This window comes from Anser anser (assembly GCF_964211835.1).
Source record: "Anser anser genome assembly, chromosome: 4".
Taxonomy (NCBI): domain Eukaryota; kingdom Metazoa; phylum Chordata; class Aves; order Anseriformes; family Anatidae; genus Anser; species Anser anser.
This window is the reverse complement of record NC_139724.1, coordinates 31,033,161-31,177,339: the sequence shown is the minus strand read 5'-3', so window position 1 is coordinate 31,177,339 and position 144,179 is coordinate 31,033,161. Positions and strand designations below refer to the sequence as shown.

Below are 144,179 nucleotides of genomic sequence, written 5' to 3'. Positions count from 1 at the left end.
CTGCTCCACCGTGGTACTCCACGGGCTGCAGGGGGACAGCCTGCTTCACCATGGTCCTCACCACAGGCCGCAGGGGACTTCTGCTCCGGTGCCTGGAGCACCTCTCCCCATCCTTCCTCACTGACCTTGGCGCCTGCAAGGCTGTTCCTCACTCCTCTCACTCTCCCAGCTGCTGTGTGGTGCAGCGTTTTTTTTTTCCCCTGTCTTAAATATGCTCTCACAGAGGCACAAAACAACATCGCTTCTTGGCTCGGCTCTGGTCACCAGTGGGGCCCTTACCAAACATGGGGCAGCTTCTAGATCCTTCTCATAGAAGCCATCCCTATGGCCCCCTGCTACCAAAACCTGGCCATGTAAACCCACTACATTAGCTTATTAATGGAGGGCATAAAAGCACTAGCTGAAACTAGCAAAGAGAAAATTCAGGATAAATAGCTGTAAAAGCAGTGACTTCAGTCCTTTCCTGTAAATTATTTCAATTAAGTTGAGAAACCACTAGTAAAGGTAAAGTAGCAAAATATTCAGCACTGACAGATGGAGACATGAAAGTATTCATCAGAATTTTCTGAGAAATCACTTAGCTTCTTTAATACTTGAAACAGAAAAATCTTGCTTTCTGGAAACTTTGATTTTACTCTTTTTTTTTTTTTTTAATGATGATTTTTCACTTCTAAATGAATCCCTGAATTATTTGGTAAGTTGATGTCTGGTTTACATATAGTATATATGTAATGATAGTTATTGGCTGTGTAAATGCACCACAGTTAACTCCAGTTTGTATTATTATTTCTGAGGCTCCGAGCTGTCAGGAAAAAAATGATGAACTCTGGATACATGATAAATTGGGTGAGTTAGAAAAGAATCTGTTGATGCCAGTGCTCTATTAACAAGGGAAGCAATGAAATGTGTTTAATAAACCCCAGCCCTTTCTTGGGCTTAAGCACTTTGCTGAGTGTAACCCCCAGTGTTATTCCCAAGACATGAAGTTATGACTCAAAATTCTGAATAAAGAACACCTTTTATTAAAAAATAAAATAAAAAAGCTGGAGCAAGAGATAGTTCTGTTCTTCTAATGCACAATGGAGAAGCAAACAACTGTTTTATAAAATAGAGCTCAGTAGCCAGAGCACAGCTGCAAATGCAGAATGAGGACATCCAGGTTCAGCTGCCCTAAGAGGGTCTAAATCCACACCTGTGCTCTTGGAAAGTGCTATTACCTCTTGACCAAAAGCTGCTTGAGGGGCGTTGTTTTCCTCACCCATTGAAACTCTACACTCCAAAAACCTCAGGTTGCTTTGGGCAGGAAAAGTGTGTCATGCTGCTGGAAGGGTATTCATTTGAGAGGAGAAATGGGCTCCAGTAACCATGCTTGATCATTCATTTTACACAGTCACTGTTAATTCTTATATACTAAAATAGCTTTACAGAGTGAAGTCTGTATGCGAGAACCAGAAGAAACCTGCAGCCTGCCAGGCTGCTGACTGCTGGGTCTCTCTCAGCCCATGAATCCTGTCTCCTTTCCTGCACTGTGGGGAAGACAAGGGGAAGGTTCAAAACCACATCAAAACTGAGATGCTTTGGATGTCCAGGGAAGCAGACTTTAAGAACACATCATAAATGGAGGTATCTATGGAGCACGTGTGCTTCAGGGGTAATTGATAGTTGACTGGAAGGATTTTGAGACCAAAATCAATATAAGGCTTCTGTTTTGTATCTGTAAGACTTTCCTATGGCTTAATTGTACTCTAGAGAAACTAGACTTTTTAGAGAAGCTAAGAGAAAATGCAAATAGACTTGACATAATTTAGAAGGCATTGTTAATCAAATCAAATTATTAAAAAAAATCTGTAATGTCTAATATTGGGCTCACTACAGCAGTATCCATCCAATTACTCAACCAAACTATCAGCATTCATTTACCTTTAAATATCCTTTTTCCAAGATCAACTAGATCCCAAGCTAGAAATGACCACACTTCACCAAAACATTTTATGTTCTCCCACACAACTCCTACACACACTTTCCCAAAATTGGTTTGAATTACTCTTGGGCTATCTTCAAGGAGCAAATCTTGTCACTCTTGCTGAGATTTGTGACACCTCACTGCAACCAGCTGCATTAATTTCTGAGCGTTTCCTCTTCTTGGGCCTCTCCTGAGTTGCAAAATCACACAGTCTTTCGGCAACATGCTTGACACTGACAGCAATTAAATGTGAGAAGTTCTGCCAGTAATCTTTCACTCTGGAAAGGGTAATGACCTTGCTGAAAGGCGGGAGGTACTGTCAAGCTGTGCACAGCCCAGAGTAGGAAACATCCCTTCTGGTCGCTCCTCTGCCATGGTCCTTCTGGCAGTCCTTCAGTGGCTCCGTTCCCTAGTTTGAGTTATTCTTTTCTTGCCTTGCATATGAAAGCTAATTTCTCCATGTGTACTATGTTCAGCTACTGCAGTGATGAACACCGAGAGACACAGGATGGGGAAAAAAAAAAAAAAGTGACTACGTAATTGCCTGGTATAGCAACTATTGCCAGGCCTTGTATCTATGTCCAGTTTTTGCAACTACTTCAGGGAAGCATTGCAGAAGGTCCCATTACGCAATCCAGAGCCTTAGGATATGCAAAGCAGATGCAGTAAAACCTGGCACCAAGCAATGCATAAATTTGATCCTGTCCCAAATTGATTATTAAACACAACAGTAATTTTCCCTATAGTTCTGAAGTCTGAATCAATCCTAACCCTGACCTTACTTACCCTAGTGTGACTCTATTGATTTAGCACAATTTTACATCAGTGAGGGCAGAAAAGGGTCATAAAATTTAGCCCTAAGTGACTTGGTACAGTATAATCCATGATTAAACACCAAATATAAATGACTAATTTCATATTTGTTAAGCGATCTTCACTCCTTTTTAAATGGAAAGGAATTGGTGGTATATAGTATGTCTCAAAAGTAGGCTATTCTTTACTCTGATGCCCAGCTATGGCTTTAGTTTGCAGTGATTATGACTAATACGTCTAAATACTGTTAGTGAAAGAGGGGGTTCTTTGGATTTCATGAGCGTGAGGAACTAAATGATATCTAATACTACAATATAAATACACTGTATTAGGGACAACCCCTAAAATCGTTTCATTTTATTGTGCAATCTTCTGCTTCATACCTAATCTGAAGCAATAAAAATATAAGGATGAGCTCTGACATCTTTCTACTTCTTTATAATTATCCTCTGTCAAATTCCTTGTGATTATATTGATTAAAGTTTTCTTTCAGTTTTGCCTGTAGCTGAAACACATTTCTCACTTATAGAGTTTGATTTTATTCTGTCATTTCATTGTGTCATAAGCACAAATTTAATGTTTGTTTATAGGGATGAAAGTGAATTGTATTACAATGCAGTCATCCACAGAGCTATTAAAAACTGTATTTTCTCAGCATGCTCCTGACACTGCTGAATTCTGTTTTTCTGAACACAAGAGATAGAGCTTATATTTGTGAATGATTTTTTTCACATTTTTTCCATGAACATATATATACAATGGCAATGATTTTAAAAGGTCACAATCAAAACCTGAAAATATTTTTGGATGGATAACAGACACAGAAGCTGTAAGCAGTCATAAGCTACCTTCTGATAAGAATTATGTTAAAAATCATGTTAAATTGAAGTAGAGATAGAGACTGCAAGAGGAAAAACAGAAACGTCTTTCCCCAGGTGAAAAGCAGCAATACTTTGGCAGCCGTCACTATGGAAGCACACCATGCTGCCAGCAGTATGGCTCTCAGCCCTTCTTCTCCAGAGATCCCAGGAGTGTGCATCCCCCTCTGGCTGTAACTTCACCAGATCTGTGGTAAGTATGGGCTGAGGGGGAGAACAGCAAACCAAGGGTGCAAACCAGGAAGAAAACACTCATTTCCCACCGTCCAAATAGTCCATCCTATACCTTCACTAAACACTCGAGCATGCTTTTTCTGTTTCAGACTGACAGACTCCTGCACCCCCCATATATGAAGCCCAAATGTGCTGCAGACAGCGCATGTTACTTAGCAGTGGCACAGTTTTCTACTGCTGTTACCCCTGGCAGAATTTCTGCAAGCCCCGTGCCCACTCCTGGCATTGGGAGAAGCTGTCTTTCCAGAGAACAGCAAAGCCTGATGGCCAACCCTCTGTTTTGCTGAGTTGTATTGAGTCTCAGTATTACCTTTCATAATTTTTGGCTTAAAATATTAAAGAAGAATTGTGTTAATAAACATCAGCCAAATAGGCAATTCCATGAAACTGAAGGGTTGTTACTTCCATCTGACCAAGAAACATGCTGCTCTCTGTTCCTTCTGGCTATGGACCAAGATACTGTGGTTCACAGTCTGTCCTCTCCAAGATGTATTGCTGCAGACTCCCCCTTTCCACCAGCAAGGGAAACAGACTGTGTCGCACCAATTCTGCATGCACACCCTGATGACCCATCAATTGCCAAATCCCTTTTAAGGGCTCCTTGCTCAGTCCATCGGTTCTTTAAAAGGCTATGCCGAAAAAACCTCCACCTGCTTCTCCAGCAGTTTTCTGCTATCAGCCAATATGGAAAGCCATTAGGAAATGTGAAAATTTATCCTTTTTTAAAGATTTTTTGCTTTAATTCATATGTATGCTTCAAAAAGAAAAATTAAAAAATCTTAGAACATGTTAATAATAGAATTATATGTGCTGCTGTTTAGTCCTTTAACACTTTTTCTGTAAGTAATGAGGACAGAAAATAAAATTGTTTTATTTCATAAACTTACACTTTTAGCAAGTTACAGTCCCTTTATTCATTTCACCAAATTACAGTTCAGTTCTCTAATTCACTATGCCAATACATATCTTGTTCATTTTCCAGTTTACTAACATCTTAAATTCTGAACTTGAATTGTTGGGTGCCTATTTACATTTTAATTCTGAGACTACAAAAAAAAAATCCTTTTATTAATAAATCAACAATTCAGGCATTACATTTCCAGCTATCTCATTTTCTCTTTACGTTAAGAAATGCCATTGGTTAATACATATTCATATGCATATGAATATGAATTCATATTTCATATGCAGAATATCTCCATTGCTAATAGCAACTATTTTTTTCATTACTGAAAAGAAAAGGATCTGTACTTATTTCATAAATATAAGTAAGCCTTTCTATGTTATACCTAATACTAATAATATATAATGCAGAACTGCATATGCCTTACATATTTTTCTAACTCATGATGTAATTACATTTACTTTTAATAAATAAATCCATTCCCACAGTTATTTTACTTTCACAATTTATGTTTTTCCTGGGAAAGAAAGAGGGGGGAGTACTTTTGCTTTGCTTCAAAATTTACAGATATTTTATCTCTGAAAGAAGTTTTGACGAAGCAGTTATGAAGAAAGGAAAACCTTTTGAATCTCTGAGGCATGAGGCAAAGGGAAGAAAGGTCTTGGGCCTTTCTGCAAATAGCTGAGCTTTCCTCCTGATAAATCAGGGCTTCTAGAAGAATGGCAGTGTCCCCACCCTAAGGATGTCACTGTTGTGGTGAGATAAGTGATCAGGAAACTATCTAGTATATGCATGCACCTTTATGGGTACTTCCTCCTGTGGTCCCTTCACATCAGCTTCCTCAGAAAAGACCAAATAATTCCCTGAATACTGAATTCAGAGTTGAAGTCCTCTATTATTCAGCACCACGCATCCTTCCTCATTCTCTGTGGCAAAAAAAAAAAAAAAGAAAGGAAGAAAGGGACTGTGCTGAAATAATCGTGGAAAGGCCACAGGTAGGTCTCAGACTGAAAAAAATAACACAAAATACTGACAACTGAGAATCCTTAACAATGTGTCAAGCAATTTAATCATGAACTTAGCTGCCAAAATGTCATCATCACTTACTGCCTTAGCTGTTTCAGCATAATTTGCCATTTAAATTGCTATTCTTGCTTCTCCAATCCTTCATGTACCCAGGCCATTGCTGCATATTGCACTACATATTTTAAGTCTCCTCATCAAAATAATTTCACAACTCTCCGTATCCTCCTACACTACTGAGCCCATTTCCATCCCCTGTTTTTTTTTTTTGTTTTTTTTTTTTTCTTCTGTCACTTTCCTGATACAAATCACATAAATTAGTTGTTAAGCTTTAAAGATAGACACATTTCTGATGGGTGGATTTTTAGAGGGTCATTTTCCAAGACTGCCTTCTCTGGTGTTCTTACAAGGTACTAACTTACCAGCAGGAATGCTGTACACAATTGTACTTTTTGTGCATTTCTCAACATACTTAGTGCTTAATGAATGGTTATAATGAACAAGCCAACTCAAGTAGTCACAAACTCTAGTGCCTCCAGTCAAAGAAAGGAAGAGCCTTCATATTCAAAGGGAAAATGATGAAGATTACCAATCTTACGAAGAAGATTGTTGTCTTAAATGTGGTTTGGTAAGGAAAGAAAGAAGATTCAGGTGTGCTGCTACACTTCAATTGAACTTATACACTTATTGAGCTTATATACACTTCTATTTAATTGAATGTATACCGACATGCATATTCCAACAGTTCCCTTAATACTTACACAGTTTTACCAGTACTTATACCTATAGCTAATGCCATATAACAAGGGAAATAAGCCACATTAGCATCTAATTCTGTTTGTAGTAGGAATTAGTAGCTGTTCATAATTATTTTTAAATAATATCACTGAAAATCATACAATCACAATAATTATATTGATATTTAAATTACACTGTAAGAATTGTACAGACAAGCACTAATATCAATTAGAAAAGGTAAAAATATATTTAATTCTTCAGAATGTTATCTTTTTAAGTCAACCAGTCATGCTCTATGACAAGCAATACTGTTTCTATGCAGTCTGAATATTGATTTGGCTTCAATAACCAGCTTGAACTATTTAAGAGATGAAAGGTAACCCCTCACCACCTTCACTGTAGAGACTTTGTTAATTGTACCACTGCAGAGGGCAAAAGAAAAAGTTCTTTCATTGTATCAGATCTCTCATCTTTGTTTACATGGGGCATATTTGTTAAAAAACAGATTAAACTTTGAAATCATAGCTCTTGTTATAAAGAACTACAATAACATTTAGAAATGTAACCTCTGTGTTTTCTCCAGTTAGGGTGGTTTTAGTTTTGGTTTTGTGGTGTTTTTGTTGTTGTTGTTGTTTCTTGTTTGTTTGTTCGTTTTTGTTTTAGTGTTAAGTATGCCTGAACTTCACTGGTGCTCAGTGTGAGAAGATGTAAGACATGGGATTCAGTTCTGAGTTAATGTATTATCTTGCCTTTACGAGAGCCACTAAGACTTTGTTCCTCAGCTATTATTTTAGGCAGATATTATACAGACTTTTTTTCTAAGCTATTAGTGCTCTGCAGAAGTTCATGCCCAAAGGGTGTTCTCTGTTTTAATAATGTTAAATTACATTTAGAAGATAACAGGAGTATTGATCTTAAAAAGAAGGCAGCATTCTGCATTGGTCAGGTCAGCTGTGATAGATATTACATTTTTGGCAAGACTTGGTGATTTTTATGTTTTTTTGTTGTTTTTTTTTTAATTGATCTTCCTTCTGGTCTATGTTGCTGTCTAATAGCTGAATTACCAACCTAGTTATTTCATTAGAAACAGTGACAAATAATACTGCTTCTAGATCTCCAGTGCCCTATTTCAGATTCTGGGATCCTAACACAGATTCTGCCAATATTGGTTCAAGCTAAAGGCTATTCCTTCATCATGAAGAACATATCAGTTTTTTCAGATAAGAGTCACAGGATGGACAGATCTACAGCTTGTGTTTGCCCACAAAGGTCAAAATGCAAGTATTAACATTCAAGAACATTACAATAGTTTGGGTGTTATCTGGGGTATATGTCTAGCAACTTGAGACTGAAAATCTTGCCTCCATCTGTCTCCTGCCAAAGAAAAGTAAAATATGTATATATTCCTTACAGTATAACTCATGAATGTCAAGAGAGTCACCTTTCAGCATGAATCAGCAAGAATCACTACTGAAAATAAGCAGAGTGACATTCTGGTGTTCTTCTGGGTCTTTGCCATAAGAATAATGTGCAAATTTCATAAATTTAGTCACCTAATAATGAGAATAACTAGAAACTGGTTAGGTGTCAGGAGGAGATGGCCTACTAACTATGTCCATCTCACTCAAGACCCAGCTTGTTTGTACACAGAACCTAGTACTAATTTCATCTTAGAGATGAAAACATTCTGAATGTACTTAATTCTTCTGAAACAGTTCTGTTTTCCCAGCAAACATATATAGAACTAGGTAGGATTTTGTGCACTGACAAGGGCTAGATTCTTGTAAGTGTTGCAACAATTTATGTTGTTTCCTTTGTCCCTTCCTGACTAAGAAACACCAGGTGAGGAAAGAAAGGATCAGAGTGATAAAGGCACTTCTGAAGAAATAAAGTTAATGAAATAAATTAATGAATTTCAAAACTGATGAAAGGACTCTTGGGCACATCCACTCATTTTTAGTGTAAGGCAGTGAAACTGCATTGAATAGCGATGCCTTCTCTGCTGCCTTTGCTGATGTTCTAATTTCACCAGCTGGGAATTATATGCACTGAAGATGACAACTGCCATCCAAAGTCTTTCAGCTTGATAAGATTAGCAAGAACCAACAGTAAAGACCAGTCCTTTGCCAGAATTTTAGGCAGTAATGAAAACCTCTGTAGCTACTGGGACACAGATACTTACAGACAGAGCTACTTATTTTTGCCTTCTAAGTGCTGAATAATTTAGCTGAACTGGTGAGCTCTTCTGTAATTTCTGTGTTCTGCATTTTTTTTTTCTTAAGCTGTTAAGTAGACCTACAGCTGAAAGGTATCCTGTTTTTCTGACCAAGCCAACAAATAGGCAGAAGTCTACTTTTTGTTGTTTTCTCCAGCTTTTATCTTTCTGCCACCTCTAGTGCCGTAAACCATGCACTGTTTTATTTATTTTTATCAGTTACATGCAGTATATCTATTTTTCAAACACTGACAGGAACAGAACATTTTTTTCTGACCTACCGAGATCACAGGAGACAATAAACATTCTGTCCATGGATGCAATCTTTTCAACAGCAAAATTTACCACTTGCATCACTCAAAAAGTAAATATAGTTGCCACATACCCACATATAAAAATCTGAGTGAAAATACCCAGATGGAACCACATATGCTGGCATTTTCCTGCGTCATTATCAAATCAATCTTAGTTAAGTACGCAAAATGAAGAATCTCATTCTTAACAAGGATTATGTTGTACTAATTAGCTATAAACATGAAACAAATGATTGATTACCTGTCAAGAACTTGAGCTCCTGTGATCCTCTTTTTTTTTTTTTTTAAAGTAAAATCACTGCAAACAACACTGAATATCTCAGAATATGTAGCTATTATTTTTCACCGTTTTGTTTGACTGCCTATGCTTTCATGAGAACTTCAACTAACCTTCTGTAGGTCCCATTTCTTCAATATGCATCCAACAGAATTATTTAATGCTTTTGACATCCTAATGGTCTGAAGCTGTTAATCTGGAACAGAATTTTTCTCTCCATTGCAGACCATATGCAAACAATGCATTTTCTTAGACTTCCTTTAGGGTAGGTTCACAGCATAGCTTCCAATATAGTGTTAAGTTATCCAAGTAAATGTTAAACTTCCAAGAAACAGATGAAGTGATCTTGAGCTGCATTTGTTCGTCTGTGTTTTGTCTGCTGCTTTGTCTGGACCAAAGCTAGCAAGATTCTATCAACTCCACACAGCAGTCTGCTTTATGGAGATGCTGCAAGAAAGGGAGACCCAATACAACAAGCAAAATCAATTACTTCAGGATACAACAAAGTGGTTAGACTACAGCTGCCATTATTACTATACATACTGTATTGGAACAGCAGTTCTATAATTGACAATCCTGTAAGCAACTATCTTTTCTGCAGCCACCAAAATCTGCATATGGCTAAGAGTCTCAACACTTCCCATGTGTCAGACAGCTGAGGAAAGAGAAGAGTCCTGATGGGCTTTAACTGGAAGGACCTGCTTATTTGAGTAGAGTCATAACTCTCCTCCCCCTGGCCGTTCAAAGGCAGCCCTTAGGGAGCGCGAGTGACCAGGAGCGCGGCGAACAGGGCCGGCAAACAGGGAGTGACACGGGGGGAGTGACGCGGCAGTTAGCGAGGCAGTGAGCGCGGGCAGGAAGGGCAGGAAGGGCAGGAAGGGCGGAGCGCTCACACCCGCCCATAGGGACAACTCCTCTAACGGCACTCTCCCGTCAGCTGGGCTGCAATGGTCTCCACCAGGCACGGTGCTTTCTCTAGGAAGTCAGTGCACACCCAGACCGACTGCCCGTCCAAACATGCGGCAGTTCAGGTCTCCGGATGCGGGGAGTGTCTGAGCCTCTTGCTGCCATCGGCGGGAGGCAGAGAGACTGCCTGCGTGAGGTGCGAGCAGGTGGACGACCTGGTCCGCATGGTGGCGGAGCTCAAGGAGGAGGTGCAGAGGTTGAGGGATATCAGGGAGTGCGAGCGGGAGATAGACTGGTGGAGCAACTCCCTGCAGGACTGGAGGGAGAGGGACCAGGGTGAGACGCTCCAAAGGGGGTGGACCCCCTGCCCTGTCGCCATCGGGCAGAGGGAGGGGACCTGCGAGTTGAGGAGGAATGGAGACAGGTCCCTGCTCGACCTCGCAGGAGATGCCCTCCCCTTCCGGTGCCGCCTTCCCAGATGCCCTTGAACAATAGGTTTGAGGCCCTGGAGCTGGAGAGACCGGTGGGTGAGGATGAGGTAGGAAGCCTACCCAGGAGGATGCCTGAGGTGAGGAAGTTGACTCCACGTCTCAGGACTGCCTCCACCAAGAAAGAAAGAAGGGTGATTGTTGTGGGCGACTCCCTCCTCAGGGGAACAGAGGGCCCTATTTGTCGGCCTGACCCCACACATAGGGAAGTCTGCTGCCTCCCTGGGGCCAGGGTCAGAGACATTACCAGGAAGCTTCCAAACCTGGTTCGCCCCTCTGACTATTACCCGCTTTTGATAGTCCAGGCTGGCAGTGACGATGTTGAAAAGAGAAGCCTCAAGGCTATCAAACAGGACTTTAGGGGGCTGGGACGATTGGTGGAGGGAGCGGGAGTGCAGGTGGTGTTTTCGTCCATCCCTACGGGGGAAGGGAGAGGCACGGAGAGGACATGGAAAGCTCGCGTGGTTAATAGGTGGCTCAGAGGCTGGTGCCAGCACAGAAATTTTGGGTTTTTTCACCATGGGGAGCTTTACTCGGCACCCGGCCTGATGGCCCCAGACGGGTCCCTATCTCCAAGGGGAAAACAGATCCTAGGCCAGGAGCTGGCAGGACTCATAGAGAGCGCTTTAAACTAGGTAAGAAGGGGGACGGGGCTCAAACAAGGCTTGTTGGAGCTGTGCCGGGGGAAACAATGGCTAGGCCGGGGAAGAAGGCGATGGCCCAGCTGAAGTGCATCTACACTAATGCACGCAGCATGGGTAACAAACAGGAGGAGCTGGAAGCCATCGTGCAGCAGGCAGGCTACGACTTGGTTGCCATCACGGAGACGTGGTGGGACCGCTCCCACGACTGGAGTGCTGCAATGCCTGGCTGTCGGCTCTTCAGGAGGGACAGGCAGCACAGAGGGGGTGGTGGCGTGGCTCTCTACATTAGAGAATCTTTTGATGTTGATGTTGTGGAACTTCAGGCTGGGAATGATAAGGTTGAATCCCTGTGGGTTAGGATCCGCGGGAAGGCCGGCAAGGCTAGCATCCTGGTCGGGGTCTGTTATAGACCGCCGAACCAGGATGAGGAGACGGATGAGGAGTTTTATAGGCAACTGACAGAAGTTGCAAAATCGTCGGCGCTTGTCCTCGTGGGGGACTTCAACTTCCCGGACATATCCTGGAAACACAACACGGCACAGAGAAAGCAGTCTAGGAGGTTTCTGGAGAGCGTGGGAGATAGCTTCCTGACGCAGCTGGTCAGTGAACCTACCAGGGGTGGTGCCCCGCTAGACCTTCTCTTCACAAACAGAGAAGGACTGGTGGGAGATGTGGTGGTCGGAAACTGTCTTGGGCAGAGTGACCACGAAATGGTAGAGTTCTCTATTCTTGGCGAGGCCAGGAAGGGGACCAGTAAAACTGCTGTATTGGACTTCCGGAGGGCTGACTTTGAGCTGCTCAGGACGCTGGTTGGCCGAGTCCCTTGGGAGGTGGTTCTGAAGGGCAGAGGAGTCCAGGAAGGCTGGGCGCTCCTCAAGAAGGAAATCGTGATGGCACAGGAGCGGTCCGTCCCCACGTGTCCAAAGACGAGCCGGTGTGGAAGAAGACCGGCCTGGCTCAACAGAGAGTTGCGGCTTGTGCTTAGCAGAAAAAAGAGGGTTTATAATCTTTGGAAAAAAGGGCGGGCCACTGAGGAGGACTACAAGGATGTAGCGAGGCTGTGCAGGGAGAAAATTAGAAAGGCCAAAGCTCATCTGGAGCTCAACCTGGCTACTGCCGTTAAAGACAACAAAAAATCCTTTTACAAATATATCAACGCGAAACGGAGGACTAAGGAGAATCTCCATCCTTTACTGGATGCGAGGGGAAACCTAGTTACTAAGGATGAGGAAAAGGCTGAGGTGCTTAATGCCGCCTTTGCCTCAGTCTTTAGCGGCAATACCGGTTGTTCTCTGGATACCCAGTGCCTTGAGCTGGTGGAAGGGGATGGGGAGCAGGATGTGGCCTTCGCTATCCATGAGGAAATGGTTGGCGACCTGCTACGGAGCTTGGATGTGCGCAAGTCGATGGGGCCGGATGGGATGCACCCGAGGGTACTGAGAGAACTGGCGGAGGAGCTGGCCGAGCCGCTTTCCATCATTTATCGGCAGTCCTGGCTATCGGGGGAGGTCCCAGTTGACTGGCGGCTAGCAAATGTGACGCCCATCTATAAGAAGGGCCGCAGGGCAGACCCGGGGAACTATAGGCCTGTCAGTTTGACCTCAGTGCCAGGAAAGCTCATGGAGCAGATTATCTTGAGGGTCATCATGCGGCACTTGCAGGGCAAGCAGGCGATCAGGCCCAGTCAGCATGGGTTTATGAAAGGCAGGTCCTGCTTGACGAACCTGATCTCCTTCTATGACCAAGTGACGCGCTTGGTGGATGAGGGAAAGGCTGTGGATGTGGTTTACCTTGACCTCAGTAAGGCTTTTGACACCGTTCCCCACAACATTCTCCTCAAGAAACTGGCTGCTCGGGGCTTGGACTGGCGTACGCTTCGCTGGGTTAGAAACTGGCTGGATAGCTGGGCCCAGAGAGTTGTGGTGAATGGAGTCAAATCTGGTTGGAGGCTGGTCACTAGTGGTGTCCCCCAGGGCTCGGTACTGGGGCCGGTCCTCTTTAATATCTTTATCGATGATCTGGATGAGGGCGTCCAGTGCACCCTCAGTAAGTTTGCAGATGACACCAAGCTAAGTGCGTGTGTTGATCTGCTCGAGGGCAGGAAGGCTCTGCAGGAGGACCTGGATAGGCTGGAGCGATGGGCTGAGGTCAACTGTATGAAGTTCAACAAGGCCAAGTGCCGGGTCCTGCACCTGGGGCGCAACAACCCCAAGCAGAGCTACAGGCTGGGAGATGAGTGGCTGGAAAGCTGCCTGGCCGAGAGGGACCTGGGAGTATTGGTTGATAGTCGGCTGAATATGAGCCAGCAGTGTGCCCAGGTGGCCAAGAAGGCCAACAGCATCCTGGCTTGCATAAGAAGCAGTGTGGCCAGCAGGTCTAGGGAAGTGATTGTGCCCCTGTACTCGGCTCTGGTGAGGCCGCACCTCGAGTACTGTGTTCAGTTTTGGGCCCCTCGCTACAGGAAGGACATGGACGTGCTCGAGCGAGTCCAGAGAAGGGCGACCAAGCTGGTGAGGGGTCTGGAGAACAAGTCTTACGAGGAGCGGCTGAGGGAGCTGGGCTTGTTCAGCCTGGAGAAGAGGAGGCTCAGGGGCGACCTTATCGCTCTCTACAGTTACCTTAAAGGAGGCTGTAAAGAGGTGGGGGTTGGTCTGTTCTCCTACGTGCCTGGTGACAGGACGAGGGGGAATGGGCGAAAGTTGCGACAGGGGAGTTTTAGGTTGGATGTTAGGAAGTACTTCTTTACCGAAAGGGTTATTAAGCATTGGAACAGGCTGCCCAGGGAGGTGGTTGAGTCACCATCCCTGGAGGTCTTTAAAAGACGTTTAGATGTAGAGCTTAGCGATATGGTTTAGTGGAGTACTTAGTGTTAGGTCGGAGGTTGGACTCGATGATCTTGAGGTCTCTTCCAACCTAGAAATCTGTGATACTGTGATACTGTGATACTGTGATAACGCTTGTCTCAGCAGCCCCTGCTACTCTATCTCTGTCCACAGCTGTAGGTGTGTGCAGTCCTTTAGGTATCCATGCATGGATCTTTTGGCAACACAATGCTGTGTAATACTGTCTTGTCAGAACTGGAGCTATTTAAAGTACCATAAGGTTGGGTTGCCTTCTAGTACAGCTGTTCTGGCCCCACACATGGCCTGAGGTGATATTTACCTAGATTAAATGTCTACTTTAAAAAGAAAATTGGTCAACACCAAAGGAGTTTACAGAAAGTGCAGATCATCAGATCATCTGTTTTGCCACAGGGATGATCAGATTTTCTTTGCAATACCTGTAACGTCTGCATGACAGTGAAGAACACTCAAGAAGTAGAAAGCATCTCAATGACATGTCTCTGTGGGCAAATTACACACCCCTAAAGCTATCGTATATTGTTATAGATATATCATATTCAACATATAAAGTAAAACACTTTGGGCTGAAATACTGTTTGTTTGGTTTTTTTCATATTGCCACATAAGTATTTTACCTGGATGTTACCAGGTAACCAGATTGAAAGTGGGTACAGCTGCAGCTTGATGAATAGAGGGGCATGGATTTTGTTGTTGTTGTTGTTGTTACTATTTTTTCTTGAACAAATGCATTCTTCAGATTTTTTTCTAAACTGATGAAGTTTTGGTTGAAATAAAACATATGTGCATTAAAGTATGTCCTTCACTAACACAGTAATCTTTGCACTTTTAAGCCTTGATCAGCATAGGAAATTGTGCAAGTAGCAGATGATTTAGCTGGAATTTAAGAAGAAAAGCTGTATTTTCATCACACAGGTTTCCCTGATGACATTTGCTTTTGTGCATTCCTCCAGCTGACTCTTTTCAGAAAGGAATAGTTCAATGTGTAATTAACATCTAATATTTAGGATTAATATTAAGGACTACAACAGAGTACTGTATTGCCTAAGTCTTTGTAGGAGGTCCATCAGTTCACTTTTAATAAATACCACCAAGAAACATGGCAATATAAAGTTACTTTCATTTTATACCCTAAGGAAACAGCACCCCCCTGGCTTGTAGGAGCTCCTGTTTAGAGAACTGTTCTCAGAATATGGTTGAGTCAGGTTCTTTGGGTACAAATCCATGTTGTCTGTGAACTGTGAGAAGGTCCTAAGCCCCTAGCTAGATACAAATAATGACTTTTTTACCTCTTCTTTGTAGATAGACATGGCACCACCTAAATAAAATAAAATCCGTCATCATCTTCTTTCTCTGGACCAAAAGGGGAAGAAAGAAGAATTATGATTATTCAGTTCAACAGTGACAGCACAAACCTGACATGGGAAGATCTAACTTCATTCCCTGCTCTGAGAACCACTTATAGGCCTTTTTTCCACGTGTTGTATAAAGGAAGTAGAATTGCATTTGTGCATCAGCACTGCCTTGAAAAGAAAGTTACATATCTGTGAAGAAATGCTGTCATTTCATATCACTTCCAGTATGATCATTCATCATTGTTATATCTGCAGTTGACAGTCATCATTTTCTTCTTCCTTGTTTTGTGTGTAATACCTGTTGAGACCCTTGATTGAGAAAACTGTTTACAAAGAGCATTCTACCCTGTGCCTACAAGTTGTCTCGACATTTCAACATGTTCTTTTCCATCCAGGCTCTACAGAGACTTGTATCATTGTTACCACAAACTGCAAAGAGAGCTTTCCAGAAGTTAATGCTGTTTTTTTAACAAGAAAATCATACCATATTGAAAAATATGCAGAGTTTCTTGTGAAATTCAAATTACCTCATTCCTTTTTTCTTTTCTTTTTTAAACTTTCATGAGATTTCATAAAGATTTTAATGACAATATTGTCAAACCAATTTAAATTCATAATATTTTTCTTTTCTGAGAACATGTGATAATGAATATCGTGAAACCCAAGTAAACCAAAACAACCATTTGTGGTTGCAATAAGACATAAAAAGGATTCAATTTTTAACAGGAAGAAAAAATGTCTTTGGAAGTTATCAACACAATTTGTTTTGATACTCTATTGAGGTAATCTGATGAGACCAAGTAGTACAAGAGGCAATGGACACAAACTTGAACATGAGAAATTCTTGCTATATATTCAGAAAAAAAAAAATTCTCCTTGAGGATGGTCAGCACTGGAACAGGTTACCAAGAGAGGCTGTGGAGTCTCCACCCTTTGGAGGTATTCAGGACTTGACTGGCAAAGCAACATGGATCTGATTAGATTTTAAGGAGGGGGTTAAACTAGGTATCCTCTGGATGGTCCTCACAATCCAAGTTTTCTTATGATTTTAAGAGTCCAAACATGGAATTACGTTTTACAATATTAAAATTACTTTTCTTAACCATCCATATGAAATTTTGCAAAGCTAAAGTTAACTATGTACCTAGTCCAAAAGATGGCCATATAAGACACTTCCATCTCCCTTTTAGTTCATACGTAAGGTATTTAAAATCTATGGATACAAGCCCAAGATGAGTACCTTAGATCGCCTGAAGAAAATAAGTTTCTTAAAATTACAGAAGAAAACAACAAATTCATTAAGAAATAATAAATACCATGACAAAATTGAAGTCTGAAAAGAAAAACTAAGCAGCCAGCTGATTGGTATCAACACATAGATAAACTAGCCACTCAAAAATACATCCAAAATAATATAAATTAGATAATCTTATGGCCAATACATTTGTTTTTTTCTAATAAATAAATAAATATGAATAAAAGTTGATTATAAAGCTGTAAACAGATCTTTAGCAAACTTGCCTTGCAATCTATTTGCAAAGTTCAATTACAGTAAGAGAATGGAAAGTCAATGTGTTGATAATATTGAATTAAATTAATTTAAGGTATAGCTACTTGAACCTACTATATATAACAAAAATAAGGTTAAGACTTAGTAGTAGAAATATACCATCTTAGTATGGATTGTGGGGAAAAAAATTGGCTCCAGAGAGCTTTTATCTTCTTTCTGTGACAAAATTTATGTGCACTTGTGCAATTCCACAGAAAGAAAATTATCTTTGAAGAATTTCAAGACAAGGAAATGAATTATTCTTTCAGCTCTAATACATATGGAATTGAAGATTGATTTAAGGTATTGATCAAATCTGAATGTCCAGGAAATTCAAATATGAGGTCCTCCTATATATGTTGCCTTTTAAATGCATCAAGAAGCAGAAACCATCAATAGGGACCATCATAGCCTCACTATATATATATATATAGAGAGAGAGTCATATTTTTCAGTGGTAGCAGGATAAGGCTGATGGTAAATAGATGTGTGGTACAGGAGATTGCTTGTTAGCTTTCTACCACCAAAATGATTCCCCTTGCATTAATCCACCTTTAGCTGATGTTTAGAGATCAATGTTTAATTTAGGTTAAGATGGTTCACAGCATAATAATTCCTCTCCATTTGCATTTTGTCTTTCACTGTTACACTAAAATAAAAATTACAGTGCTCCAGAGATTCTTTTATTTACCATATAACCAGGACAACACTATTACCCAACTGATTGGGTTATCCAATGATCTCTGAGCATATTGCTACCACTGGTAGCTGTTCATGATGACAAAATATTTCATCTCCTTACCCATCACCAATTATTATTTAATGGTAAATAGATATCAACAGAAACTGTACCTGTGCTCTTTTGAAATGTATGATTACAGCCTAATTATTGCTTAGTGAAGTTGGTATTTTATTCCCTGAAATCTATTTACCATTCTATTTCCCTGTAACTTTAAAATTCTTTATTTAAAGACATCAAGTGGAGAAAATCACCCATTTAATTCCATGACCAAAAAAAAAAATAAAAGAGAGTTATATATTGTTGTTTCAAATGTGCATTATTTTTGGCTAAAACTAGAACACTAAAATTGAATTCGGAAATACCTCTATTTGACAGGGAGTTCAATATACCTAAAATTGTTCAGGAGTTGTGGATCTATGAAAGGGCTACCAGGCTGATACACTGATTGTGAATTGTTACTTTCCTTACACTAGTACTCTACTTAGTGCACTGAGAGGTCAGAATACTTTAATAAGATGTGACAATCAAAATTAATTGTGTTTTATGAGCTGCTTGTCAATATAATGGGATGTGATGGCAGGGATTTTAAGTGAATAAATATAGCTCTACTTTCATGGTGTGTTTGTATTCTCTCACTAATTGGCCTGTTCAGTATGTAGTTTTGGTGATTTGTAATATAGTATATTTTAAATATTATGGCAACATCTTAATTTTAATTGCTTGTTAGTTTTATTACTAAGGAGTTAATAAAATCTAAGAAGCAGGTACTTGTTGAAATTAAAAGTGTTTGAGGAGATGTGACTATGAGACCAAGAGAACACAGAATTGGATGTTTTGCTGACTGAAGTAATTTTGGGAAGCTGCCCAAATCAGTATGAGTTTAAACATGTTTCTACTACTCTTCCTATATGGTAATGTGGCTGCAATATGATCGTAAACATCCTAATCTTTCAAAACAGTAACCAGTTCTTTGAAGTTTATCAAATCTTGCTTATTTATTCTAATGTTCAAATGTTACATTTGCAATCATGCACTGGCTGAGTGCAAAATAAGCATGACATTGCAGTTAAGAATTTAGACACCTAATTCACACGCATGCTGAAAGTTAGCCATCTTACTCTCTAAGTGCATCTCACTTAAAAAGAAAGGATAGTAGATCATCTATGGCCAGTGATTAATGTCAGGTGCATAGTTTGGGAGTAAAAGGTTGTTAGGGAAAACGAACTAAAAGGAAGAAAAAGAAGAAAGTGGAATAAAGGAATAGAGCAGGAGCAGATGTTAAAAGTACAAAAGTGGAATGAAGTTGAAGTTGACAGAAATTTCAGTGGAGAATTAAGTTAGTCCAAAAAGCACATCACCACAGGGCAAGAGCAATACATTCAAAAGTGAATTTCCCATGTGAAAATCTAGATGAATAGTTTACCTCCTTTTTGACTGGCTCCACAGTGCAGTCTTCCAGTGCAGGAGAGATGGATGGATATACTAACTGGATCCTATTGTCCTCCTACTACAAGGTCTCATTCTGTGTTTTAAATTTACACACCAAATTGCCACTTTATAAGGAAATGAAATTCCTACTCTCAGATGTTTGTCCATTCAGTCAGTGGAGTAGCACAAATACCTGATTGAGGGTGCACCATTAAGCATTAATGTGCTTTGTGTGTGTTTTTATTTCCATATTTGAGTGTTTGTTTTTACCTCACTTGACAAGAAAATATTGTATTAAAGGGAAACAAATAACTCCTCACTGTATAGAATGTGAGGAAAGAGTAGAAAGGATTAAAGAAAACAAAATACCATATGATAACACAACAACCTACCTGAAGAACAATTTGAGAATGGAGAAAGAGAGACTGAAAGCTGTACGGTCAGCATTCTTTATAATGCAAATATTACCATAGTGCGTTCTGGACATCTTGCTGAAAAGTGGCTACCAAGGCATAATGAAAACAAAGTTGCACAGCAAGCAAGCATCAACAAGATGAAAATCCAGTTATCTAGAAGTCTGAATTTCTGGGGCATCCATCAGACTGCAGAGCTTCCCAGAATGAGTTATACTGTGCTACTTCTTCCCTCAAAAACTGTTGCTTGGCACGTAAATTCATATAAGGAAGAATACATTATGGGGAAGTTGCCTGGGATTCATAAGTGTTGGTGGATTTTGTTTCCTTGACCTTTGACTATAAACTTCTGGTATAAACATATCGCCTTTCTATGTATTTGATACCTTAATTGATAAGATTATTTATCCTATTTCCCTGTGAGCCTTCCTAAGTGGTCTGACAGTGCTATAGTCACCACCCAAAGTAAGTAATAATTATTACTGCCAGTCAGAGAAGATTTCAGGATCTCTTATTTCTCAGACTTGGGCACATTCCCGAGCCAAAAAGCTTTGGTAGACACCCAGAAGAGCTGGATGATCTTTTTATAGCTCTCTTTTAATGATGTCCTTTTAAACAAGACTGCTTTCCTAAATCAACCATAAAGTCATTGTGACTGACTGGAAGACATTCGGGGTGCTTAACAATTCTACATTAAGTTCAGTACACAGCCAGCACATGAATAGAGTGCACAGTTCATAACCAAAACACTTAATAAGATCATGAGAAATTTGCTGTGCATGCAGGTACTCTAAGGCCCATTGACAGCAAAATAAATTCAAGCTCTTAGTCAAATCAGAAGTCATTTGTATCCGAATATGTTTTGCATTATTTCTCACCAACGATTTTCCTCATGCAAAGAAAAAAAATGGGCATTCCTAAACCACCTTGAACCTAAAAGTTAATTTCCTTTTTCAGTGCAAAAGGCTGTTTCCCTTTCCACTTACGTTACACTGCCATGGGCAGGACTTATTGTATCATGTGCCAGACAGTACATGGGGTCTAACATACACAACTGAAAAGAACGCCAAAATGTAATTAAATTTATGTTTTGAAAGGTAACATTTTTTATTTTATAATTTATTTCTCTGCAAAGAAATAGAACACTGTGAATGTTACAAAACAGCTATAAGACAGCCAGACAAACTGAAAATGTTCAACCTATAAAAATGACTACAGGCAACAGAACTGCTTAGCAGTCTTCTCCAATGATCCAAATAACAAACAGGGACAGTGAGCGCATCTGCTACTGCCTCTTTGAAAACATGCCATTTTATGTCAATATTGTCATTAACCTTCATGAATTCCCCTGGCGCTACATCTGAAAATTAATCTCAAAGAATCCCAAAGTTATGAATGCTTGAAAACGTGGAAAGCTTGAAAACGTGGAAATCCCTCTTCAGTCTCATGAAATTTCATGTTAGAGGCTTACCATTCCAAATGGACAGAAATTAAAGATGAACACAACCAGCAACATATGCTATTGCAAACAAAATATGGCACAAGGCATACTTCTGTTCTTAAAAGTATTTACCACAAAAAGAACCCAAACCTCTTCATTTTCTCAGCTTTTCAATAAGAAGACTCTTTTATGATACAACTTAGAAAAAAAACCAGTAATGGCCTGATCCTGTTCACATAATTGTTGAGAGCATATATTCTATTCTTGATTATAAAATTACCAACTATAGAGAATGTGCATCAATGCTTAGCAGGAGTTAATCAAGCTCACTGATAAAATCAATTAGCAAACAATCTCAAAACACATTAGTCATATGTTCTTAATTTCAAGGCAGAAACCACCATGTTTCAGTATTTACATCAGCCTCTTTCCCCGTTCTGTTGGGGAGCTCTGATTACTTGCTTTACTGGATACCTTGCTTTCATTCCTCAGGAAAGTCTCTAGGGAAGTTATGCCACAGCTGCAGGAATAACATCAAATTGTCAGGTACCAGTAATAAAATACCCTTCATCTCTAATTTATTTTCTCTTTTTTTTTCCCAGCATAAAAGTGATAATCTAGGGCAGATGTGCTGCAACATGGATCTGCAAAAAGCGGCCTGCCAGTGGAGTTGGGAAAAAACATTTTTTTTTCAGAAGCTGGTAATGTAGGTCAGGGAAAATAACTACTTAGCAATTATGCATCAAAAGTGTCTGTCATATATCCTTCATCTTGCTATCTCTCACCCACTTATTTCATCCTCTATCCAATTCACTGGTGTATAGAGTCCTGTAAAGCACATTTTTCATCTAGACCACTATTAAAAGATTTATTTCTGTCACCTGTGCAAAAAAGAGTGACATCTATCATAGTGACAGCAGCATATATATTAACTCCTTAAAAAATGTAAAACTTTAATTTTGTTGAAGTATTAGTCATTCTAATTATTGCTTTCAAGGTTTAGTTTGTGCTTTTAAGACTCATCCAAAGAACCCTTCCATTTTCCAATTCTAAACGTGAAAATGGCATCACACAAAAACTTTGACCCAACAGCTTTTTCAATACAACTTAAGAAGCATAACTACTTCTGACTCTTTGAATGTAGGAATAGCTAAATAAGAACATTGCAGAGACTGCACAAAATGCTGAAGGGCTGATCACATTCTATCCAATGTTCTCTACAGAGTGCCTCTGCTCCTTGTTGTGGAGCAAGTTGTCACCTGTTTTTAGTTCACCCTTCTTCCCCACAGGTTAAGTTGTATGCACGGCAGAGGTTTGCCTTCACCCAATATATTAAAATAGATGTTTCAAAATATGGGCAAACATTCTTAACAGAAATACAGATTAAAAAAAAAAAGGGGGGGGGGATAAATAAATCGAAACACAAAGTTTTCAGTGCCATCATATCTATGTGACTATGTATTAATTTGATGAAAAAAAATGCAAATTCTGAAAAAAAAATGGGCAAAAATGAAACTAGTGACATCTTGAAATGTATTTACAGCTCAAAAAAAATATTGGATTTCAGAAACTGCAATGCTAAATATACAGGTCACATAAACATAATTTGAAATGAGTGTAGGCATTACATTCTCTTTAGAAAAAAAAAAAAAAAGTCCACATGGCTCCACTACAATTTGTGTTTGATCTCCATCTGCTGAGACTAAGGATGGGCAAAATACACAGAGATAAAACAGTGTATGATTCTATCTCCATTAAGATGCATTCATGTACATGGTATTCATCAGGTGTATGGATATGAACAGTACTTCAGAAGTAAACGGGACCACAAAAGCAAACAAATGGAAAAGAATAAGAATAAGAATAATTGATTACATGAAAAAGTCTAGCTAGATGTAAGTTTTTTCACTCAAAGTCTTCATTTTATGTCTGTATTTCTGAAACAATTTTTAGATTGTTCTTTGTTGCTTTCCCTATACATGTGGTATAATCATTGCATCAACTGAATACATGAAACTACTATTACTACTGAGTTCTAAATAATTTTTATTTAACAGATATAACCTAAGAGAAATTGATTAGTCTTTGTGTATCATGTGATTGCTATTAATAGGCAGAAAAGTAAATAAATAAATAAATCAGCTATAATTTTCAGCCAGTATCCAAATATATTGCTCCTCGTCAATGTTGAATACCGACTACATTGCAGTCACTAACAGCTTCTCTTCAGGAATCATTTCAGCAACATAAATGATACCCATTTATACATGCCCAAAGTCCACAGAATATAGTTATCCTCAATGACACTGTAGGATGTTGATCTCCAGCTCTGCCAACTGGTGTCCTAGCTTGATATTTGCCCCTATGAACCTGTCTGTTGATGAGCAGGCTGTGTTTGACTCTGACCAGTGGACTGACTTCCCAGCTTGACCTCGGACCTACCTCTCCACTACCACCATGCCTAATGCCCTTGGCTGGGGCTGCCCCCAGCTTCTCCATGTCCCCTCTGCTCCTACGGGGAGCCCCCACTGCACCCTGCCCCTCAGGCAGCAGCTGGCCCTCGCTATGCCAAGACACCCCCATGGCCTTCAGACACCTCCTCCTCATCAGATGAAGAGACTCGGACAGCCCAGCTTGACTGACATCTATGAGAATTGTGCATTGGCCTTGTAGTCACTGTAATGCACATCTTCCCCGTCTCCAACCCAGTAGGGTTGGTTTCTTTCCAACGTGATTGACAGCCAGGGAGATCGGATGGGCCATTTAGCCAAAGACAGAGTCTAGGGCTGACAGCTCTGAAATGGCTACATGTGATGATGCAGCAACTCGGACATGTTTATCAGTAACTCTGAATGCAAGCAGAAAGGGCAGAAATTTCTTAAAGTGATCTAAGAGGAAATTTTAAAGAAATGTTCTATTCTGAAATGATACTTCAGTAAAATATATATATAAAGAAAAATCCTGTCTCTATGCATATTTTGAAAATGCTGAGTCTGGAAATAAAAATAGCTGTTTGATGCTTTGTGTTCCCATTTGTCCTGCAACAGCATCACAGCTACAAGACTGGACTAGATTTCATTCCTTCTGTGCATCTTCAAGTGTCTTTTTTCTGCACCTAATCACTTACATCTGCTGTCAGGGCATTGCTGGATAACAAAGGGTTTGTTGCACAGCTGTCAATGATGCTCTAATTTGGCTTCTAGTAACAGTGAGGATGAACAAGATGGAAAGGAGTCAGCTTGATTCCTAGAGTTCCTGCTGGGTCACTAAGGCTAAATGTTGTAGGAGGAAAATTATGTATAGCAGCTTTGATCCAATTAAAAGTTTATTCTCATAGTTAACAATAAACATATGCAGAATTTCACTGCCTTGTAACTTTGTACATTTGACTTATCAAAGGGGATATTTTCCTGAGAGGGAAAAAGCACACACAGGTTATACATTTTCTTATAATAGGATCTCAAAAGCACTCCTAGAAAACACAAAGCTAAACTGCTGATGAATCTAGAAAACACAAAGTTAAATTGCTGATGAATCTAGTTGCCTTTCTGTTTGAAATTATCTTATATATACCAGCTTTACCTTATATATAGAGATACCAGCTTTAAAAATTTGGCTGCAGTTCCATTTCTTCTATTTAAACAGGACATCAAAGAAGTTCAGCCCTCCAGATAGGTGTACTTTGTGTTGTTTTTCTGAATTCAGCACAGAAACTAGTACATGGTTTCACAATAGCTACCATAACCCTCATCTGTGTTTTAGGTTTTCAATTTATCTTATTTTAGGAGTCTAAAAATAATAAGGTTGGGGAAAAAGTGGCTATTAAAAACATTTTCCAAATTTTTTATAAACTTTTACTTGCAAGTGATACCTATTTACCATCAGTCAAATTCCTGCTTGCCTACTGAGCGCTTAAAACATCTTTTTTTTCCCTCCACTTGAGTTTTTTCCTCAGCAATTATATAAGAAATACAAATATTCCTCAGAATCAACCAGGAGGAAAAGGTGAACACTGCCAAGATGCTGACTATGGTTATACCACCTTGCTGACAACTGTTTTCCCTATGCATTTAGCAGGATATACCAACAGGCCAGGCGACATCAGCAAGAATATTTTAGATTTAATGAAGTAATTGAGACATATCCCAGACTTTATGAGACAATGCTGAAACTGATATACCACAATATAAATAAATCAGTGTCAAAATCTACAAACAAAACTCCTCTCTGTAGGTGCCATATTCTAGCTAGATATTTTTCCTGTTTTTTTTCTGTAATTAGCTAAGAAGACTGTAGAACAACCACCTAGCTGAACGTTTATTTCCCTTCTATATATAACTGGCATAGAATGGGAGTGATGAATGGGACGGAGTAAGATGTAGGAAGATGGCCCAGCATCACCTTATCTGATATTTACTTTGCTAATAGTCCATGTGATGAAATATTTGTTGTAAGTCACAGAAACCTACTCCCTGTACTATGCCTAGAGAACTCCACTGACTGGGTCTGGAGCTCCACAGTATTGCAGAAATACGGAAAGCTTTGTGCTAGAAGTGAAGGTTAGTCAGCTCTCTTAAATTTGGCTGCCCTGGTTTCAAAGACACCCTGTAGTAGCTGGGACAAAACTGCAGTAATTTAGAGCATCCCCTTCAGTAGCCTGAAATCTGGGAGGTCAGTTTTTGCACCCTTTAGACAATTTAGAAGTTTTCAGAAATATATCAAAAGTCTTATTTGCTCAGTGAGAATCACTTTCAGAAAAAAATAAAAATAAAAATTAGTGACTAAGAAGCCACTTCAAGGAAATCTATGTGATTCAACAAATATTTAAAATGGTCAGATTAAACCTAGAGAAAAAAAATCTGTTGGGACGCATACTTATATTTTTGTTCTACAAATTATAGTGGGCTACTACTATTAATTTTGAAAAACGTTAATCATGAAGAAATATAATCATTAGCAGAACTTGTAAATACTGCATTTTTAGTTATTCAGATCAGAAGCTGACTACTCTTGAAGTTTCTGAGCAATTTACTCAAGTAAAAAGGACATTTGTATAATTTCCAAACAGAAAAGAAAACAAACAAAATAAAACCCACTGTTTTGCAAGATGGAATCTCCACTCTGGTCTCAGTGTTGGAACATTGGTTCAACTCAGCAGCAATGCCAGGATAAATGATATATGTTCTGAAATACAACATTTCTGCCAGAGAGAGAGAAAAAAAAATAGTTTGACATAATGTATTTTTTTGTCAAATAAAAGTGTCAAGAGAGAAACTCTATAAGAAACACTGATCAACTCTTTATAACTCACCTGAAATGACAGCTTAAATCATTATATTTTTTAAGCTATCCAAACAATGAAGAACTTAATCCTACTTCTTAATTTGTTCTAGGGGCTAACATATGTAAGAGATGTTGAATAAGTTGATTTCACTGGGGCCTTCTATTTGAAAGCAATCATATGGTTACGACCTATAATTTCCTAACAACAGAGGTTGGAAAACAATTATCTTACCTCGCAATCAGGAAGACCAGTGTATTTAAGTAAAATTGCTACTAGCTTATTCTGACAAAGTCCTTTGTAGTTTCTCACATGTCCAGGTGACAATATAAGTTTTAGGAAATGTTTTCCCAACGCAGAGAAGGTTACTGTACCTGTTCCAAGAATCAATATCATTGGTAGGAATAAAAAGCTGCATAATAAGTCTAGAGTTTTATCAGCTCTGTTGACTCTCTTGCCTTTACTTCTGTCTTCTCCTGCCTACATCCAGACCCAAAATAACTGACCGTTCATAGTAGTTGGTTGGAAGTCATTTATGAGAATGGAAGAGGAAAATAGCTGTGAATGAAACACTTCAAATATTTATGTTTCTACTTCAAGCAAATTCAAGAGTATGTTTCAACTTTATTCTTAATTCCGTTCACAACCAATTTAGTACTAAGGTTATTATTAGAATGAATAAATAATTACCAGTACTAGAACTTTACCAGTACTCGCCTTACTTTAAGAAAACTCCTAGGCGTCTTTCCCTAAAAGATATTTTTCTCAATCAGGGAGATTTAGGAGTATACAGAGCCAGTTTCTTCACTTCTTTAAGTTTTTCCCTCACTGTCTACTTTCTTTTCAGTTCCATCTGTGGTTCTACAGCAGCATATGCCAGAAAGATAAACCTTTAATGGATCCACTGGTTTTAACAGGATCTTTTGCTATAGTTCAGTTCATGATTCTTCATACTTAATATTTTGCTGGGCACACTGAGCAAAATTCTTTATGCATAAATGACATCACAAAAAATGAGTATATTTTAATGCAAATTATCGTGTGTATTTAAGGAAATGCACATCTATAGGCATAGCTTGTTTCAACATTTCTCTGATTTCTGCTAATTTTTATTATAGTAACCTTTAAAATTACAGGCAAATAATATTTTTTACAGCTTAATTAAATGTAGTTCAGTAACTTTAGTGTATGCTCTCAATAAATGATATCTCAAGTTCACATCCTAAGCTTTGATTTGACCTTTGATGTAAGTGGAGGATTACTAATATTGGAAAATTTTGCTGTGTTCCCACAGAAGCAGGAACTGGCAATCTGTGAAAAGAGCCTTCCTCTGGATTAACTACATGAATCTGCCATTAGGATGAAGAATCCTATGTAGCAACTTATTTGTAGAGCCATTTGGCATACCACCACTGACAAAGGGAGATGCATTTTTGATAGGCATGAGTAAAATTTTTAATTCAATGAAAAGATAACTTTTATATATATCAATGGTTTGGGCTGCTATCGTGTTTTAAAAAAAACACTCCATCTACTCCATTTTACCAATAAAATGGATAGATTAACGTCTTTTGCAGCACAAGGCTGTATAAACCCATACCCTTTTTAATGCTTTGTTTTTAATGTTTATCTCTTCTTCTTTTTCTAGTTACAGTATAATAGTAATGAGACACTGCTGCATATATTAGAATGGCAAATGGCTTTAGTATGTTCTTTTAAGTGCCCTGTTTCTTAAGTCTGTTACATAAAGCCTTTTTTCCCCCTTTTCTGAAGATCAAAAAGAAATTCATGTTATACCACATCAAAGGAGACTGGTGAAGGAATGAAGTGAACTTGGATTTCTTCCCCCTAATTGCAAAGTATACAAGCTGCGATCTTATTAAATAATTCATGTCCAAGACAGTCATAATCACAATGTGAAATGACCTGATACCTATTATTCATAGTCCTGATTACATCTTGGTGAGCATTGTTTGCTTATTGAATTATTTATTTATTTATTGAGGGAAATCTTTAATGTAATCTGTGTTTGTTTTTCTGTGACAACATTTCCCCCGTTTCAGCTGTCAGAGACTTTTGAGGTCTCAGTCCATGTACTTATGAATCCTATGCAAGTTCGTTATTCACATTAGAAAACAATACTGAAGTGCTCTGGACCATTTTGGAACACTTCAACACCAGAGCAGAAAGTAAAGACTAAATTTAATCAAAAAATACAAACAGTAGAAATGACAGTAGAGATTGTCTTCTTAGACAGACTGGACTGGATGGCTTCCATTCTTCCATCTGTATCCCTTCATTGTAGCACCTGGACAGAAGAGTTGTAGACCAGATCCTTTTAGTGTGGTCTTGAAGACAGAATGACCACTATCCTTAATAAGGATAAAAAAATCTATGCATCTCTGCTCTTGAGAGAATTATCTGATGAAAATGATCCTTCTTCGCATGCAGGTATTTGCTCTTCCTTACAAATGTTAGCTGAAGTGTGAAAAAAATAATCAGAAAGCTGCCCACATGATGCATTTGTGTGCTACTAAAATGCAGCTACTGGAGACTGCTTTTACTATTGCAAATATTGGAAATCATACATATACACATAGCTTTTAATCCAATATTTGTTTGTAACTGTAAAACATCCCCAAACTCTTAGAGTAAGTCATAGTTTGTAAAGCATGATTCCAAAGTAATAAAAGAAAAGAAATATATAAATGTAAATTTAATTAAAATAAGCTCTCCTATCCTCAGATTTATGGGGATGGAGGGAGAAGGTGTTTTTGCACTGCTACATAAATTTGAAAAGATGACTGTCATAGATATGTTCACCTGACAATAAAATATAGAGGTAAAACTTTCACAGTGTGCTTGTATACATATGTATTAAATGTAAAGCAAAATCTGGAAAGAATAATCACCCATGGTCTCTTCATTGTGGTGTTAACAGAAGCAGAACAAGTTGGCAACCAAACCTTTCCCACCCCTTGTATAAGCACATTTTTAGACTGACTGCAGTGACAGGAGGTGCTCTGCAGCCTCTCCTTCCTTACTGCATTCACGCTAAGCTCCCACCAACGCCCTGTGCATCTAAATGACACAACTGCAGGTCTTGCTCACTCCTGACTGAACACACAACATAATTTCCTTTGCCTTTTCAGCAGTCACTGCACTGGCAGCATAAAAGAAAATCAGGAATTTGAAAGACCGTTTTGTTTTTTCATCCAGATCATTGCTGTTTATTCAGCATGGTCAATGTTCTGTAGTTCATGTGGATGGATAAACAGGAATGGCCCACAGCAACACATAAGAGCTACAAACAGGATCAAGATATATTTTTATGATTTCTGGGCTCATATCATTGTCACAGTACAGATTTGAGAGGTTGTTTTATCTGCTCAACACTCTGTGTTTTGGACATTGATTTTTACATTGAAGCATTTAGAAATGCAATTTAACCAACCTTTGGGCATTTATCATTGACAATCATTTGTGCAAGAGGTGACATTGATCTGTTAATTGAACAATCATTTCCCCATCTTTATCATTTGTGTCCTGCTATTATTGCTTTACTCTGTAACCTGAAATCCTGTTCTGGAGATCTCACAATCTTAAAAGATCATTAAAGAACAAAACAAACAAACAAACAAAAACAACAACACAAACACCACAAACAAAACAGCATTAAAAACTAAAAGCTGCAGAAACACACGAATACTGTTCAACAGAAGCTTTATATATTATATAAACTGACCTAGAAACACAGCAAAACCCATTTCTTTAATTATGAAATCCCTGCTGTACAAAGGGTCAGCAAAAGGACAGTAATGATGATGAGACCTGCCTTCCTGACCTTCTCTATGCGGGTGAGTTTCACTTCAGGGCCATTGCAATAATGTTCTGTACACCTGCACTGCACCTTTCAATCTTAGAGACTCTTGGTTTTTCCTGCAGAAGAGTATGCTGACACCAAGACTTAAAAATGACAACCAGGTCTAGCTTTACACTGATAATACCAACCTATATGTTTTGTTATTTTCCTTATAGTTCTGAAAGGTTTTTATCTCCACACTCTTGTCTGGATTGTGGACAAGGGATTATTTGACCTTTTAATTTCACTCCTTTCCTCTTGCTCTTCCTGCCTCTCCAATGAACATTTTCATATAATTTCTCCCTTGAAAGGAGAGGGAAAGGTTATGTCTGTTTGTGATCATTTACTTCCAAACTGGAAGAATGCTATCAACCTCTGACACATCACTTCATCCCTATCCAAGTAATCAGCAACTGGTTTTGACTGTTACCTGAAGCTGATGGAAAGCTTTCTCATTCCTGAGGCACTCTCAAAATCTTCTGAACTGAGAAGGGCAATCTAATCCATAATTCATGTCAGTGAACTCTCCTGTAAACTTCGAGATTCCCTGATTTCTAAACTGCAATCCAGTACAGGTAGAACTAGAGGACTGAAATACTCTCATGCTGTTCCCTTCCCCTCCCTCCTGCTGCCATTTTCTTCAGCTGCTTAAAATATTCAAATGTGAAGAGAGAGTTGGTACTAGAAGGTAGAGTCATATTGAATTCAATTCAGACAAATCAAAAAGAAATATCTGCATATATGCACACTTTGAACCAGGTTCTTAGGTGCGATGAAAATTAACTTAGTTCCATAAAAATATACTGGTATATACAGGATAGCTTATACATGATGACAACGTGTCTCCCGATCTTTATTCTCTATCTATACAGGTACATCAATCTTTTTCAGTAGGTGAAGAATGTCAAAACTGACATGATCATCAACAGGGTCCATTCATGTTTTTTAATCAAATATTGCAAGAGTCATCAGATAGTATCAGAAAGTAGAATCTTGCAAAAATCTTACTGATTGTATGACATTTTGTATAACAAAATGCAGATGCGGCCTGCTATTTTTTGGAGCAGAGAGGATTATTAAAGAAGTAGCTAGTAAAGGTGAGGCAGTATGAACAACAGGACTTTCCCTCTGTACTTGATCTTCACCAGGAGCTAATGCAAGGAAAGCGGTAGATGTGTTCATTGATCATTGATAGATGTGTTCATGTGATCATTGCCACTACAGTGAAAATCCAGAGGCTTATAACTGCTTGTGTGCCATACAGCGTATGTGTTCTAGAATAGGGAGATATTTCACCTGTTTGTCTTCTCTTGAGGTGTTTCTAAGGCCTCAAATACCTGTTCCAGCTTGTATCAGAACAGATTTGAGGTATCAGTAAAAGGAATTATTAAAAATCAGTAGGAAAGCCCCTTTTGGACTTAGCCAAACAAAGTTTTGTCAGTGAACAAAATTTACTACTTTTTTTCAAAGATAGTATGAAATATCTTTCTTTGCAGTCATCCAGCTTGCAGTGTTGTAACTGGGAAATTGTCCCCTGGCATCAGTACTGATAATGGGAAATACACACTCCTCTCTGAGCCTGTCTTTGTAGAGCCATCTCTTTTTCATTAGTGTTACAGCTGAAGGCTGAGCTCCCTCAGTGAAGTGCTTCAAGTTAGGCAATGTAAATATACATTTCTTTACATGCTACCAAGATAACTCAGATTTTAAAGAAACTGTACATTAACCAATCTAAGAGTCAAATTGATTTTAATGAGACTGGATTAGGCCCAAGATGCAATCATTTTGGAAAAAAAGAAGTTTACAAAGTAATTTATATTTTTCGAAAAACAATATAAAAACCAACAGGAAAAAAAAAAAAAAAGATTATCAAATTCAGAAAACCTCTTTATTAAAACTGAGCAAATGGAGCTCATGAAAAGAGGAAAAGCCTGAATTTGTCAAATACACTGATAAAAGAAAATGGCCACTAATCTTATATAGTATATATATTTACTTATATTGTTTGTATATATATATATTACATTACTTATATATGCATATGTACTACTTCTATATGTATACAGTTAGACTGCTGGCCAGGTTCCAAATATGCTTTGCTCTGCACAGCCATCCAGGAGCAGTAAGACCACCAATTTATTTCATGCTAACTGTTAAAGGCAATCAGAAATGCTGGTAATTTTTAAGAAGGCTTCACTACTTATGAGTCATCTTGTGACTCCCTCTTTCAATAAAAATCTATCCCTTCCACAAAATCAACCAGACATTTTTCTGATATATTCTGCTCTTTGGCATGTACTGTTGAACCGCATATCAAATAGGCATTTCATTACATGCAGAGATAGGGATTTTGATGGTGATTTAGAATAAGGCAGTAAATTCATTCACTCTTCATCCCTTGTAAAACCCAGAAGCAAAGATAGGTTATTCCTTTGATAAATACAGTTCATTTCAGTTACTTACACACAGCTCCTCTGAAAGAAAATTGTAGATTTATTTGTTTTCCGAAACTTAAATAAAGACATCTTATATTCAGAACTAAAGTCTCAGACATCCCTGTTTACCTTCTAAAATACAAATGAATTGAATGCATATACTGCCACATGTACTGATTTACACTGTACATGTCAAAATGCCCCCATGTCAACACAGAGAAAATTAAACCCACAGATTCCTACTAGTGCTAGTAATCTTTCCATTATGACTTTGGAAATGAAAACCTTGAGTTTTTCCTTCAGGAAACTCAGCTTAGGATCTGTGAACAAACTCTACAAACTACTCAGCTAACTGGTATCTAACTAAGAGAGAAGTTACTACAAAAGCTTCAGTTCTCTTTATTGCAGGGGAAAGTGGGAAATCCAGTCTTCCCCAGAAGACTGCAAAAATGAGTCACTCCAGATGGAGGATATTACATTCCTAATTAAAGAGCACATACAGTACTTCATGTTTTTAGTGCTCTTAAACAATCTCACTGGCCATAAACATTATGCTAATGTGCCTGTTGCGGGGAGAACCACTTCTGACAGAGACAGTATGTGTTTGGGTGAATAGCAACAGCACCACTCTATGAAGTTTTCTTTTTCAGAGATAGCTCTCCTTATTTCCAGAGAAATCCAAAGCATCTGCCAAGAGGCTGCAAGACATGAATTATGATGCAAAGCAATAACATACACATTAAGATCATTCACCTATTTTAAAGTGAACTTAAAAGTAACTAGGTCTGTGAAGTATGCACTTCATTTTACTTCATTGCTTAAAAGCAGAACTGGGTAATGTTTAGAAAATTCCAAGAAGAATGGCATATCTTTTATTAGAATTGATATTATGTATGCATACAAATAAAAGAGCACCATGAAGCATGTGTAGAAGTTGCTGGTTCAAACAAATCAAGAACAGGTTCAAACAGGACCCATAGGTAAAGATACTGTGGTAAATTCTTTGTTAGGCTATGTGGGTATTGTATCAGTGAAATAAATGGATTTATTTCAGTGCAGTCAGGTGGAAAATTTTGCCAGACACCTATGTTATCAAGGAGAGGATACTATATTGCTTATTATGTTCCATAATCCTGGGATAATCCAGGACTGTAATTTGCTGGCTGTTTGATACACAATTTGGGGAAAAAAAAAAAAAAAAAAAGCCATTTAAGCAGAAAGTAGGACATTCTCAAACAAGAACCAATTGTTAAATGAAGACCTGAGATCTGTCTTGGAACATGAACGACTGTTCATTTTCATTTTCGTAATTTCCTGTATGTTCTCTCAAGGCATTTTCTTAATATGTGGGGTATAGATTTGAGACTTATCACAAAGGAGCTAATCAAAACCTAGTTCTACAGCTTCTGGGCAAGGATCTTACACCTTATGTTGTAAGACAAGAGCCATCACCACCACCATCAGTGATTAAGCCAAATACACTTCCTCTAGATATGTGACCAAGGAGTCAAATAATTTTCCTGTGTTATTTGGAAAAAGAACGTTAAAATTTGGGGCACAGGTAATCTAAGTTCGATTTTGCTCCATCCTTCCTATTGAGAATGTTCCAACATAATTAAATACATCTGAATTATAGCAGGCACTTGCATGACATTCACCCAAGAGTATCCTGATAACTAAGTTGAGTTATAAAGTCAATCCCCCTTTCTCCTCTCATACCCAATTGTTATTTAATACATGAAAACTGGAATAATTGCAAAAAGTTAAAACAAGAAACATCTGGCTTTCTATAGCCAACTGATGCTAGGAGGCCATGACAAACTTTAGGACCAGAAAATTCTCTCTTTAAAATGGATTTTCACTGAATTATGTACTACTGTGAATTTTATTTTGTTATTAGACACCACATCTCAGCTGAAATTAGGCATTCATGTAATTTCTTTTATATGCACAATGATATGCATCATCGGTAACAATAAGCTTGATTGGTTTGTTCAACCAAATTTATTACCCTGCATGATGACTGTCCTTTCTCGCCTAATTTCAGTCATAGTCTTCAGCTTTTGTGAAACAGTAACACATATCTGATTTAAAGCCAAATTTTGTGAGCAACTCATATTTAGCCTCACCTATCATACTGATGAATTCTGCAGCAGAAAATTCTTGCATATCTTGATTTGTAGGTAGAATTGGTTCTTTGTGTTCTATTGTAATCAAGTGTTCTGCCGTAATCAAGGACTTTAAGTCACTATTTAACCTGAAGAATTGCTACCAATGGAAACAGAATCTATGTGACTCAGAATTTAAGCATGCTACCAATCATTACATTGTTTTAATTATGGTTAAATAGATTTTTCATGAAAAAAATGAATTCATTGCCTTAAATGGACAAAATGGAGGAAGTATGCACTGCTGTTGGAAATATTATAGTTTAAGGATGGTAAAATATTATGGGATAAGTGCTAAGGTAGTGTTTTCATCTTTCAATCATTTTGAACAGCTTATTTAGGAAAATATCTCTGTTTTCAATGCCAGAAGTGGCAGCATTGCTTGTATGCTGCAGCACCTTGCAAAGGCCCAGGCCTACCCCAGTCTCCCTGTGCCACTATGGCACTGGGCCAGGCCTGGGTGCAGGGGCCTCTTGATGCTGCTTGTGGGATCAGTGTCTTCCTTGCATGGGACAGATTTTGTACCAGGCACCCCTTGGTGGCCTCCTCAGAGGGGTCTGTAGCCCTCAGGCATGTCCCAGTTTGTCACCCTTTTGGGGCCTCTTTGACCTTTTGAAGCTCTCCCACCCGGGTGTGTCAGGGCTTCTGGGCCTGGTAAATTTGCAGGCCCCACACTGACCCTTGACTTCTGTTTCATTATCTTATATTCATGTTTAAGCTTTAACTATTCATTCCATTGGCTCTTATTAAAGAATGCTTTATCTATTTTATACCAATGCTTTTATGGATAAGTATATTTACTTCATAACTGTATTTATATGTATAAATATAAAACACTGTATCAATGTCTAAATTATATATTTACAAATATTCATATGCATAATTTATATATATATATATGTAGTGTGTACAAATTAAATGTACATATAAGTATTTTTGTATCTGAGCACATGCTGGGCCAAAGGCAGCAGGCATTCAGGCACGGGGTGCCTGAGAACACCTGGCTATGGTGGCATCAAAAAACAGCCATTGGCCAATTGCAGACCAGTACGAAAACACAGGGGCTGACATATAACAAAATGTCATTCCTTGCCATAAACAGTGGCACCTTGCACCCTATCACTTACTATCTTGTGTATCAATTGTCTCTATCCTACTGTGGTGCTGTGAGCATATGGAAATGTCTAGCAGGTGAGAAAAAAAAAAAAGAAAGGAGTGAAAGGCGGCTGTCTTAAAAGTATAGAAAGGTAATAAACCACGTATCATTTGAATAAATGACAGGTGGTAATCCTGTTTATTTAGAGCAGCTATTTCTGTATAATTACTGCTATATAAAGCAGGTTAATTGCTGTCATAACTTCAGAAGTCATTGGAAAACTGTTGTCAGAATCTTTCAAAAAAGAATGAATTAAAAAGTAATTATCTATGCATTGAGTAATTTCCAAGGTATTTCTATCACTGCCATTTACTGCAATAATTACACAACACTTCTTCTAATGTATAGATATTTGAAAGTTTGGTCTCCTGTAATAAACTCAGACAATTTTTAACTCATCTTTGACTGCTGTGTGTCTTAAACATGTGCTTTCTGAGTCTTGCAGCAAAAACAGTACAGCTATTCATGTGAAGGGAACCAGGGATAAAACTTAAGGAAACATGATTTTGTTCATTACCAAAACTTCAGTCGGTCTTCTTTTTGACATGATTTTGATGGAAGGAAATTTTCCATTTTGGTGAAAGAAAGAAAGAGAGAAGAAAAGAAAGAAAGAAAAATTAGAAAGCAGCAATTCAAAAGATGGGTTCATGCAAACTTCGTCTGGGGAGCTGAATCCTACCTTTGCTTCTGTCACAAGATTTCTGCATAACATCAGTTTGGCAAATTATTTTTGGAAAAGTAAGACATACAAGGTAGTTGTTGTGGTTTAACCCAGACAACCCCTGGTACAAAAAAGACAGGGAACTCCTGGAAAGAGTCCAGCAGGGCCACAAAGATGATACGGGGCCTGGAGCATCCTCCCTATGAGAAAAGGCTGCGAGACCTGGGTCTGTTCAGCCTGGAGAAGAGAAGACTGAGAGGGGATCTTATCAATGTGTATAAATACCTGAGGTGTGGGAGACAGAGGGATTTGGCCAACCTCTTCTCAGTGGTTTGTGGGGATAGGACAAGGGGCAATGTCCACAAGACAGAGCACAGGAAGTTCCGCACCAGCATGCGAAAGAACTTCTTCACAGTGAGGGTGACAGAGCACTGGAACAGGCTGCCCAGGGAGGTTGTGGAGTCTTCCTCTCTGGAGATATTCAAGGCACGTCTGGACGCCTACCTGGGCAGCCTGCTCTAAGGAACCTGCTTTGGCAGGGGTTTGGACCCGATGATCTTTCGAGATCCCTTCCAACCCCTTCGATTCTGTGATTCTGTGACTACTAGGAGGAAAATTATCCTAGCTGAAACCAGGAACGCAGTGCTGTAAGGCTCAACAAGATTGAAACATGTATGTTTTCAAGAATTGTTTTTACATATGTTCATAAGCCTCACTGTGACCCAATTCCATGCAGCCACCTTTTGCTTATATGTCCCCCCTGCAAAACCTCCTTTTACCACTGCAGCAAGCAACGCTGGGATCCTTTGAAAAATTTACACGACATCACATATGGTGGGAAAGAAAGACATCTAAGTAATCAGACCAGGCATAAAGTATCATTGTTAGTCCTATCTTCTAGTCTTCAAACTTTTAAAGCACGAGCTGCATCTGAAACTTTTTCTCTGAGAATTCATAGTTGCCTATACAGGTCAGCCCCTAGGATTCTCCAGCAGGTTAGCAGATAGTTAGATCTGGCTTTGAGACAAACTTCTGACAGCTTCTGCTGTACACATACAGATGCAGTTTCTATGCCTTAGTACCTGCATCTGTTTAATGGAATTAATAGAATCCCTGTCCTCGTTCAAAAGGTGCCATGGTGAATTAACTGCTTTCTTGTGTGAAGCACTCCAGTACTGTGGTAATAAAGAAGAACACCTGAATAAACTTCAGTTCTCCCTTCAGAGAGTATTTGAACAATGTGCAGTCAACAAGACATGGCACTGAACACTGTACAACATGAACAAAATATCAAATTAAGGTTGTAAGGGCAACATTTAAGCTGACATTGTCTGCATTGTGAATTCCTGTCTGTGCAACCTTAATGTTGTTTTAATATAGTTTGTCAAGATAATGCTTTTATTAAAAAATACTAAGTACCCAACCATATAAAAACATTTCATTATTTTGTTAATGTCAAAGTCAAAAGAAATATTGAGATTTCTGATGCAGATAGCTATTTTTTATTATTTTTTTTAAGTGGACTATACACAGCTCTCTTGAGTATCTTAAACGATAGAAGAAACTCCACCCTCCTACAAAAGTCTTTGTGGAATCATCTGTGAATGTATTTTGGAAGGAAAAAGAATTACTAATATCACCTTCAGATTTTAGGAATATGCTCTTGTCTTCTATTTTACAGAGGAATTAGAATTTATTAATTTACATTACCCTTAAGATGTTTTCTTTATGGATGTTTATTTGTGAGAAGGTTCTCAAATGGTTTATACTGGTGTTATATTCACTAATAATAAAATGAAATATGACTTGAAACATTCTATAAAATTTATTTTTAGGGTGCTTTTGACATACTGCCTTCTTTTAGAAAGAAAATGTGATCTGTATGTATACAAGCTTTTGCATTAGGCAAACAAATATGGAATCTAGAATCCAATTTGTGAATCTAGTACTGTGTGATTGATTTCAATGAGAACAAGATTTAGAATATTTACATATAGCTGTAACATAAAATTTTACTTGTAGTCCTGTCTCTGTAACTACTAATGCAAAGATCACACATGATAAAAAAGAAGGGATGAAACAGCTTTTGCATTTCTTGCAGTAGCATTAAGATATAGCAAAAGTAATAACTTCCAAGAATCCTGGCTGGTTCATCAACAGCTGCACTTAATTTACCCTTCTTCTAATTAGCAGTGCTTAAAAACCTATCAACTGACATTTCTAATCGACAGTGTACTCTGTGATTATAAACTGATTAAACTCCATGATCTCTTAATCCCTTATAAATACTTCTGTCACCTTTTCAACAGAAATTAGTCAGAATTATTTCCTATGCATGTATGTTGTGCTGTTTTATTCAGCTAAATGTCAATTCCTAAACTGAACTGCAATAGCCCATTTATTATTATTATCTAGTCACTATGGCAGATATTTCTGTTTATGTTTCTATATTTAATAAAGCAGTAAGTCTGACTGAAGATGGATTAAAAAGAGCAAATAGCAATGTCTTTCTGTAAGAAAACACTTCCTGAAGTACTGTCCCACAGAAATAGTACTACTAGGATTACAGTTGCATATTCACTCAAGCTCAGATACCCTAATACAAGTGAAAGCAGCTGTAAACATCTCTCTTAAAACAGCCAAGATGGAGCCTTTTTCAGACAGCTCTTTGAATACCAGACTCTTTTGGTTAGTTTTTCTGTTACTCAGAGAGTATTACATCTAATCCCTTTAACCACCTTTTACAGCAAGTATCATAGAACCACAGAACCTCAACCACAGGTTGAGGTTGGAAAAGACCTCTGAATATTGTCCAGTTCAACAGGGTCAGCTAAAGCAGGCTGTATATATATAAACAAAACAAAACAAAACAAAAAAGGGAAAAAAAGTGTCTGCCTTTATATGGTACAATGCAACTTTTATACTCTTGTGGTAATTTGATGCAAACTGATTTAGTGCATAGCTAGTATGTAGCTTATATTAATAAGTATGAATCTCCCGTATCCTCAATTCATGGTATTCTAGCATTTAAGTCAAGGAGACACATTCAAAAAGAAATGCTCTTTTCTGAATCCAGTTTTTGGAATTTCATTTTCATAATGCAAATCTGAGAATAATCAGACTGAAGGTCATGTTCTGAATATAATTATGGTCACTATAAATAAGTTATGAAAAACACTGATTTGAAGCAAAAGATGCTCAATTCTGATTTAATTTTAAAATTCCCTTTAGGCCATATTCTATAAAATTAATCTTTCATCTCTCCGATATAATCCACAAAAATTACTTTGTAAAAATAATAATTTTAAAAACATTTTTTTCTTTCTCTTCCCTCTCTGCTGCCATTTTTTTTCTTTATACATGTGTGCTTTCCCATGATAAGTAAAGGGTTCTGATTAAAGAAATATAATGGAGATATTCAAGGCACGTCTGGACGCCTACTTGGGCAGCCTGCTCTAAGGAGCCTGCTTTGGCAGGGGGGTTGGACCCGATGATCTTTCAAGATCCCTTCCAACCCCTTTGATTCTGTGATTCTGTGATTCTGTGATAATCCAATCAGGAAACATAAACAGTACTTGTTTACTCAAGACCAAATACAACTTGCAAAACACTTCAAATAACAAATGATTATAGTGAACTTTCAGACAGTACATAGGTAAAGTTATTTATAACTATGGTAAAATCTTAAGAAATTGCAATCTATATGGCAAATGCTATTGCAGAAGGGAAGACAGAATACACAGAAAATTCACAATATCTTTTACTAAATTTTGAATTTGCCTGCACTGCATCAACTTTCCTTTGTACAAAACTGCTATCAAATAGAGGTAACAGATATTACATTGTAAAGGGGTGCTCTTTGCCAAGACAAGTTGTGGATGCCCCATCCCTGGAGCTGTTCAAGGTCAGGTTGGATGGGACGCTGGCCAACCTGATCTAGTGGCAACCTGATCTATGGCAGGGGGTTTGGAACTCAGGTGATCTTTAGGTCTCTTCCAACACAAGCAATTCTGTGATTCTGTGATTGAAATATTTCTAGAGTGGAAAAATACAGAATAACTGGAACAAGGATTTTCAAATTCTACCACCCTCTATTTTCTTCTACCTACCCACCGAAGAGTCCATCCAGACTGAGGTGAAAGAATACTGTATGCTACTTGTTTGGTTGTTGGTTTGGTATAAAAAAACACCTTCCCTCTACCCCCACCCAAGTCAGTTCTGCAATCATAAAGTAAAATATTTTACTTTATGTACTAAATATTGGGTTTGTTTCTTTGTTTTCTTTTTAATTAGGGCTGTCTTTTGCAATAACTCAGTCAACAATATCACAGTAGGAATATACAAGATATCACGGTTCTTGTGGGAAAACTGGTTTTCTTACTTGAAACATATCAGCGGAAATGCTTCATAACTTTATCAAGACTGTACTCTTACAGTATAGTTTTAAAAAGGCTACACACACTACAAATACAGTTTAGTTTATAATATACAAAAGTCACAAATTTGGTATCATTATAACTTCAGTGCACATATGATGACCCCCAGCCCTATAGTATCTAATAAACACCAGAGTTAGGTTCATGTAGAAGGAGTATGGATGGAGAATGAAGAGTTGTAAGTAGAGTCCATGAAGACTAGTCTTAGTGAAACCAGAAGCAGAAGCTGATGCATCAGACTGCTCGTAGACTGGAACATATATATCCTGGGCAGAGTCTGACTTTATATTGTGCATAAAATACAAATATCACCATTTTTTGCCCATAGTTTTCATGAAAACAGAGATTGAGTGCAAAGTATAGACAAAAATTGAGGTCCATAGCCTTGGATGCAGTAAGTGCACTGGAGTTCCCAGGTTCTGTCCATATTTCCTCCTGCATAGATCTGAGGGGCAATGGCTATGTCCTGGTCTATTTTTCTTTGATTACTCGGTGAGCCAATCAATATTGGACATTGTTTCCCATTTTCAAAGTCATCTACAGTCATCTGAATTACTCCTGTTTCTTGACTGAGTACACTAGGACAAGAGATTGTCCTAGTGAAGAGGTGTCTGGTGTCCTAGTCTCTTGTCCTTAGACAAGAGATCACTTGGACAATAGCAGAATTTGATCCAGGCAACTTCAATTTACACACTGAGTATACTTCAGTTTGCAAGCAAAGAGCAATTCTGTGGTCCCTGAGTCATGAGAAAATGAAGAAAGTTAGGTAATAAGCAGCAGATCTGGGAAGCAAAATTTTGTTTCTGTGGAAAGAAATGGTGAACATAAATTGGAAAAAAATGTGGAATGAGTTGACTGAATAGATTGGTACAAATCTTGAGTTTCCCTATTTAGTATCATTCCACTGTGGAAAGCTTTGTATTATATGCTTTGCTGAATGTAGCAAAAAGCCTAGCCTTTAAAAGGTGAACTGGAATTGTAAAGGAACATTGATTTCAAAATCATAATGCTGAACCAAATGTGGTGATCTAGGGACAGCATGAAAGGAGGGCTCTACCTTAGCAAGGCTTTACTTTTTCAGGATTCTCTGAAGAAGTATTAAAAAAAAAAAAAGCATAAAATAAATAAATAAAATAAAATAAAATAAAATAAAATAAAATAAAATAAAATAAAATAAAATAAAATAAGTAAATAAAAAAAAAATCTGTTCTTGTATTTCAATTCCTTTCGGAATCCCAGAACAGATCACAGGGGACATCTTATGCCAGCTTTCTGACAGTCACTTGTCACAGCAGTAAACTCTCATTGGTTTCTGAATAAAACATATGCCCATTCTGGAGTTCTCAAACTCTCCACATTATGTCAAGCGCTTGAAATTTAATAGAGAATGTTAACTACATTCTGCTTGCTTGCCAGAGCTTAAGCTAGTTACGTTTTTTTAATCCATTTTTGATGAAATAATTATTTATTTGTTTTTATATTTCTATTACAGCTAAAGGCACCCTTTAGAAATTCCCATCTCTGAAAGACAGCATTGTTGAAAGCCTATATGTGGTCAAGGAAAATAGGGTTGTGCCATAGCCTTGTGCCGTAACAGAGGATAAACGAGACCCAAGCCTGGATGGAAACAAGAATCAGACAGATGGGGAAGGGAGAAATGGAGACGGCAACAAAAAAAAATCTCATTTTTTTTGTGTCCATAGAGACTAGGTGCAGCAGCCAAATATTTTACAGTTACTATAATTTTACGTTATTTTGCAATAAGTTTTATAGTTCCTAGCTCAACTATAAAACAAGAGAAAGATTTGTTTATTGGGAGTAATTCTAACTGCAAAGCAGAATGTCTGTCATGATCTCTTGACATTCAGCAGGACCTCATAAATTCTATTCTAACAGAGCTGAATAATAGGCCAATTAAGGTCATTACCCTTTAAATGCAGAAAAAGTTTAGCAGACTTTAAAACCCCTATGATCACTCTCTCTACTTCACTCTTCATGTCTGACTCCTGATGCACAGGACAGAACCTGGATTTGTTAAGCATCTTTAAGTGTCCTATTGCTACAACCTCAAGAGTGAGATCCCAAAACTTCAAGCCCTGCTAGTACCCTATTACATTTTTTTCTGGTGGGTTTTCAGCCCAGATTACTCCTCTGATTACAATTGCATAAATGTCTCACAAATAGAGGTTCAATATCTACAGATGTACAGATGTCTCAACAGCTTGTTCTAGGTGACACTCAAAAAATTCTGATGGCCAAAAGTTAATTCCAGAATTCCCAGCACCTGCACCTGCAACTTCATTCCCACCCTACATTGAAATTGGTACTGTCATCTTGGCTTATTAGTATTTATTTTGATTTTCACTACATCTTCTAGGAGTCAGAAGTGCATTCTTAAGTCTAGAAATTCACATCTTAAGTTCATGCATTCCACATGAATACTCTCAATCAAAGTGAAAATATTCCTAGAAATGATCAGTACTACACATCACTAACTTCCATTTAAAACTCCTTTGTCTATTTTTGAAATACAGGCAAATTTACAAGAGGAAAAAAAAAATAATAATTAAAAAAAAGCCCTTTTCAACAGGAGCTCCAAGTTACTGGACATTACTAATGGAATTGTGGAAGCAATGGAGTCATCTGACATGCATCCCACTGAGTCAAAGCAAAGGACAAACTAGATTTACAGTGTATGATTTATTCTTATAGACTTCTGAGGTTTTTAAAGTCTTGGGACAGCAAACACCTTATAAGGTTTTATGAAACTGGGTGCGGTTTGGGTTGGTTTATTTGGATTTATTTGAAGGAGGGAATGCAGGTAGAATGGGACAGAGTGAAGGGGTACTTGATTCAACGGTGTCAGTGGTAGAATACAGGGGACAGAAACTGAGAAGGTCTCTTGGAGGAAAGTCAGTGAAAGTGGAGCTCATACACGCTGACAGCATTGTTCTTCATGCCAGCAAGCTGGTACCTTGGGTAGAGGAAAAATCTAACCATCAGACTTTCTCACTGTCTCAGAGCAACACAATACAACCTTATTAAAAAATCAAGCAGTAAAGAGGATGAAATGTTAATTAAGGACATGAAATTCAAAAGTTGGATTTGAATTAAGTTTAGTTTGTATGTTTTTCCCTGAAAAGATAAACAAATATATACAGTCAAGTAAACAGAGAAGAATGGTTAGGGAATTAACTTTAAAGATGAATTAATGTTTTCTTCCTGCAAGATGGAATGCCATTGTCTACATTGCTGTCATTCTTTAAAGTTTCTTTTGTCCCAAGACTGGCACAAGCATACTTAGAATTCTCCAGGCTGTCCTCAAATCCTCATTCATGTTAATCTATTTGGTTGCACTTCTGAGGAATCAGTTTCTTCTCCAGTTCTGTGTTTATGTTGAGCAACATTGCTATGATCTGAGAGGATCAGAACCCTGGACAGGGTCCCTCATTTCCCACATCGCTTAATCTACATTTAAGTTATAAAAACCTTCTTAGATATATAGAAGCTTTAGCTAAAGACAATGGAAAAGAGTTAATGCAAGGAAATAAGTGTTCCAGTGTTCGGTAAATCATCAAATTAGTCAGTTATATTGGACAGAGTGAATTAGATTCCCTACACTTCTATATATTAAGAGTAATCTCAGGAAGAGTAAAGCCTATTTTAATAGTGTTCTTAAATACAGTATAAAAACACATTGCTTCAGCTTATATTGCCACTAGAACCTGTCAAAACATTAAATGTTCTTGTTAGAGATGATATGAATATTGAATATGTTGTCTCCATTTAAACAATAAGTAAAAGAAGGCTTATATTTGCATGTGACCTTTCATGTGCCATTTCAAAAAAAAAAAAAAAAAGAAAACGTCAAAACAGAACACAATGTACAAAATATCCATGTAGACCAAAGTTATGAGGCTGTTCAGAATAAGACACAACCTGGATGTTTAAGCAGTAGCCTAAGAGGAAAAGTATTACTTAGTATTTAGCTCTGAATGAAGAAGAGCTCCAGACAATCCTCAGTATCCTGCAAACTGTTAGGAGTTATTTACTGTTTAGTCTTCCCTCCAGTCCATTCTCCCCTTACTTTACAAAAGTGCCATGCTTTATTTCAGAAATATTCCTTAGGGGAAGATTTTCAGTTAAACTTCTTATCACTGATTTAGGCTTAGGTTAAATTGAAGCAAAAACTAAACTCAGGCAAAGCCCCCATTTTGTTCCTGGTCATTTTCAGTTAGTACTAGTATTTGAAAAGAAGCTGCACAATCAAGTCCCCATAGAGATAAAGATATTCTTCCAGATACAAATCAAAACAGACTGCTTCCTGCTTTGAGAAAGTGGAAAAACAACTGTAACTCAGTCATAATTCCCTTCTTGACCTACTCCCTGGGCATTGCGGCAGTGCATAGCCCACATTCAGGACATAAAAATTCACCACATCACCCTTAATAATTGCTATGGGCCTTTGTGATTTGTTCTGTCATTTTATAAATAAGAACAAACCTATGGTGCCCTGATAACTGAATCAGCATTTACAGCTTTGATCCTGTTTTCAGTGTAGTATGTATGATAACCTCTTGGTACTGCTCCAGTCCCATACGGTGCTGCAGTATTTCTTTTTCCTTGCTGTGCATTTATAGAATACTAGAGAAGGTACAGACTTCCAGCAATAATAAAGGTCATTTAAACCCTGAAAGGCACTTTCTCAAAGAAGCATACTTGAAACACGACTTAATGTGAAGAAAGTTACCAGTAAAACAAGGATTTTTAGTAAATGTCAAGAGATATAAAATTAAAGCTATCTCCTTGGATATTACTGTTTCACAAAAGTCTTCTCTGGAAGATACTGAAAATGAAAACTACTCTAAATTTTGTGGCTTTCATAAGTAACTATTTGGATTAAAACTTCTACAAATAAATATTTTCCAACAGGGAGGTGAAAACAAATTACTTGAGTCCATTGTCTACTGGTTCTTCTCTCAGTGGTATTCATTATTTCTTTAACAGTGATTTGAAAAAATGATATTAGTACTTTGCTGGTACACTTCATAGGTAACTGCTGAAAGAAAAGGAAAAAGATGAGAAGGAGCCGGTGCTGTTTGAATGTTATGGTACCATCGAACATATTCCTATAGAATTAAATAATACTGCCTAAAAAATATTAATAATTCAACTATTTTTATAGAATAAATGTCTAAAAAAACAGATCCTCAGAAATGGCTTGCAGGCCTTTGCACACTCAGCTGCAGTAATAACTCTTACTACAATGTCCTCCAAATTCGCAAGTAAATTCTTTACAGTGTGATGAAAAGGAGTAGTGTCAAATTAAGGTAGAAAAACATTTATGTCCCTGTGGACAGCACTGGTGAAATCAGGACTAGAATGTATTTCTGAAATGGGCCCAGGAAAACAAGTAGACAGTGAGAGAACACCCTGTAATTATTATGTGATTATAAAATAAATCTATCATGTCAGGTTTATCAGACAAATATTCTTTTTATTTAAGAGGCTGAAAAGTGACTTAATCACAGAACATATGAACATGAAAAAGGCATTGCAGAAAAGGAAAGGCTGAATGGCTGCAAAAAGAATTTGGAGAAAGCCAACCTTGAAATAATCCTGAAGTACATATAAATATTGGAACAGCCTAGTGCAGAAGTTGGTAAACTCATTTGTATTGGCATCTTCAAGACGAGACTGCGTATCTTTCTAAAAGACATGTCTTCAACAAGCTTTACAAATCCCCCTACCTTTCCTCCCCAAGTCTCTGTGTGCTAGACACAGTTTTCACATTTGGTCTTACCTCTAATAGTGCATGGGTATATATACCTATAATCTTACTATTTAAGGGATATTTATATTTAATAGACTGTTTCAGCTTGTCAGTTCCTTGTCAGTAGGAAGGAACTATGAAAGCATAAATAACATCTGCCTAGAATTATTTCACAGAAGAGTGATCATTTTCCCCATTTTGAGATTCCTTGTGAAAATTTCTGAAGAATGAGAACCCTAATGAGTAGAATCACAAAATCATAGAATCACAGAGCATCCCAAGTTGGAAGGGAGCCACAAGGATCATGGAGTCCAACACCTGGCTCCACACAGGACCACCCAAAAATCAGACCGTGTATCTGAGAGCATTGTCCAAACACTTGAACTCTGGCAGGCTTGGTGCCATGGCCACTGCCCTGGGGAGCCGATTCCTGTGTACGACCACCAGTGGAGAACTTTTTCCTCACACCCAGCCTGACCCTCCCCTGTCCCAGCTCCATGCCGTTCCCTCGGGTCCTGTCGCTGTCCCCAGAGAGCAGAGCTCAGTGCCTGCCCCTCCGCTCCCCTCATGAGGGAGCTGCAGGCCGCCATGAGGCCTCCCCTCAGTCTCTTCTTCAGTGTACTTAAAGTGTACTTAGACTACCTGGGCAGACAGAACAAATAAGCTATATGAAACGATATCAATTATATTGCATAAAATTAAGAATTAATAAAAAAAAAAAAAAGAAAGGTTGCCTAGTGGGACAGTTAGTATTCATCTTCTCTTCAGTGTGCTGTCTGCTTTGATTCCCAGAAGCAGCATTTTTAGAAGTTGTTCCTCAGTTAATGAGCCAAACTTTCTACTGTTTAATCTCTAGCCATGGATCATTTCAGATCCCTCAGATTGTTCTCTATAGGAAGTTTTTATGTGGATTGTGCAACCTAAAAATCCACTCCCCCATTGCCTCTTCTTTCTCCCTGCAGCTTGTTGGCTGATTTTCCCAGCCCTGAGATTCAACCAGCTGCAGGAGTTTTGCCAGCTCTGGACCTGGCAACTGCCATCACCTGTCATAATTAAGCCTTGCTGCAATCAATAAGCAAGACTGTTTTTTTTAGCTTACCTTTTAAAAAGGGATTCCTCAGAGCACAGCTAGCAGATAGAAAAACAATCTGTTACTGAAGGCAGGTAGATAGAATTCAGTGAGGATGCTTTCCCAGGCAGTGGGAGATGCGGGCTTGGGATCTGTCTATGGAAAGAAGGACCTGGTTGCCAAGAGCAGGTGCGGTAAGAGGAACCTCTTCTGTTATTGAAGCTGCTCCAAAACAGGGTTGAGTGTTTTAGCCACAGAGTTACTTTAGTTAAGGCATATAATCAGGGAAATATCTATTTCCACCACAGTATTTTTGTCAGACTAGCTTATTACTTGCAGTCTGATACCAACATTTAGGCAGCTTTATATGCACCCATTTGCTCTAGGGCAAATACAGAGACAGGTGTCAGAGAAACAACTGTTTCAAAACTATCAGAGGTACATAAATTATGGAGTGAGATATCACTGAGGACCTGAATAGTAATCCCTTCCCTAAGTTGGCAAAAAGAACTAGAACAAATAGCAGCCACCATGGCTAGTTTTGTCTGCAGGCAGTTTCACTTGCTAAGGTCCAGGTGGTGTCTAAAGACAAGTATTCCCTCACCAATTACTCTGTTCATCTTATTTTTATTATGACTAAAACATCCCTAATTGTCTTGAGATATCTAGCTGTATAGTTATTGACCCTCCCTATTGATTCTAAGATGGATCGATAAGGTAAATCTACAAATGTAATACTGTAGGATTAAGTGGGGGGGAAGCCCTAAATGAATGCAGATTATCTCTAGTGATATTGAAGTATTTCTGCTTGCAAGAACATAAAATCCTCTTGAATTCAGATTTGGCAATATTCATGACATACTACACAAATAACATCAAACCTATTTCCATCAACTGAAGAAGACTTACCTTGGAACTTTTTATGCTGTGCTTCCTACTGACAAAAAGCCCATACAATACTAACATGCAGTAAATAAATGTTGTTTGTGAGAGGTCAACAATTGACAGAAAAAAAAGAAGTTTTAAGTAACATCTTGTCAATAGCAGAAGGACACCTGGAAAGAAACAGACAAAGCTCTTGTTATAAACAAGGTTTAAAAAAAAAAATTCCATAAGGTAACAAAACAGACCTATGCTGATGAAATGGATAATTACTGACAATGACTCAGATGATAATGATAGAGACTGTGTCTCTAAGGCATAGGCACACATCTAGGCCAAGATAACTTTCAGCTTGCTCTTATCACATAAAATTAGCAGTAAAAGAGGTTCCCTAGTGACACTCTTGCAGAAAGTAAAAAATAAGAATCTGAGGGAGGTGAGCAATTTTGGATTTAAAAAACTCTTGCAAGGCAGTTGTTGGGAAGAATACTTGGATTGGATAAGACTCCAAAATTTTCTTATCTTATTTGTTGTTTTTACTTAACATCTTAAACGGAGAGCATTCTGAAGAGTACACGAGGGAAGAAAAGTCAACTCCTGTTACCTTGGCCAGGAGAATTTTATGTTTTATACATCAGTAGGGAAGAAATCCCACAACTTGAAATCTTTTTGCATATGCCAATGTCTCAAAGCCTGATTGAGTAGTAAAGAACAGCAAAAGTGGAACAGAATAAATTATACAAGCAGCAATACTCATGATTATACACAGAAATAGTTTTGTTTGTACTTATTTATTCATACTGAAATCAAGGCTATCACTCCATCAAAAATAACCTTAAGAGTTCTGCATGATAGAAGCTGAAGAGCTTCTGTGCTCATGAGTCACAGCAAAAATCCTCAAGCTGATTATGTTTGGGAACAATGTCTAGTGGAAAACACTGCAAGTGTGTGCAGGTAGCCCATGGTAAACAACTGATTCACTGCAAAGTATTGCAGGTCATCTGAGTCAAACATTTTACTTGGCCTTTTTTCAAGTGCTGTCGATTTTCCCTCATCTTTGTTTGCCAGCAGGAAAGAATAGAAACTTAATAGAATGTTGGTTTGTTGCTGGGATTTTGTGTGTGTGTGTGATTTTAAAGAAAACTGTACCCCAAAGTAGTGAGTCACAATAGTTAATATGTTAATGCACAAGCTGCTGCTTATTCATGCACCATGTCATAATGCAATGATATTTTTCACACCTTATGAAAGGAAGGAGCAATTCCATTATGATTACAGAATCCCTCATCAAAATCAATGATCCCAGAATCTGGAGAACAAATTGACATCGTCCTCATCAATAAGCTGTCATTTGTTATTTTTCTCTATATCATTAAGATGAGAACAAAAACTGCTAAGTCAGTGCAATCAACTGGTTGTCCTACCCAAGTAATTACATCACTGAAAAACTGTTGAGAATAGAAGATTTGATGAAGATGGAAGAAAGTAATGAATGATTTCAATGTCACCCACCCTTTACTATCATACACACTGACACAGGAAAGTATTCAAAAGGCAGATTTTGAAACTCAGAAAATAGGAATTATAGCTTTAGCACAATCTTATATATAGATCTTGAAATATACTTGGCCAATGTATTCTAAAATGCTGGCAGAGTTTTGAAGCTGGAAGGCTTGACTGGTTTTCCTAGACTGCAGCCACCCATGCTTTTCTTTGAATATATCTGTGTGCAAGGCACCTCAATTTTAGAGATCCCCAAACTACCTTCAGAAGGTACAGCACAGCTTGGTGCTGAGATGAAATACTGCCTTGGGCCCTAAAAAGAAAAGCTACACTAGTACAGTTGTGCATAAGTAGTGCACTCCACTGGTGTAACTGAACAATCTTTGGTCCCAGGGTGGCATTGCTTTTCATCTCTGTGACTGTGGGTGCTCTCTAGTGGGTTGTCCACCTTGGGCAAGGTTGTCAGAACGTTTTCATGTTGTAGTACTAGATCAATGTAAGGAATAAATTGATAACCACTGAACTGCTAGCTTATCTATCTTCCTCCTGTACATTTAGTAGATAGCATCACAATAACATTCCTCACTTTCTATGGCATCCTAAATACAGTTGTATTACTTTCTAGATAATATAGATGTAGATAAAACTCTTGCTGAAAACACAGTCAAGGTAACCAATAGGAAAGCATGTAGAAAATTGCTGATCAAAAGTCCTTCACAAAATATGAAAGCTTTGAATGTCTTCTTAGGTAGCTGAGTATACATAAACTATGGAAAAAAAAAATCATGAGTTTCAGTTTTTGAATGTAATGAGGTCTATTTCTATATTTTATTACAGTTACTGTTGCTAGGACATATTTATGGCACAACCTTCTTTCAGGAATAATTAGAGCTTAATCAGTCACATTTCAGAAGGTGGATATTTTATGGAATATCTTCTTTAGCAAACTTTTAATTATTTTTAATGATGCTAGTAACATTTAGAGCTGATTTTTTTTTTCCTTAAAAATTGTAGACTCCTCTTCCACTGCTAATATCCAAATGCAGCAGGTAGAACCAAGATGAAAGAAAAAAAATACTGCAGCAAATTTAAATGAAATCACACTAACTTTGAAGGCTGGTTAATTGAATTATAAGGAAAAAAAGAAAAAGCAACAGAAAAAGAAAACACCTCCATTTCACCTCCATTTATATGACTTGATATGAAAACAGAATGTATGAAACAGCTATTATCTGATAATCAGGACTAAGTATAACATAATCTTAATTTTTATAGGGACTCTTCAGGCAATGTTGCCACAAATAATAAATGTGAAGACTAAATATTATGTCTGATTTCATGTTTATGTACATAAACTAAGGTCCTGACCCACTAATACTGGTAGTAATAGGGACAGTAGTTTAAGGTCAAAAGTTTCTGTTCAAAAGTGCATGGCAATCTGCTGAGACTTTCTGAAATGCATAGGAAAACTCCCAGTTCATTTTTAAACTTTGTCATTAAACTATTCTCAAAATGAAGTTTGAACTGTGCCAGCTATAGTTTATGACAAGCTAAATTAGGATTATATTATCTAAATATGAAAATAATTTAACAAGCTATTTGTTTTTCACTTGCTAAGTGGGGTTTTGTGAGATATCACCTGGTAAAGAGCGCACTGGGAATTGTTACAGTAGAGACAGAGGCTCTGCTTTGTTTGTGTGCTTTGCACTGTTGCAAAATCCAGAAGAAAAAAAAATGAAACCATTAAAATGGTAGGAACAAGAATGTGAAATGCATCTGAACTCCCACACTTGTATGCTTGTGTTGCCCTGCCTACTCTTCTTCCCTTTTACTATTTCCATATTGGGTTTCTAATAGCCTGGGAGCCAGATTGTTCATGAGAGAAGTATTGAAAGCTTTTAATCTCAACAAGGTCACAGTTCAGATTCAGCCCACGTTATCCTGAATGGTTCCTTGGTGACTGAGAGCAGTGCAGAATGCAGTTTGGCAGTACCAGTCTCCTGTGCTGGCTGACATGGATGCCTTTAATTGGTCCCTTAACATACTACCAAAATTATCATAAAATGACTCTCTTGCTAACAGTCTTAAAGCAGAGATCACTGCAGACTTTTACCATACCTCAGTTCCTAGGGCAGTAAATGTAGCATTTACACAAGCACTAAATTCATTCTTGAAATGATTGCAGAATGAGGTTTTCTTTTTTCTTTTTCTTTTTTTTTTTTTTTTGGGGGGGTGGGGGGAGAAGGAGTTCAAAAGGAAGTTGGTACTGGCCTGAAACCTTAAAAGCCAAGGTTCAGCTCAAAACATATTTTATGGTTGAGTTATTTGAGTTATTGCAGACCATTTAAATTAAGGATTTAGAATGGAATTGCTGACACAACCTTAACTCTAGCTGTTTGAATGACACCACTATAATTATATGAGAATTTAATGATTTCAGCTGCAGCTGAACTGTCAAGCAGCATATGCAAACAAACACCAGCATTTATACAGGCTATGAGTGAGAAAAAAGTAGTAGCAGACCTGGATAAATACACTGATGGAATCTGGTGGAAATTTTGATAGGAAAAAAAATCAAGAATATTTCAGGCTATAAATAAATACCACCTTAATTTCCTTTTAGAGTGAAACAGAATAAAGAGTCACGATGCAATTACACAGTCCTCCTCTCCCTTTATATAAAAAGCATGTGAGACCATCCAGAGAAATACAGGATGTGTTAAACTACAGACTGACGAGTGACTCATCAATAAGATAAAAATAGGTTTAAACTGAGAAACAGGAGCTGAGAGAAATGGGCTTGGCAGTGATCAGCAGACAGGGAAAAATTGAGAGATGAAAAAAGAAGTAGGAAGTACTGTTACAGAACATGTATTTCTTTTCTATAATTCTTTCCTACACCAAATATTAGCTAGAATGTTGCTAAATACTGTTAAGTGTCAATATAAAGTTTATCCTGTCATGTTTTGAGTCTTCTTTTTTAATTAAGTTAATCAGTGGAAATTTTGAATGTAATTTAATTGCACAGTAGGGTTCCTAATGTCTTCTACCTCACACTGCAGTATAGAATTGATTCAGATAGTTGTAGGTCAGCATCTTTCAGGCTAGCTGCATAATTTGAACAAGTGGCCTTCTACAACTTTGGGATTAAAATGAAAAAAATTCTTTGCTGAAACTACTGTCACAGTGAGTATGTGGGAGCTGGAGGGTGTCCAGTGATGCCGTAAGACATTCTCTCTCCATTGTGTCTTATATCACATCCTGTCTGAGGCATGGGTTATTTTTTTAGTTCTATGTTTCACAGCACATAGTTGAAAAGACCAGAACCATGACTGGAGTTTACAGTAGAGTCTTACAAGAGTTACACTAGCACTGTGCACTTGTCCTTAGTTTAACAGGTAGGTCAGTGTGAGGTCTACAAATTCCTTCAGTCATAGTGTGAGTGAACAGCATTCCACAAAGCTGAAGCTACGCTGAAGAGCTGTATTAGCAGATGATGAGATTTCCTAACTTGAGCTGAAGCCCTTCCTCTTTTACAAATTCAAAAATCAGCACTGCTTGAATTTCAGCAAAGCTGAAATCAGAAATGCCTAGCTCATGACAATATTTCAGTGGTAGCTTTGGGAATCAGCAAGAGCTTTGTTGGTACATAACTTGACTTTCTTATCAGCTGAGGGAAGTGAATGAAATTCATAATGTTTATGGTGTAATAGAAGAGAAAATGGTGTCTGCATTTAAGCAGTCATTATATGGGTACTGATATAGACACAATATGCAAGGATCGGGTTTTTGCACATTTGGTTTTTTACTACTGCTCAATCATCTCCTTGTAAGTGAAGGCGCTTTCAGGTACTACCTGAAATTCAATAGATATATATTCCTAAACAAAAATACAACAAGAATCTTCTAATGCCAATCTATTGTTGTGTATCAAGCAAATCTGCCATGAATGACCTCTGGGTGACATACTTTTGAATGACAACTTTGACATACCTTTGGGTTACTTAGAAACACTGTAGATAATTATGAAATTTGTTCTCATATGTAAGACATACTTAGACTAGGAAAATAAACTCATGGTTATGATCAATTTTGCAGTTTTAGTTTTTTACTCCATGAAAATTTTTAGAAGTAGTAGTTTACTGTATCTTGTACATAGTTATTATTCTGATTGAATACAGCTAAGGAATCTGCTTAGTGAATGTTGTGCACTCATATTCCAAAAGCAAAGTTCATACACAGACTTTTTTCAAAATAAATATAAAAATCCCACTACTCTCAGAATTTTGTTTCCAATTAAAGTTTCTGATGTATAATTACACTTCAGTTATATAGTTTTCCATTGTAATTGTTCAGGTACACCTTCTGTGACTTATTTGTCTGCAAATTCACAATCCCACTTCACACTTTCAGGGGTGCGTTTAGTATGTGTAACACTTTCTAAAGCAAATTTTCAAGAATTCTTCTCAAATAAGACTACTTTCTTGGAGAATACAGTATATCTATTCATAGTTTGTAGTGCTAGTTCCCTTCCCCTCCCCTCTCCCCCTTTGATTTTTTTTTTCAATTTTTAATTCTCTCCATGAGGCTTTACCTAAGCCTGGCAAAAATTCCTGTGCTATATAACTTTTTTTTCATCAGATATTCTGATCCTCTTACATCAGTGGGTAATTGCACCCTTACTGATGATTCCCAGAGGCTTTTTGCATTTGATTTTGAACCCTTCAGATCAGAGACTGTATCATTGACTATATTTTCTGATTTCCTTATTTCCTCTTCAACACGGAGAGAAACCCACAAAGGCATAAAGAATTCATAGACAACAAACAGGAAACACTTCTCTTATTTCTACTCTCATTAAAAATAATATAATTCTCTCCCATTTAAAAAGAAAATACAAGTTTAATGGCCTTGTCAAGAAGGTTTTAAGAGGATAAAGTTGAAATGTAAGCAAAGCATAGGTACTTGGGCAGAACAGGCTGGACCCTAAACATATCTACGCAACCTGTTTCCTAATTATGGAGTTCTCTAAATTCTACAGTTCTTCATTAAAACTCCTCATATCTACAGTTTTGCTTTTTAGTATTGTCCTGGTTCCAGTTAGGACAGAGTTAATTTTTCCTCACAGTAGCTGGTAGGGTGCTATGTTTTGGATTAGGATGAGAAGAGCGCTGATAACATGCTGATGTTTTAATTGTTGCAGAGCAGTGTTTACACCAGGCCAAGGACTTTTCGGCTTCTCGCTCTGTCCTGCCAGCGAGCAGGCTAGGGGTACAGGAGGAGCTGGGAGGGGACAGACCCAGGACAGCTGACCCAAACTGGCCAAAGGGGTATTCCATACCATCTGACGTCATGCTAAACAATATATAGGGGTGGCTGGCCGGGGTGGGGGGGCCGGCTGCTCGGGGATAGGCTGGGCATCGGTCAGCGGGTGGTGAGCAATTGCATTGTGCATCACTTGTTTCTTACACATTATTATTATTAATACTATTATCATTATCACTATTATTATTATTATTATTGTTATTATTATATTCCTGTCTTAATAAACTGTCTTTATCTCAACTCACAGGCTTCACTTTCCCGTTTCTCTCCCCCATCCCAGAGAGGGAGGGGGGAGGGTGAGCGAACGGCTGTGTGGTGTTTAGCTGCCGGCTGGGTTAAACCACAACAGTCCTTTTGGCGCCCAACGTGGGGCTTGAAGGGTTGAGATATCGACAAATTTGACCAGAGTGTGTTAAACTAAAATTGGTATAAGTATTGGACCTGCTTAATAGTTGCTAGTCACGATGTTGATTGCCTTAATCTCCAGTCTGCTGTGCCTGTTTTCCAAATTGAGTTTTATAGCGCGTTACTTTCTGTATGTGCTCCCTGTTGCACTGTTTATCCTTTCCGGGCCCTGGTTTAAGATTGTTATGGTACTGTGCGGTGTAACAATGGCTTATGAAATGATGAAATATCTGGTCACGTCTCTAACCTGGTATTTGTACTCAGCACTGACGTTGACTCTATACTTTGGAAACCATATCTTGGAAACTATTAGCAATTACACCTATTGCCTGTTTTCGTTAGGGAGCCAATCTGTGAAGGGGACAGGGGAAGACATGTTTCCCTACCTGTTCACTCTCCCTTTCTCCTTCACCACCCTCTTATCCCCCGAGCTAGTTACGGTGGTTCTCCGAGATGCTGAATATCCTTGGGATACTCAGACCAGCCTGCTCTTGTTGTTATGTCTCCTGAATGCGCTTCAGGTTTTGTTGAGGGTTAAACAACTACTTAGGAATCTCATCCGGAGATCTGTCTTGAGGCGGGATAGTTGCGAGTGGCAGGGAGTGTGGGAGGATATGGGCAGGTTTCTAGAGCAGTGGTCACCTCCAGTGTTTTGGACATTCACCCCTGAACAACTGCAAAATCCTAAAAAGCTGGCAGAATGCTTGACAAAAAGGTGTCATGACTCTGGCAGTTCCAAAGTGACACAAATCACTGTAGCGTGCTGGGGTCTGGCTTGTGCCTATCGAGCTGCAATTGATGCTACTATCAACCTAGCTCCAGCCCCTGCAGCCGCTCCGGCTCCAGCCCCTGCAGCCGCTCCGGCTCCTGCAGCTGCTCCCACTCCTGTGTCTGGGTCAGAGAAACGAGCTGTAGCAGTGCAAGTTGACCCCGCAGAGGGTATTCCAACCCCTGTGGCAGACCCTGTGGCTGGGTCAGAGAAACGAGCTGTAGCAGTGCAAGTTGCCCCTGTAGACAAGGTGAAAAAATAGTATAGAGACTCAGGTCGTTTAGAACGCAGACAGTCTTCTGCGAAGTCTGGGCATAGTGAAGACGAGGCTGGGCCATCAAAGGTGCAGGAGACTGAAGATGAGGATGGGGATGTCGAAAAAGCAACAGTAACTACCCACACTCTATACCAGCGTGAGCTACGAAATGTGCGAAAAGATTTTGGTCGCTGTATAGGTGAGCAGCTTGTCACCTGGCTGCTCCGGTGCTGGGACACCGGAGCCAATTATGTGGAATTAGAGGGCAAGGAAGCCAGGCGGCTGGGATCCCTTGCTAGGGACGCATGTATTGACAAAGCAATTGGAGATGGAGCACGATCTGGCAGCCTCTGGAGGCATCTCCTGTCAGCTGTGCAGGAAAGGTATCCCTTCAAGGAAGAACTTGTATGTCTACCAGGCAAATGGACCACCATGGAGAAGGGAATTCAGTACCTGAGGGAATTGGCCGTACGGGAAGTAATTTATAAGGACCTAGACGACGCACAAACATCCACAGATCCAGATGCAGTCCGGTGTACACTACCCATGTGGCGGAAGTTTGTACAGAGTGCACCATCATCATATGCCAGCTCATTGGCAATATTAACCTGGAAAGAGGAGGAGAATCCCACAGTGAATGAAGTGACTAAAATACTCTGGCAGTACGAAGGAAATCTCTCCTCTTCCCTACAGGCCTGTGTCTCGGCTGTGGAGAAACTCTCTGAAGAGGTCCACCAACTTAAAGAGAATTTATCTTCCCCTCCACCTGAACGAACCAGTGTCCACCAGCTAAAAGAGAATGCTTTGGAGAAACTTTCTGAAAAGATCCACCAACTTGAAGAGAGATTATTTTCCTCCCCACCTGTACAAACCAGTGTCTCAGCTATTAGGGGTAAACGTTCATCTATGCAAGGAAGACAATATGGTGGGCACACACACCGCGCCACCCTGTGGTTTTACCTACGTGACCATGGAGAGGACATGAGAAAATGGGATGGAAAATCTACTGCGACCCTAGAGGCACGGGTACGTGAATTGCAAAAGAAAACAATTGGGAAAAAGGGGTTCTCTGAAAAGTTTGCTGCTCCAAATTCCAGCAGGCAGTCCTTTAAACACAGAAACGAAGATTCTGAACAGGACTAGAGGGGCCCTGCCTCCAGCCAGGGGTGGGAAAGGGACAATCGAGTTTATTGGACTGTGTGGATTCGATGGCCTGGCACGTCAGACGCACAGAAGTATAAGGCTTTAGTAGACACCGGTGCACAATGTACTCTAATGCCATCAAGCTATAAAGGGCCAGAGCCCATCTGTATTTATGGTGTGACGGGGGGATCCCAGCAGTTAACTGTATTGGAGGCTGAAGTGAGTCTAACCGGTAATGAGTGGCAAAAGCACCGTATTGTGACTGGCCCAGATGCTCCGTGCATCCTTGGCATAGACTATCTTAGAAGAGGATATTTCAAGGACCCAAAAGGGTTCCGCTGGGCTTTTGGCATAGCTGCCTTGGAGACAGAGGACATTAAACAGTTGTCTACCTTGCCTGGTCTCTCAGAGGACCCTTCTGTTGTGGGGTTGCTGAGGGTTGAAGAACAGCAAGTGCCGATCGCTACCACAACTGTGCACCGGCGGCAATATCGCACCAACCGAGACTCCCTGAGTCCCATCCATAAGCTAATTCGTCAACTGGAGAGCCAAGGAGTGATCAGCAAGACTCATTCACCTTTTAATAGTCCCATATGGCCAGTGCGAAAGTCTAATGGTGAGTGGAGACTAACAGTGGACTATCGTGGCCTGAACGAAGTCACGCCACCACTGAGTGCTGCAGTGCCGGACATGCTAGAACTCCAGTATGAACTGGAATCAAAGGCAGCCAAGTGGTATGCCACAATTGATATCGCTAATGCATTTTTCTCCATCCCTCTAGCAGCACAGTGCAGGCCACAGTTTGCTTTCACTTGGAGGGGAGTCCAATATACTTGGAATCGGCTGCCCCAGGGGTGGAAACACAGCCCTACCATTTGCCATGGACTGATCCAGTCTGCGCTGGAGCAGGGGGAAGCTCCTGAACACCTGCAGTACATCGATGACATCATTGTGTGGGGTGACACTGCAGAAGAAGTTTTCGAGAAAGGGAAGAAAATAGTCCAAATCCTTCTGAAGGCCGGTTTTGCCATAAAACAGAATAAAGTAAAAGGACCTGCACGAGAGATCCAGTTTTTAGGAATAAAATGGCAAGATGGACGTCATCAAATCCCAATGGATGTGATCAACAAAATAACAGCTATGTCTCCACCAACTAGCAAAAAAGAAACACAAACTTTCCTAGGTGTCGTGGGGTTTTGGAGAATGCATATTCCAAATTACAGTCTGATTGTAAACCCGCTCTACCAAGTAACCCGTAAGAAGAATGATTTCGAATGGGGCCCTGAGCAACGACAAGCCTTTGAACAAATTAAGCAGGAAATAGTTCATGCAGTAGCCCTCGGGCCAGTCCGAACAGGACCAGATGTAAAGAATGTGCTCTACACCGCAGCCGGGGAGAATGGTCCCACCTGGAGCCTCTGGCAGAAAGAACCTGGGGAAACTCGAGGTCAACCCCTGGGGTTTTGGAGTCGGGGATACAGAGGATCTGAGGCCCGCTATACTCCAACTGAAAAGGAGATATTGGCAGCATATGAAGGAGTTCGATCTGCTTCGGAAGTGGTTGGTACTGAAGCGCAGCTCCTCCTGGCACCCTGACTGCCGGTACTAGGCTGGATGTTCAAAGGAAGGGTCCCCTCTACACATCATGCAACTGATGCCACATGGAGCAAGTGGGTTGCACTGATTACTCAGCGGGCTCGAATAGGAAACCCCAGTCACCCAGGAATCTTGGAGGTGATTATGGACTGGCCAGAAGGCAAATACTTTGGGATATCATCAGAGGAGGAGGTGGTTCATGCTGAAAAAGCCCCACTGTACAACAAGCTACCGGAAAATGAGAAGAAATATGCCTTGTTCACTGATGGGTCCTGTCATATTGTGGGAAAGCATCGGAGATGGAAAGCTGCTGTATGGAGTCCTACACGACAAGTTGCAGAAGCTGCTGAGGGAGAAGGTGAATCGAGTCAGTTTGCAGAAGTGAAAGCCATTCAGCTGGCTTTAGATATTGCTGAACAAGAAAAGTGGCCAGTTCTCTATCTCTATACTGATTCATGGATGGTAGCAAATGACAGCAATGGAAGCAGAACAACTGGCAGCGCAGGGGCAAGCCCATCTGGGCTGCGGCATTGTGGCAAGATATTGCTGCCCGGGTAGAGAACCTGGTTGTAAAGGTACGCCATGTAGATGCTCATGTGCCCAAGAATCGGGCTACTGAAGAACATCAAAACAACCAGCAGGTGGATCAGGCTGCTAAGATTGAAGTGGCTCAGGTGGACCTGGACTGGCAACATAAAGGTGAATTATTTATAGCCCGATGGGCCCATGACACCTCAGGCCATCAAGGTAGAGATGCAACCTACAGATGGGCTCGTGATCGAGGGGTGGACCTGACCATGGACACTATAGCACAGGTTATTCATGATTGTGAAACATGTGCTGCAATCAAGCAAGCCAAACGGTCAAAACCTCTTTGGTATGGAGGACGATGGCTGAAATATAAATATGGAGAGGCCTGGCAGATCGATTACATCACACTCCCTCAAACCCGCAACGGCAAGCGCCACGTACTTACAATGGTGGAAGCAACCACCGGATGGCTGGAAACATATCCTGTGCCCCATGCCACCGCCCGGAACACTATCCTGGGCCTTGAAAAGCAAGTCCTATGGTGACATGGCACCCCAGAGAGAATTGGGTCAGACAACGGGACTCATTTCCGAAACAACCTTATAGACACTTGGGCCAAAGAACATGGGTGGGTGTATCACATCGCCTATCATGCACCAGCCTCTGGAAAAGTTGAACGATACAATGGACTGTTGAAGACTACACTGAAAGCAATGGGTGCTGGGACATTCAAAAATTGGGATACACATTTGGCAAAGGCCACCTGGTTAGTCAATACTAGGGGATCTGCCAACCGAGCTGGACCTGCCCAATCAAACCTGTTACGCACTGTAGAAGGGGATGAAGTTCCTGTAGTGCACGTAAGAAACATGCTGGGTAAAACAGTCTGGGCTACTCCTGCCTCAGGAAAAGGCAAAACCATTCGTGGAATTGCTTTTGCTCAGGGACCTGGATGCACTTGGTGGGTAATGCAAAAGAATGGGGAGGTCCGGTGTGTACCTCAAGGGGATTTGATACTGGGTGAGAATAGGTCATGAGTTGAATTGTAGTATGTTAATTATTATATAATACTGTATGTCATCACTACCATGATTGCTATATATCATAGATGAAAATGGTGATTAATTACAAGGTATTGAAAAGAGTGTAACCTGAGCATGACATAAATGGTATGGAATAAGGGGTGGATATCTGTCCTGGTTCCAGTTAGGACAGAGTTAATTTTTCCTCATAGTAGCTGGTAGGGTGCTATGTTTTGGATTAGGATGAGAAGAGCGCTGATAACATGCTGATGTTTTAATTGTTGCAGAGCAGTGTTTACACCAGGCCAAGGACTTTTCGGCTTCTCGCTCTGTCCTGCCAGCGAGCAGGCTGGGGGTGCAGCAGGAGCTGGGAGGGGACAGACCCAGGACAGCTGACCCAAACTGGCCAAAGGGGTATTCCATACCATCTGACGTCATGCTAAACAATATATAGGGGTGGCTGGCCGGGGTGGGGGGCCGGCTGCTCGGGGATAGGCTGGGCATCGGTCAGCGGGTGGTGAGCAATTGCATTGTGCATCACTTGTTTCTTACACATTATTATTATTAATACTATTATCATTATCACTATTATTATTATTATTATTGTTATTATTATATTCCTGTCTTAATAAACTGTCTTTATCTCAACTCACCGGCTTCACTTTCCCGTTTCTCTCCCCCATCCCAGAGAGGGAGGGAGTAGGGTGAGCGAACGGCTGTGTGGTGTTTAGCTGCCAGCCGGGTTAAACCACAACAAGTATACACTATAGCATCTTAATATTGACCAGGCTGACTAGTTTAGAATCTGTCTCATAACTAAGTTTAATCAGAATTTAAAAATTACATTTTTCTGATGCTTTCATCAGTTCTAGCTTTTATTGCAAGGACAATCAATATATTTTTTCTGTGAGATATACAGGATAATACATAGGAACAGTTCTCAGAACAAGCCTGGAATATAGGACTTCTCTGTCAGGATGATTGCTTTAAACTATTAGGCCATCGAGTCTCCTCTTCTCCACCTCGCTGGTTCATTGTATCTTGAATCCTACCTTCCTCAGTGAACCAGGCTCAACAAAAGTCACTGACATGACAGTAGAAATTCACTCATCCTTTGTCTCCTGCTTTTTTGGACTAATTTAAACCTGCATATCTGAGTCAAAACTGGATCTAGCTTCTGTGATGAGGTGAAGCTAGATCTACTTTTTAACTATGAAGAGTGTTCAATACTAAATTGCTAGCTTCACAAACACCACTCAGGAATTGTACTGGGGAGTACATAATTTGAAAGGGTAAAAGGGTAAGCATTGTTGTTTGGGTAGCCAAACATGCAGATAATTAATGTATTAGTATCATCACTTCAAAATTAAAAAATGGCATTTGCAAGAGGAGTTCAGTTGTGGAAACCCAACAGTAGGATAAATAGCAAATAGCAGGAGAAAATATCCATGTATTTTTGAAAATGATGAAAAAGTGCAATATGGTATACAATTTCTCCTCCTCCTTTTGTTTCATTTTTATTTCAACCTTAAACAGAGAGGAGGCCCCAAAGAAATAAGGACACATTAACCCTTATATGCTGTTTTGAGTACACCATTCATTTCTTATCCCATGTTTTTATTTGAACACTTCTGACATAGTGGTAAGCTAGTTTAATGAAGTATGAAATTAAATCCACCAAACTATTTTAGTAAGTCAAATTATGACTAACATTGTTATCTGATTTTAGTCAGTTTTCTTTCTATTGTTGTACATTTAGAATGCATAGCAGCCCTAAGGGGAATTTTAGCTATGCAAGGAGAGTCAACATGATAATTATATGAGTAATTATCTAGGCAGGACCTTGTGTCAAAATCTGCCTAGGATACTACTCCTAATACAGTTTCCCATATTTCCTGTAACATCATTTGCTCATTGTCATTAGCATTTTTTCTAGGTATAAAAATGCATATACACAGAGACATGGGAAGGAAAATTGAAGACATTAGAACTTCAAATTATGCTTCTATTTAAATTGAATATAAATATGCAAATAAAACACCTCTGAGTGCATTTCCCATTTCTTGTCATAGATATGGCTATGTAACCCTTTCTTTTTAAAATATTTTCTATATCTAGTTCCACAATAATTGTCTACTGAAATAAATCCCTAAGTACCAATACTAGTTGATACATATTTATTGTTATAATGAAAATGAATGAAATCTCATCTCATTTGACAAAAAGTAAATGAGATTACATGTGTTGCAATAATTTGATGGCATACTGCAGACTTGTTTTCCTTGATATCTTAATTACCCTTTCTGGATATAAAGGAAGATGAATTTTACTGTTTTTATCCTGTTTCTTAATGAAACTACAGATTCTTCATTTCTGTAAGATTGCTATGTACATATCTTAATGTGATATGCAGATTACGTATATGTAATTTTAATATGAATTTTATATGTATAGAATTATTTATGCATTATATATACAGAGAAATTATATATTAAATATATTCTTTGTCAAATTTGTCATTCTAAGACTAAAAAGAAAATTTTACCTATATTAATGCTATGAAAATATTGTGCTAACCTACTGTAGGAAAAATTTATAGTGGCAGGAATTCAAATTGCTCAAAAACATTTTGACCAAGAAACATAATACAATTATTGTTTCTCAAATTATGGAAGATATTTAAAATGTTTTTATTAAGCTGATCATATTTACAATACACTATATTAAATATTTATGAGTTTAATATTTAATAGTTTCTTAATATATTTAATATTTCATTAGACTATTTTTTGATCAGCTTTGCTGAGTGTGCAGAAATCTATCTCATGTTTTCTCGGGGTAAATATTTAATTTGGTTTCTTTTTTTACTTTCTTAGATTCTAAGGCTTTAAATGGAAAGCAAGCATCCCAAGTGAAATTGCAAAACCAGAAATTTACTCACCTCTTTTTCTTTATAGGTTTTAGGACTAAGCAGCAAGTGCCAGTTATCTGCATTTTCACCAGACATGCCCAGTTTTGTCCCTTTTTTTGGCCTTGAAGGCCTGATTCACTTTCTATATCCAGATCGCACCTATTTGATCTAGTGTTTTAACAAACTCTGAAGAGGAGTCTCCCTTTATGAGTAGCACAATCATTTGGGATGCTTGCCAAAAGGGGGTCCAGGCTCTGGCTGGCACCAGCCAATTCGACAGGGTGATAGTGTCTCTTGGTTAGCAAGCTCATTGTGGGGGGAAGCCTCCTCCCAGCTCCTGCCACAAGGAATAAGTAACATAAATTGCTCCAGTATTGCCTGGAGCAAAGACTGGAAATGTGGTCTGATATCTCAGATGAGTGCCCTAACCACTGCACTATAGATTCTCTCTAGTCCAGTGAATTTAATTATTCTGCTGAAAACTGAGCAGGAGGTAGAGAGAGTGCCCTGTGCCAAACTTGGCATGAACGTGCTGTTTGCTGTGCTCTGTGATCTGCCTGCTCACACCCCCTCAAGCACACTTTTTTATTCTCAAATCTCTAAATTTCTCCTTACAGAGAAACTGTGGGTGGATAATTCTGATTTTCAGATGCAGAAGGGATGTACTTGCTGAGTTTTGTGACTTTCTGTTTAGGTTTAGCTCCAATATTTAAAACGCCTTTGCTCTTTACATGCTTGAGGTTCCTTTCTTTTCCATGGCCTGTGGGGAAGGGTAATGTAATATACCAATTCCATAGCAAATGTGACTTTAAAGAGAAGAGGCAAAAGACGACAGAATATGAAAGTAATAGTAATAAGGTCACAAAACTGTATAAACTAGCTATATACACTGCTAATATATTTTGTCATATTTTTTTTTTTAGCACTCCAGACTCCCGTGATGCCCATCTGCTTCTGTTGACTAGTTTCTGTTGCATTTCCTGAAAGCTGTTTGTTCTGAGAAATCTGAGTGTGAATGACAGTCTTACATATTACTTCGAGGAAATCAGTAGTAGTGAGTACAATACAAGATCTCAAACGTGTTGGTTAAGTGATGCCAAAGAGCAGACTTAAAATGTAGGGTGGTTTACAGTTCTCATGACACACAGTACCAAAGCATTGATTAGAATTCTTGCAATGTTTCTGCTTATTTTCAAAAAGTATGTAAGCTGTAAAAATGGATGACAGACAGACAAGCTTTATGTCTTGGGCAATGTGTGATTAAATTATAGCAATTTAAGCTAAAATATATGAAGAATTATCATTTTGGAATGCTGTTTGCTAAAAATGTCTTCTTTACTTAGAGTGCTATAAGGGTTTAGTCTGAAATTTTTAATATCTGTGTCCTTTATCAAAAAAAAAAAAATCTGTTGGAGAACACAGTATCCAGCACTGCCTAGTTCACTTGTTCTTCAATATCTCTGAAAAACTATTAATTGCCATTTACATTGCCACGTAAGATGTAATCAGAGGGGCTGTTTTTCAAAAGGATATAGCTTAAAAAGTGCTAGTACAAAAACATAGTACAAACATTATAAAGGTGGTTCCATGAGCAGTGTGGGTCTTCCCAGTGAGAAATCTCTACTGTCTGATACCACAGCTGACCTCAGCCACTCCCTCTGATACAGACTGACTGCAATGCAGAACTTCTTCCAAGGCTTTGTTGCTTACTTTCTCAACATTTGTAGGAAGTTAATTTCTTCAAAACCTCTACTGTACCTTATAACTTTTAATAAATTTATTAAATGGAAGATGACAGAGCAATTGCTGAAGACTTAAGGCTTTATACAAACCCCACACAATGAAAATGATAGCCATATCAGTCAACATCAATTTTATAGATTAAAGCTTGTTTGTCTGGTTGTTCTATAGTATTCATTAATAGACAACTGACCCAATATTTATTTATTTATTGTCTTGTGTGTTCTTTCCTCTTAATTTTTATTTCACAATTCTTTTCCAAATGTAAACTCTGGAAGCTACTCCTGCAGTTATTTCAGAAAGATCTGACATTCGGCTATTGGCTCTTTTATGTCTGGTGTCTCCTTCCTGTCTGCACACAAGAATATGAAAAAGTGATGGACAGATAACATCGGACTAATTTTTCATTTATGCTGCAAATAAGCCCATAATGGTCAAGAGGAGAATGACTGTCTAGTGCATTAAGGCCTAAGAGAATGACAGGAAAGTATAAAAAGCCACATTGTTCAGAAAATCCCCAAATCCAAATGCAATTGAAGCTGAGTAAAGCACATTAAACAGATGACACATGACAATCTTCTGCTTTTGGACAAAAGACAAACTTCCACTACAGCACAGAGTTTGACACAGTATCCCTCTGATATGATCAGAATAGCTTCTGTGAACTTTCGTATATTTCCATTTAGCAATTTCTTGCGATGTCTATATTTACTGTATCCATACTTCTGGTATTTCTCTATCCTCAAGCCTCATTTTAATTTCCTCTCAGTGAGAACTATCAATATTAGCACGTAAATATTCCATACCTGTGCTTGTTTTACTTGGAAAGAATTTAGAAGGCCCAGTTTAACTTTTATTCACCAGCTGTATCAGAAACCAAACTATCACGTGCCACCTTCCAAGCCCACTGCTCTGCATAAGGCACTATAGATCAGGCTTTGGCTTATAGGAATGTTTTTTTCCAGGGAGACACCCCAATTCAGACCTCTCTGCCTGAAGGAGATTATACTGGAGATGGCATAAGTTAAAATATCAAACATGTCTCTTCCCCAAGAACCAGGATTATCAATAAAAAATGAAATGTGTTTACTTATTCCCCTGGAGGACCTGGCAAACAAGAAAAGAAAACTGCAGGACCTTTAAAGCTCCTGTTGTAACAGCCATTCAATGTAGATGTTAGAGCTTTGTTTTGACACCTTATTTTTTTTTTTCCCACTGAATAACCAGATGAAGAAAGTGCTGTGTCAGAATCCAATCCTAAAGTGAGAAATACTTTAGAGGAGATTATCCTTCCAGTTTGTTTTAAATCTGTTAGTGACATAAAAGTAGAATGTTTTAGTTCAGAGGTTTACCTTATCAGTGCTATTAACAAATGCCTCATAAAGCATCGATGGAAAATCAATTTAGAGCTACTGCACTATCATAATTACAAATTTTCAAAAGCCCCTCAATGCTTGTTTACATAATATACCATAATGGCTCTCAAGTGATCATTTATATCTGCCACATAAATAACACAGTTTTAGAAGCTCTTCATAGCATGCATTTACCTAGTTGTCCCAATATGCCTGTGAAAACTTGGCCTGACCATTTATGTATTAATAGATAACTTGGTTGTTTATTTGGTGTTTTCTTACTTTTCTAATTTCTCAACACACAAGATAGCAGTTACTTACTTTCTGCGTATAATCCTTGCACAGCAACTCTAACAATTTGTTAGCACACGTAAAACTTGGAAAGAGGCATAGAAGAGAATACAAGGACATAAAGTTCAGAAAATCATATGTGAAACCACAAATAAATTATACACAACTTACATCTTGACCTGGTGGGGTATGCCAAGACTAGCTTCTTCTTTTTGTGAGGCAATTATTCACAATACTAAATTAGAAATTGATAAAGCATTTCTGAGTATATTAAAAGATGCAAACCAGAAAGAACATAAAGGACTTTTTAAACAAGTCTTACTTGGCAAAGTATAGTTTTAAGGAGCTTTTTTGGAGATACCAATATATTGCTGAGCATTTTTGTGCAGATTTCCTTCTTAAATAAGATGGCAATAACACACACATTTGTTTGGAAATCTAACAAATGGTTGAAAAAGACTGTCATTATGAACTAGCTGAAGATGTACTGAGTAACAGGAAATATATAGGAGAAGACAGAACATAGACTCCACATGTACAACTTATGCTCAATATTTTTTTATATTAAACAGAAAAAAGATCCAACTTCTCCCCAGAAACTTGGCAGTACTGAAGATTAGTCTTCATATTACTAGTCTGTAATCAGGATAAATCTGTGTAGAAGATAGTATTAGATTTAGATCAATGACTAATTTTTAACGTGATTATAAGCCATATATATAACTGCATCATCATTATGTATCTCCAAATGAGATTTTTGTTGTTAGATCCTTTGGTTTCAATATATTGATTATAAAATTGTTTAGTTGTCTAATCACACAGGACCATGATGATTTACTAAAATATAGCTAGAGAATGTAGCCACAAGGTGAAAGTAATCACAAAAGTTTAAGTCTCTGGTACCATACTGAAAAGCATCGCTGTGCTTACCCAGAACAGTGCTTCAGAACACATCATTATTCAACAGATGACCTGTATTCCTTGGACTAGTAAATGGTTAAACAGTTGCCATTAGGTGCCATACAAAGACCTTAAGTCCTCACCCTCGATTAAGAATTTGTGAAGTACAGCCATGGATCTGGATATTAAAAAAGCTTTTTAATCTTTCTGTCATATGTGGCATTCTAAGGAACCCTGAAGAGACAGCTAGAAAATTAGGAGCAAAACACTGAATCCTTGTGCATGGAAATCATGCTCAGGATGTCAGATGAATACTTAAAAACACAGTATCCACTTAACAAAATATAAATGTGGGTTAATTTTCTTTTTCCATCTATATTCTTATTCTATGACAAATGAAAGGAACCTCGTTACAATGATTTATTGTCAGCTTCTGACTTCAGAACTCAATTCATTCAATTGTGTTTTAAAGAGTTATCTACAGGTATATACACTGGACAAAGTAATATACTAGTTACTTTGAAAGACTGAATAACAATACAAAGATTAATTACACTGTAAGGGACTAATAATTAGTAAGCTCATCTGGCCCTTTCAGAAGCAATTGCAATAAGCTTGTTTTTTGCATTCCAAATCTGCTATTTATCCCTTTTAAAGCAATGCAATTATTATCTATATGCAGATGTGCTGCATATGAATGTGTAACAGAGAGGTCTAGTTACACACAAAATAATACTTTCTGAGCATCAAAGGAGAACAGATGTGATCAAGTCCAGCTCAACCAGAACTGCTATACCACTATACAGAATTATTTACTATATCCTGACTGAGAGTACTGGGAAGTTAGTCTCACTAAGCCATGGATAAGAATTCTTCTGTACTTTAACTCAACTGACTTCGTTAAAGTTACATCAGAAATGAAGTTTTCTAACAGGTTTTCTTTCTCCGCATCAATAAAATATTAACAGCCAGTTGAAATGGACTGAGATTAAATGCACTATAAAAAAAAAAAAAGTACTAGTAGAAAATATGTGATGCTTTTCAAAATTTCATATAAAGTCATTAGCATGTTTAAGAAAAGAAGTTTAGACATAGATGAATAAGTAATAGTGAAAGGTAAATCGTGTTGGCACAGTTCAAATAACCTGAAATAGGCTGAACTTTCCACTGAACTGCACTGAAGATTAAGAACTTCCTAATGTATCTTTTAGAACAAAAAAAAAAAAAATAGAGAAACGTTATCAAATACATGTTTAACTACTGCTAAAGTACTTACATTTTCAAATTTAATCAGTTGTGTAAGTAACAAAGTGCATATACATTAGAAAAAAATTCCTACCATCACTCTATCAGGCGTACAATAATTTCCACAACACTAACAAATGCTTATCCTATGCTAGAAGTCTAGTCTGTGCACAAATAATCAAATAATTACTGAAAAACTCAAAGGAGTAACAGAAAAAAATTTCAAGCTGCTAATCTTTATCTATGTGTTTTCAGGTCAAGTTGCTTCGATTTTTAATTCCCTTCCTAACTACTGCAACAAGCATCTCTCTATGCCATGGCCTAACTTTTCTGGGTTAAGTACATCTACCCTGACAGCAAAATTATACTGTTCATATCACAGCAGCAGAGGTCTTGTTTGCTTTTTCTTATTGGCAGAGCTAAGCTCTAAGTGGTTGTAAGCTAAATGCTATTAATATATTGCCGGATAAAATAAAACAGTTGATAGCTATTGTGCCAATAAACGATCACAGATTTTGAAATAATTAATAAATAATCAGCTATAGTTGATATAGATTATTTAGTGTAAGCTTTTAATTGCCATGTGTTTCCAGCACTGGAGGGCCAAGTGCCAGGTCCTGCACTTGGGGCACAACAAGCCCATGCAGTACTACAGGCTGGGGGAAGAGTGGCTGGAAAGCTGCCCGGCAGAAAGTGACCTGTGAGTATTGGTCAATAGCTGTCTGGATATGAGCCAGCAGTGTGCACAGGTGGTCAAGAAGGCCAACACCATTCTGGCTTATATCAGGAATTGTGTGGCCAGCCGGACTAGGGAAGTGATTGTCCCCCTGTACTCGGATCTGGTGAGGCCGCACCTCAAATACCGTGTTCAGTTTTGGGCCCCTCACTACAAGGACATCAAGGTGCTGGAGTGTGTCCAGAGAAAAGCAACGAAGCTGGTGAGGGGTCTGGAGAACAAGTCTTATAAGGAGCAGCTGAAGGAGCTGGGATTGTTCTGCTTGGAGAAAAGAAGGCTCAGGGGGGACATTGTTGTACTTTACTTAAATTAGTTTAAAGCAGGTTGTAGTGAGGTGGGGATCAAGCACTTCTGCCAAGCATCAAGTGATAAGGGGAAACAGCCTCAAGTTGCACCAGTAGAGGTTTAGGTTGGATATTAGGAGAAATTTCTTTATTGAAAGGGTTGTGCAGCATTGGAATAGGCTGCCCAGGGAAGTGGTTGAGTACCGTTCCTGAAGGTCTTCAAGAAACATGTAGATGTAGAACTTAGTAGCATGGTTTAGTGGTGGTCCTTAGTACTGGGTTAAAGGTTGGACTAGATGATCCTAGAGGTCTTTTCCAACCTGAATGATTCTATGGCTTTGAAACCATTCCTGTCCATCACACTGTGTCTTCACAATGACTTCACAATGACTTCACAAGGAATAAAATTCGTGTTCACTTTCCTTTTCCAGTTCATGAATTGATTCTGATTTCATTCTGTATTTCCTTAGAAGTTATACATGTAATTTGACCCTAAATATGATAATTCTTTTATACTACTTCATAGCAATCTGTTCCTTTTACCCTCCACAGAAAGCTGAATAAACCAGCTATTTAGATTATACTTAATACTAAAGGTCTGTGGAAGATAAGTCTTCAGTTCCTTGGCAAGTTTTGAGCTTTTACATTTTGATCTGTATTAAAATGAAAATGAATAATTTTTAATACAGTATCAATGGTGTGCTGAAATATGAAAATCAATGTCATCAAATTTGCCCATCTTTTTCCTTTTCTCTTTGCTCTCATACTCTTTTTCTGTTTTCTCTAATATTAACAGCAACCAGAAGAATCAGGATTAGAAAATCCTTCCTAGTGAAAATTTTGCTGAAGCCAATATATGTCTGCGAAATATCATATTCAGTAAATCCACATGATTACAAGAAATTTTATTTTTAGAAAAGGGTGCCAGTTATCCTTTTTTTTTTACTAAGCATGTCACCTCACAGAAGAGCATTAGGACTTATTCCAGTGGCAAAATGGGATGAGCCAGACAAGAAGGGGGTTAAATTCCAGGGTAAAGAATTCTTCATTGAAAACATCATATTCTGTGTTTTTTCTAATGCCTTCCTTAGCACTTGAGAGAGGATCCTGTGCTGCTTTTAAGTGAAAAGATAATGTCTAACTAAAGATCCAGCAGCTAAGTAGAAAATTCTACAAGCTAACGTGTTAACACATTTCCAACAAATTTGTAGATGTTGCACATGGTAGTAAATTCTCTGCAGTTTGATCCTCCTGTATGTGAGCACTGCATCTTTCACACCAAATGCAAATAAAAGTTATATTTAACTACAAATACTTTCAGAACTGGCAAAACACTACTAGCAATCTAATGTTCTGGATGGCAAATTTCACAAATACTGTTCTCAGCTAAGAACTCCCAACAATACCACAACCAAGAATTTCAATATCATTTACCCTTAACCAATACAGCTTCTTAAGTCTTATTTGCAAAAAAAAAAGAAGCCTATGTGTACAAACTTTTACATTACCTAAAAATGTGACCAAATTTCTGTGTCCTTGAATTATCACCACAGATACATATAGTGCTTTACAATTTTGCTCGCTTGTATTAGGTACGATGCTGAAAAATGAATGGACATGTGTAGACTAAAATAATCAATTCATATCAGCCTCTCAACAACACTTTGAGAACCAGAGTTCTGCTTTCCTTTTTTACCTTTCTGTCAATCCACGGTTTGTCTTCTGGCATTTCCGTATCAAACGGTTCCTGATTTGCAGATGTGAATTCATTCTCTTCTCCAGATACTCTTTTCCCCAGTCATTTCTAATCTTTCTTCCTTTGGCACGAAATCTTACCTATGGACATGGTAGTTACAGATACACTGAAATTATGTTTGATCAATTTTTGACTACAATCTGTCCTTCTTTTGGACTGTCATGTTTACAGTGCTTCCTAGTCTTTGACCTTAGTTTATTTAGAACACAAAAACAGCTTTTGTCTTGACCTGGAACTTCACAAACACCTTTGAGACTGATTGTGCACCTTACTCACTCCTAATTTGGTCATAACACTGAAAAAAAGAACTGAAATTTTTACCTTGCACTAGAATTTTATTTTAAATATTTTTTGCCTCTGTATATTGAGATTGGATGTTGGTAGACAATGCTCTTATTTTCCTCTTCTCTTTAAATAATCACATGCGTTCTTTTTCTGAAGATCTCAGAAAGAACCCCTCCTACTAGTTAGCACTGAGATTTCACTTCCAGATTCTGAGTTCTTCTTAATACTCCAACTGCATTATGTTATTTGCATGCTTATAATAAGGGATGTATACTTCATTGAGCTCTCTATTACTGCACAAAAACTCATGGTATGTCTGTCTCACATCTCTGAAAATCAGATTGCAGTAATGCATTTTATTTTCTAGCTAAACATGTATTTAAATATTGCATGAGCCTGGCTCCTTTCCAACACCCGTTTTATTAAAGCCAGCTGTGAAGCAATTATTTAACATGCTAAAAATGGCTTTTGAGAGTAGAACAATATGAGTTTTGTCCAATTTTGATTCACACACTGAGCTTTGACTAAATACCACATTCCAAGAACTCAATCTCTTATGAAATGGAGTCTTTGAACAACTTCAGGAACATAATTTCTGAGAACTGCGGGAATCTAGGTCAAGGACTGATTGCAGTAGAAATTACTAACATAAAGGCGTATGCTTTTTCCTAAATAAATAATGTTCTTTCAAACGCCAATGAAGGCAAAAGAACGAAGAAAGCACAAACAAGTCAATTCAGTTTGAGAATAAAAATATACAATAGAAAATACAATCTACAATCACATATATATATATACAATATATACAATACAATACAAAAATCTTTGAAAGTCTCATTTTATGGAAGTAGAATGGTTTCTTTCTCTGGGATTTGTAATCTAGTCATATTCTGACAGAGATGTTATATATTTCTGATGGATTTCCCATCTTTTATATGCTTTTCAGGCACATTTGGATAGATTTTTTTACACCATATGAACTTCTCACATGCATTTGCATGAACATCTGAGGCATTCAGATGACATATAAATGACAAATGATTGTCTTTAGGAGGAGTATGATCTAATTTTGACTTCTTTATGGTTACTCATATATTTTCAAAAAACTAAAATTCACTATTCTAGCAATAAGACTCTATTTGGTTCTGCATTTGCATACTAATGGGCAAAAGTATTTAAATTCCTACAGATATCTATTGCTGGCTAGATGCAGCCCAGCTGCTCCCTGTTAAAAATGGTGATTAGAAATTAATATAACTATCCCATGCATTCACAGCTTGAGATTTGTAATATATAAAGAACAATCATTCCTAAAGGGGCTATGCTTGTGAATGCTGTATTTAATTAATGCCCAAGGGAAAGAGCAGAAGAGGAGGAGGAAAAATACTGCAGCTGAATTTATTCTGCAATTGTAGTGATGTTAAACACTGCATGCCAGATTTAATGGCATGTATTCATCTAGCTAGCAGAGTGTCTTACTCAGAACAAATGGTGCTGTCTGCCTTTGGGAGACCACGAATTTGAAGTGAATTTGGGAGTGCAGAATAGATTTCTATTTTATTTTCTTTATTGACTTAGCTAGGCCTGCCATTACACACCCAAGCTCCTCCTTATATGCAGATCAACTTTGTGCCTGGGAGATACAAAATCCTTCTTCACCTGTAGCAATGTCTTCAGCTTTGTGAAGAGAAGGGTGCCAAGCAGCAGCAATATGTACAAGACATAACAGTCATTTAAGCTGAGACTGACACTTGCTTTTTGTGCCTGGCTGCTACTAGTAATTGTGAGAAGATGAAAGTATGCCTCGTGTGAGAGGGTGCCTGCAATACCTACAGAAAGAGCAAGTAAGGCAGCAGATTAAAGTGAAAGATTGGAATCTCATGCTCATCCCAAACAAATGGCTTTGCATTAAAGGCAGAGATTTGAACACTGCTGCAGAGGTTTAAAGAAAAAAAAAAAAAAAGCCAACAAAATGCTATTGTACCATACAGTGGTGTATTAGTAGAGTAGAAAGCACTTTCATACGCATATCAATATTAGCCACTCTAGGTAACACTAGAACAGGCCCTGTTTGGACTGGAATTTGCAACGGGAGGAACACAAGTAGACCCCAACAAGGACGGGTCACATCCCACCTGCTCAGCTGTGGCTACTGTTTGGTAAAATGGCAAAGAAGCCCCAGCTAAAACTAGCAGGCATAGCTGGAAGCCAGCCCTCAGACAGCGGGCACCTTAAGAGAAGCAGACAAGACTGGTGTTAGTAAAATTGGTCCAAGAGATTGGGAAACACAACATCTCTTGCAGGTGTTTCTGCCCTTAGCACAAGGGAATCTGCTATGAAGGCTGGACTTCACAGAATGGTTGAGGCTGGAAGGGACCTCTGGGTCCATCTGGTCCAACCCCTGCTCAAGCAGGGCCCCATAAAGCAGGGTGCTCTGGACCATGTCCAGGCGGCTTTTGAGGATCTCCAAGGAGGAGACTCCACCACCTCTCTGGGCAGCCTGTGCCAGTGCTCCATCACCTGCACAGTACAGACGTGCTGCATGGTGTTCAGAGGGAACCTCTTCCATTCCAGTTTGTGCCCAGTGCCTCTTGTTCTGGGCTTGTTTCAGCGCTGGGCACCACTGAAAAGGGCCTGGCTCTGTCCTCTTTACAACCCACCCTTCACATATTTATAGACATTAATGGGATCCTCCCTTTTATTATTTTTTCATTATTATTTTTTCAAAGCTCAGCTGCTAATTGAGATTTGAACAGAACACTAACCACAAAGGCCCTTTCATCTCAGCATGAATGTATTTTACTGAAATATAAATATTAACATTCAGGCCAAATATGTATTTCTGATCACATCAGAAAAAAATGCCCTCTGTTAAGACGATGAGATTATGTTCATACTGTTATTACAACAATACTAGTTCAATATACAGATATGGAAAGAATAGCATACACTTCATGTCAGACTAAAGTGTTACACTATTTAATCTTTGTCATTTAAACTATGAATAGTGTAAACACATAAATAACAGGCAAGTGCCAGGAACAAAATAATGTGGGCAACGATCAAGACAGGAGGGCATGTCCCCTGGCTTGGCCTAGCGCCCTTGCTGCCGAGGTGCCTGGGTTTCCAGCTCTGCTCTCCACTTCCTCTCTGCTAGGCCTACTGCAGGCACTGAGGCTCCCTTAGGGGGCAGGGCAGCTGCCCTGGAGGACTGTGCCCACAAAGGCTCCTCCCAGCCTAAATTTTAACTATGAGATTCGTTTTCCCATCTGTAAAGCTGAACAGCAGGTCTCCCCTCTCAGAGAGGGGCACCTCACACTGCACGGGTGCAAGGCCTGGGAGTTGGCCCTGTCTGCGGCCTCCTGCCATGCTGTGGGGCAGCCTCTCCATGGCCACCAGCCTGAGCAGGCTCTGGGCCTGCCCTGGTTACCAGCCCATGGGGGTTCAAGGCTGGTCCTGGACCCTGGTGCCTGCAACCCTGGAGGGGACAGACTCTCTCACAACATGATATAATTAACATCACTCCACAGTGCCCATCTAGGTGTGAGATGCCTTCCCTTGACTGGCACCATCCACGTTAGATGTCCCGACTAAATGAACCATTTAGGCACTCAGTTTGGCAGTAGGCAGTTCTGGAGGACACACTTCCTGAGAACACGTCTTCCTGTGAGTCTTTGAAAACGTGTCTTGCTGCTCAGCATGGGGCAGCCTTTCTGCCTGGCTTCTTGCAGGCCACAGAGGCTGAATCTTATTTTTAGGTTGCCTTCCACATACATGTTTATAGGTGGCATGCCAAAGAGTTTTGTCCATTACTCGTAGTTTAAAAATAGGTGCACCTGAGAAGCATTTAGTCTGAAAAAAAGGTCTGTGGTGTGGTCCTTCCCTCTGTTTGGAAATGCTATGCCAAGTTTGTTTTTCATCTCAGGACGTATTTACACTGCAGCTAAAGCATGCCTCTACTTGTTTCAATGCTTCCAAACTTGTTTCAAATTTCTGCTTCAGGATTATTACAAGGATAGCATGGGGTAACATTCAGCTTCATTCAGGCAAATTATATGTGGCATAGAGGTCAAGATAAAATACCTGTGTGCATCCTTACCAAGGCTCCCTCCCACAGTCTGGAGCCTGCACTGAGCTCTGCATTACCGCAGATTCCCTTGTTGTCTTCGTGAGCTGTACTTGTATCTTGGCTGCAGTATAAAAATATCCTCAGTGTAGGCTTTCAGAAGCCATCTGCTTCCTGCAGTGGAGAACGAATGTTTGGGATTGGGATTCTTAAGAGCAGCTATTTTCACACCGTGGTGACTACTTCAGTTCAATACTTCAGTTTGCAGGCTGCTGTAGATATCTTGCCCTTCCAAAAAAAAAGTTTGACTTTTTGTCCAGTTTCTCCTTCAACACAATGGCTAAACCGCAGGCCCTGACATCTGCTATGGTGTGGCAGATAATGCTGTGATTCTTTCATACACTAAAGCTCATGGTCACTCAAGAAAACAAATAGAATACTTTTTGTGGTTGGGGGAAAAAGATTCCAGACTATGTATCTCAAACACCTTTAAAGCTTGAGGTCTAGTTATAGCGCAAAGTTACTTATATTTTAGAACTATTCACGTGAGGTGACTCTTAAAAATATAAAAGTTTCAGTGGCTTTAGAGTTGATCATAAACTGATGATTAACTCTGATATTTTGAATTTGTCTTTGTCCAGCTAGCATAACCAATTTCCATAATATATCAATAATAAAACAATGTCTCAGTAGCGCTATATAAGTGGCAGAAAGGGAGGCTTATCAGCATGAGCAGGAAAAAAATGTTCTGACAGCCACTTAGAAAATAGAGCAGATAGCTATATTTAATTTCTGAAAATCTCAGTTGTGATGTCAGCCTCAAATAACCATAACACAGTAGCAATGAGATATGCAAGTGTGAAGTACAACCAAACATTTTCTGGACTCATATTTGTTGTGTTTTGCATTTGTTCTGTGTTAGAAATTAATGACTTTTTGGCAGCTTTTCAAGGAAGATTTCAGTGTTTTCCTCCAGGATATATACCACCTTACATAGAGATACTGCATCAGGAAGAGGCAAAGCCTCCCTGAAAACCTGTTTTTTCTCTTTCAATAAGGCATAATAGAGCTGGTAGAACAGTAGCACAACAGAAACAGTATGTATTTTCTCTGTGGGGAATACAAAACAGAATTTAATGCTTTAAATTTCTTTTTTTTTTTTAATCTTTTCCTCAAAAAACAATAAGACATCTGTGATATTCTGCTTGTCTATTAAAATTATGAATTTTGGTCTTAAAATCCATTTGCATTCCAAGAATTCTGTTGCAGTTCCTATTCCAGCACTGACTGTCTGACTGTCACTTCATGAGGAGAAGGAAGCCATTCCAAATCTGCAGAACCTGTCTTATTCTGTATGCAACACTTCTTTCTCTAGGCTTCAAAAGAAATAGGACGGGCAACTACACCTCTGAGGGTGAGAGCTGGACTCCCTCAATCAAAATCCCTATTAGGAAGGGTAAACTAATGGCACTTCTCAGACACATCAGGAGGTAATATTTGTACAATAGCAGTGTACAGGTAATGCACCCTATTCACCTACTTTCATATCAAGTAATATCTCAGAAGAACTGCATAGTGATTGTATAGCCTTTGAAATGCTATGGCTTTTGCTATGTTTTTTAGCATTCTTCTGAGGCTTAAATGTCACTTTCTTTATGGTTCATTGACTTTCATGGCCAAAAGTACAGGAATCTGACATGACACAATGCAGCTAAGCATGGTACAACAGACACCTATGCATCATAACTGTTCTCTTCCAGAGAGAAACAATCTATTTTTCAGTACATAAACATTTTCTTTAAATAAATAAAAAAAAAAGACAAAAGGATGAAACAGCTCATTTAGCTTTGACCATCTAATCATGAGGTTCATAGAAATGGCAGATATTGATTTAAGGGATTGATTTAAGTTCAGCTGCCATTTTTTGAGTCTTCCCAAACACAGAGGTTATAAATATGTATAATTGTCACTAGGTGATTTTATGAACTCACAACTACATGCTTAGATGCTAATATCTTATTAACCTGTTCAGGGGAAGCCTACCATGAATAGCTGAGAGGAATTTCTGAGAATCCTCAGATAAAATACTGCATCCACTATTTGCACGCTTGCAAGAAAGAAACAGAGCAAGTGACCTTTCTGAGTCAAAAGGTATCACTTGAGAAAGAAATTAAAGGGGTGATTCTATTTCTTTATTTTCTCTACATATCCCTCTCTTTTTCTATTTCTATTTCTGGTAGAAGAATGTCTATGCAGTTGTGTTTTTTTTTTTTTTGAAAAGGGACAATTTGACTGATTAAACCAGGCTGCTGCACTTTAAATATGCAACGAGTTACCATGGCAACAGCTGTACTTTGACACACAGCTTATCTTGTTTTAAGGAGTGCAGCCTGTTGTTATGGCAATTTGGAACACCACTATTTTTTTCCCCCAAAGAAGCATTGCACAAGATAATATACCGCCAGTTAAAATGAGTTCAACAATTAAAAATCGAAACCCAATTTAATATCTCGTAGAATGGTGTAGTTTCTCACATTTAATAAATTAAACTTGACTGGAGCAGATAAAGAATGAAAGTTCATGAAGAAATAAAGACAAAGGATTATATTTCATGCCACTGAAAGGCAAAGGTAGATTGTAGGTGCAATTGATAACAAATGAGATTTCACATGTTAATCCACTATGTTTTCTGCTTCATAAAGAAACACGTTATTTCCTGTCTTACAGATTCCTTCAGGAGGAAAGTCTAAATAAATAAATGGGTATAGAAGGACCAATGCAAATTATCTCCTAAAGCTCTTAGCCTTACAGGCAAGATGAATATTCTAACTGAAATTTCATAAACAACAACAATAAATGATCAAATTTCTACCCTAAAATAAACCATTTTCAAACAAGAAACCTTGTTTAAGTTTCCTAAATGTACAGATTTCTTCCCGGTGTTACAAACACTTCATGTGTTTGTAACTAAGTGATCATATGCAAGCCTGCCTATTTGACATAAGAATGAATTCTAGCCCTTCCGCTACAGGTGTATTGAATGAAACCCTGAATTTCATCTTCAGAAAAAAATCTATGGTTTAGCAAGAGCTGAAGTAGTCCTGGGAATAGAGGAGAGATCTGAGGGACTTCAAACCATCCAAAACCTGAACACAAAACAAAATGAGCAAGAAACTTTGATTCAATTATCCAGTCCCAAGTAAAAAATAGTAGAAGAGGTCTCTGCATGAAGTAAGCTCAGTTAAGGTCCACCTGCTGGAGTTAAGTAATTTTCTGATGAAGTAGCTATAACATTTTGACAGAAAAATGTGTTTCATTATGAATTGCTCAAGTTCCGAATCAGGTAAGCCCAACATATTAATCCTATTTCTACTTCTTTTATTGTAGAAAAGAATGCTTCCACAAGGAAAAGGGATCAGCAGAAAGACAAACAAAGACTCCAGATACATCTGTATTTCCTATCACCCTCTTCTTTACCTGCTTTTTGCCTATTCCCCCTCAAGTTGAACACTTCTTACATTGCAGAAGGTCTTCAGCAGAGTCTAGGAAGGACAAATCCTTTCCTGCCATCTGTCGTTGAGTACAAGAGTCAGTTCCTCTGCAAGGATGCCATCCTGGAGTTTGATTCCTGTCAATGTATGCAATGTAATCTTGTTGTTCTTTTTAAAATCTCTTTCAAAAACATGAGAATATCATTATTGGTTTAGCTCAAGGGTTCATCTCATTAAGTATTCTGTTCCCAAAAACAACTATAAACAAATCCCTAATGGAGACTAATGCTCCCTTGTCCTTTGATTGTTTTCAGGTCAGGGGGTTCCTTAGCCTGTTCTAATTTGTCAGCTTAATAACCTGCTACAGACCCTTCTTCCCACCACCTAAATCCTCATCAGTTTCTTCCACCCGAAGGATTTTTACACCAGGGTCCATATACACATACACTGGCCCATATACAGCAAAGAGGCAGTGCAAGACTTTTTTTTTCTGTGCTACTTTTAATGATAGCATTCTGTGGTCCTTGGTATTTACTTTAGATTAAAAATTTCTCACCATTCTAGAGTTGGTCCACAGTGATTCTCAGCTCTTGGGAAGATATTAAGTTTCTGCAAATTAGGGACTTGAAATTTGATATTAGGAAAACATATTTCTGCAAGAAAAAACATGATCCACTTCAGGATTCACCGCATCTAGATTCAGTGTAGGTCCAACACACATATGGACATAACCTTCTCAGCATTTCCTATTGGGGTTTTGAGGCCAGTTTGCATAAACCTCCTTTTAGAGTGCTTAGATTTCCCTGTATATGTTAAATGAAAACTGGACATTTTGGAGTTAAATGTTGCCTAAGTCCATCTTCTTTTATAATCTTAGGTTTTTGCAGGTTTGGAATATTTTGCCTGAAATATGCAAGAGTTTTATTTCATTTATATATTGATGTCTTTATTAAGTAGCCTGTCTTAAGTTATGCTATATATGAAGTTTTCAGTATTTACAATAGTTGTTCTGGGATAGTTGCTGATGGTTCTCAATATCCCTATTGCTCTTTCAGTCTTTGCTATGAGAAAGATATTATTTAATGTACGAGATTTATCTACTTAACTTTGAAATTCAACTTTCATTTATAATTTTGCCTGCAAATAAACAAACCTTATATGTGATATCTCTAAAGACGTTTAGAAACAACATTTTAGGTAAAATACATTGATAGAAATAATACAAGTGATGAATTCACTTCCTGAATTGCCTTTTTGGGAGGCAAGCATGAAAAGAGAGATTTTAGATCAAAACTGAATGTTGTGCCTCAGGCCCCTCTCTTCTTCTTTTGCAATACCATCCAAGTTGTTTTGAGTTTTCCAATTAGTTTCTTTAAAACAGTGATATTGTCTTGTTGTAATATGTCCTTTCCCCGCTCTTCTATGGCTTTTTTTTCCCCCTCTGATAACTATCAAGAAGCCTCACAACTATTACTCGCAGTCTTGTCCCCTTTTAGGTAGTGTCTGTGAATTTAATTTCTTTCTGAGCTTGTATATTTGAGAGCTTCATTCCCTCCGGCACCCCGCCTCGTTATTTCTGTTTCTCAGTGTTTTCCACTCTGTTGTGGTTTAACCCGGCTGGCAGCTAAACACCACACAGCCGTTCGCTCACCCTCCCCCCTCCCTCTCTGGGATGGGGGAGAGAAACGGGAAAGTGAAGCCTGTGAGTTGAGATAAAGACAGTTTATTAAGACAGGAAAATAATAATAACAATAATAATAATAGTGATAATGGTAATAGTATTAACAATAATAATGTGTAAGAAAACAAGTGATGCACAATGCAATTGCTCACCACCCGCTGACCGATGCCCAGCCTATTCCCGAGCAGCCGGCCCCCCCACCCCGGCCAGCCACCCCTATATATTGTTTAGCATGACGTCAGATGGTATGGAATACCCCTCTGGCCAGTTTGGGTCAGCTGTCCTGGGTCTGTCCCCTCCCAGCTCCTGCTGCACCCCCAGCCTGCTCGCTGGCAGGACAGAGCGAGAAGCCGAAAAGTCCTTGGCCTGGTGTAAACACTGCTCTGCAACAATTAAAACATCAGCATGTTATCAGCGCTCTTCTCATCCTAATCCAAAACATAGCACCCTACCAGCCACTATGAGCTACTTAACTCTGTCCTAACTGGAACCAGGACACACTCTCACTCATGAAACAGGAGGATAAATCTGGTTTCAGATGTTCCTTTCTTTTCCTTTAAGAAAATCTCACTTCTATTGCAGAGAACGTGAATTTGAAAAGAAAGTGCAGGAGCCATTTCCTGTACTTCGTGTATCCATGAAAAGGAGAGAGCGAAAGTCAATCTGAAGCAGTTCAATATATATCTGATCTAGCTTACAGAATAAGATATATATGGCTGCCATGACAAAGGTAGTACAGGCAGATAAATATCTTTTGACTGTCATTTTATGGCTGACTGCAAATGTTTGTGGGGCAGATGTTTTCCATTTTGCCTAGAGTTACACAGATCTGACCTCTGAAATCTGAACAGTGAATTCTTACATGCAAGAATAAAACAGTGATCAGCTCGTACAAGGTACCAGCTTTAAGTGTTTTTAAGCACTGTATCAGCATTATCTTATTAGGCCTATGAAGCTGAGGATGACCGTCTATTTCTGTGTCAGGCAGACAGAAGAAACTGAGACTTGGAGGTGAGGCACCTCTCTATGTGTCTTTGCATATGTGGGCTAAGAGAGTTGCTGAGGGCCATGCAAGGGAGCAGTAGCAAAGGGTGGGAGCAGCACTCAGGAGCTGCCTGGGCTCTGCCCACTGCCAAGCCTCTAGGCGATGAGCTCTTCAGGACCTGAAGTTTTCAGTGTCACCCCTACTCCATGGTCTTCCCTCAGTGGAAATTCAGCTGGTTTGAATTACAGAGGTGCAGCACCTTTTGATAGTTACTCAAGCAGACTGGGGAATGCAGTTCCTACTGAAACCCTAAGGAATTCCTCTTGTGGTTACACATATTGAACAACAGCTCCTAAATTTCAGATTATTTCTCTAAGCTCCATACATCAGCCTCATGAATTCCTAATTGGAATATTTCAGCAATATGACTATTCTTTCTGAAATTAGATTTGCTTCTTACTTATGTCCCTCAATTTTTATCATGGCTTTTCTACTTTCTTTTTGATTCCTGTTCTTTTAATTCTGTGCTTTTCTCTTGCCATGTCCTTTCTTTTTTTGTATTTCTTTGCTTTTCATTTGTCAGCAACAGATTTGGGAATTTAGCATGGAACAGATAAGGTTATTAAAATGCCATTTAGTGAGACAATAAAGGGAGATCAACAAGAGATAACAGAGAAAAAACATAGTTAACTTGTTTGTTCAACAGACAGTTCATTTCTGCTAAATTCAGGAACAATCTCTACCAACTCTGCGTATGTTTTCTGTATACAACCACTGGCTGTGTGATGAAATCAGTAGATTTTAATCTCTATCTTACAAATTCTTCTAATATATCTATATATATCTAATATATCAGAAATCCTTTATTTCTGATTCTTACTTAGAATCTTTAGATCATTACAACTGATGTCTGACTTTCCATTTATAGATGATCATTACCATTATCACATTCTCTAACACTGTCACAAATGCTTACCTCACTAGTAAGTCTGGATGCCCCCCAGCAATTACACTGAATAAAATCCAATTGCAGAAGGAATGCTGGTGAATATGATATAGAGTTACAGCAAATTGAAATGGCATTTCAAAATTTTAGTAGATTCTTTCTACTCAGGCCAGTCCAATTACTCAGCTTGTTCTCATTACCTCCTTTGATATGAGTATTTGATGGTTTGCTGCTGCGCGCATTATCACACTGAGCTGGCAGCAGTTTGCAGTTGCTTTATGAGGAATTATTTCCATAAAGAGGGAAAAACCAACCCTGGGCAAAGTAAAGGTGGGCACCACAGGAGCGTAGCCTCAAATCTCACTTTTGCAGTTAAGTGTATGGGCATGGAAAAGCAAATTCCACAAAACCATCAAACTGTTAGGTTTCTGTGTCAAGTAGGACAGTAGGCTGTCATTGCTATTACTGGTCCACTCTGAGTCACCAATAATATTGTTGAGATCAACCTAGACAACTATTTCCACCTGTTTATTGAGCAGGCTCTTTTATTTTTTTATTATTTATTTATTTGTTTGTTTATTTTTTTTATAACAAGACATTAGAGAAGGTGCAGCTTGCACCTATGTGGTGCAGAGCTAGTGGAGCAAGCAGGAACAGTTTTTAACTACACTAGAAACCTGCAGCATCAGCTGTTCGTGCTGCAGAAGCCTTTGGAACAAGAGGGCAATGTGCCTCCAGCTTCAGCCGTCCCTGACCTGCACAACAGAATGATTCTCTGGGGACACGTGGCTTTCGTGTCTCTGGCAGTAAGGTAATGTTTCTTCTCATTGCTTTCTACTCACCTCCTTCCCATTAGCACAGCATCCTAAAACCCTCCAAAGGATACTCGTGGCTTTATTCAGTCATTCTCATTTGTCTTGATGCTCCAGAATGTGCAGGATGTGGTAGGAAAGGCTGCAGAGCTGCCAGCCCAGAGGATTCTGTGTGCATTTAGGATGAAAGGGAAGACAACACGCTCCCCCAAACACAAGAAAATAAAGGTCTCCTTACTTCTGGACAAATCACTATTCAGAAATTCTGTGGTATGCAAAAAAAAAAAAAAAAAATCACAAAATTAGCTTCTTAAAGTACAACAGTGTGGTGAAGAAAAGGGAAAATAAAGATGGAAGGAATCATGAAATTGTTGCTTTTTTTTTTTTTTAGAATTTAATTTATTAACATCCAAAGTTTTATCAAAAAATGAACACTTGACAGTTCTATTACTATAGGAATATGGAAACATATTGACTTCTCAGGCAAGCTGTCCGTAAGGAAACCAGATAGTTGACAGTGGGAAATTTAGCTGTATTGAGAATGATGATAATCCATGAAAAGACAAAAAGAGGACATAGGAGAAACATCCTTTCTATTCTTGACTTCTGTCGCTGGCCAACTGTGACTGTGCCCTTCCTCTCTCTGATCTTCTGTCTTTGTTAATGTGAACCTGTGCATCAGTTTTGTTTTTGGAGGTGCTGGGAAGCTTCTGTTCTCTCAAAGCTCTTTGCCCTGCAATCCAAAGTTAATCAGATTGCATCACCTCTGGTCATTGCCTATCTTTGGACAGATATCTTCACCCTGAGAGTCAAAACAGAGGAAAACTAATAAAAGAGGTTACTGGCCCTCTGTGCAATATTGTGGAGGTGCACATTTACATGTAATTTAAATATTTTAAAAGTCTTTCAGAGCTATTTGACTAGCATAAGCATACAGAAGCTGGTATTTTGCTTGCACCACTGCAGATTTGCTTTTCTTTGTCAACAAAGTTTGAGAAGCTGAAAAAAATCAGCTCAACCCTGCAAGCAAGTGGAGAGAATTTACTCTTTATGCTCAAAGGCAAGAAGTTTTGTGAAGCCATGCTGGCAAGACTCCAGTGCCTACCCTGCTAAGCAAAGGCTGAAGCCTTTCACTTGAGAGCATGTCTGGCTTTAGCAATCAGCACATGTTTAAATGCACAAAACCACAGTTCCCTCAAACTAAATATCGTCCATCTCTAAAAAGTGTAATATCCTCCAAGGAGTTTAATATAAGTGAGAAGTAATTATGTGAATACATCAGTTAATGGATTAAATACAAAGCCACCCTTGAAAACTGAGTTCGAAGTGCAGGAAAAAAATGATTTTTGAATGGAAATTGAACGTGAAAATGAAAAAACATTTCTTTAAACATGAACAAATACACTCTTTCCAGTCCAGCAGTTGTACTGTGCTAGAATGTTTTTTCTATGATCACTTCTGATAATTAAACAGAGAATTTTAGGTAGATCTTTCTCCCTGATAGCTCAGGACTATGTCTGCATGACAAAGTGCTGTGCCATCTCAAGACACATAAATTAATGCTGATGAGTTTGCAGAGTTATGAGAACTAACATATGATAAATTAGCCTGGATACCACTTCAAACTAACATAGATATAACGCTTCAGATACTCAAGATACCGGGGATGCATGACAGCACTCTGATATATAGATGTATGCTTAGTTTCTTCAGATTTGTCTCCTAGCCTTGGGGAAACAGCTAAACATTGTTAAAAATATTTTTTCCCCAATGTTGTTTCGTTTACCGTGAAGGAAACTTAAGAAAGGAAGCTCAAAACAAGTTTAAGTGGATATACCTGGAAGTCTACCACTGTAGGAAAAAAGTTCCTAAGTGACAGATTTGAAATATCTTAGTAAGGTCTAAAAGATGTAAAAGTAATCTAGTTACTAGCTTCAAGCAATGGAGGTACCTCTTTTAGCAAAGGCACAGTTGCATATCCTAACCAATTAGTCAACAGCTGGGCTAAGAACACACAGCTGGGATATCTCTAAGCTTTGTTCTTTTTCTGTTTCCCACTTGTTTTCTTGCAATTTTTTTAACAGTTGCAATGGGAGTGGAGAAAAGCAAGTGCTCCTGAGAATTGCACCTTGAGAGACCATTAATCAAAATGAATGATGGACATTTCTTTGTCTTCAGTGTTTCAATTTTTAGGGCATATGAATACAAATGAAATTGAAAATTTCATTGAAATTGATCAATATTGTTTTCAGAAACAAAGGAAGCACAGCTACAACATGTATAGGTCTCTCTCTACCTGTTAACTAACTCAGTGAGCTAACATGCACATCAGCTCTCTAAAACTGACCTTACTCTCTTGAAATAAAAAAAAATCATAGTTATAAATAAATGTGCATTTTTACAAAGACCACAGCATTAGTGTTAAAAAAGATGAAGGTTAGTCACTGAATCAAATATGCAATTTATTTATAACCCTAATAAATGAAACATTAGAACAAATATTGCAGGTACTTAAGTTTCTTTGTTGCTTCATGCCTTTAAAATCTTTATGTAACTTCAGACTTTGAAAGGTTTTGGGAAACAGTGTAGCAGTGACAGTAAGAAAAAAAATAGAAAAAACATGTTGATTAAAAAATTTTTCAACTCAAGATAAAATATTCATTTAGGTCAATAAAACAAAAACTGGATTTTTTTTTTTCTGCTAAGTTTTTCATATATAAAGGATTTTTCCTCAAAGCTTTTTTGGTATTTTTCAGTCAGGTGAAGTCGCAGATTCCACATACTCTTGCACACTAACTACATCTGCTTACCATGACAATAGCTTTATTAAAACTACAAATATCACTGGAATGCAACTGGTATGAGTAAAGATCCCAATCTAATGTGCTCATATGCTACCATCTTTTATTGAAACTGGATTTCTTGGAAGCTTACCTCACAGGAAGATAGCTAACAGTGAGCTTTTTTCTTCTAAACCATTAGCAATGGGTTCCAGCAAAGAAGAATTCAGATATTCAGTTAAAGACAAAATAAAAAAGACCTGACTGTAAAAGGCTGTGGGGACAGATTCATATGGTTTGGTCAGACTGAGGAAGTCACAGAGCTTTTGACAGTCAGCGTTCTGTTCCCTGCAGCAAGGGGGCACTTGGAGATCCTGGCCAGTGAAAGTACTACAGCTTATTCTGTTTTCTCTTAAAATAACGTATTATAACCAGTGTCCCCTTTACACAGTTAAACTTGTTTCAATGATCATTTCTATCTTGTTTCCATAGCTCAGTTCCATTTTACGTTGTGAACGGATTTGGGAACAGATTTTGTGCTCTACACTCTTACATTCCAGCACCTTATCCTGCATCATGTCTGAGCTCTGGTTTTCCATGCTACACTGCTCAGTCTTTTTGTGTGTGTGTATGAAACACCACCAACAGCCCACATTTTCCAACAGCATAGTTTAGTTGTTCCATTGTTCTTCAGACTCCTCTCAATTAATTCATCAAATCATAGCAATTTCGCTTCTCTCAGTTTTAACAGTGGAATCAGTAGCAGCTCTTTTCTACCATACCACTCTCTCTGGATGCAATTTCCCTCTTGCTTCTCTGCCATCTTCCCACAATACAGCAGATAAAATAATTCCACATCTCACATAAGTTTGTAATTCCCATCCACATTATAGGTTCCACAGCCGTGAACAGCTAAATCTCTACTTCTGGCTCTTACCAGTTTCATCAAATAAGTCTCACCTCATCTACCCTTTAATCTTACTCCTCTTTCTGTTCTTTAACTGTCTCCCATACTGCCCCTCTTCTTAGATCTCCTCCAGCTAGAAAGTATTTATTTAAAAGCTTTTTTTTTTTTCTCCAAAAAAAATGTAATGGACTGCATTTCATCTTTTCACTAATCTCCATCAATGTGTCAGTCAAGCATTTTTACATTTGTTTTAATGACAGGTTTAATTCATCCTCATCTCCTTGGAAACAAATCTTTACCTCTGATACAAGTATCCAGAAGAAAACATGAAACTGAAGTGATCTGACATCACTTTTTCTCTTAGATTGGTGTCTCACATTTTACTATTCATTATGCCATTGAATCAGCCTTGACACTAAATCAAGCACTATTTCATGCTAATATGCCAAGGAAAGCATTATCAAAATACAATTTTGTTCAGGCATTTGTGAAGAGATGACAGCAGACCATGTTGCTGCAAAATTCTCTTACTGCAGAAATTAAGATTCCCAGCACTATTCCTGAGAATGATAAGGAACCTAAATAGCCGGGATAGAAAACACTTAGTATATCCTCCCTCCTCTCACTATGTAGATAAATGTTAAATTTAAACTCTGATAACCTAAGCCCACAGTTTAACCACCATGGTGTAAATGTTGTGAGGGGGCTTTCTTCCTCCGCAGTATTGCTGGCACATCACCCAAGTCATGAATAGTGAACTACACAGAAGGCATCTAAGTGGTGCCAGGGATTTTCAGAGACATTTATGTAGGACTCTTTACGGCTAATTTTCCAGTGCCACTGCTAAGGGAATTCCTGACTGTAATTTGAATTGATAATCTCAGTAAAAACAGGTTTTATGCCTATTCAACTACACCAAAACACTCAGAGGTATAAATAGAAAGTGATTCTGATCTCATTTGCACTAGTTTTCTCAAAATCCTGCTCAAAATTACTGCAGATGGGGACAGAAGAAATTTTATATCTTTCAGAGATTTCCTTTTGAGTAGAGCCATTACCTAAGAGAGAAAATTGAAGTTAAAAGGTATCACATAATAAATTGACCATGACTAATAATTTAATAATTTTTATATATATATATATATATAACTAAGCTCTGAATAATACTGTCATTTTGATTAGCATTGGTAGCAGAAATGAAGGAAGGATGTGGGTGTACAAATAAAAACCCAACATTTTTAAGTCACAGCCCCAGTGGAAATACTGATTACTACTGCACTGCTGAGATATTCCTATTCTTCATGTATAAATTATATGCCAACTGCTCCAGGAGAGTCCAATTATTTGGGCGGGGTGCTGAGCTCGTAAGGGTTGGTTTTTTTGTTGTTGTGTTGTTTTGTTGTTGTTCTTGTTTTTCTGGAAATGCAGCCAGTCTAAGGAAAATAGAGTAAAATCAGATTCTGTACTCTCCAGATAAAACAGATCTGTCCTGTACATGCAATGTACCGACAACAAATCAATTTGCTTTTGGACTCAGGACCAACAATTCCCGATGGCTGGCAAAAGATCATATCAATGTTTTGAAGCAATGAAGAGACAGCATGATTGAGTTTTTTTTATCAAGTCTTAATTTTATAATAACTTCTCCACCTTTTGAAAAATAACAACGAGATAGGCTTTAGATGTAATCTATCCAAATCAAAATAGCTTAGATTAATTTGTCAGCAAATAAAGAGGTATTGTGATCCTTTCAAAAGACCGAAGGAGAAAGAAACAGGTTGTAGTGTTTGTTCTGTCACTCAACATGCATAGGCTTCTGGTAGTTTAAAAGGCCTTCTTTGTATAAGCCATGTTATAGCAGAGAAAAATTGTGAATCTGCTTCTGCTTTGGATAAGAAGGTAGTAGTACACAAGGGAAATTTGTCAAGAACCGGGTCATAGAGGTTTTCTTCATTAAATATGCTAAGGCAGACATTTCTTGTACGATGAATGCACATTGGTTCTCTGTAGGAACACTGTTACTCTGTAACAAGAGCTCCCATTTTGGAGGTTAGCTTAAGTAAATTGCCAAAGGAGCAAATTGAATCACACGGAGCAGATCATAGCATGCAGTGAAAGCATCTACATGAGGAGCTGGTGAATAGCTCCAGGCTATTCCTAGGTAAATAAGTTTGTAGGCTATGCCTACATGAACAACACCTTAAGAAACCTAAACACTGATTTCAAAAGGTTTTTCTGGGGAAACTGATAAACTGAAAGGTTAGAAGATCAGAGATGCTAAGGAACTCTTATGGTATTTTCAGAGCAAATGAAAAACCTAAAATCAGGTTCCATGAACTTAGGGCTTATTCACATTACTCTGATATCAGTTTAAGTATTGCTGGCATTTACATTGAAAGACAGTGGACTTTTTAGTCTATTGTTCTGTAAATAAACTTTGATCTTTGTGACTACAGAATCACATTTCTGGCTGAAGGGATCTCTTCTCCTGTCATACCTATTTCATTAGTACTCTGTTGAGAGTTGGGTTGCTGAGAGGCTCCCAACAATAGCATTGCAAAAATGTCATAACCTAAAATGCAATTTTACCAAAACCCTCTGAAATATTTTCTGTGTACTAAAGAAGCATGAGACTTTCCACCCTAAAATCTAATTAAAGTGACTTTAAACAACTGAAATCAGGGCATGATGCAAATGCCATCTCAGCTCTAATTGCTGCATTGACGCGAGTTTTCAAAGATAACGTGATTTTCTTCACAACAAGCAGATAATATATGTGCCATGACATCCTGGAATGCATCTTGTTTCCTTAATTTTGAACAGTTAAACTGACTTGTCTGCTCTATCATACAGCCTTGGAGGAGTGTATACAATTTGCTAGGATCAGAACAATTTGATTGTAATCGTATTCACTATAAATATGGTTATATGTAACAGAAGCATGTTTTAAAGCAGGTACTCGATTTCTTCATTGTATATGAACAAACATATTTCATAAGATAAAAGAAAGATATGGCTAGATACAATAAGTTTTTGCAAGAAGTAAGAGAAAATATAGCCATCATTGCAAGTCAAAGAAATTGAGTACCTAAGCAACCATGATCTATGAAAGGGGAAACAAGGAATAAGTATATTTAAATCGAACACTTCAAGTCATGGCTTCGTATAATCCTCTAACCAGCTGTGTTCATTTTGTCACCTCCTCCAGAATGGATGTTACAAAGCTACTGAAATTGCTTTTGTTGTTTTGTTTCTTGAGAGTGTGCAGTGGCAGTATGCTGTTCTGGCTAGCAATGTAGCCATTGTAGTATTCTAAATCACCTTCAACACAAGAAATTAATAACAAGAACCCATAGTTACCAATACTATTCACTGTCTCAGTCTGTTCCTAATGAAAAAGCCACTCCTGAAAGCATTGGTGAGTACATGCAACTTGATTCAAGTGAACAGCCTCAGGTATTTTTCTGCATGTTTGAGCTTTTACTCAATACTGAGCTTTCTAAAGGATGTTTCAAGGAACACAAGAATAATTCTAGCCCTCTAAGAGGAATCATTGTAGAAAGGCAAACAGCATTACCTTCCAGTTAATTTCCAGTCACAATATCATTTTCCAAACACTTTTTTCCCTAATTTGTCCTTTTAGGAATGAAACCAAGATCACCGGCATCATGAGCTGATATTTAGTATCAATTTTAAATGTCCCATCTATAATGGTCCAAAACAAAATTTTGGCACACTTTTAAGAACACGTTTGAAAATAGTACAAGAACTCAAGTCACAGGCATTGGCTCTGAGAACAGTTCTGGTTATATTCACGTTTGAGAACTTCATACTGTATGAAGTTCACTATTTTACCTGTTTTGGTAGTTCAACTGAATATTACACTGTTTATTAAGATTTATCAATTGTATACTGTTGTTCTACTTCAAATGTTTTTGGAGAGTATAAGCATGCACTTTTTCTCAGGCTGCCTATATAGTATTAATTGTAGCCAATTCACTTAACAGTGATATGGGTATCCAAGTGTATTTCCTTCTTCAAGAATTCTGCCGTAGTCTATCATTAACTAATATGCTATTAGAGTATTATCTTTTCATACCTGTCATAGCCTGGACTGCACATCATTTCACCTGCCCTGGATGGGAATAGTACAGTAATCAGCAATGAATATCATGTCTGATGGGAAGAAAACATGTTCTTGATGTCTGGTTTGTTGGTTTTGTTTGGTTTGCTTTGCTCTGCTTTTGTTTTTCAAATTTCATACTGTTTTGGAGGTCCTCTTACAAAAACATGATCTTCAAATAATTCACAGCTTTCCATCACTTATTCCACAGCAAGACATGTCTGCTAGTGCAAATTCCTGAGTGCAAATTCCTGAGCATTTTGCTGGTTGCAGTCTCTCTTCCTGTTTGAACCTTAGGCAACTAACGTCCTTCGCAGCAGTATTCAGCTGCATCCATCTCAGTCAAGTGCACTTGTGCTAGCTGTAGCATCAGAAGCTCAATATTCAATCTATAGAAGGTCCTGCAACACGGAGCTCCTAGTTGATTCAGCAGAGAACAAGCACAACTAACTACAGTTGCAGAGGGACCACAAATGGGCAAAGTGGCTTCCTGCAGCCTTGGCATATATTAATTTATATAGATCCTGTGCTGTTCCTTTTCATTTTTTGAAATAATCAAACTAATATTGCTCCCATACTGCAAGCAATTTTTATTTTCTATTCTCTTCTGTTGTGCCATTACCTAGAAAATTACTTTTAAAAAATTCCCTTTTCCTCTTCTATTAACTGGATGTATGAACTGCCTAAAAACAGAAGTTTCTATCCTCATTCACTTAAATTAAAGGCATATTTTTAAATCTAATGTATTTTTAGCCATAACTGTCTTTTGACTGCATTACAGTTAAATGAAGATTTAGATTACACCCCCAAATTTTTCTCTATATTTAGTCCTAATGCATGTATTACTGTGATGCCCAAGGAATGGTTAATTTAATAATGAACCTTTGCCTTGTAGGCTACACTGCCACACTTTTACTGGAGTGTATGAGGGCATGATTAACATAAATTAAAATAAAATTTTGTTGCCCTAGTTTTTTTTGTTTGTTTGTTTGTTCATTTGTTTTTTTCCCCAGTGTTGAATAGCTATAATTAACTGAAATTCTTCCTTTTTTCTCTGCTCAAAAGTCATCGGAGAATTATATCATTTTGTCACCAAAAAAAAAAAATAAAAAAATAATCAAGAAGAGCAGGGAGCAGGGTTTTGGTTTTTTCTTCCATGCAGAGGGGAGTCTCCTAAAGAATTCAGGTTCCTCTGCAATGAAACCTCCAACCCACTACACGTTTTAAATTCAGACTGGCCAGAACAGTCAAGAATGCACAGTGGGAGGACAATTCCTGGCAGCATAACAGCATCTTAAAGAGAGTGTGGATATCTTGGGATACAAGAAGAGAGAAGGAAAAAAAAAATTTGCACACAATCTGAGCCTGGCTGTGTCTGACCTCTGTTCCCTGTCCTAAGCCGACTAGCATTGCTTTTGAGATAAAAGGATGAGAATATTGGCAGGTCACATGCTCGAAGCCTGGTGTTGTCCTGCAGACAGCATCTGGGGGAGGGAACCTGCCTGACATTTTTATCTCCTTCTCTGAATCCCCCGCCAGCCCTTCTGGGAGTCAGCCTGTGGCCTGGCGCTGCCAGAAGCAGGAACAAGCTGCTCTGCTCCTCACAGTGGAAAATGTGAACTGCTCAGCTCATTAGAGGAGAAACAGCAAAATCTTGCTGTTTTCACCCATTTTGATGAATTATTTTGTATGTAAACACATGGATTTTAAAAACAAGCCTTCTAACTTGTACCTAAGCTCTGCACTGTGAATTTCATGCAATGCTTGTTACATGTGATGGGCTTCCTGACATTCACTTCATGCAGTTGAGAAGAAAAGTCCTGCTGGCCCTTTGAAAGAAGCTGCACGGACTGACAGATTTGGCAAGGATAAAGGGCCAAGAAGCTCTGCAAATGTCATAGGGACAGAGACATATATTCTTTCAAAATCCATTTCTAGATAAATATGATCTAGCAGATGCACGAGGCAGACTGTAACGTACAGCTCTGCTCGGGGAAGTGAATGTGTGTGCCAGTGCACTAAAACCGGTCCTGCTGTGCGCTGTGAATCATGTCAGCTCGTGGCGGTGAAAAGTTTTATACTGTACAGCCTTGGCAAAACCAACACAATTAAGTCTGAATGAGCTGCGGTACCATTCCCTCTCCTATATCAATAGAGGTATTTAATCTATTTAATCATGTCAGTGCCAAATACACTGAGGTAATTGAATCATGAACCTAACAAAAGGGCATCATTTCACTTGCAGCATTTTTATGACAAGTGATAATGTGCAACATGGAAAGGCGCCAAGAGCTTCTAATAGCCAGGACTGAGTTTGCTGAGCTGCATTTACAGGGAGAAAATCTGCAGTTGTAAACATTATTATTTTATGTGACAAAAGAAATGCATGCTTATTTGGCCACACTTGGAGGATTTCATTGTGTTGACCACGTGAGGAGGAAGTCCTTGCAGAAGGGATAAGAGCCTCCTGATGCGGAGAACTCAGAAGCTGAATACAGCAGCTTTCAGTGTATCCCAACCAGGTCTGAACTCAGTCTCCCTGAGATCCTGAAGACAAGCCTCTGTTCCCCACCGGCGTGGTTGCTGGAATTTATCTGTGCCAGAGAGCACTGCCCTGCTGCACAGCAGCTCAGGACGCTGTCTCCTCTGCTCCTGACTGAAGGTGACATGTTGAGGAACGGGGAGGGGAGACGCCCCAGAGCCGTAACCCTCGCTAGAGTCCAGAAACCTTGTGTGCTGGCAGACTGCTGACTTCCTCAGCAATGCAGGCAGTGTGCCAGCCAGAAATTGCTCTGCCTTTGAGCCAAGTTCTGCTTCTGTGTAAGTGCTCACGGGAGCTGAAGCCATGATGCTGGAGAAGAAATGCAGAACTTGCTTTTAAACCTGAAATCCCACAGCTGAGCAGCTGATACCATTATGTAGTGGGAACAGAACCCCCAGGACTGCTATGCCTAAGTTTTTGCCAGAGCATATAATGGCATATACAAAAAACTCACATTGTGATTTTGCTTATTCTAGCCAGAATTTGTTGCCAGTGCAATGAAGTAGATCATTCTGTAACTGGTGTGAAGCTTGTCAAAGCTCAAAACGAGATGCAGAATTAATCATCTGGCCATTTCAAGGTCCAGCAGAGGCATATCTGTACTCCTGAGAGCCTTTTAAAGTGTCAGATTTGACACCAGGAAAATGAAATACATGAAGTGTTGGTAATTCTCTCCAACTTATCCCAAGTCCTTCACTGCCATTTTAAGGTTTAAAAAAATGGCTGGAATCAGTACTTCATATTTGTAACATATCGGGTATATTTGATGTGCTAGGGTGCAAGGTATAAGTCTACTAAAAATATGTGATATGTTCAGCAGTAGTCAAATGGTTAATTAGTGTATGCAACTACCAAATTGTTTCTCTGGTGTGTCAGTGTGTTCTCTTGAATTTGCTATTAAGATCTTTTTCAGGGTCCAATGGCAATGACATTGTACATTAATGCACAAAGACTCAGCATTTTTTTTAACATCTGGTAGGAAAAATTAATCCTTAAACCTTGGTTGCAGCTGCCCTTTTCTATCACTGGAAATAAAGAATTAGCTACTTCCTAGAATATTTACCATGTCTACCTTAAGCAACTATGGAATTCATATCACTAAAGAGGAATGTTTCAGCTCAGCTAATATCATGACATGATCTCTTACTAAACATACAGCACTGGCAGGCTTTTTCTATGTCACGTGTTATACTTCACTTTACAATACATACTTATTATGATCACTACATTTTTATTGCATGCCTTTGCTGTTATGCTAATGCTGTTGGGTGGATGCCAGAATCCCATCTTGATTACTTGTATATTCTTTGTCAAGGGCATCTGATGCTTTAGCCAGGAATTATTTTTAAGAATGTATGATCAATTTATATAAATGCTTATGCTATATATGGTGTAAGGTAAAGAGCAGTACAAAGAAAGATAAACAAGAAGAAATTATGCTAATAGTGGAATAGCTACTATGCTACAATACCTGTCTGTTCCAGTTGACACTTTGACAATTAAGAAGGAATGATTTTCACCATAGGCAATAGTAAGTTTGTCCTTGATAGATGTAGTTTCCAGAGGCTAGGGATAAGGTTAACACAACTCTACATGTAACATCCAGAAGTACAAGAGTAACCTTCAAGAAAGCCCTAAGCCTTTTTTTTTCTCTCTTTTTTTTTTTTTTTAACTTGACTGAAAATGAGGTTGTACCCCAAAGGATATAGAATATGCTACAGGACACAGAATTAAAGAGAAAACGTGCTGATAAGCGTACACCCACATTTTTAATGTCAAATTCTTGGGCATGAAACTCAGCCATCTGGGAGGAGGAGAATGAAATATATGAATGCTTGCAAGAAATTGTTCTTAAGTTCTCCGAAGAAGCTTTAATGAGTTAGCCTATTTATTATGCTTCTGGACTTGCAATACCTTGGCTAGCAGAGCTTTTAACTCACTTTTTCTTTACTAAAATGTATATATGTATGTTTTTATATGCTGATTGAGGAAGGAGAGGGTAAATGGAAAACAAAAATGCAAATGTAAAAACATAGAAGATTGCAAGAAGATACTTTAATGACATTGCCACAGTTTTCTGTAGGCATGTATATTACAGCTTACTATTTGGATCAGAAATCTTTCAAACACCAGTATAACTGTCACCTTTTGAAAGCTGATTATGGTTATATTGCATGATTTTTGGAGGAAATAAAATGCTTTGTAGAACTCACAGAAAAGTTGTGATTATTTTTTAGATTAATTCTGTAGATCATTAATCATTTTGGAACCTATTACTATGAATTTTCATATAACATAACTATAAATATAAGCTACATACTAGACCCAAAGAGCTCTAGTAGATAAAGTGGTATTGCTGTCATTAAAAAGATAGAGGCTGGTGTATGTGAAGTCAGGAACTGATTTAAAAAATGTAGTATCCAGACATGTTGATGGTCTATGCAAGTAACTAAAAGAAAAGCTACAAATGAAAGTCACACACCCACACAGAAATTTTGGATTCCAGGTCTGCCAAGGAGATTAAATTCCACAAGACAGTAGCTGTCTGCTAAAAACACAGCTTCTAGTCTTGGAAAATCTTAAAGATCAAAGCAGTTCAGATGAAGTTAATCTACCTGTCTAGCACACTGGGCACAAGGCTTCTGTAAGCAACAGGTTATTTTGGTTCACTGTAAGTTTCCAAAAAGTTATTGTGGGTAAATCCAGCATCATGGTAAGACACTCAGAAATCTGAAGGTCCTTACGGATTTCATATCAAAGATGAATGGCCAGGCTTACAGCTGAGGTAAATATTGCTTTAATAAAATGAGCCATGTTGCTCCTTCACAGGAGGCTGTGTCCAACTTCCTCAGTTCAAAATCTCCCATTCAAAATACTACTTTTCTTGGCATAAACACAAAAATGCACAGAACAAGAAAGAAAAAATACTGAATATTTTTCAATACCCCTGAAATTACATTATCAACATTCATCCATAAATATTTATGTAGGACTCCAGCAGTCCAAAAAGAACAGTCCATTTCTAAGAGATTCAAGACAGGACCCTGGCTCAAAACTAGAAACTAGTTACAACATTTTTTTGAATGCTCATATTCCCTTATGCAGAGGCTGCCTTCTAAGAAATAAGTAGTCTCAGACTGACAACCAAAGTCACTTCTGCCTAGTTAGGGATATGCACTCACTGTTATTCTCAAGGGACTTATGGAACTGTTTTTTGATCCTGGAAACTCTGCTGCGCTCCATCCAAAGACCATCTACTCAGACAAACATACAAGTAGTCCTAGGAGTTGTTCATAGATCTCATTTTCTGACACGGGCCTTTAATTGCCAACAAGGTCATGCAGCTTTCCTTGGTTTCCTAACTATTCTTGGTTAATTTGTTACCTTCAGGATGGTGTCTCTTATTAACTAAACCATTAATCTAACTGTCCTTTTCTGATAATGTAGTACCTTTACACCCAAATGCCTTATCAGCTAAATTAATTTGTTGCATTAAAGCAACCACATAAATCTTACACTGTCATCTGTAAAGAGAGATTAGATGGGGAAATGCAGCCATGAAGATCTATGTATAAACTAATTTTTGATAACTTAACACATCACTTCAAGAAAATTTAGAGGCTATGCCTGCATCAGTGCAGTGGGTCTTCAGAGCAAAGTAGCTGATGATGACAACCTGACATTCACACTGTAACTACAACATTTGACTGAATGCACATTAGTGGTCAGAGTTCATCTTTTCAGTTTTGTTTCATCAGGAAGGAGTCTGTTTTATACACTCTAAAACCACTCCACAGTATGAACTAAAAAGCAGTAAACAGGAACATTCAGGAGATTCCCTTCAAAGTGCACTCTTGGTCTGATCTACACTTGTGTATATGCACCCTGACTCGCAGTCACCTCACAGGGTCCTCTGAAATGTTAACATTATGAAATCTCCATTTCAGAGCTACAGGAAGAACAAAAGCTCTTTTCAGTCTTATAGATGGGGAGGAAATCACCATCAGTGTTTTGGAGCAATGGTTAAAGGTGATTATATTGGCAGTGTAGGCAGAATCTGCACAGGGTGCAAAGGCAAGTGATCACAAAAGTGAAGTAGATCTGTGTGGACTCATAAGCTAGCTGGCAAGAGATGACAAGGAGTGAACTTTATTTTCAGAAATTAGGTATGCTGAAAGTCACATTGACATTTGCTAACTGGAACGCTAACACACAAGCTACCTGCAAGCTAATCACCATATGGGATAATAGATCACTGTGAGGCTGAGTTGTAATATTTTTAATGACCGCATGAAGCCAAGATTCACCCATTTGTAGATACAATGTACAGTACAAGACCTTTTGTTAGACTAAAGGGGTTATTCAGTCTCCTAGTGGACTCATGATTACTTGATAGACTGGTTTATTTGACATGAGTGGCTTTCAATTAAAAGAAACAAGCACATTGACTGGCATTAATTGTGCTCACATTCTTTAGTTAGTAATCCTCACATCCCACAGCAGCATTTCTAATTATTTAACTTGACCTTGCTATCAAGCTAACAATCCTACAGCTACTCAGGCCATCATCATTTTTAGCCACCACTGCAGCTTTACCCGCCTTTTACTTAATGGGAATTTTCCCATAGAATTATCATAGAATCAGTTGCAATATGTATTAAATGCTGGCTTCAGCAGTTCAGAGAGCTCATCATCAATCTGTTTTAATATTTTTAAACAGTATCTTTCCCAAAGATAAGCAGAGCTGGTAATATACAGAATAGACTGTTAAGTAATGTCTGAAACATGGACTGAGAAAGATACTTGAAAGGGATAATTAATACTATGGAATTCACACATCAGAGTTACAGGTGTAGGAAGAGAGTGAAGCTTTGAAATCTAGAGGGCTATGGTCCTTTATACTGACTTATAATTTTTAAAAAACTTTGTTTTAGAAAGAAGAACATTCCATAACAAGTGATAAAGAGTGAGAAGCCTCCTATAAACAGTGTGCTTTGTAAAGCTAAATCCCAGCCATTCTCTCAAAATGCATGTTCCTTTTTGCAGTTTTTTTTGTTGTTGTTGTTGTTTTTCCCTTCTTACACTGACAATCATCCACAGCAACTTGAAGTTTCTCTACCTCAAAGTACAGATTCTGAAAATTTGCAAGGAAAACTCAACAGGGAGGCCCAATTATTTTGTTGTTTTAAAGTCTGCATTCCTGTTTCTAATAAGCCATGCACTGTATACCTGAACACATTGTTTTCCTTTTTCAGAAGGATGCACATCCTGGAGTTGCTTTTCCATGTAACTGATTAAAGCCAAGCACTTGGCCTGGTACAGCTGGTGAACAAAATATGAAGGATGTTAAACACGTAGGTAGCTGACTTCCATTTTGTTTTGCTTCTCTGGGGTCTAAAGAGACATTGATGTCAAAGAAATATCTGTGCAGGGCCTTTACGCGGGGATGAATTTCATTTGAGCCTAAACAGACTCTAAAGGCAGTGAAATGGATGCCACTGATCTGTATCCTGGGAGTCTCTCCAGTAAAGGCAGGCTGCCTATTTAGTAGGGGCTTATTATGTGTCACACACATAGTCACCCAACCTTGAATTATATTAAATAACCTAAATACAGAGTAAGTATGGTTCATCTGAATTAGCTCAGGATGATAATAATAAAAGCTTGGATCAGATATAGATACCCTTTTTATAGGTGTGGAGCACTTGCTATAAAAATATGTAAGTACTGTCCTCAAAGAGCTGCTCATCTGGCAAATGCCACTTTTCAAAGAGAAATATTATTCTTTCTATATTGTGATCAGAACACCTGCTTTTGTCTTATCTCTTTTATTAATACAGTTTTTCATACATTTTTACTAGTCATTTTTAAAGGTCCCAGACTGAAATCAAAGTGACAATAATTATTCCTTCTTCAACAGAGCTGAGGAACACTTTCTTCATCCCTCCCTCCCTACCTCTCTCTTCCAAGGCAGGCAGGTGTCCAGCATCACAGGGCTGAGTTCCCAGAATCACTTTCATTTGGAAATTTTCTCAATACAATCTTTTAAGAGCTTCAAAATTGTGTTTTCCCTGTAAAACAAAACAAAATGTTTGTCAGTCTATGTTAAGAACTGATGTTTCCAGCCCTCACTTAAAGATGAGATTGATAAGAGTACCCTGCAATTGCCACTTCAACCAACTACGTGCAGTGCTCCTCAAACCAAGCTTGATTCCAGAGCAGTTTGTGTGAGTTCCTACTGGTGACAGGATGATAATCATACTTTTTAGAAGGCATTCGACTTCCTTAATGATGCCTATTGCATTTCCAATGAAATCACTGCATTTTTGTCTCTTACATTGAAATGTTCTGGTGCTCCACTTTCTGGTATTAATGGCTAAAGTCTGTCCATTTGTCCTTAAAATGACAAGTAAAGTCTGCACACTTATCTCATCTGTATCATTTGAACAGCACTTTGCTGCCTCCTCCTTACAGCTACAACATCGCAGGGACTCTCTTAATATGATAACAGTAAAACTTCTTCCACTAACATAGTATTTCATAAGCCATCATTTGATAACATACAAGTAGATACCAATGGAGTGATGGGACATGCTTGGTGTTAGACATGCATGAGCATATCTTCTGTAAATATTAATAGATGAGGCAAACTGCCTGAACAGCACAATTAACATTTTCCCATAAGAACAGTTTAAATATTGCTTAAGAAGGCTTGATATTACAGCCTCTTTAAACCACTTGAGCTTTAACAACTTTCCTACTCAAGATTGTTTTGGCGAGCACGTCAGAGATAGTCCAAGAAGAGGATGTAGATTTCATGTTATAATTTTTATACTGAACTCTCAAATTTTCATTTAGAAAATTGTGCCTTTTAATTTTTCCCAAAGTTTAAAAAAAAAATGAATAACCTCCAAAGTGATGTGATCTTTGGACAAAACCACTAACTGACCTTTAGTTCCACTGCTTACGACAAGACGTAGATCCAACAGCCATTATGTCTTCACTCCCAGGACTACTCTTAAGTTTTATGGTTTAGATACCTTAGCCCTGAATTTAGCTTTTACTTTGAAGATCTGAACAGACTAGTTTCTTATAACACAAGCAGGGATGACAGAGAGACATCTGTATTTTATATCCAACCTTCAGATATCCCACTGTGAAGAGGGGCACACTCCCTCTAACACATACTGGCCTGTCTTTTGGGCACTATATTCAGTTTTGTAAAACTGAGTTCATATTTATGCTGCAAATATGGAAAAAAAAAAAAAAAAAAAGAGCCCAAAACTATGGATTCGGAAAACCAGAGGGTTTTGCTTTGTTTGTTTGTTTGTTTGTTTGTTTGTTTCCCATGGATTCAGGAAAATCTTTTAGTGACAAGACAAAGACCTTTCCCAATTTCTAAAACTCCTCTTTCCTTTTTGCAGGTTATCTGTACTTCAGACCCAGATGTGGGGGGAACTCTTGGGGAGAAGGTCCCTTTTGAGAATCCTCTGGAGCTTGGCCACAAAGAACTATGATTGAATAAATGCCAACTGCTCTTAAACATCTGGTGTATTGTAGCTTCTGCAGAGGTTTCTACTGACCATACAGTGGACAGAAATCTTCCCCAAAGGCATCTGAGATTTCATCTGTGCAATTCCTGTCATATCATTTCTTCATACCTCACTGTGTCCTTGTACAAATAACTGTTAATCCTAACCCTAAAAGACGGGCAAAGACCAAGGAAGAGAGTGTATGGAATGGGTAAGATAGCTGTGGAGTTCTGAACAGGGATCAGCAATGGAGGATTTTGTCTAGATTTTTCACCAAAGTTCCCACAATTATTATCAGCTGTGCTGCTTTCACCAGTGAAACCACGGGCTGGAGCGGTATTGCTGAAATGAAATATTGGTATTGTTATTTGGCCAATATTATCGGACGTTGGTATTTTAACTGTTGTGTTTTCTCACTCACAACAATTGGTTAAGACCCTGCAGACATCTGATGGCAAAAAAATGTAAATCTGGAGTTTTGAAATACAATATTTATGCAGGCACATTAGGTTCTTACTTATACGATGTTAATTATTTTTTTCTGGGAACAGCTCCTAGTTTTATGAAGTGAGATGAAAAGGACAGAAACAGACATGGAAATATTTTAACTTCAGAGTTATGCTGCCCTTACAGGTGGTGAATGGGTACATATCCATCAACTAGTGTTCCTAATTCTGATTGACTTTGTTCAAACTAAAGGACAAAATTTCCAAGATTCGTTTGTAAAATAACGGTCACATAGGAATTACAAAGCAGATGGCTCTATTAATTTAATAGTTTAAATTGCTTCCTATGTCTCCTGGTTTCTGCACTGAATAAATGTATTTTCGACCAAAATTTTATAGAAGTATATCAGGTCTTTTAATGGGGTTAGCTAATCCTTGAATGTGCCAGCAGTTACATTAACAATCTTGAGGAAAACAAACCCATTTGATTCAGAATACCAATTTTTCACATTTTACGTCATTTTCAGCCAAGAGATCACTAGGACTGTCTTTAAATCGAAGCAAACTAACAGGAGGGAAGGAAGGAAGTAACAGAAGACATTTAGCAATTATCATACTTTCAGCAGTCCTATTGAATTTAGACCATAAGTCCTGTACATTGCAAAAATACTACACTGATGTCTGTTGTGCAGTTTTTCATTAAAAAAAAAAAAATCTCAAAATACTTCAGACCCAATTCTTTAAAATGGTAATTTTATTTCTGAGAATACATAGCAATACACCTCTGACATTAGCATCACAGATGGTCAGCAACTTCAACAGAAGACCTGCTGAGAAGGTGTGGACCCCACTTCAGAAAGATTTATGCAGGTTATTTAAACATTGCATAGCCCACCTACTGCAAGCTTCTCTGGCAATTTTTCAGCATTAATCAACAGTATTTGTACCAGAATGGAAAATTCAAAAGTAAAATGCATTATTAAATGCAGAATCTCAAACCAAAAATAATTCAAGGAAATTAAGATCTTCAGAAATGGGAAAAAAAAATAAAAATAAAAATAAAACCAAATTAAAAATTAAAATTAAGGGATTTTCATTTTCTTTCCCTCGAAAGGGTACAGTAAATGTCTGCTAAATTACACATATCAGTCCATAATTATAAGAAAAATATTCCACTTAAAACACAACAAACTTTCACTGTTCTAAGCATAGTTTTATAAAAACAACATATACATATATAATATGTAATATTTATAACAATGATAGTAACATATGGTAGCCTGAAGAGAAGGAATGGACTGTACTTTTATAATTTTCTACATTGTATGAAAGTGCTCAGCTTGCAATAGTACTACAGAATCTCTCACTTAAATGTTTCTTTCTAGCAATAATATATTACATACTTGTACACTGTTTTGAAAGTTTTTTAAATTTGAATGTTACTGTGGAGAGAGAAATGCCCACTCCCACACCCATGGGGCAAAGTGATGGAAAATAAACAATTGGGGGCGCAGCCTCCAGTTGCCAGCTCAAGAAGATATAGAGGCTGCTATGTGACTCCTATGACTGTGCAAGAACTTGGCTAATTTTTCTGGCAGCACCTCTCTAACTCATGTCTCTGTGTTTGATTAGATTCAAAATCAATTCTGAGACAGTTTCCTTTAGCTGGTCTAGGATTATCTGTGCCCATCACAAATTAAAATTCTTGTTTGAGCAGGGTCATCAGTTGAGTTCCAAAGAAGAAACTTATATTGAAAAATAAAATAAATCCTTTCATTTTGCCAGTTCAATTTGTAATAAGATGTCTGTTAAACAGTTACTTGAAGCCTGGATACTTACCATGTTGATTTTTTGATTAGATGAATATCTATTAATTTTAAACATAAATAAATTATTTTAAAGCTCTTATCACTAAGCATCAGGCTAGAAAATCTGTATAATGATTTTTATTTTTTTTTTTGAGATTAGGCTTGAGGTAGTTGTTTTTAGTGGCTGAAATATGAATTCTACCACATGGGGAAACAGCACCAACTATCATGATGAGCACAGCAATGTCAGCCTGCATATGCTATTCACTTCATAGTTTCTTAACATTTCAGGACAGAAGAAACATTAATTCATCTTATTTGACATGTAGATCATAGGTCATTGTACTTCGCTTAAATAGAATTCAATAATTTTATTTAAACTATCATTTTTCAATCCTCCAAACATTTTGAATGACAGGTGGAGTGTAAAAGAACACAGTGCTTCATAAGCATAGCCTGACTCAGAAGTACATCAGGCCAGCTCAGGGAACAGCTTACTCACCACTGACAACCCATTTTTGCTGTTGATAAAGCCCTAGACCTTGAGAGAAATGTGAAAAACTTTTGGGCAATTGCACGTCATCCTGTGTGATCCAGGCCAGCAACCTTCTGCAGCACAAGACTTCCACAGCAACGCAGGCACCAGCAATTTGCGGAAGCATCTTTTGTAAAAGCTTCTAAAGCTTCAGTGGTATAATTACAGTTAAAGAAAGAAAGAAAGAAAAAAAAAAGGGGGGGGGAGGGAGAGAGTTCCTAGTGGCAATGAAAATTGACAATCAAAAATATGGCATAAGATACAAAATGAATGAATACTACATAGAATCATAGAATCACAGAATGGTTTGGGTTGGAAGGGACCTTAAAGATTACATGAAATTCCAACCCCCTACCATGGGCAGGGACACCTCCCACCAGACCAGGTTGCCCAAAGCCCCATCCAGCCTGGCCTTGAACACCTCCAGGGATGGGGCATCCACAGCTTCTCTGGGCAACCTGTGTCAGTGCCTCACCACCCTCACAGTAAAGAATTTCTTCCTAATATCTGATTTAAATCTACCCTCTTTTAGTTTTAAGTCATTACTCCTTATCCTATCCTACACTCCCTGACCAAGAGTCCCTCCCCAGCTTTCCTGTAGTCCCCCTTTAGGTACTGGAAGGCCGCTATAAGGTCTCCGTGGAGCCTTCTCTTCTCCAGGCTGAACAATCCAATTCTCTCATCCTGTCTTCATGGCAGAGGTGCTCCAGCCCTCTGATCATCCTCATGGTCCTCCCCTGGACTCACTCCAACAGGTCTGCATCCTTCTTATGTCAGGTGCCCCAGAGCTGAACACAATGTTCTAAGTGAGGTCTCACAAGCACAGAAGAGGGGGAGAATCACCTCCCTCGACCTGCTGGTCATGCTTCTTTAGATGCAGCCCAGGATATGGTTGGCTTTCTGGGATGTGGACAGTGCTGGTTGACAATGAGTTTGATGTGTCCTTGATATATTTTACTGCCAAGTATATTTTGCTCTCTTTGCTCAACAGAAGAAGACAAGAAGAAATAAACTCCATATTTCCATGCAGAACATACATTTGTGATATTTCTCTCATTATCAATCCAATTTCACACTTACAACCAGGTCTCATGCTGCAGAGAAACAAAAACTGGTGTTTTCCTGGCAGCTAGTTACAATTTCCTTCTTGCTGCAGATTGGAGAAGTTTGAGGGTTACCATTATGCCACAACCAATGTGGGAGAAGATTCCTGGTTCCCAGAGTTTATAGCTCCTTAAAGGAGAGGAAGAAAGAGAAGCAAAAATTAGGATCAGCAAGGAAGGCTCCTCATAGCTGTCACTGTACGCTGAAGGAAAAAAAAAAAAAAAAAGAAAGAAAAAAGGCCTTGATGTCATTGCTCTGCTGGCTTACTGAGTACTCTAAATTCTAAATTTATTCTTTCCTGTTTGCATTGTCATACTACAGTTTTGCTCCACTCCCAAAGTACTTGTCTCTATTTTTCTCTGAGTGTCTCTGTATTGCATATATATACATTTAGTTGAAAATACAGCAGCACTTTCAGCTCTCTTTTCTTTCTGTCAGAAAGAATTTATAGCTATTTACAACTTTCAATTCCTTATAATGCAGTTTTCTTTTTAAAAAGGCGCCGATATTCATGGAAGAGCACCCCATTAACACTAATTGTTTTTAAATGACTAGTCTGTTTTAAAGCTCATGCAATTATTAAAACGTCAGTTCATTCTCTTGGATTATAGAGGGAAGACATTTTAACCACGCATACAAAATTCAGTACAATAAGCCACTGCTCTTTGATTCAATAATTTACGAAACATGCAAAGAAGTGTTGCCAGGCTGACCAAAATTTTGGATCTGCATTTTGTGTTATACTATAAAATCTGCAGTCTATCCAACTTCGCATTAGGATAGTTTGCTATCATTCCCTATACCCATGTACAGAGCTTTTATAGAACGAAAATTTACTTGTTTACTTAGAAATATTACTGCCAAATTTAACTTCCTCTGTCAGAGTGAGTTCCTAGGTTTATGGATTATTTCCTTTTTTTTTTTCTTTTTTTTTTTTTTTCTTCTGGAAGAAGGTGCTTGCTTTTTAAAACATTTTGCCTCAGATAAGCAATTTCTTTGTCCACAGTTAGCTTAAAACATGGGCCTTACCACTGCAATGATTTTAATGTTGCCATTACAGGGCATTTCAATAAGGGGTATAAGAACAAATTTTTGTTCAAGTTTCAACAGTGCTGAAAAATGTATCGGCCTTTCCTTGTTAATCAGAATGAAACATATACGTGCTAGGAAATGTTGCAAGTCTTTGCAAAATCTTTCCAGACTCATAGATTTTCATAAGTCATATTATCATCAGAGGAATGTTTAAGCAACTCTGGCAATATAGTGCTTGTTTACTTGCATAAGAAAATAGCTAAATAAAATCTAAATAAAATGGGATCTTTTCTAAAAATGCAGTTTAGCTGCCTTAATAGCTGTCAAACAAAAACATGAGCCATTTTCTATTGCTTTTTGTAGCCCGTTTTGCCTGGAGCTGTACTATTGGTGATGCATGCACAAGATAGATTGTGTGCCTCATTAGGAGCAACTTTACATCTCAGATTCAGACACTGATCTTGCCATATCAACCGCAGTTCCTTTCTTCTAAGAATGAGCTGCCTATGCTATTTCTCAAATAGTTCTTAACAGTGTTCGCTTGGTTGAGCAAATATCAAACAATATAATCTGTCTCTTGAGAGTTAAACAAATAAAACCATGTTTAGGTATTGTCTGAAATAAGAAAGAGAACTTTTATCTCATGAGTAAATACTTCATAAATACTTCATAAATACCTCAATTAAGCATTGTATCTCCAAACCAAGAGGGTGTCTATCAAATTCTAGTGATCCCCATGTTCTTTGGCATTCCTCATGAATACCTCATGTAGGACCATGGCCACATTATGACAGTTCAGCTCCATTCACAGATTAGAGCATCAGTTTTGCAACTGGGCCTTGATGCCTGGCAGAAGCTATAAGAGAGTTCGTTCATTACATTAACAGTACTCTGTCAACAAGCTCTCTCTGCCTAAACTATATGCCATACAAAAGCTGCTTTTGGTTAGCTGGAGAAATGTTTACCTCATTTGCTTTTAAAAACACTTCTGATAGGAAGGCAATTTTCACCCGCTGCACTCGTGTGGAAAAAAAAATTCTGTTTCATGCCCATGAGGGAAATTTTACAAGGACCTAACGTCTATGAGAACAAAACTTTTCCTAGCCATTTGGGCTCAGCAGGACATGGACAGCAGTTCCAGAGTCCTCTAAATACGTCTCAGGGCCCAGAGTTATCCAAACACAAAACTTTTACTTGTCTTTGAATCCCTGAGGTAGTACGGTACCCCTAGTGGAACCATTTTCCTTTGGCTTGTTCTGAAAGCTGACAGGCTTAACTGTGCCTCTCTCTAGCAAAGCAAGGAGTTCCTGATGACATAGTTACAAAACAGAAAAATATGATAATAAAATGAAATTCTAGATTATACTTTAGAAGATGTAACAATTGGATTTGATTTTCTGTGTTTCCTAGTCATCCATCTGCAGCTCCGATGGCTGACAAATCTGACACCTCCTTTTTCCCTTTAAGGCTCTCTCCACTTCTCCTCTATTCCCTCCCTCCCTGCCACCCCCCACGCCCCCAATTTACATTGAACTTCTCTTTCTTTGCCATGTTGTGACATCTTTAAGGCTGTTACAATATTTTCCAAGTCATATATCAAAAGAAGCATTTGCTATTTACACACCTTTGGAAAGTCACAACCTATTAGCACACTTTTAGTTCCCATCCAGGGAGGCCGTGTGTGACAGCTGAACTGCACAGATGGAGATCTGTCATAGTGCTCTGTTTAAATCACCTCTCCTCCTTTTGACCCGGCTGCGTCACATGCTTTCCCACTAAACTGTGTTTTTTTTGACAGTCAAGATACTGCGAAATGCTAACAAAAGGTTGTGGGAAAAATGGGACAAAGTAGAGTCCAGAGATTTTCTCTTTTGTAGCCTAGAGGTGCAACAAAATTGTGAGGAAAATAAGATAGTCTTTCCCTTTCAGAAGGAAATGATATCATCAGTGAGACATCAGACTGAACGAGAAAAACTGTGTAAGGAAAATGGGGAAGGCACCTAACCTGATGAGGTTGGCTGCATCCAGAAAATACAGCCTAAATTTCCTCTGGGGTTAAAATTTCAGTTTACTTCTTACTCGCCCTACCCCTGTGTACCTATACAGCTGTGCACCTGCTGTTTCTGAACAGAAGGAAAGGAGAAATGACACCATAAGACAGTTTGCTTTTAATAAAACACTTCTGTTGTCATAACAAGAAAGTCTGTTCCAATGATATTTCCAAGTGTATTACAAAGCCACAGGGTTCACAACAAACATCAGGAAAAAAAAAAAGAATCAAGCATGATAATTGATTATTTTAAAATCAGATGAGGTATAATACCAATACCAGTAAAAATTTGAAGAAAAAAATTAAATATCAGTAATTTTGCATGTGTTTGTGCTAAGAAATTCTGACTTTGTCCTACTTATAAAGCCACTTCAGATAAGGGTAGCCTACTTGCATCTTATTACTTTTCCAAAATGGCACAAAGAAAAAAAATAATTAAAAAAAAAGAAAAGAAAAAGGACCAAATAGGAAATGGAATCTCTTTTCTCTTTCCTGGAAAATTAGTCCAAATGCAGGTAGAAGAAAAAAAGAAAAAAAGAAAAAAGAAAAAAAAAAAAAGCACCTACCTAAGGAAGAATACCTGGATTCTAGAATTTCTTCTCTCACTCCAACAGTCTTACCTGCACCAGGTCTAAGGAAATAAATACAAGAAATTCCAGAGAAACTGTTGAATACAGAAACTTCAGAAATGATAACTACACATGGGAAATCCACGAAAGCTGACATTCTAAAATTACGTCAAACCGCACTGAACACCTACTATAAATATGATTTATCTCCTCATGCTAGGTTTTCTTCAAGAAGGCCATAGGAATAACCAAAGTTTTCTTCTTCAAAGCACTGAGTTCTAATTCCTGAAAGAACATCTAGGAAATAAATATATGTTTTGTGTATTGCTATAAAGTCTCTTTACCCTGCTAAGGTCACTTATGAGCAGCATTATCAGAAAAAGAAAAAAGATTTATTCTGATTTTTTAAAATAATTTCTCTACTAGATAAGTGTATTTTCACAGTAATCTGTTAATTTGTCAGTCCCAAGACAGTGTGAGATGCAAAAATCAATTTAAGATGGCTGGTGGATGCAACAAGAATGTGGATTGTACAGGACAAGGGGGCACGGACTCTAGGGCGAATAGTTTGGTATGAGTACATTCATCTAATTCTTTCTGTGCTTCAGGTAGTTCACAGATAACATCCACTGAAAATTCAAGGCATTTGTCTTCTTTATTCAAGTAATGGATCACAGCCAAGCCAGATGTTTTCATACATGACTGTTAAGATTATGGATTGTTTATGTTTTGACCCAAACTGTATTAAGTTGATTAATTGACACTTTTGAATCAGTAAACCAGACCCCCTTAAAAGTTCAGCCACAGACAATAAACATTTTAAATGTTCACTAACATTTTTTATTTTTTAAGGTTTTTTCCTACTTTGTTAATTAAAAATGAGATTTACCTTAAAGAAAGCAGTTTCTCAGAAAATTAGGAAATGATATTTAAATCAAATAGTTACATTTTTCTATAATTCCTGTGATAAATGGGCTAGGAAGTAATAAATTTCTAATCAAACATATTTGGCTGAACTGAGTAAATTAATTTACAACTTGCTTCCTCTAAATAAATTTAGAAATCCTGAACTGCTAAACATTTCTATCATAGTCGGGTAAGGAAAAAAAATGTTTTCCTTATGCAGAGATGTTTTTCAGACAGAAAAACAGAGGAAAAAATCTATCTGTCTCATATAAATTTAATTTCTTTGGGGACATTTAAGCCATACGTGTGGAAAACAAAGTTTGATACATTCATTTCCTTCCCATATTCTTCATCACAGACCCAATGTTAATGCCATAATAAATATGATACAGCAACAATTCCATATAGGTATCCAGGAAAGACCATTTTTCCCTCAAGCACCTGATACAAGCATTAGACTTGCATAAGGAGAATGCATATCTAATTGAAGCATCCATGTTCACTGCCAGGGAGTACTATTAGTCACCACAGTAAAAACAACCAGAGAAATTAAGGTCTGTATTAACACAGATAAGCTGTAGATCATCTCCAAAAGTCACTCATCCAGACTCTTCAGATCAGATTTTAGAGGGGCCTGAGGTTGTTGGTTTTCTGTGTTTTGTTTGTTTGTTTGTTTGTTTTTAACACCACCACCCCCTCCCCCCCAAAAAAAAAGTCCTTAAATGGTGTGGGTCTGAAAGTACCCTGTAACTTTTAGTGCTCCTCAGTGCACTTTTGCAGAACCTCACGCTATTTACAACCCTGAGTAGGTACCTGCTTTACCACCACTATGCATAGAAAGGATGAAGTCCCATAAAATATCATTGCTCGTGTAAAGCAAACCAACCTTTACAAGAGCCAGCTAAGCTACACAGAATGCTGATAGGAGATGTGGTGTAAGTTCCACTACTCCCAAGGATTTAAGCATTGGTTCTGAAACAGGCTGTGAAACAACTGGTCTTTTTAAAGCACTGCACAATTGGATTTGCCTTCCATGTGGATGTGTAGGGTGAGGACCTTATGGTGGAAACACAGCCCTTCACCTCCCAGCTCACTCAGGTACCATTACCCTGGGGCTCCTTGCAAAGGGTGACCTGGGACGACCACTGTGCCTGCTGCTGCCAAGGGCAGCATTGCAAGATGCCCCAGCAGACACACTGATGGCCCACTCCAGCCACCACTGCCCCCCTGGCAGAGAGGCTGGGTGCCAGCAGATATCTGGGCACCACGGGCTGCGGGAGGCTGCATATCTACAGTGCCAGCACCCAGGAGAGGGCAGGCTGCTGGGCTCGGACATGGACAATGACCAGTCACAACTCAGAGGCTGCTGGGCTTGCAGTTTATGAACGTGCTTGTAGGAGCTTGTCAAGGAAGCACAGCCCCAACAGCACCCTTGCTGTGAGAAGGATGGTTACTAATGATCTCCCTGCATTTGACACCACTCACACGTTTTGCCTCTTTTTCTCTCACCCAGAGTGTCTGAATTAGAGTCAGACTCTGTCCTTTGGTATACTAGGCTAAAACAAAGGAACTCCAGAGATGATGAGAAGTTACTCCAGGTGGTATTTGAGGGCTAATAGAGTAAAATTTGCTTCTGTGCCTGCAGCTACTGCTACTCGTCTGCTTAAGTAATAGAGCCTTAAACATTTAAGTGATGGATGTTAGTGCATGCCAGCTGCAAACCAACATAGCAAGCTGTAAACACATTTTACTTGTTTCTCTCTCTCTCTTTTTTCTTTCTTTTTTTTTTTTTTTAATGTGTTTTTTTTCTCAGCTGAGATCCTCTCGCCTCCCCAGCATTGTATCACACTGACATGAACAGGCCCAGCCAGGCAGGGTACAGAGGTACAGCCTAATATGACTCACAATGTTCAGCAAGTTTTAGTCATCAGGCTTATGGTGCAGCCACAGTGAGCACCCAGACTGCAGCATTTCACCCATTGCAAATTTCCTCAGCTATTCCTTCAGCTGGAAAAACCCCCTATTGTGTATCTGCAGGATTTTTTCATTAAGCCTGCTCATGTGCAAACACTTGTAAGTTTACATATCTTTCAGTAACAAGTGCAAGAGAAATGTGTTTCCAAAACAGTTAGATCTGAAAACTGAAGCTGCCACATTTGTGGAAGTGATTTGTTTTGGACTCAGGTATCTGCTTCCTCACGGGGCAGGACTTGAGCCATCAGAGCCATCCTGGCAAAGATCAATTTTCTGCCCTGTATTTGATGGGGTTGTTTTCCAGAGATCTGACTGATTTCTGTTTACACAAATTGCTTCATCACTAAAAAAACACATTAGGTATGCTTAAACCAGGAGCATGGGGAAACTTTGCTGTTTTGGATTGCAGCTGTGCACTTAAATGACATCTCCAACATACAATCACCCAGGCCCAGACTTGAGTCTGTTTGTTTTCCCCCATATGTGGTTGTTTAATGGATAAAATACCTTGAGGCCCTGAGCTCTGCAAGAGGCCCTGATTGCCCTGAACAGCCTCACCTGCGGCTCCTACCCACACACCCTCTGCCGTAGGCCTTGGGCACCATTTTAGCTCAGGCCTGGGCCCTCATCCCTCCCTTAGCTATAGGGCTGGTGGCATTGTCCCCTAGCTCTGCCTGTTTTCTATCTTTTGCTGTTCCTGGCTGGACCCTGGGCATGGTCCAACCCCTCTGCTTGTCTGAGGAGGCTGATGGGTACCGTTATGACTCCTGGTGCTGCCTGCCACCTGTAGATGTGGGGGACAGTGCCATGGGTGAAGGCTCTCAGCTTCCTGGTGTCTTAGGAAGCAGCTGGCCCTTACTGCACCCTGGCAAAGACAAAGCTGGCAAAGGACCCTAGGGACAGGCTGTGAAGGGCTGCAGGTAGGTTTGCTTTGTAATTGTAGCACTGTCTGTGCTTGTCCATCCTTCAGAATAAGCTGTGTGAACCTTGGAGGCAAGACTTGTTTTTCTGGGTAGCCATACATCTAAACAAGTGGTATGCCAGAGTGCCCAAGGTCTGTGTTCAGATGAAATGATGACAGCAACATTCAAGCAAAATGGCTCAATTTCATTAAGCTAGCCCAACTAAACATCCATTAAAAGCATATTTTTTCATCTTAACAGAATCTTCCACAGATGCCCTTTACTGCTTTTATATACATTCTTCTTCATATATATCTTTCAACTTCTTCATATGTATCTTTCAACTGCTGACTTCCAAATTTAAAAAATGAAATCAATTTGTTGACAGGCTTAACTCCTGTGCAATTCCAGTGGTTCCTATCCACTTTGCTCTCTGCTTAAACTCTGAATTGCTTGTGGTATGATAGGTTAGTTAAGTGTCGAGGTATCTGATGCTTAACTACTCTCTCAATGGGATCCCAAAGTATAACAAAATTAATTCTAGTGCATCATCAGTGGCATTTATGATTTCCCCTTCCTACATCTGCTCTTGAAGCTTTTCATAGCTCTCTGCCCTGAAAGCTTCTGACTATCTGTAAATAAGGCTGGTAGCCTAGCAACACTGAGTGAATGCATTTCCCTTGCTGAATAACACTGGGCATAATCAGATCAGCTTGTTATGCTATCTGCAGCATTAACACTGTAAGTTGGAGACAATTACAAATATTTTACGTACATGGACATTGTTTTGAACTGGAAAATTGTTTCCGATCCATCAAAGACCCATAAAGTGAATTAAAAATGCTCTGTTTAGTAGCAATTAAGACAGCTCCAGAACCAGATAAAATAGTCAAATTGAATAACCTGACCCCTCAAGGAGACAGGAGACCATCTTTGAATGCTTGTACTAACCAGCACAGGCAAGAAGATAATTTGATGCTACCATAGATATCTGGCATACAGAAAACTGCATTATAGCACATAGAAATGACATTATTCTCCTAGGCAGGGAACAAGTCCATGTCATAAAAATTGAGCAAGCACCTCCAAAAACAGTCCATAGCATGGTCTCTAGTCCATACGATTGCCTTGCTCTGAAGGGAAAACTTGCACTGTCAAATTGCATTTAATGCAACATATTTCATGGGTGGAAGCAATGCATGTCTTCTCCCTACTGTCATCCTTACATGCGAGGAGCACTACTGACTCTGAAGGATATTGTCTCTTGCTCTTTCCATGCCTTGCAGTGTTATACACCCTATTGTGAAGAAGGATGTCATAAGTGGTCTTTGGTCCCTGCATAATCAAAAAAGTTAGAGCATGAAAAGCTTATTTTTATACCAAAATGATGTCAAAACAAATTCTTCAATTTCTAGTGATCTATACAGACTTGCCATCTTCTTGAAGACTATTTTATTTGAGCAGAACTTTACATTTTCCAGCTGCTACATGTCTTCACTTCAGTACAAGGAAATCTTTCTTCTGCATCTTTAGTTGACCTTTTTAGTCTAAACAAGTTTGATTATGCTGGAACCATTTATTCATTGCCCAATGTTATCACAAGACAGAGTTTGTGATTCCAAGCACAAAATAGCTCTGGTTTTTTTCCTATTCTCCCCTTCTATCACTGATTAGCTCAGACATTAGCAGATAGCATGAAATCTGTTTTTATTTAGATTTTATAATCTTGAGTACGTTTTTTTCATTGGCAGGAAAGATACCTAACTCTGAAATAAAAGTAAGCAAGTGGATGAACCAGAGAAACTAAATCCCTTTCTGATAAGGTTCAAATAGAGAATTCATTCTGGTATTTTGAAAGATTATTTATCCTGATAAATAATTTCATGCAGCTTCGAATATGAAATTTTATTTCATATTGATATAAATATTGCTGAATCAAAATAACCTTTTTTCGTATTCAGTTCTAAGTAGCATATATTGCTGAAACCTTGCACAGAATGTGATTTACAGCCACAGTAAGAGTTTGGTTTGGTCTTTGCCACAAGTTTAAAGCACTTGTAACTGCTTTCTTAACTTGGTACGCAGCCCAGCATGAATGGAACTGAAGATCATAGGTTTGTAAGACAACTGCATTTATTTCCTGATACCTCGCTCCAGGAGCTAACACTGTCTGCTGTAAGTAATTGTACTTGCCATCCCTTTTTCTCACAAGGTGGCGAAGCTTTTTCTGCTCAGTAAAATCACTGCTTGCCACCCAGAGACAGACCTAAGAATCACGGATGTGTATGGTCTGAGGTTGTTGCAACCTGGAAGCTAAAATGTGATCCTGTTACCTTGGATGAAATGGTTATTTGGAAGCAATTTCACAGAAACCCTAGGAGGTCTATCTGCCTGTTTCTCCCATTAGCACTGCAACCTGTTTTGCACCACAGTTCCAAGCACCTCTGAATGTTTACTTCTCTTGCTGTCAACCACCGCTTACCTAATAACTGATGAGAGACCTAAGCAGGGTTATTAGGGGAGGGCTGCAGACAGGCAACTCCTAATCAAAAGAAGATGCCTCTGACTTTGGGGGGATAAAAAAGGGGATGGAGGAGGGCACAAGGATGAGATCAAAAGTAATGACTTGATGTAGCTGGAGGATTAGAAATGGTAGGTGATGGTGAGACTCTAGCAAGCAAAAGGATTTGAGCAGCAAGGGAGAGTGGAATCCAGCAAAATGGAGGATGAAGGACAGAACTGTAATGCAAGAGGAATAAGATGTAACAAGACTTAGAGCAATAACATGGAAAGTGACAGAATAGCAATATATTAACATCTGAGTGGAAGATAATTGAAGACTGGAGTTGCAAAGATGTGTAAATGCTGTGAGTGGGAGGAAAAACAAGAAAAAGCTATATTTTTGATATATGTTCTGACTGCAAAGGTAGAATGCCATCACACCTACCACACCATCTCTGATTCGCTTCTGAGATTCACAGTGAAGATTTCTCTTAATCATCTTAAATATCCCCTTAAAAACATTCAATTTTCACTACAGATAAGCTTTTCTTGGTTTCTGTTTCTATGCCGGTTTCTTAAGCAGGGAAGAGCTATCACCCCTAATGAGATTCTCTCCTTCCCTTCTCTGTGGAGAGATGTGGCTGCTCATAATGAGCTAGAAGACTTGGCTGGAGGAGGAAGAAAAAAAGTAGTGTGGTACCAGATTCTTTCAGGAAAATATTACTGAGCTAAATAAAGAATGACCTAATCAAGGTCTTTATTGTGGACAGACTGAATAATTGTAGAAAACTGAGGCCTGTTCCCCAGCCCACCTGGATGCAGTATTTCACATGGTCATAATTAGCTGCCTATTGTTCATTAAAATCTCAAACATAGTGTAATACATTATAAAAAATATCTATTTGCTTATTCAAAGAAAGTGTGTGTACTTGATAGGGAAACACTGAGCACAGATCTGCAGCTACACAGCCTGCTTACATAGAGGTTTGCTGAGACCTTCACAGGACTGTCTAAAGCTGTAACCCTTCCAGCTGAAGGGGGACTGAGAAGCACCGTAATGAATGATCGAGTACTCTGCTGCTTTCTGACCCCCTAGCCCCTCCTTGTATCTGCAAACATTCATTATTTTCTGGAAAGTCCTTCGGAAGCACGTCTCTTCCTCGGTGCTGCAGTGCCCTCCAGTGCTCAGAGAACATGCTGTGGCTGCCATTACCAGGAATCCAGAAGATACATGACACCATTTTATATCTTGTAACAAGACTGAATTCTTCATGATACTTCAGATCAAACACGACGTTGGTTTCCTAAGCATAAAGAAAATGCAGCAGCTCTATCTATCTACCTCTTCCTGGTGTTGCAGTCACTGTGATCCAGCCACAGTAACTACCCTCAGAAATACTGTGTTCGGTTTTGTGCCCATCACTTCCAAGAGGATATCGAGTTGCTCCAATGTGTGCAGAGAAGAGCAACGAAGCTGGTGAAGGGACTAGAGAACACTATGTGAGAAGAGACTGAGGGAACTGAGGTGGTTTCACGTGGAGAAGAGGGCTGATGGAAGGCCACATCAACTTCCTGAGGAGGGTGTCAGTATTTTTCCTCAGGTGGCAGCTGATAGGAAAGGAGGAAATGGTCTCAAGTTGGACCAAGTAAGGTTTAGATTGGGTATTAGTAAGAATTTCTTCACAGAGAGGGTGGTCTTTTCCAACCTAGCTGATTCTATGACAACTTCCTTCTCATTAGATACCTGCTCTAGAAGCTGCAGGACACCAGGCCTGAATCCACCTGCACTGCAGCCACAAAATAAGGCAGCTGTTCTCTGCCTAGTGCATGTGGTTTGTCTCGATGACCTGGAGCATATGCCTTTCCTTCAGCGCCACGACCAGCACTACCACCCACCAGCTTGCAATGGATTTTCTTTTCCAGGCCATCTCTTTTAATGCTTGAAATACTTTCCACCATAAAGAAAGCTGAGGTGACTTATTGTTATGCAAGTGATGCATTCCAAAAGAGGTTAAAATGCTCTTCTACCAAAAGTACTAACAGTGGTATACACACTGTAGTTCAAGGATGATGTTCAGAGTAGTTTTTTCCCAAACTTGAAGTTGCAGGTTATTTTAATGAAAAATCCTGATTAAGGATGAGTTAGCAAGGCAGAGTGCAAGCTTGTATCCTGTTACTTATATGCTTACATATTTCTAGTGCAGAGATTTGATAAATTCCAGCACAAGTGCTTTCCTAAAAACAAGTGGGAGAATCTGTACTTCCAGAGCAACTCAAAATAGATGCCTGGATAGGTTATGTAAGAGTTGATCACAAAAAAAAAAAAAAAGTATATTCCAATAAATTAAGTTTAACAGGGTGAATCAGCTAAGCATTCTGTGTATTTTTCAGTCAAGATGACATCTGAGAAATTGCCAGGTGGCCTAAATGTTATATATCATGATATAACGATGTCCCTCCCACTTTTTTTCATTTTCTTCCAGATGCGAAGTGTCTGACCAGCACAAAACCAATGAACTTCGGGTTAATACAGCCACATGCAGATCAAATATGCAGCTTTCTGCTGTGTGAGGTGAGTCAAATAAGAAACAGGAAAAGATGGGGTGGCAGAGAGAGAAGTATGCGCAAGGACATAACTAGAAGAAAGGAGGTCAGAGATGAAAATGAGTATGTATACTCATGGGAGCGGTAAAGGATAAGGGAGGCTATTAAGTGCTTTGCATTGTGAAACTACAATCTTCAATCTTCCTCTGCATTTTGTATTTGCAATAGTATTTTGTAATATTATGACCAAATAATAGGGGTCAAGTAAAAGTCTTGCAGGGAAAGATTTAAAAATTACTTTCCTCTCTGCAATTGTACCAGAAATTGAAAGCAAAAATGTGAAGTTGAGTATCACTATTGGTCACCAGACCAGTACTGATAGGTTTGGGGACTAAGACTGTTTTCCCCAGCATTTGAGTGATTCTTATCCTGAGAAGTAGCTGTGCTTTCAAGGCACATTTTTTCAGCAGACTTAAACACCCTAAAGAGAGCCTAACATAAAGGGGCATGTTGGTGTTCACAGCTGATTAGGACCAGATGCTTGAGATTTGTAATGGACTATATTTAGCAAGTAATTATGCTAGGCAGACCCAAAACTTATAAATCAAGAAGAAAAAAAAATGCATAGTCTGACCTCTAATTTGGGTTAGCACCTGGGTTATCCCCCAGTCTCCAAAACATCTTCTCCTGTTAAGTGGCCTCATCTGGGTGCTGGGAGCTTGCATCAGGGCTGAGTTGTTAAGATTCTTTATATGGAGATATGTGATTTTGACAGAGCTGATGGGTGTTTACAGGAGAATGCTCTCTGGCTAGAGTTTTAAAATACCATTCACGTGGCTTTGCCTGTACCAAATCTGCGAAGCAGTAAGGTTCCTGGTCAACTTAAAATAAAGTCTGCTCTGATCCAGACTTTCAAGGACAGTTTCAATTATGTTGCAGACCAAGCCCTGGCTCAACATGGCTGGTGAGGCACAAATAAAAGCTGAAAAAGTGTCAGTAGGGAAGACTGTTCCCCAAATGCAGATTTTCTTCAAATCTTAATTGAGCTTGAATAGCAATATAAAGGGTATGCTTATTCTGTTAGTAGCATATTGTATAGGTAAATTCCACAGGCACTCTCATTTTCTTGCTGCAAGCATCCTTGTCAAGTACTTTGTCCCAGGATGCATGTTGAAGGATCGGTTCTGAATTGTTATGGTAATCACATACATACCTGGGCACCATTGTACTGACAGATTGTTGTGCTCACTTCATAATCATCGAATTTAAACTAAAGTTACTTTAGTGACTCTTCTGACATAGTAATACCAAATTATCAATCATTTTATTGGATACTAAAAATACTTTGCAGAAAAATTCTTAGTCCAAATATTTTAGTTTTACACGGTTGAGATGAAGTGTATTGTTACATTTATAGTCTTCAGATTAGTTGCCAATAGCAAGAACATTTTATACAAAACTTGAGTCTGGAAGGGTTTAAGATTTATAATTCCACTTTTTTATAATGGGAATTAAAACTTATGGGTATAGTCTGGTCTTCTACTGTAGCAGGAAAGCTGTTACTATCACAGTAACTGAAAAAATATATTCACTGGACTCTTGTGCAAAGATAGACAAATGCTTCTAAAAATTAGGCTAGCTATCTTACCTAACAAATATTTTTTTTTATTTAATGTTTCGCTAAGCATCTCCACTGTATCTTTTTAGCTAGGGACCTGAGTCAAAAATTATTCTAGATGTAAAAGGGGCTCTCTTCCATATAGTGGTCCGTTCTTACTTTCCAAAAATAGATGTTGATACATGTTCAAAAAGAACTTGATAGCTGCCAAATACTTAAATGGTTATATAGTGGGAAAGGTGTCAGGCATTTTCCATCCCCAAAAGTTTTGGTGTGACTGGATGGCTTGTACTCAGTCAACAGGCAGAGACAGTACACTGCAGAGCAGAATGTGAGGGACATACCCCGAGTTTTATGAACAAAACTAATCACAGTAGGTGAACTTAAAATTTAAAAATGTCTTTTGACAAGACAGCCTCGTTTCAGTTTAACTAGTAGGCTGTATATTTGGTGTTTGCTATTTGCATGTCCCCCAAATCTTGGGATGCTCCCAAATAACATTTTTTTTCCAATAGCTCTGTTTAAAATAACCAAAAAAAAAAAAAAAAACTGCATTCTAACATCCCTTTCCAGTCCACACTAAATGGTATTTCTTAGCGCACTGAAATAAACTAAAACTCAACATTAGGGTCCTGCAGTTACCACTTTCAAAGGACCTGCTGTGACAACAAGTAAGCTCCTGAATTTATTTAAAGCATCATTTAGTTAATCTTCCTCTGCAGAGTCTGCTGCAGAATAACGTACATATATGTCCTTAGTTTATCTTCTAAAGCAATTCGTCAGCTAAAATGGTCATTTTTACAGATGGAAGCAAAAATAAAGACACTAGGTGGCAGCAAACATCTTAAAACTGAGTTCTGTCTGTAGTCTGTCCCACATTTGACAGATGTAGGTAGGCGTCCGTGTGCTAAGTGCCTGTGGGGACTTCTTCCATGGTTCAGCGGCCTAACCAAAAAAGCCCGTGTTTTCTCAAGCTCATGAAATACAAATTTAAAGTGGGTTATTTGCTGCTACTACTTTCTGGATGGAAATATGAAATTCTCTTCCATCCCCACCCTATTTCCTCCCTATCATATACCTATACTTAATTTTGTGTAAATTATATATAACTGAGTAGGACTGAGTTCAAATGTTATCTCTTGACAGACTAAGCTGTAAACAGATGTGGTGACTTGTGCTACTTGCCTGGTTGATGTCTGTTTCACATTCAGTATCAGCTCACACTGTTCAGTATCATCACATTTGCATAGCACCCTATTTTCCCCACTGCAGCAGATTTAGGCACACTGAGTAAACACAGGCATTTTTCCAGAAATTTTTATCCGTCACTGCAGGTTTTCTGGTCAAGATGATTTCTAGTGCTTTATCAAAATGCTCCTATTTCAAGGTAACAAATACTACTTAAGCTACTGAAGAGGGAGTTAACCATAGACTTCCTACAGATTCTGGGAAGCCAGATGTTTCCTAAAGATTTGTTTTTTCTTTATTAGGAAAAAATGGATAATATAGGTTTTGTATGGGCCTTTGTAAAGTATTCTTTCATTGAACTGATTCATTAGGCAAACTTCTCAGAGGCTATTTTTATGTATATGCAGCTGTAAACTAAGGACATGCAAGGTACAGGAGTGACTGTTTGCAGACCTTGAAATGTTTGAAGACTTTGCTTGCTTCACGAGGATGGAATTTGTGTATTAGCGTAGAGGCAGATATTGAAACAGCACTGAAAGATAATCCAAACTCAGTTCCACAGAGAGCTTTTAAATCTGTATGTACTCACTTCAGAGTTGGAACACAGATTCCTGCAGCCTACTGCACTACTATACTGCTCAAGTGTATGCAGAAAAGTGTTCAGGCGCAGCTTTCACCACTGAAGACAGGTGAATCCATGGAATATCAAATCTTGTGTCTAGGTGATTCTTATTTCATGAGTTTTATGTTAATTGCCTTCTTAATAGGTATAAATGGACAGTCTTTAGCTTACATAGTCTAAAGAAAGTGTAGGCCTATGAAATGGGCAGAAAGGGTGTACAGCAGGAGTAAGACCTGAGCCAGGAGGCTGGGTATGAGCCCAGTGGCTTGTTTTCCTGCTCCACAGGAGCATCATCCATGTCTCTGGCAGCTGAGACTTCAGCTTTTCATTGCTCAGCTCAATTCTGTTGGAAGCCTTTTCTCCTCTTCAGTTTTATTTCCCAAACTTTTTTTAGCTTTCCAATATCATATTTTTTCATGGGTCTTTTTTCTGCTCCTTAACACTGCTCCCTTTTGGGTTAATCTTTCCCTCGTTCCAGTTATTTGACCTACTGCTTCTCTAACAATACAAAGCATTTTCTATCATTTTTCTTTCCTCCTCACTGGGATCTTATCCTGAAATATTCCCTTCTCCATGAAAAGAGGAGCACTTCATGAAAAGGGACTAGGGGGTGGTGTTTAAAAAAGTCTAGTTAAATTATTTTGTTGAAATTACCAAAGCTCTTAACCTCCAAAGAAACAAGACAATGTTTCATGTTATGTTATGACTTAATCTAGGCCTTGGGAATAGCTCTCAAGGAGCATGATGTCAAACATTTGTTAAACGTTTGAACAGTTACTTTGGGTCTAAATTCAGAGGCAATATCAATCAATGCAGTATACAACTTTTCAGCCCTTTTCTGCAAGTCTGTTTTTTCTGGAATTGCTGTTCTGGAAGAAATACTAGTCAGCTGCAGCAAATCAAAAATATTTTGTCAGACTATGCAATTAAGTATCATTTCTATTATCCTGTAAATATGTATATAGAGTAACACCCGTTAGTAGACTGTATGCTTTCTTATAGCTGCAGTTCTTCCAATGTACCAATTTAGCTTACAGAAGTAGTTTATGATGCACTGAAGTCATAAATTACAAACTCTTTACATGGTTTGTTAACCATTATGAATGAACTTTATAGGGTCTGTGAAAGGAAAAATCCATTTCATGTTCAGCATTACCAACCAAAGATGTTTTTCTCCTCTGGTTAAGAGGAAAAAAGTAGCAATAATAAAAAAGACAACCTTGATTTTATCTGAATGTAGTGAAAGGTTGGAAACTGTTTGCCAAGTTAAGCTTGTTCCCTTACAAGGAAATGCGGTTTTGGGAACAAATAGCATTCCAATCTTTTCCCCAGTGGGCATTATGCCATTGTACTTACAGACATTGTGTCATGGAAATGTGCAAGAAGGCCTGAAACAGCTAAGAAATGCATTGCCTAGTTCTGTATTTTCTACTACTTAGAAGCTACTGTCTAATCTTTACAACAGAAAAGGAGGCAAGCTGAGGCTTATGAGTTACTTGTTTTTCTGTTCAATTGACTTGATATGAAAAGCCATCTTATAACTTTCTGAAACAGCTAATAAATGCAAAATATGTTCTTGTTGAAATATTTTAACATTGATAGGATTTTTAAGCAGTTACTTCTGTAGGTGGCTTCCATGGTCAGAGTTGAACTTTTTAGCATGAACAGGGAAATCCTTCCAAATTAAAAAACAAATCTTTTTTGCTACAATATATAATGAAAATATTTTTAGATAGAATTTTAAAGAGACTTCTCTTTTAACACTCCCTGCTTTTAAAATACCCTTGAGAAACTAATAGCAGCTGCTCATTGTTTCTGACTTTTAAGGTAACTGTCTTATTAGTGAGGTATATCTGTAATTAAAAGGGTTTTACAGTTACTACTGCTCTTAAATGAGTCTTTCATAGAAAAATACTTTTATAAATGTATGATTTCTGCTTGGGGACCTTTTTCTTCTGTGATACTACCCAGTAGAAACATTTTTTTGAGTCCACGTGAGCGTTTTGGAAGTTCATTGTTTTCGTTGGGCAGGATAGTTCTTTTAATGAAATACAAAATCCTTTATAGTCCTCTAACTTTTAGCAAGCAACAGAGAACATTAGTTCAAGTTTAGATCTTAAATTCTTTTTTCAGATTACTTCTCAGCAATGAACTGTTCCCTGCCTTTTCAAGAGTGCTCCTCTTTGCTTTTCCACTTGGGAAACAAATTTCCACATAAACAGGGTATTCCTAATGTCAGTATTCTCTCTGTCTTGCTTACAGATACATTGGAGATAAGGTCAAGAGTACTGGCTCACAGATAACTCCCATAACACTCTTGTGCCACTTTCAGTGGAAGCATCCCTATTTTCCAAGGCATGAAAGCCCACATCAGGAAGAAATTCTGTTCTGAAGTGTACTTGAGACTTCAGGATTCTTGGTACCAAAGGAGTATCACTCAGTGATATGTAAGTGAACGAAGAGGGTAGATTTGGTGAATTTTATGACATACAGTTTGTTACCAAGGCAACTGTAAGAATACATCAAATAAGCTTTGAGCAATGTTTGAGAACCCTCAGAGGCATATATTTTTATTGCTTCAGGAAAGGATGATCTGTGCAAATATTACATTCCTATAATCACATCGCATATTGCATTAAAGTTGAACTTATCTATGCATTCTATATGATAAATCAACAGTGCAATGCATGGTGATCCAAATGTGCATACACGAGCACACAGCTTTAGCAAGTATTTGACCCTTCTCAAACAGGACTTCATACTGGCTATTGGAAAAAATTAAAGCACAAGCAGGAAATCACTGTACCTTCTCCACTACAAAATGTGCACAAACAGTATTTCACTGATAAGATACACATTAATTTATTTTTTAATTATACTATCAAAGTCCTTGCACGTTTTTCCTATTAATCCATATTTAAATGTGGATATGAGCTTGCCAATTCTTTAAAGTTTTGCCAAGAACAAAACAAGAATAGATGAAAGCTCACAAAATCCCATGGTTAAAGTTTACATTTTCAGTGCCCTGCTTTATGTGGCATTCAGAGCCTTTGCATGCTCAAGAGAAGAAGTGATGCTGGTGGACACTTCAATTGTCAGTACTATTTTGGGTTCAACTCTTGTAATGACTTGCAATTATAGCACAGCTTCCTTAGGAGGGATGCGAATGAATGTTTCCTTTTCCGTAAGCTTAATATTCTCTTCAACATCATGGCATTTTTGTATATATTAAGACCAGTATTTTTAACTATTAGAGACATTCAGAAGTTTTCCTCAATTCAGCCCACAAGTTTCAATTCCATGAAGAAATAGCTCTGAAAGTGTCACCGCAGAAGCCAATACTTCACTTTTTTAATAACTACTATTTGTTAGATAAGTGTTTTTACCCCCAGTTTCTTTTTTATGACAAGATGATTCTCATTCCACCTTAGTAGCTTGGCAAATAAAGAATGCAATTCAATTCATGCTGCTCTAATTGCATATAGTTTTCAGACTAGGCCCTCTGTGATATTATGTAAAGCAGCTATGATGACTTTGCACAAGTTACTGAAGAGACAATTACAAAAATGTTGCAATGTTCATAAGAAATTTCTCATCCTTTTTAGCTGAATTCATGTTGGCTCTACAGCCTGGCTTCTGATACCCAAATTCAGCTGATAATAGATATCAAGATAATCAAAGATGTTAATCAATTTTTCAGAAAAATATTTTGATTTCTGAGTCCCCACCTTCTGTTATCAGTAAAAGAGCTGTATTAAGAGAACTCGTGGAATAGTCCTTCTTACTAAGCTTTTGTAATAGAAATAATAGTAATTTATTCTGGTAATTTGTACACTCAATATCAACTACAACTTTCAGTATGTTATTTTTAATCTACAATGGCTTGTCTGAAATTTATTTTTTTTAAATCAACTGAAATTCTTATCTGTGCTGTCAAGCAACAAATAGGGTTTGTAGATGTTTGAAAAATGCGATTGAAAATTTCCCTGCTCTCATAGGAAAGGAAATTAATGTAAGTTGCTGAATTACCATAGGATATACAAATGAAATTAATCAGAATAGAATAACAACCCTATTACAGATCCAGAGCATCTCTTCTGGTGGTTGTTCAGTGACTATTTAACAACAACTTTACTGCACACACACTTATGAAGAGTAAAGAACAGAAGCATTTATCCAACTGCTATATCTATTGTGAATCACCACATTAAGTTTGTAAATTGCCTTTAGTGTGTTAGGATTTGTGACACTTGTTGTTGTGGCCACTACTGAGTACAACAAAGGCTTAAAATGTCACCACCACAGCAGAATACCTTTTTTAGAAGGATATTCTGTGTTTCCGTGAGTAAATGAATATTTCCAGATCTGTCTTCTCAGTCATCACTCACAGCCAATGAATGTGTTGTCAGAAGACAGCAGTCATTCAGTGTCTAAACATAGTCTTGGGATCTTGCAAAGCTAAGTTTTCTCTTCCTTATGCGTGCCTAAAAGAGCTACATCAGTCCCTAGAGCTTAGATCCAAAAGCTGGGCCCTATATTAAGGGTGGGCCACACCCTGGGAACTAGCTGACAGAAAAATAGCAAGTTGTTGGCAGCCTTCTAAGTGTGAGCCCAGGAGGCAGTGTCACAGACTCTGCTTCACAGGCCTCATACACTCAATATAAAAGCTACTTTCTAAATTCTTTCATTTTTAGCATTTAGGCCAGTAGCAATACTGATTAGCTACATGGTTGTGGACAGTAAGGCTGAAACCAGTACTGAAGAATCAGGAAAGGCTACTTTTAGGCCATGTTTGAGGTGAGGAGAAGATGGTGCCAGCTCTCACATTCAAATAAAATGTTTTCATTCTTCGTCTCCTTTCTATTTCCCTTCCTACAATCTTGGTATAGTTTTTCCTACAGCAGGACTCTATCCTGACAGCTTTTCTTTTTTTTTTTTCCTTCTCCAAAGTAATTGCTTTTATGGTTTACATGGACAAGAAGCTTACCCATCAAAATTCAAGCACTCACAAATCCAGGGCTTTCTGCCTTCATAACTTTCCACAGCTTCAGGAAAGCAGAGCAGTCAGAGGGCTAACACCAACTTATTGCCTTAAGCAGGTGCTTATTTTGTCCCTGTAAGCGCCACAGGGAGCTCTGCATCAGTTCTCAGTCAGCATCACAGGTTCCCCATTCCTCTCTTAAGGCACTCACAGGTGCCTTAGCAGGCTCTTAGGCTGCCTCCAAATGTATCTGCAATATGATTATCAGTGCTGTCCTGCCTCCACTAATGGCTTGCATGCAAGTTAGGTGTATTTAAAGCCCTACAGGCAGTTTCTCAGGCAGTGTTCTGACCTGGCAAAGTAATATTATGAAAATTTCATAAACATGATGAAAAATGTATCATCTTCATGGGCAGGTGAGCTCTTAAGATACAATTCAGGAGGAAGGGTTATTTTCTCTTATGAATTTTCATTCTTATTTGTCAAAATTAGTTCATACTTATAGGCTCCTAGTTCGGTATTTAATAGTTCATGCTCTTTTGCTTTTTCTTCTCTCATCAATCCATCAGTAGTTCTTTCTAGTAGTTAAAAGATGAATTACTTCTGATAGGGAAGATGATTGCTCAGCAATTCAGCTTCATGCTGGGCCTGACAATAGTACATGAAGAAAATTTCTTGGAGCTCTTATGTGCTAGCTGAAGGGGAAAAAAGCATATTTTAAAGTCTTGTCATAAGCATCTAAAAATAACATTGAGACTTCTAAACAAAAGATTGTTTGGGGGCTGAAAGTGAAGGGGACAAAGGAGTGGATAAAATGAGTGCAACTTTAAATTACATTTCTATCTCTTCTTTCACAGGTTTCCATTTCTAGAGTCTGAACTGCTTTCAGAGTATTTTCCCAGTGTCTGATTAAATGAACAGTGATCATAAAATAGAAAAGCCAGGGCTTCTATCCTGTGTATATGCTTGGACACGATTTTCATATCTGAGCACACTTCCTGCCTCCTCTGAGTCTTTCCAGCCACACCAGAGTAGGAAACACTGCAGTGGTGTCCAGATTTAGGACAGTAGTTTGTGTACTGTAAGCAGTCTCAGTTCATTTACTGGCTGATTGGGTATGTCTCAAAAAAAAATTGTGCAAACTGTATTTAGTTACAGGTTTCATAACATTATCTTCCCAATACTTTTCCAAGCAACCTGGCCTAAAACTGTTGATTGGCCAATGTAATACTCTTCTGCAGTAACATCACTTTGATCAAACACAGACCTAATATTGGCCACTTGCCTAATTTCTGTCAGCTTCACTAACATATTCTTAAGGAATCTGACCTCATCAGCTTCCTATGAAGATATGATAAAGCTTCCTTCCTATCTACTTTGAAAACATTTCAGAACATAAATGTAAGATTAATGGCTCTTTCACTCTAATAATGTAAACCACATGACTTTTTAAATTAAAGTTAGTACTAATCTGTGTATTCTTATGTTCAAGATCCGGAAACTGTTGTATCTATCATCAAAATGTTAAAAACAAGCTGGACCTCTCAAAGCATTAACTGTTTTCAATGGAATGATTCCTATTGTATAAAGCCATAATGAAGTATACAAATATATTCAGTATCTTTATTAACTGTCAATATAATCAAGCAGTCCTTGCATTCCGAAACTCTGAAAAAAAATTGAGCAATCTTATTTCATAGCCTATCATAACTACTCTGAAATCTTTTTGCTGTATCATTCAATATGGGCAATTCAAAAATGGGAAGCATTATCAGTATGGACAGGTAGTCATTTTCATTTTCCATTAATTTGTAAACAAATGGGTGTCCAAGAGCTAACATTTGAGAATTCAAACAACGTAATGTTATTCTTCCTATATCCTACATTTTTGTATGTTCCTATTGTAGCTTTACAAAAGTCTTTGGAGTAATAGATTATTCCCTCAGTTATACGGTTAGGAAACTGACAAACATTTTGGTGAATCTTTGATTTAAGACACCACTGGCCACAAAGGAAAACATCTTTATCTGCCAATTTTTGTTTCTTCATCTGAGAGATAAGCTAATATATTATTGGCGTTACATAAATCTCAGTCTCAACCAAGATGTATCAAGGTTAGTTATAGAATCGTGGGGAACAAAAACACATTCTTCATTGTCATAGCAAGACAAATTACCTGTAGATAGCACTGGTATGCTTTGATTACTTCAGAGGCAACCTTGTCATTTTCTGTACTAGTCACATTTCTCTAAAAAGAGCACCTTAAAGTTTTATTTTTAAAGCAGTTCTAAAATAATTTCCAGTCTCTCTCTCTCTTGAATGGTGTTTTGTGTTGACAGTTTACAGTCAGCAACTAAAGGACTTCCACATAAATCTCAGAAATATCAGCAGCAACTGTTATTCATTCATCAGCAAAAAGTGAGTTCACTCTTCTGGAACACATCTACCTTTCTGTCAGAGGTTGCACTTGGACTGGTGGATGGCGTGTTCAGTGCAGGTAGAGCTTATTCTGAGGCACTGTCTTCTGAAAATATTTAGTTCACTATCAGTAAACGATTTTTAAAATCACCTTTAGATATTACCAAATATGAAATATTGAGAGTAAATTCACTGCATACCTTATAGGTAGACTGAAGATATTCAATAAATACGTTTCAGTGCTGATTGCTGACATTTTTGAATCATGTTTGAAGATGCATGGTATAACTTGTTTTATGGTATAATTATGGTATATAAGAAGCATGGTGTAATTTGTTTTTTAAAGTTCCAGAATTCGAGCAAGCTACAGAGGGTCAAGTATGTAGGACTTGTACTGCAATGGGATAGTTTAGGGAAATGAAACAGCATGCAGTAAACGGCACAGATTCACTTGCTCAGATGTGTGCCTCAGAGCCAGTACCATGCTTGCTCCTTACCTGTGCTGTGACTACGTTTTTCAGCCTTTGCATACAGTGCCAACATTGCACATGGGAGCAATCTCTGCCATCAATTAACTGGTTTGGTTTCTTTAGGTGGGAGGATGGGGAGAGGGAAGACTTAAATATTTTAAATTCCTCCTGATTTCTCTTCCAGCATTCTTACCACAGCCTTACTCTAAGCACCTGTTTTTGTCAACAGGCTCTAAGGCTTTCCTTCTACAAATCTCTTGCACAATTTTGGTTGCATGAAGTATATGTTACATTAAGATTCTGTGGGACTACAGGTCTGCATGGCATATAATCTACTGAGCCTGGATAAATGTGTCCAGGTAATACCTCTGCCTGGAATTTTCCATACCCCACAAACCTGGAACTGTTCTCATATCTTGAAGACTATACTGTAGGCTTCATTCTCAGAACTGTTGTGACAAAACATACCAGTATATCTACCAGGCCAGAATTATCTGATAACCAATTTGTAATGAACTTTTCCAAAAGTTTCCCTCTTTGTGCATCATTTCCTTTAGAACAGAGGTCAACGTGTCAATGTTTTAGACAAGTTTGCTTTTTCAAGTGATTTTTCAAGTGATTTGAGAACGTTAGCAATGCAGCCTATGGACACTATATGTGGAGTCCCTCTAGTGCTTAACATCCTATACCACCTGATATCCTGCAGAAAAGACAGAATTTTTTCACAGGCCGGAATACATCCTCCAGAATGGCTCAAAGCAAAATCAAGAAGTGATTATTTTCTGTTTTCCTCAGTGGCCCTCATCCAAGTTTGCTGAATACCCATCTCTTTCTGTTAGCCTTGACAGGCTTTCAAACAGGTCTTCATGGACCAATGTGCAACAGCACTTTGGATTAGTTTCAGAGAACCAATCCAATTTCTTTCTACCTGATCGCACTGGTCTTAGTGCTTTAGAAATTGCAGCTACTCAATGTGTTGGTGCTGCTACAGCAGAATTTCCCGTGTCCTCACATCATTTGCAATGCTGTTAATACACTATAGCAAGACAGAATGGGATTTCAGGAACAGCTAGTGTTTACCCATAAAAAAATTCATCCTGGATTAATACTGCCTGCTTCACTTCACTATGCACAGCTAGCTCCTGGGAAGGACAGCAACAAAAAGCTCTGCTAAGATGAAAAGAGCCCATAAGTAACCCGAGAACTGAAATAATTACAGAGTTTTTGCATCACTGCCCTTAAGTATATAGGGTCAAGATGCTCCCACAACTGTTCTTTAAGTTGAACACTAGCTAAGCATTGTAATAAGCAAGTTTTCATTCCATCTAATTTGTATAAACTCAAGTATGTATCTTATGTTGATAAAATTATTTTCTGCTTTGTAAAAGTGAAAGGTAGAAGCATGATCACAGCACCTTACCTATGTCAGAAAGACTCCTCTGTGTCAATTCTGAAGTATTGTCCCATTACCCCTCCCTCTTGTTTAAAATTCTTCTACCAAGTTGTCTAGCTCCTGAGAAGTGCAATTAGCTAAACAGAGGTTTGAAAGCAACATGCATAAGGCACCACTATGGGTTTTTGTCCCCATACAGCATGGATTGATGCAGAGGTAGTGACCCTGAATTTTGCAAATTTACATCTTTCACTAAATGAAAAGAGATTACATGACTTTTATGAGATATCTGAGAATGCTCTCTTTTTTTTTTTTTGTCTGCAATGATTTATGAACCTTCTTATTTGTAACAGATGTGTCCAGCCACACACAGGAAAAGTTTGACCTGTGAAAAGCATTTCTATTTTGATTTTTTTTAATGCTCCATATTTTTGCATACAGAGTGTGATCTCTGTATGAAAAGTTGCTAATATTTTTCTTTTAAATGCATTTTTTGAGTGGAGTTGTCCCCACCACAAACTGTTATGCACTTTGGTAGAATACAAGAACAGCAAAGGAGTTACAGGATTTGATGAAAAAAATGAAACAAAACAAAAAACTCTATATGTAGAGGGGACTTGGGTGAAGCTACAAATATTACATTGATTTCTGCTCTGTCATGTCAGCTATCTGCCCTGCTGACCCAGTTGCAGCGTTCACCCTTTGACATTTACCAAATGGTTGGTAAGCTAGCCAAATACCTAGAAGACTTCCAAGATATCTTCCAAGATATCAGAAGATCATCGCTGATATAAATGATAAAGATACATTTGGGGAACATAATTCAAAGTTGAACATATTCACTAATTAGAACTTTAAAAGTCTCAAAGCAGGGAACTAATAAAAGGGTTCTGTGTTCTGTTTGCTCGTATGAAGAGCCTTGTATTTCATATACTTAATTTAACCTTTAAATTAAGAAATTAGTTATGTTACCTGTAGGTTTGTGCATGCAGAAATCTGGCAAATAATTCATGATAATGTAAGAAATACAATACATTTACACATCAGAAAGGACTGAGATGGAAATGGCCTAAGGCAGCCCTCTAGCATATTTATTCAGCAGGACTGTAATGACTCTTCAGTCCCAAAAGTTTATCTGCAGTTATTATTAGGCCTTATTAGGGCTGCAGGATCAGAGAAGTGTATACATTTAATGTGAAGCCATCATCTCAGAGTTATTTAATGTACTGGCATAGCTGATTTGTCTCTTTCTAATGAGTACTTATCCCATATCTGACCTCAGCTAGCATAATTAGCACCACATATAGCTAACAGTTATTGTTAAATGCTGTAAATTTCATTTCTGTTTTTCTTGGAATTGGTTGTTTGAAAGTAGACATACAAAGAGCCAAAAACAAATGCTGGATTCTAATAAATGTTGAAGCAGAAGCAAATCTTGAAGTCACAAAAGCCTTAATCTTGTGGTGAGGACTATTGGCAACATACAGTATGGATTAGACCATAGTCCAACTCTGCATGAGACCTGAACTCCAGGGCATTTTACGCAGTCAGAAATCCTTTCAGCTATCATAGGCTTCCTGAAATGGAGCAAAATGAACTCCAGGAAACACAGTTTGTGTGAGACTTACTTGGACAACTGTTGGGAAGGCAAAAATATGTATGAGACCTCCAGGCTTTTCCAGTAGGATCAATTTAGAGTTAAAGGCAATGTTCCCTGTGTATGTAATTTTTCAAATTTAAGAATAGCTCTAGTTTTCTATTTTAAACGAGCTGTCTTGCCAAACCTTTGGCTGTTTGCTACTGAGGCACTGTTTCTGTGCAGGGTAATCACACAAATTTCCAAGTCAAAAGGAGAACTTCAATAACCTTAGCAATAACTATCCGTGTTAGAAATTTTTTGTGAATGTCACTGTGCTCTTCTGCTTTTGTCCTGAGAATGTTTCCAAGTCCTTAAGGGATTTTATCAGACGTCTGTGCCTCCAATCTCCACAGAAAAGTATTTTTAATCATCTTTCTTCTAGGATTGCATTTCCTAACATGCCAAAAGTTCTCTTTCCAGCCACAGAGCAGCAATGGCTTTGTCAGCCAAATACTAACTGAAAAGTCTGCTAATGAGGTAAGATGGCAGATGTGCAGCGCCATTTTATTGCCATCCAAGTCCCATTCACAGAGGTATATCTATTGCTTTGGGACAGCTCGCTCAAGCCCAGGGACCCAACTGCATGGTCTTACTGAAGACCCTGAAGTGTTACAGGCAGACTTGCATTCTGTGCATATAAATATTATACAGCCTAGGGGGCTATTTTAGACTGTGCATGTAAGTCATAAGGAATTAACTGAAACTGAGCCAGTGTGTCATGAACATGAATAGACTGCTGTGTCTGACATGAAGCATAAACTTTACAGAAGTTCACACACATTAGTTTACTGCGTTTACTGCAGCTTGATGTATTGCCCCATGACACAAGAAGGGAATAGAATGCATACTATGACTACATCAGATATTCATTTAAACATCAGTTAACTATCATAAAGAAATTAGTACCGGAGGAATGGCACCATGGAGCATGAGCAAGTCACTAGTGTAGTTGAGTATTTAAGAATTCTGTCCAGAGAATAGTTTCAGAAATGGATATGCTCAAAGAAAGGAAGGCAAAAGTACAAAAGAGGTTCTACTCAAAAACTTTCATGACAGTGACTGAACCAAACAGTTTTTAAGAGAAAGATGCATTGTGGGCTCTAACTAAGGTAGTGGGGAGGGGGGCTAATGCGTAATTAAAGAATTCCATGCTAATTCTAACATTGAAAGTGAACTGAATATTGGCCGCCACATTTATTTTAAATGGCATTGTACTGCCCTATACCTTATACCATTTATTCTCTAGAAACAGGGCTCTTGATATCCATATGGAGGCAACAAAAAGTGGGGAAGAAACACATTGCTTCTCTGTCTCTCCATGACACAAGTTTGAAGTTTCTTGTAAGTCTGATAAAAATAGATCAAAGAACTTAGCACCTAATCAGGTAAACATTAAACCTGACTTAAAAAATCAAAAACAATGAGACAATCTGATGGGCAAATTCACAGGAAAAAAGAACACTGAAATGAGATCAGAGTGGACTAATGATGTTTGTCTTAGATCTGTATTTTGAAGGTGAACCTTTGATAGAACTTCAAAAACTTTCATTTTCACCCAACACAAGTCTGAAAAAAAGACGTTAATATTAAAGAGCCCAACATATTTAAGGTGTTATTTATCTACGTTGGAATTGTCTGTTCTAGTCTTTTTTGTGGTACTTCCTTTTGCAAATACTAGGGAGAATGTTCCATTCCTTATCTTTACCTTTTCAAAAACAGATGTTTTTAACTTTGATAAGTGGACATGTATTCGCTGACAAATCCTGTGCCATTTTTTCCACCACCTAAATACAGAACCTGTGATGATAAGTGACATACGTACAGCTAATTCAACAAAGTAATTTCTGATTTATACATGCCAGAGACAAGAATTCAGTGTCTTGATTTTACTGTCTCTTTCCTGAATTGACCTATTTTAATTACAGAAACACAAGCAAAATTAAAGTAATCCTATCTTGGTATGTGTCCTAGATGTCACAGAAGTCTAGATCCTCTTTGTCTAGGTGGAAGTGTTTTTACAAATTGTTATGGTATACTAAAAAAAAGCAAAGTAGCACATGTAGCAAGTGAGATGCCCAAGCAAGGAAATAGGGAAAAAAAAAAAAAAAAAAAAAAGGAAAAGTTTGATTTAGGGAATTATCTGTAGCTGGGTACTGTATTTTTTAAGATGGAGAGAAAGAAAAAAGAGAAAGTGTGACTTCATGCTAACTTCTAAGCTCACTTGAACATATGTAACTCTAAAAATGCCTTACTAAATTCAAAATGGATTTAACAGATATTAGGTAAACCCGTACCCCTCCCTGGTGTTCATTTTCTGGTAGTTAGAAGCGATACTCTGAAGTGTGTTTTATGCACAGATTGTTCCTTTCACATACAGCAAATAATACAGTGTTTATGTAAGTGATATTATTGTGATTTTAGCTCAGTAAAAGGCAATAAACAGTGACATCCAAATTCCCTCTGAAAGCATCATTATTTTTTATCTCATACACTCAATTTTGTATCTTCAGATCAAAACCTAGAAGACACAAAGTTTTTCTAAACTTGAAATTGGCACTCCCTAGTCATTCCTGAAAAATGCCATCATTTTGCTTTTCTTCCTGCAGATTAACTGAAGGTTACCTCAGAATGGTAATAGAAATGGCTAAGCAGTTTTTATAAAGTAAATAAGAGGAGGAAGCATACAGCAAGAGTGGATGTAGATATGAGGCCACTAGTAAGTGTCTGTAAAGTCACTGGCTCCTCACTTGACCTGCTCCAAAAATATTTACTAACATTAAAATATATTTCCACTTTTATAAAGGGACAGCTCAGCATAATGAAAATAACTTGCTATTCATAGGAGCACAGCCAGGGAAGCAGCTACTTTGTTTAGAGTTACATGCCAGATGGGGGAGAAAATCCTTCTTACAGAACAGGCAAGGGGTACTAAATCCCCTAATATGCTGGGTAACCCAGTTAGCTCCATTTCCCCCTATCCCTCCAGTCTTTCATGCGGTAATAAGCATTTTGCTTAAGAAAAGCTTGTTATCCTAAAGCTTGCCCTTTCTACATTTGGATAAAATTCCCAATTCCCTACTCACCAGAAACAAACAAATAAAAAGATTTCAAAATGTTGACTCTTTCCTACTAATTCAGACTAGTTAGTCTGTTTCAGCAGCCTGTAAACAAGACAGTTTGCAATATGTCTCTAAAGACTATTCTACCTATTAAAAACCATTACAGTACAGTAAGGGGTGAGTACCAATCCACAAGGGAAAGGCTTTATAACAGTCTCAGTCGAGACTTCATAAGTCTGAGACTTCATAATTTAATGAAGCTGAATTTCCAAATGCCTTTTATAATATATATACTAATTGCTTCAGTTAAAAAGATTCTTTTATCCAGTCTTTATAGAAATATATATTTTTAAAAGTGGTTAGAAAATAGAATTATTGTTTGCAGTCAGCTGATAACTTCAGCAAACACCAGTATTTTCCATGAAAGAATCCTGAATTAGAAGGGAAACAGGCATACTGGCCTAACAGGGTTTCATTTCTGTGTATCATAGAACACTGCAGGAATCTCTTAGTTAATCTTTGCAAAACCACTGCTAAACATAAATGCTTCTATTGTAATACTACAGCTATTTTAATTATAGCAACTAACAAAGCTTTGTGTCTTCTGTGCAACCACCCAGTTCATATTTTCAGCAGAAGACATTTTAGTTTTGGAAAAGATAGCTTGATGTCAGGATTTTTAAAAATGTTCTGAAGTTATGAAGATTCCCTGTGATTTCTGTACATTTACAAAATTTATTAAGATATTCTGTGGCTTTATAGTTGTTAAAGCTAACAGTATTTGAACATTTGCTCTCAAAATTAGAAATATCTCTTAAGACAATCTCAAAAGCTTCTTTTTAATAATTAGTACATAATGTTTTCTTCTGGGTGAGTATGAATTTGTGTCAGCTTCCTCTTTTGTTAGTTTGTAAGGGCCAGTTGACTGATACCATAATCTATATTAAGTGTTCTAATTTAAGAAGCCATATATTTGAAATATCGGAAAACATATTAACTTTTAAATTCAAAGTGATGAATGAAAGTCCAGTGGGATCTACAGAGTGCTTAGAGAAAAGGAGAGAGAAGACATGTAGGTAGATGTCTGAAAAGAATTTAGGAGACTAATTTAGAGCACTCCTAGGTTTGTATTTTAGACCCCTCTTTTTGAAAGAAAGTTTGCATCCACAACCATGACAAAATACAGTCATGTGTTACCTGAACATTCAGGCTTACACAAAGAATGTATTTTAAAAATTTCTATTTTAGAAATGTCTTTTCTTCCTAACCTGCATTTAGTGTTGTCGAGTAATATTTATTGCTTTTTTAAGCTTGTTGTTGTTGATTTGAGTGACTTCTTTCATACATTTCCACCAGCCACTGCACTTCTAATGCCTTAGGAAGGTCTTTAACCTTCTTAAAGAACCATCACAGGGTATTGTGAAGACTTACCTACCTAGAAGACTGAACTTGTGCACTTGTGCATTTAGTGTAATAAACCTCAAGCAAATAGATTCCAGCTCTGTTTTACATAATAAATTTTCTCTTAATGGGTAGGAGTTATTTTAGGTATGTGTTATTCTGAACCTAGGGACTTATAAATCCAAATATCTTAACACTGTAATGATAGAAAAAGCACTGAAATATTTTTCCTCTATAAAGAGTAAACACAAAACACATTTCTAACTCTGCAGCTTCCTAATATCCCAAGAGAGATTTTCATCATTAGCATATATATTTCTTTTCCAGCAGCTGTGGTAGGACAGGTAAAATGCACATTTGTTTCCAAAATCTCATTACTGCAGCTCTAGTAAAGCATTCTCTGATGGCCACAATTTTGAACTTCTACTAAATGATCAGTCATGACAAGAAGCCCTTTAATCAGAAGCAAATTACAACAATGATACTACTTAGCTCGTGTGTCCTTTCTGCCCCTTTCACCTCTTCCCCCAGCCACTAATATTCCCATGGTTTTCTTTGGCACATGCCATAGATACTTCATTATTTCCTGTTCTTCATTCCACTATAGACTTTGGGAAAAGCTCTCATTTACATTGCATGGGTATAAAACAAACCACCAGCAGACAGGCAGTTATTGTCAGCAACCACTTGCATCTGTATATTGAAATTTACACTTCTGTCTGAATTGTGCAATGGTTTAAAGTCAAAAGGGTATTCCTTTGGTCATTGCTACTGCCAAGGAAAAGTTTGTATTCTAATATCTCAGAGCATTCTTCAATGAACTACAGAAAAGTCCTTTCATTAGGTAAACTTGAAGTTTCTACAGTCATTTTTTTTCAATTCAAAAGTTTTGTGCAACAAATAAATGAATGAGCATTTAGAAAAAAAAAAAAGTGAAAATTTCCTGTTTCTTTCAAGCTTATTCGTTCAATATAAGATAGGGAATTCACAACAGAGAGAGTGAAAAAATATCCACCAGCCATGGACCACACATGCAAACAACATATCCATCTAATGTAATCCAGCAATTTCACTTGCCTGTACCAGATTATCAGGGAGAAGGTATAAGAACTAGTTATACCTAAAATAATCTTGGTATAGCCTCCCATTTTCCAACTGCCAGCAATTTACAGACTTTTTGAGCAAGAGGCAGCATCCTGACTACGGTGTCGACCAGGCACCAGTGAGCCCACCCTACATGAGTGCATCTTACCCTTCAGCTACTTGACCTACAAGCTGGGCACAGAAGAGAAGACAGAGGATGGCAAAAGGGAAGATGAATGCAATACAGAACTGCTTCCCAGAGAGACAGCTAAAGCTGGCAGGAGCTTTGAAGAGACATCGGAACACCACTGATGTGAAAATTGGGAGCTACACAAGGTCTTTTTAGCCTTTAATCTCTGCTCTCTGTCAGCTTAACTTCAAAACTGTTTTATCTCCTGCACATGCAGGGTGGATGGCAGCCAGAGAGGAGGTACCAAAGGCCACTGAATCAAGGGTTGTGCTGATACAAACACAAAACCAGCAGGATTTAGGGCCCTCTGCTGAGGTGCACATGAGACGGATGGAAACATGCGGGAAATAAAATCCTGAAGGAAGAGGATGCTGGTGCTAGTTAGTCACCAACTCCTCACATTGTATTTTATCATCATATTCTGACCCATTACTTATCACTTTTAGGACTGTAGCATCTTATGAGACAGTCTCACTTTCATCCCCCTAGCCTAAATTTAGACCTTTAGGCTATCTCAAGTAAGCCCAGTCAGTAGACAATAGTACTGCTGTATCTGAGTCAACTGGTCTAATTATTCCTTATGGCTTAGCAGGGATTTCAGACATTCACAGCTGCTTACACAAGACATCGCCGTTTTAGTACAAGAAAACATAGTGCTAAAATTCCACGTGATTATTTCAGCTCGGGCTGGTATGCTGCTGTTTTAAGACTGGTCACATATTTGCAATTCACCTTGCCCTTCTGCGTCCCTGTCCTCCTCATCCTAATCACTGCTTTTATAACTCATGTTGCTGTTTGCCCCAAGACTCAAAACACACCCAACTATATGGTCGGTAAGTCTGTCAGCTGGAATTCAGATATAAGCACCTCAGAAAAGATTTGCAACTACCTTTTGTAACAGCCACACTGTTCTTCAAATGCAGTTCAACCATGCTGTTCTCTCTGATTTAGGATTTTTCTTCACATCTTATTAACATAATTCTTTTCTTACTATATATGTAGATAAAACCCTTACAAAACTCCTCTTTTCTCCAAATAACTGATGTTAAAAATTCATAATTTTTATAAATATATTAGCCTACTTCTTTTCTACTTGGTAACATTATTTTCTGTTGGTGCTTGTTAGTCTTAGATTTTTGTGCATTTTCCTTGTCTTCATTGTTGTTTTCGTTGCTTCCAATCATCATTTACATTTTAATTAATTAGGGGGTTTTTTTGGATATTTTAATTTAGATCAACCATTACAAAATCCATTACATTTGAGAATTAAGTTACTGAATAGGAACATCTGGGAAGAATATAAAGCACATATAAATTATCCCCTCATTTGTCTTTCTGTTTTCAAAAGGGTAAAACTGCAGAAAGGATTCTCAAAACAAGGACTTTTAAGAACAGGATTACACTTTGCTTTCTAAGTATTAGCTCTGGATTAGTTCTTGAGATAATTAGGATTGGAGAAAAAAGTCCCAAAAGATTAAACAATACAATTATCAGTCTTTTCCTCTGCCCTAATAGCAACTAATGAGCAGTTTTCTGGGATAATAGCAACTCTTATTCTAAACCCACAGCATAAAGTGGGAGTGAATGTTCCTGGTGAGCAGTTAAAAGTAGAATTAGATTCAGGAAAAAAAAAAAAAGGAAAAAAAATTATCCTTGGGAGAATTTCTCCATTTAAGTATTGGGAGGAAATATGAAGTAGAATAGAAGAATGGTAGAGATTCATACTTTTTTATTGTTTCCCATGGCTGAAAAGGACACTCAGAGATTGGGAACTGATGCTGAGATGGAGGCAAATAGATGGAGTCAACACTACAAAGCTAAAATTTGTTACCAACTCAGCATCCAACCATTTGCAATATGAAAATTAATCTCTGCTGGAATGAGCATGTTGTGAACAACCGTAAGTCGCTGAAAGCATTTATAAGTGTTCACACACTTCTGTTCATTAGAAAACAACACCTAACTTGGTTACCCCAGCAGAATATGTCATGCCTTAAATGTATGCATAGAGGTAGAAAAGAAAAAGTTAAAACCCAGCATTTGGCCTTGCCTGTGTGGGAAAGCTTTCCCAGTATATATTATGATATGACTTTATGTCAATAATTAAGGCAGGAAAACCATGTGGCTTGTGGCATGAACTGCCATATTTTGTTTTGGCTTATCCTGTGTCATTTCAAGAGGAGTTTTAGTATGCACAGCTGTGCACCTTGGCTCCAGTGGTAATTATGCTAGTATAACTGACAAACTTTTTCTTGAGGGCAAAACCTTGGTTTTCCTAGATCTAATTCACTGGGAATAGCTATGATTTCATGCTGAAACAGTCATCCCAATAGATCTTGCCTAAACAGCATTTTAAACTATCTGCTGGGACACGTTAACGTACCTCTTGAATGTACCATTGTGACCATTCCAATCAAATCACAATAAAGTAATTCGGTGAATAGCGTTGGTGTGATGCCCTTCCAGTACTGCAGTCCTACTCTTCCTGTGGGCCTCAGCAGATTTGTGCCTGCTTGGATGAGCAGTGAGATTCCGCATGAGGGGGTGATACCTTGGTATTAACAAGTCCCCTTTTCCTCACAAAGAGGAAAAAAAACTCTCTCCATTTCTCTGGCAATTAAATGCCACTGCATATTTTTCTTATACATTCGATATCCATCCTTCAACCTTTTCAGGCTTTCCAGTGTATTATACATGTTTCACTAGATCAGCCTCTGCTCTCTTGCTTTTGACATTTCAGCATAAAGAAAACATCAGTTGCCAGCCTTAGCCTTCCTGTATTTTTTTCTTCTCTGTGAGCAAGTCATTACAGTATGTCTGATTATTAGGAACAAGGAACAAACATTTCCCCTCTGTGAAGAACAGGAAACAGTGTTTGGAGAACAATCAAGTCAATTCTCCATGGAAAAAAAATGTAGCAACAGGGGAGAGGCTTGAACTTTTTCCAATTAAAAAAAAAAAAAAATTCATCTGAAGAAGAGGAAATCAGCTTATATATTCACCCAGTCTGACCTCTTTTCTGATGATGTATTTAATTATAAAGTATATTTAAATACCAAGTATATCAATGAAAGGAAACCAAAACACTAGGAGTTTTAGACTAAGTATCTTGCTTTCATCTTGTGAAATCCTTGTTTACATCTCTCTGCCATTGTAAATTAAGTTTTCAGCTGAACATGAAAAAATGCACAAGATGCTAAGAGAGGCCGTTCCCCTTCACAGAGCACACAGGAGCATGCACTGCCACCTGCTCACAGCTGTAGCTTGCATGGGGGAGTTAGCCTGGGAAATAACATCAGCAAAAGCAAAGCGACTGCTCTGACCGCAGCCCAGCTGCGATCTTGTAAACATCAACAATTCTCTTCTCTGGTTAGAGGTTTTCATTTTCTTCTGTATTTTTTTGTTTATTAAAAATCAGAGGAAAAAAAGGGGAGAGGGGAGGCAGGGAAGAGAGGAAACATGCGCATGGCACTGGCACATGCTCTGGCCTATTCACTGATTTTCTTAATCTGATACAGTTTGTGGTCACACACGTATGTATGCCTCATGTCTCATCCTGTCGCATGTCATACTCCTGACTTTTGTTGTATCACATAGTTCTTCCATTTAGATACATAACTAATTCTTCAGTGTGGGGCACTATGCAATTTTGTTGCCCCAGCAGCTCAGAAGACAGAATATTGTTCCCATTTTGGCCCAAAGGGAGGAAGTAATAGATGCCAATTTTTAACTGATGAACAATACTTCCCTGTGTGTCAGCTCAGACATGTGGTTTGTGCATCTGGGAGCTAAGCACAAAGTTTGAATGTTCCCACTCACACCCCACACACCAGAAATTTGATGGAAATTTTTCTCTGCTCTGTGCTGTACAACAGCTGCACTGACTCGCTCAATACTGCCATTAAAAGCCTTGGGTCAGCTCAGCGTGCCCTCTCTGGCCCCAGAACAAGTGCCATGAGCACACCATAGTCTTGTAACATCACATTTCAAAAGAAAATGCAAGTTTACCAGTATATGCAGCAATGATTTTGCCAGAGCTAATAGTTTTAGTATCAGTTTTGCCAATTTTTGTTTGTTTCCCAAGTCATTGAGCAAGAACAGTAACTCAAGGAAGGGATCATTCCCTTCTGTTTTTAAAGCATATTCCTAGGTCTTTTGGCTAGGAAAAAAGGGTAGAAAAAATGAAGCAACCACATTTGTTGGAGCACAGAAACAAGAGGCCACGGGAAAGAAGCAAATGTTTATCTGTCATGTTTTTGAATTCACTGTTTTCCATCTGAACTCATGATTTCCATGGACAAAGCCATGATTTTTAGAAAATGGCAAGTGCTCCTTGCAGTCCCTCTGCACACTTAAAGCTGACACATTTCCAATGTTGAGCTCCCAGACTCCAGGCTTGCTTGACAGGAGCAACGTAGCCATTCTGACCTTGCCATGCCCAAAACCAAGACACTAAGAAAGGGCAGCAGGAATGATGAAAGATGAGAACTGCTCATTCTAAGGAGAGAAATGCACATGGCAAAGGCATATGCAATGAGTAGTGCCTGTCAGGTACAAATTCCTGCTCAGAACTCACAAAAGACTAAGAAAATGATATTCTTTGAAAGGCTGCACACTTTAAAATTGCCATGAACTGATAACCCATGAAACTCATTGCTATTACATGCTACAGAACTTATAACACATCAAGAAAAAGATTAGATGCATAGGGGGAATTCAAACACTGGCATGGGCAAGGACGCAAAGAAGGTGGGTAGAATTTGACCTGGTGAGTAGGAGGGGACGAAGCAGTACCTGCAGTATGCAACAGTTATAGTTTTTCACACAGAAAATAATGCTTCATTGGTGCTTGCCAAAGGCACTCAGCCACCACCTGACATCTGGCTGAGAGCTCATTGATTAATATGTGTAGAATAAC

The 144,179-nt window shown here is 38.3% G+C and overlaps 1 protein-coding gene and 2 long non-coding RNA genes across 3 annotated transcripts; 2 read left to right on the top strand and 1 right to left on the bottom strand.

Annotated features, from left to right (window-relative positions):
• Positions 1 to 26,260: 26,260 nt before the first annotated feature.
• LOC310899001 (uncharacterized protein) lies at positions 26,261 to 65,258 on the bottom strand. The gene is made up of 4 exons (XM_083834852.1): positions 64,401 to 65,258; positions 57,621 to 57,775; positions 48,937 to 49,082; positions 26,261 to 26,386 (listed from the first exon to the last, which is right to left on the bottom strand). The coding sequence occupies exons 1-4, from the start codon at positions 64,451 to 64,453 to the stop codon at positions 26,333 to 26,335; spliced, it is 408 nt and encodes a 135-aa protein (XP_083690978.1). The 5' UTR covers positions 64,454 to 65,258; the 3' UTR covers positions 26,261 to 26,332.
• Positions 60,829 to 105,711, top strand: LOC310899002. The gene is made up of 4 exons (XR_014583908.1): positions 60,829 to 61,976; positions 65,294 to 65,424; positions 100,551 to 100,649; positions 102,720 to 105,711. It is a non-coding gene; the product is annotated as an uncharacterized lncRNA (long non-coding RNA).
• Positions 105,712 to 111,217: 5,506 nt separating this feature from the next.
• LOC310898520 lies at positions 111,218 to 129,927 on the top strand. The gene is made up of 3 exons (XR_014583356.1): positions 111,218 to 114,171; positions 119,139 to 119,227; positions 124,890 to 129,927. It is a non-coding gene; the product is annotated as an uncharacterized lncRNA (long non-coding RNA).
• The last annotated feature ends 14,252 nt before the right edge of the window (positions 129,928 to 144,179 follow it).

What these genes read in the sequence shown, in the direction of transcription:
- LOC310899001 (XM_083834852.1), bottom strand. Translation starts at nt 64,453, where the DNA reads ATGCAGATAACTGGCACTTGCTGCTTAGTCCTAAAACCTATAAAGAAA. An exon ending in AAACCTATAAAGAAAAAGAG is followed by an intron (nt 57,776 to 64,400) that starts GTGAGTAAATTT and finishes TCCTCTTTCCAG; the next exon opens with GTTAATATTGCCAATGAGCT. An exon ending in CGTACGGCCAATTCCCTCAG is followed by an intron (nt 49,083 to 57,620) that starts GTACTGAATTCC and finishes GTTTCTTTCCAG; the next exon opens with GTGTCCTTCTGCTATTGACA.